Source organism: Lycium barbarum, chromosome 5 (assembly GCF_019175385.1).
Source record: "Lycium barbarum isolate Lr01 chromosome 5, ASM1917538v2, whole genome shotgun sequence".
Taxonomy (NCBI): Eukaryota; Viridiplantae; Streptophyta; class Magnoliopsida; order Solanales; family Solanaceae; genus Lycium; species Lycium barbarum.
Window position 1 is genome coordinate 135965590 of NC_083341.1, and position 142301 is coordinate 136107890.

Sequence of the window (142301 nt, forward strand, 5' to 3'; positions counted from 1 at the left end):
TTTAAATCCCAAATCATCCAAAAAGGCACGATTTGGGGTTTGAAACCATGGTTTCAACTTTTTTAAATATAAAGTTTAACCCATAAGTTTATATTTTGTAAAAAAGACCCAAAAGTTGGTAGATATTTTTAACAATTACTCCCATTAATCATTTACCAATCTCATTAACTTCCACCAACCTTTAATTTATGTGGGAGGATTATATTAAAGAGTAGTTACATTACTATTTATGTTAAATTTTCGTTTTTATTGAACTAAAGTTTGATTAATTGATGTTGTATTTTTTAGAAAGGCCTTCTAGTAGTGTACTAATTTTGTTATGAACTATGACTTGCTCATTTGGTAAGTTTGTATAAGAACTGAGAATGTTTTGATAGTTTTCACAATTTGTGGGGTTTTTATGTCTACAAGAGAAAATACAACTTAAAATATCCAAATTGCATGTCCAAACATTTTCAAACCATGTCCAAACGAGGCCTTGGATTGAAAAGGAGAAAAGTATGATGCTTAGTAAGTTCCATTTTCACATGGAAATTTAGCATGTCTGCTCACATGCTGAGTTGCAACTTTAAGGATAATTTCACTGATGTGATTACCTTTATTGAATTCCCAAAGAACATTTGACAGCAAACTGATACTAGCATATTGAAGTTTAGTGCTCTTGTTTATACTGAATTTGCCACATTATTTTAGTGATGATTTAGTGGTCAGAATCATAGTACTTGAGAGCTTTTTTGTTGCTTGATTAAGGATAAACAGGAAATGATTCTAAATTTAGTGTTATAATTGGATTCAAATAGAAATATGAACTAAATTTAGTGTTATAATTGCATGAAAATAAATAAGCTTTAGAATCTTGTGTGAAGGTCCAATTGCTAAAGTATATTAGATGTATAAGGTATATCACGTGGACTCTTTAAAAATGTCGTCGGGTGTGTATCAATTTCTCCATAGTTATATTCTTGAAGGATCCCATACAGATATGATAGCATTTTTGAAAAAGTCCAGCTACATAAGGTATAAGTACCATTTTTCTTCTTTCCTCTCTTGCTTTTTTTCCTATTTGAGAAATCAAGAACTTGCATTGCTCTGTAGTCAATAATTCTACCGCAAGTGCACCTTGCTATACTTTCTTATAATGCTCTGGTTGGAAAATGATCACTTCAAGTACTTTGTTTTTTCATTCACTTTCATCAAATCACAAGTCCCTTTTTTGTAACTTTTATCATCCTTTTTTCTTGAGGTTGAAACAATCAAATCACTGACGGGGTTTCACACAATTCCTTCTAGTTGACCTTTCATTTCACAACAGTCCTCCTTACCTCTCCCAAAAAATATGGTGTAAAGCGATCACCATCACCTTTAATTAGGAGTCTCAAGTTTTTTCTCTTTGGTGGGCCTAATGATAGGAAGAACCTTTCGGCCGGAAGCACTTTACCCCTTCAGTGACTTACTTGACATGAACTTAGGAGTCTCTAAGTTTTTTCTCTTTGGTGGGCCTAATGATAGGAAGAACCTTTCGGCCGGAAGCACTTTACCCCTTCAGTGACTTACTTGACATGAACTTGAATTAGTCGGACTCAGTGAATTCCGAACACCCCTTCAGTGACTTACTTGACATGAACTTGAATTAGTCGGACTCAGTGAATTCCGAACACCGGATATTAAAAAATTGTAAGGTGGATGAACCCATCTAGAGGATCGGGGTGGCTTTTTTGGTTTATGTGTGTTTTTGGGGGTGGGGGGAGGTTGGTGTACCTATAGGCCATACTCCTTTCTGTATGACAAATAAATACTATGAAATATCTGTTCCCTTTACATGACTAGACAACACAAGGGTCTTTTTCCTTAGCATTTTGAGCTCTCTTTCAGCAAGTCACTTCCTCACAGTTTCTTAAATTTGACCACAGCCTTTGATCTTTCCTAATTATCTTTACGTGACTAAAGAGTTGTCTTCTCAATTACGGATCAACTAGTGAATAAGTAGTACTGTTAACCAAGACTTCTCAATAGAAAAAGAAAAATCTGTATTATTCATCATGAATGGACAGATTTTATGTTGGTTGCCGTCCCTCCTTTATCCGAGCTTGAAACCAGCAAAGTGAGCAAGTCCACGCAAACAAAGTTCTCAATAGAAAAAGAATAAATATCAAAAGCAATTCCCATAAAAAAATTAAACAAGAAATCAAGAAAACAACATAGTTTTTTCTTATAATACACTTAAGAGTAGCCATTTGATATTTCCTTTGTACAATATGTATACTTAGAGCTAAAACTATGAGATCAAGTCATAGTCAGAACTTTTAAAACCTACTATAGGCATTATCAAGAGTGATAAAGAACAAGACCTTCAAATACCATATTATGATTAGCATTACCAACCCCCCCAAACCCACACCCCTTCTGACTTTTGAAAATTGCCCAAGTCTAGCTAGATGTCTACATCTCCTAGCTTTCTGAACTGCCAGAACTCATCCATGTTCCACAATGATCCTTCTTCAGCCATTTCATCATTGAACCAATTAGCTTCTGCCGCCTCACACTTTGAGATTGACATTTCTTGATATGAAAAATCTGGCTGCTGGCCGAAACTTCCCACATGGTAACACTCATCTTGAATTGAATTGTTGAAAAAAGTGACATTTTCTGTCATCACATTCATTGAATCTGATGAATAGATTCTTGAATTGTCTAGTGAACCCCATGTGTTATTATTATCATGGGACTTGTTCTGTTTTGTACAAGGTTCTTGATTGTTGATTAAGGGAGAATGAAGTGGAGGATTCTGTTGTTTCTCAGTTGAGGATGAAGAAGAGGAAGAACATTGCTCCATTTTTTCAAGTAATCTTGGCATCCATAGATTCTTGATTGCTTCAACAAACTTCTTGCTGTTAGAATCAACCTTGAGTTGTCTTGCTTGCTTTTGCACCCTTGTTCTCCAGTAGTTCTTGATTTCATTGTCTGTTCTTCCTGGCAAATGTTGAGCAATCTTTGACCACCTGGATGCAGAGACGTATTCAGTACTTAAACTTGACAGTTAAAGTATTTAAACTTAACAGTTAACGGGTTTAGAGTCTTGAGTTCACTGAAGTAAAAAAGGACAATTTGGTACACCAAGTATTTCACGTTTCATGCAGGTCCAGTGAAGGACCGTACCTTAGAGATATAATGTAGACAGCCTATGCATCAAGGCTGATCGACTCAAGCCCCTAACTTATAGGCTAGGCAGGTTCAAATTCTTGATCTTTTATTTTTTATTATTTTTTTTTGTTGAAAATACGTGTTCAAAATTGATATTTTTACGACTTTCCAATACTCTAGATTCACCCCTAATTAACAATATGACCATTTAACGGCATTTGAAAAATCAAGAATTATGTCCAAGATTGATTTTTTTTTTTTTTTTTTTGTGACAAAAGTTGGATATGTGAATTTACCTGTTTCCCAATTTGGAGTGAAGTTCAAGAATTAAGATTTGTTCTTGTGGGGTGAGGTTTCCACGTTTAATATCTGGTTTTAAGTAATTCAGCCACCTTAGTCTACAACTTTTCCCTGTTCTCTTCAATCCTGCAAAAAAAGTAATAAAAAAAAAGTGAGTTTTTTTTTTTTTTTTTAAATCTCCAATATTAAACTAGAAAATAAATACTCGTAATAAACTAGTCGTATATCTTTCACATCCAGCTATAACAAAAGTGCATTCGTAAAAATATTTCTTTACTTTAGTTCAAGAATTATGTCAATAAAGTGAAGTGTTACCAGCACATTTGGCTAAGGCATTCCAGCGACCTTCACCATGAGTAGAAATATAATGAATAAGCAGAGTATCTTCTTCAAGAGTCCATGGCCCTCTCCTTATCTCAAATTCATCTTCATTTGATGGATTATTATTACTCATTAATATGCCTTTGCTCGTATGCTCAATTTATGGAGAAAATTAAAGGAGCTAGATAGAAGAGAGAGTAGAAAAGATTTTTTTTGCAAGTAAGTTGAAGAATGAAAAAGGAATTAAAGCCAACATAGGCATTTTATAGATGATGACAAAAGGTTTTTGATATACGTGTCCAAAGGAGAAAACATATATGAATATATATGGGGTTCACCCCATTAAAGAAATTGTAAATTTTTTTCCACATGAAAATATAGTACACCTATGAGTCATAAAACTCAAATGGAATTTTTTGTGTTAAGAGTAAGCAGAATAATGATCTTTGTATGAGCATCAAAGTCTGCTCTAAATGCATGTGGATGGACCCCCTTTCTTTCACTTGACAGTGAATGTGGACTATTTAACTTACAGCACTCTTTTGGTCCTCCCCAAAAAAAAAAAAAAAGAATTGCCAAGATATAACTTATTAAGCCTATATTCAGAAATATTTTCTTTGATACCGAGCTAATTCTTAGAATGGAAAAGGGCCAAAATTACCCTTGAACTTTAAAAAATAGTTCATTCATACCCTTCGTTATACTTTAGGGCCAATTATACCCTTATCGTTATACTATGGGGTCAATTATACCCTTATGTCTAACAGCTGCCACGTGGCATCATCCCAGCCCTTCAAAATTATTTTTCCCTCAAATAATTTTTCCCACTAAAATAACCCAACCCGACCCGATTTTTTTTCCAGCCAAACTGATACGGACCCAACCCAATACCCCTTGGTTGGAAAGAAAAAAAAATTCGGGTCGGGTTGGGTTATTTTAGTGGATAAAAAATTATTTGAGGGGAAAATAATTTTGAAGGGCTGGGATGATGCCACGTGGCAGCTGTTAGACATAAGGGTATAATTGACCCCATAGTATAACGGTAAGGGTATAATTGGCCCTAAAGTATAATGAAGGGTATGAATGAACTATTTCCCAAAGTTCAGGGGTAATTTTGGCCCTTTTCCGTTCTTAGAATCAACGATAGCCTTCGAAACTCAAGGGTGATAGATCCACCTAGAGTATTAGTTTTTCGGTATTTTGTGCTTGGCCAGCTGAGTTTTTTTTTTTTTTTTTGGCAAAGATGACCCATGTGGGCTTTAAATCTCTTAGTTGTGATTGGTTCAGGTTTAGTTCGCTTGACGTAGCTCAAACTTCCAGGAATATTTAAACAGTATTTTTTGTCCCATTTTTATATGCACGTATACTTACGAGGCGGATCTTAGATTTTCAGTTTGTGAGTTCTCCCTATCCATCTCAAATCAAAAAAATAAAAAGAGACAAAAAAGGCTTACATGGTGATCATGGAGATTTGAACCCTTGACCAAGAGGAGCAAAGCTTAAAGGATTCCTTCTAAGCTGCTAGACCAGCACACACTTTGTTAATGAATTCTCATGTTGTATTTTTTTTTATATTTGTTGATTTTTTCAATACAAAAATCGGATCCGCACGAATGTATGGGGGTTCCTACAATGAGCTAGATCCGGCCGTGCTTTCCTTTTCAGTTGTCTTAAGAAAGCATCTCTTTATTTTTAGAAATAATTTAATTTTAAAGTTTTCATTTTATTTTTTATGATGTGATTTTAGGATTATCGAAATGTCATGACATATTTAAGATTACAAATTTTAAGAGTTTTCTTTCTCTCTTAACTTCGTGTTCAATCTAAAATCTAAACACCTTGGTATAAACTAAGACGAAGAAATATTATATAAGTACATATGTTATTATATACTTTAGTAAGTTCTATAAGAAGAAAGTGATGGGAGTTTGTTTGGTTGGTTGGGGGTTTTGGTGTCGGGGGCTTGGGTCTATTATATAGTGCTGTAGGTTGTCTCTTCTACTATTGTGTCAAAAGTACATGATGTAGAGATGCTGCATTATAAGATAATAAGCGTCTTGATACAATGTAAAGAAAACCATATTGAATTGAATGGATTAATTTGCATGCAAAGGAAAGCCTTGAGAAAAGGGGGAGTCAAGAAAAGTATGATCTTGAAAATGAACTTTGCTTTTGGCTGCCTCCTTGGAAATTGTTTCCTCTTCTCTTTGCCACTTCATATATTCCCCCTCTTTAATTAATTATGTAAGAAACGTGCTTGACTAAAAAATTATACTCTCTTATACTAAAATATTATTTTATGTCCAAGTAAATTAAACGTGGGATTATGGGGTTTGATCAAAAGGGCGGCAACCATGACTTTCCCAAGAAGACGTATGGGATTTTATTAATTAAAATTACTAGTTTGGTTTGTGTTTCAAGATAGTGATGTTTCCTCAGTGTTCTTCCCCATGCTTCTTCCTTTAAATCTTTTCCAAAACCTAATGTTTATTCTCTAAAGTCAATGTGTCAAATGGCTAACAAATCCAAATAGTTCCCTTTTTTCAAAGGTTTTATAATTCTAAGTGCTTTGTATTAGAATAATGCTTTGTTGGAAGGAATATATAAACATAGATGTCATTATAATAGGTGTTTATCATGGGAATCAAACAAGTGGTATATCCAATTGTGAGACTTGAAGAATTTAGTGGATGATTCGTAAGAAAGTACCAAGAAGCTATTTGAGAGTTCGAAGGTAGGGGCCAGAATAGTGTGTCAAAGTCCTCAAAGTTTTCTCCTTTTTACTTCTAGAAATCCTATTTTAGAGTGTTTAATAAATTGTATCATGTGTATTTCCACACGAATGTGTAGAGATAGTTACTTATCATAGTTATTTTGTATCCCAAGCTTAGTCATTTTCAACTCTAAAATTATCATAGCTGCTTCGCTTGCTTCTTATTATGACAACTAATAAATGTTCATGGTAAAATCAACATAAAGAAAAACAATATATATGGAATGAGAGGCAAAATATACTTTTTTCAAAAGAGAAGAATTTGATATAACACCTTTAAAAACCTATTTAGAATTTTAAATTTACACAAAACTCGATTAAAGAAGCGACGATCACAATTCACAATTATAAAATGCCACAAATTAATATATGACCTTATAAGGAAAGATTTAAATCAAATTGATGCAGGGTATGATAGCTAGGTACTGCTTCTTTATTCTTATAATAAGAGTTTGAAACAAATTCAAAGAAAGATTTTACATTTTCTGAGAAATAAACATTATGAAGTATGTATAAGTATAACCATTGTAAGGTCAGAGAGAACACGAAAACATAACTTAAGAAATAGGTAAAGATCATTTTATTCAATTATATTTGATTTAATGTTAAAGTACCTCATAATCGGATAAATAGACATATTCTCCCACCTTGAATAATTTTCAAAGATGTCAAAAAAATCTCTACAGAGTGTTATTCAGTAAGTGGCAAAAATATACAAGATTAGCTAGCATCCAAATTATAAATAAAGCTCTATAGCTAGCGAAATTCAACACTCAACAGCACAATGAAAGATAAGTTGAAAATGAAAGCTCCTTAGCATTTTGAATTCATATGGAGTATAATGTTACAAGCAAGGGTCGTTATGAAATAGTTGGGATCCATTCACTTTTAACCATATATTTTGTGTTTGAACCGTAGGAATGGAGGACGTTCACTACCAGAAAGTTTCTATTCCCGACGGAACGTTCCCTCAAAATTTGGCTCTTCGTCAGTGGAGAATTTTTGTCGAAAACGTTACTGGCGAGTTAAATTTTAATGGATTTCGTTAAAAATAACAATTTTCTCTTAAAGTATGGTAGGGAGCGATCACATTACACCCCTTAATTAGTTGGCCTATCCGGTGCACATCAAAATTAATCGGGCCAGTGAATTCGTATATACTGAATGCCTAAAAAAGATGCATATATGTTAAATTAAATTAAATAAGAGTCTTAATTCCAAATTCAAGAGTTGTAAACATGTATAATATTACTTTAAGTCCGTTCTACTAGAGATAAGAGAGTCGACAACACCCTAATCCTATTACTCTAAACCTCTATTTTGCCTCCCCAATTTCAAAAGACAAAAGGAAAAAAGAAGTCACTCACCAAAAGACAATGAAAAGAAAAAAAGAAGGATGTGAAGTGGAGGTTAATTAAAGTAGAAAGAATGAGAATCAATTATTGGGAGTGGGAATTGGGAAATAGGGTGTATAGAGAGACTTTATTATTCTTAATAAAAGGGACATAGTTTCCATTTTGAGTAATTGGGTATAGTGGGAAGAAATGGATGCTTTGTTTTTAATCCAACTTTGGGAAATATCTAAAGTTGTGACTATGCATGTGACCCTGGAGAAGGATAAGATTTTGATGAGTAAATTGATTAAATCAAGAATTGGACCAATTTGTTTTGATCCTTGATCATGATAACATATTACTAATTCCCAAATTGATTGATAGATTGATTGATGAGATTGACAATATTGTGGAAATGGACATAAACCAATTCCCCCGCACTACATGTGTTTTCACTTCATGTGAGCTTATGATTAGGGAAGGTGACTAGTATGTCAACCATTATCAACACTAGAGGAAAAAATTACTGCCTTGATCCCAATTTATACGAGAATTGATATATTTGGAGAGTCAAACAATTTTTTCTTTGATTACAATTTTAAACATAGATTTTTTGAATATTTTTATAATAAAATTTACATATTTGAAAACTATATAAAAAGCACTATAAGTCTGCATGGTTAATAATTCATAATATATGAAAAGAGTTGGAGAAAATGATAGTCAAAGAAAGAGCCGTTTGATTCCCCAAATAGGTCAACCCTCATATAAATTGGGACGGAGGGTGTAATTTGTATTGGCTGTCTACCCGGTATCCGCTATCTATTTTGGTCTCGACAAATCCGGATTCACCGCGAAGATTTTCACTTAATTTCGAGAAGTGGGTACCTGAGTTATCCGAATTCCCGCAGGGAAGTTTCACTTTTTGGAGGGTAAAATGCTCCTTATCATTGTGATTCCTCACTGTCATGGCTGTATCAAATTCGAGACATTTGATTAAGGTTGAATTAATACTCTTTTTATTTTTATTTTTAATATGGTGTGTGGTATCCGCATTGGGGCCCAATTAAATTCGAATTTGCATTCAGAAATTCCCAAATTGGGGGTTTGGGGGGGGGGGGGGGTGTGGGGGTAAAGTGATTCGTAGCAAAGACAACTTCATACTCAAGATTCAAATTCGAGACCTCTAGATAAGAATGAATGAAGAATTACCACTCTGTCCCGACCATTATTGGTAGGATGGATGAGTACCTGCCTATCGCAACCTTTTGGTGGTGGAAAACGATAATTCTAATCCATAATGCAAATTGAGTGATGTGCTATGCTATGTCTCTTTGTTCTTTTAAAGTGTTTTAACATCACTTGACTTTATTTAGTTTCCATAGCTCGGGTTATTTCTTTTTATCAGACAAAATAAGAAGATTATGTTAATTTTTATATTTTCCTGGTTTTTAATATGTTGAATGAAGAAAAGAAAAATTGTAAATCAAGCTGGCAACTTTGAGATTATTGGTTGGGAAGCAGTGGCATCTACAAGGTTGGGGAGAATTTCTATTTTGATGATTATAAGAATTTTATATATTGAAAGATAGATTCTATTCATTACCTTTTTAATTTCTTCAGGCACATGATACTTATTGAAAGAGTTGTTGATTCATCATGGCATTACCAATGTGACTGACATGAGCCAAAGCCAAATGTATTCTTTTCTTTTCATTTTTTCTTATAAAAAGAAAAGTAGTTATATAAAGGTTGAAATTTTGTGAAGAATTAATTTTTGAAACTTAGATTTGTTTACCCCGAATTTGGTAAATCAATTGAATTTGTACGCGGGTATAGGATATGTGTTTGAATCTCGATATATTTGATGGATACAAGATTCCTATGGTTAAGATGTGAAGAAAACGATGATGCTTAGAGGACCACTGTGGATTTATACATCTACTAACATATAAGTATTATTTGTTTGAACAAGTAATAGAGATGAACACAATGATTCCGAACCAAAAACTAATATTGAGAGAGAGATTCGTATATATCTTCTAGTACAAAAATGTTGTTGATCCCAGGGAGCCAGCCCTTACAAAGGAGGGGGATGTGCTCTATTTATAGTGTGACCTCCATGGGTCTCATATGATGTGAGCTAATAAAATAATAGCAATAAGGACAACTCTGCACGGATTTGGTGGGATTAGACTGACGGCGCCGTCTGACACACGCATGGTGGGTAGTTGACCAGGACAGGACGTTACTGGCGCTTGACCCGCGTGCAACGTCCACCCGGACCAACGGCTACTCGGACCAACGGCTACTCGGACCAACAGCCACACGGACCAACGGCTACTCGGACCAACGGCACACGGACCAACGGCTACTCGGACCAACAGCCGCGAATGCTCGGGTCACCGGGCTTGGTCGTTCCAATGACGAAGAAGGCAGATCAGTCGGCCCCCTCGCTCCACCGGTTTGCCTCGAATCCGGGTTTTACCGTATATAGATAGCCCCACACTTCCCGGATCTCCGATCTATCGGAGTAACGGGGAGTGGATAACTTCCGAAACCGGTGGCCCTGTCAGCTCGTCGTTACCTTCTTATTTCTTCGTTTTGAATGTTTGCCATTATTTTGGTCATGATCGTTGGTCCGTTTTAGGACAGGTCGACTCATAGTCGTTAATTCACCGTGCCCGTGGGACTTATCCGATGCTTCATAAGTTCAGATGTCTCCGAATTACGATAGGCATTTTCTTCAGGGTCGGTATTTTTTCAACCTTGGCAAAGTTTTTGATGTAGCAATCCCCGTTTTGGGAGAATTTGCCGAGCTTTGGCTTGGGTCATTGTGACCTTGTCGCCTTTGTCGAATTTCGGGCACAATCCTCGATATAGAGTATGTGAGTGGGGCAGTGCCGGAATACGACGGTTACCATCGGGGCGAAGTCCTTTTAACAGAAAGACACCCAAGATTTTGTTATACCAGCCTTTGATGACTTTGTGTTTGCAAAATGTTTGTACATATGAGAATTTTAATTCCTTCTTCCTTGTTGTAGTAAATGAAAAATGGGACACGATTCATTATGATCGTTTGGTCCTTACATCGGAGGCTATGGCCGGTGGCCGGGCCGTAGTTTTGCCGTAGCAAATGTTGAATGGGACACGATTCATTATGATCGTTTGGTCCTTACATCGGAGGCTGTGGCCGGTGGTCGGGCCTTAGTTTTGCCGTAGCAAATGTTGAATGGGACACGATTCATTATGATCGTTTGGTCCTTACATCGGAGGCTGTGGCCGGGCCTTTGTTTTGCCGTAGCAAATGTTGAATGGGACACGATTCATTATGATCGTTTGGTCCGGTCTTGACTTGTTGAGCCCCTCCGTTTTCCACTAACCGGGGTAAACCTCGATGTGGGTATAAGTCCCCTAGTATTTATCCGAGCTGCGAGGTCGGGTGAGTGCTATCAAGCCCCCATTTCGGAGGGTGTGACCTCGAGTTTCCGGGTGCTGGTCCCTTATCTTTGTTGAGTAACACGTTGTACTTGTTGCCTCATTAAAAACCTAGTCGGAAAACCCATTTTGGGACAAAACCGTACTAAGGAAAAGAGTGCAACACGTGTTTTCAGACCTATATTCTAACTTTATCCGGTACTTGACTTCCTGCAAAAAAAGAAAGAGGTCAATAGAAAAACACGAGGAGTCCATACCTTAGTCCGACCTGAAGCTTGGTTTCTCCGGATGAGAATATGGCTGGTACCTCTCCCTCGACGATCTGGCCTCCGGTTCGTAATTCTTCCTTGGTCTCTCCAGACTTTTGTTCATATTTACGGGCCCCGGGGGAAGCTCGAGTTGGTCATCCTCCACCCGAATCTTCGACTCGTACCGGTTATGGACATCTGCCCATGTCACAGCCTCGTATTCCACCAAGCTTTCCTTTAATTTGAACGAAGCCGTCGAGCTCCGAACATTGAGCCCTTTTGTGAAAGCTTGTGCAGCCCATTCCTCCGGAACCGGGGGAAGCTCCATTCGTTCCCTTTGGAACCGACTGACAAATTCACGCAGTAACTCACCGTTTCTTTGGGCAATTCGGAAAATATCCGCCTTCCGAGCCTGCACCTTTTTGGCTCCGACGTGTGCTTTTATGAAGGCATCGGCGAGCGTTTTGAAAGAAGTGATTGAATGCTCGGGCAGATGATCGTACCAAGTCAATGCTCCTTTTGCCAGAGTTTCCCCGAATTTTTTCAGCAACACGGATTCGATTTCATCCTCTTCCATATCATTGCCTTTTATAGCATAGGTGTATGAGGTCACGTGTTCGCAGGGGTCCGTTGTGCCGTCATATTTTTGGATATCCGGCATTTTGAACCTCTTCGGGATCAATTTCGGGGCCGCACTCGGAGGAAAAGGCCTTTGAATGTACCTTTTCGAGTTTGGCCCTTTTAGCAAAGGTGGAGCCCCCGGTATTTGATCCACCCGGGAGTTATACGTCTCGACCCTCTTTTCGGTCGAGTCTACCCGTTTTGCCAAAATTTCGAGCATCTTTAGAACCTCGGTGGAGGAACCGGCTCCGGAACCGTTACTCTCGACCATCCGTGGCTCGTTTCTTCCGATTTCGACGACACCCTTCGTCTTCCCCGGGGTCGCTTCATCTCCTCCATTTTGCAACCGGGCTATTGCGATTCCCTGTTCAGCAATCGCCGCTCTCTGTTCCTGCAACATTTCAAAAATTAAACGCAAGTCAATATTATCATTCGGGGTATCCGGTTCTTTCCAGACTTGTGTCCCGGACAAAGTAATCGAATTGTTAGTATTTAAAGGGTCAGTGGGGTTTGGCAATCCTCGCGGCCCGCTGCCTTCATTTTCAGCCACGATCTCGTTGTTGTTGACGTGACCAGATTTCCCACTGTTAGCCTTTTGGTCCGTTTCTTCCGAGACGGACAGCAGATGTTTCTGATTTTGATGGGTAAGATAGAGATCAAGATCAAAGACCACTATTATCCTAGCCCCACGGTGGGCGCCAAACTGTTTACCCCGAATTTGGTAAATCAATTGAATTTGTACGCGGGTATAGGATATGTGTTTGAATCTCGATATATTTGATGGATACAAGATTCGTATGGTTAAGATGTGAAGAAAACGATGATGCTTAGAGGACCACTGTGGATTTATACATCTACTAACATATAAGTATTATTTGTTTGAACAAGTAATAGAGATGAACACAATGATTCCGGACCAAAATCTAATATTGAGAGAGAGATTCGTATATATCTTCTAGTACAAAAATGTTGTTGATCCCAGGGAGCCAGCCCTTACAAAGGAGGGGGATGTGCTCTATTTATAGTGTGACCTCCATGGGTCTCATATGATGTGAGCTAATAAAATAATAGCAATAAGGACAACTCTGCACGGATTTGGTGGGATTAGACTGACGGCGCCGTCTGACACACGCATGGTGGGTAGTTGACCAGGACAGGACGTTACTGGCGCTTGACCCGCGTGCAACGTCCACCCGGACCAACGGCTACTCGGACCAACGGCACACGGACCAACGGCTACTCGGACCAACAGCCGCGAATGCTCGGGTCACCGGGCTTGGTCGTTCCAATGACGAAGAAGGCAGATCAGTCGGCCCCCTCGCTCCACCGGTTTGCCTCGCATCCGGTTTTTACCGTATACAAGATTATTAATTCAACTAACATGTGACTATTTATTTGTTGCTTAAGCATATTAAACTATAATTTGGATACCTAAAATGTGAACAAGAGAAGTTTATGTATTATTTAGAATCCTAGCAAAGTTTTACGCACATCAAAAAGGCAAAAATACTTAGAACGCATGTGTATATGATCATAGACTTACATTTAAAAATTATAATAGCCAAAAACTTCAGTTGGCCGGGATACAATAACTTTAATTTCTTAGTGTTAGCCTACAATTTTATGTTCAAAATTACCTTTTTTGGTACAATTTCTAGGCGAAATAAATATTTTGTTAATTTCTAACACTTAGATTATTTAGGTCTCCACCTCCCTTCCATTAGAGGCAGATCTAGGATTTAAACTTATGATTTCGAGTTTTAAATTCTATCACAATTTATTTGATTTACAGGGTTAGAAATCAATTATTTAATTTGTATTTTTTTAGTGAATGTTCTTAACATATATTAAAGGTATGAGCCAAAACTACAGTACTCGAATGAACTATATCTTAGTATCTCACCCTCTGCATCTGCCCAGAAGCCAACAATACTAGATTTAGACATCTTCTTGCTCGAAAGTCCTATAATTTTATAGTATATTACCATAGATTAAACGAGAAATTCTCCACCAATATAGACATTAATGTAATGAGTTCATCGAGATGACAGAGAGAATACGAATATCGTTTCAGCAAATTTGCTATGATAATAAGGACCGTTTGGTCATGAGAATCATTCACTTTTTTCGGGAACTTTTTTGTTTTTTTTTATTTAATTTAAAAATTAGCGTTTGGCAATGAAAATTTTAAGTTGTATTTGAAATTTGAAAAACACGTAAAATCCTGTATTCAATTTTTTTTTACTTTCAGTTTTGGACCATTACATTTATTTTTTCTTTTCAAAGTTTGCCCTAAATTTTTTTGTTTTTATAAAAATGATCTCATTTATATCAGCTAGCAAACTGTTGCATGCTCTACTACCATTACCCCATATTCTAAACTTCATTGAAAAATTGAAAAAAAAAAACTTGACATTCTTAGAGAGTTGATCAGTTTGAAAAAAAATAAACATTAGAGTTAATGAATATTATTTTTATATATTACATAAAATAATAAGGGTTAGAGTTAACGAATATGGTTTGGATAGAGGAAGAAAATAATAAGGATGCAAATTGGGAAAAATTAGTCAAGTTGGGAGATTTTGCTAGTTTTTAGAATTTGGGGGGTATAAAGCATATTTCACGTGTTTTAGGAAAAACACATTCAAACAACCAAATATTATTTGCAAAATCTATAACCAAACACAGCTCCATCTTCAACTACAACTTAATTTTTTTTTAAATAAAATAAAAAACATCTGATATCTGTGGCTAAACGCCTACTAAATTATTTCCATTTACAGAATCATACAATATAAGCTTCGTCGAATAAAACAGAATAAAAAAGAAGTGAGTAACATTTGAATATCGTGGATTTTTCCAAATATAGCTCGTCATCACTTGCCTTTTCGGAAAACCTGTACTACCACTCTTAACCATTTTTCTAAAGTCAAATTTTCACCGGCTGTCTATTTTTGTACAACTATATAAAATTTTGTAAGTTATTACAAACGTTAAATGACGATCTAAATTTTTTCCGTTATGTTAAGCAATATAAGCAAGCATTAAATCCGAATTTAACGGCTATATTATTTGCACAACTTTTAAAATAAGAAAACAATTTAAATAGTGACCTAAAAAAGAAAAGGGCAACTTACAAAAACCACTACTTTTAAGAGCTTTTAACAATCCGTACCTACATTTTTATGTATTTACATTTCATAGCTAGTTTAGGGCAATTCGCTGTATTTGAGTGTATTTGAATACACTGTTCAGTTGTACCCAACTTTATTTGATGTTGCATGTATTTGAACGTATTTGAATACATGCAACCTTAATTTCTTTGAAAACATGTGTATTAAAAAATGATTGTAGACCAATGAATTTAAATACACGACGGAGCTGTGTATTCCAGTGCATTTATATATTGATCTATCATTTTGTTTTGACTGTATTTGAATGTGTTCGAGCTTCGATCGACAAGGTCACCACCGGACGTCGCAAGGTTGAACGTATTCGACTGTATTTGAATGTATTTGTGCTGTCGCCGGCTAGTATTTCACTGATATAGAGTGTATTCGGGTGTATTCAAAAATATAAATCGGCTGTATCAAACAATGACAGGGGTAAATTTGTATACAAACAACAAAATTTCAGATACAAAAGTTTCATGTACACTGTATTCGTAAGAAATTGTATATAGATCATTCAAACAACATATAAAGTCAAATACATCTAGTTTTGCCCAAAAATACAATCAACCAAATACATATAGCTTATATTTACACTCCAAAAATGATAATACACTCATATCTTCAAAATATACTATATTTATACTAAAAAATGAAGAATTCGCTATATACACTGTATTTTAGGAGCTCTTAGAGTTATATCAAGCTTGAGATTGTCGGATACACTGCATTTTAGGAGCTATATCAAACATAAGATTAACAGATACACTGTAATTTAGGAGCTATATCAAGCTTGAGATTGTCTCCCCTCGTAAAAAACGAAAACTTAGATCGGTTCGTGCTGCAGCCGCCACCGTTTCAAATATGAAAATGGTTAACTCAAATAGATTTTCAGTTTTTTTCTCACTTCGCATCACCCAATTATCTCAACTAGGGTTGACAACGTTTTCTTTAGCAATATGTGATTCCAAAGCAACAATATAGACTTCAAAAACAATTCCTTACCGATTTCAGATTTTACACTTCGGGTGTGTTTGACATGAACGAAAATTTTGGGAAAATATATATTTCCCTCCATACCAAACACGCCCTTTATGTAACTGCCTCCGTCCAGATTCTGTGACGAGCAGGTGTTACCGAGGGAGAAGAGAGATGGAACGGAGAGAGAGTAAGAGAGAGAGATGAGGGGCAAGAGAGATCTGAGATGTGAGGGAGAAGAAAGATCTGGGAAGTGAGGGAAAATTAATTAAAAAAGGAAGACTATTGAGATACAGGGGTATCTTTTGTTGGGTATAGCACTAGTTATGATGTGTAAATTAGAAAAATACTATAGCTATGAAAAGTAATTCCATAAATACCCCTTAGAGTAAGGGCAATTTGCTGGATTGCCCTTCGCTGGGGGTGGTCTTTAATTTTTACCCCTTAAAATGGTGGTCTTTAAATTTTTCCCTTCAGGCAGAAATTCTGCCCCATAAAGGCAGAATCGACCCAAATTCTACCTTAAGGCAGACTTTGGCAAAATTCTTCCTTGTGATTTTTTTTTACTAAGCTGGGGTTCGAACCCACAACCTCGAGATAAAACTTAAAGACCACCCCAAATGAAGGGCAATCCGCGCAAAAAAAAGATAGTTATACCATGTAACATTTCATTTTTTTTGCGCGGATTGCCCTTCTTTTGGGGTGGTCTTTAAATTTTTCCCCTCATATTTGTGGTCTTTAAATTTTGTCCCTCATATTTGTGGTCTTTAAGTTTTGCCCTTCGCTTGGAAAGGTGGGTGAATACCTGAGGTTCTGGGTTCGAACTCCCGCTCAGGCATAAAATAAAAAAATAATTTCGCAAGGCAGGGCTGGGGGGAGTGTATGCCGTATCCGGCACACACTTCTTAAGGAATAACTAAAGTTATGCCGGTCCCGACATACTCATGTCTTATGGGGCAAACTTTTAGTTATGCCCTATAAGGCAGAACTTTTCATTAAAGCATAGTTTAGTTATGCCTTATGGGCAGACTTTTAGTTAAGGCATAACCAAAAGTATGCGCCATAAGGCAAGAACTTTTCCTTAAGGCATAGATTTTGCCTTATAAGGCAAAATTCCGCCTTATGGGGTATACTTTTAGTTATGTCTTATGGGCACACTTTTAGTTAAGGCATAACTAAAAGTTTACCTTGAAAAGTAAAAAAAAAAATAATAAAAAATATGCCTCAAGGCAAAGTCTGCCGGAGGGGGCATAGCGAAATTCAAACTCTGCCTTGCGAAAGTTTTTAAAATTTTTGACTGAGTGAAGGTTCGAACCCGGAACCCATGAGTGTTAGCCAAAGGGCAAAATTTAAAGGTCACAAATATGAGGGGCAAAATTTAAAGACCACCCCAAAAGAAGGGCAGCCCGTAAAATTTTCAAAATATTTGCGTAAATCAGCCATGCACGTTATGGACTTCAGGAGACTCGACTTGGTATTTTGAGATCTCAAGCCCAATAAGTTGTGGCCCAATATAAGTTTTGAATTCCTCCAACTGCATACTCATGAGTTCATTTTGATTTATTGGGATATTTTGTTATAGAATATTTACATATTATAATTCTGCGAGAATTAGTATAGTCTCATGAGATTTCGACTTGTATACGTTAGCCATTGACTCTGAAACGGTGCGTCACAAGTCTTGGGGATTTCGACTTGAAAGACATGCCTCCATTGTGCTTTTTATTGTTATCCGAGAAGCAATTAGTGGCTGAGACACATGCAATTAAGGAAATTCAATTCGTCGTAAAATTATATTCCGGAAAATTCCCATAACATAAGAGAAATACAAATTCAAATCTTAGGAGTGGCATTTCTGAACTTATAAATTCCCTTGTTAGAATTACGTGAATTCGATAAAGACACTCAATAAAAAGTAGTTTGAATATTGGTAATATCTCCAAGAAATAAAGAGTCTGTAAAGAAGAAAAGGACAAAGAGAAAGAAAGATGAGCTAACTTCCAAAAACTTTTAAAAGAACTTTATGAAGACAAATTCTAATCTAATGAATTTAGTGAGATCGACTGATTGTTCTCTGTTGAACTCTAAGGCCTAAGCCTAGCACTTCTGAACTAATTGTACGTGTCTGTACAAAGAGTTGTTTACCTTCCTAACTTCTTAACCCTGATCCTTATCCTAAATTGGGAAATGATGCATGATTTAATTAAGTTATATGTAACTTACTTGTAAATATACTTTGTTAATATTATTCTTTCAGTACTATAATATTGTAACATATTACTATTATATGATATGTTAATTATCATTTTTATTAGGAATAACTAATGCTTATCATATAGATTCATATGTAATTATCTTATAAATAATCTGATGTTGTGAATAGCTTTTACATGTATGATCATCGTGTAGATGTTAAGCTTATCAAAAGTTCTCTCCATAATTAATGGTATGAGTAAGCTTGTTGAATCTTAGTTTATCTTAAATAAGCACTAATCAAGAAGCTATATATGAATGCAGAAATATAAAACTCTAGAGCTAGCTAGACTACAAAAAAGAGAAAGCCAGTAAAGGTTAATTTCTAGGTAAACTAGAACAAAGAAAAAAAAAGGATATTAAACATAACGTTTGGCATAATGTGCAACAAATCGTTCTTAGCATACTTTTGGTTAGTCAATAAAGATATACATTTTGATAAATAAAGTAGCTAGTGATACTAATTGTAGTAATCTGTCATTGTCATTTTTTTAAAGCAATTAATCTCTTTTGATAGTAATAGATCAATTAATTATGGTATCAATATTCTTTCCCTTTACTCTAGGCTCAGAGAAAATGTATCAATTTCTCTAAATCAACAAGGACAAGACGGAAAATTGAAAAGGAAGCCTTTACCAATTGCGGTATAGTTTTGTTTTTGAAACTTTTAGATTCATAGTAACAATTAGGGGTGTTAAATGTGAGTTGAACTGAATTTGGACGGATGCGGTGAGTTAATAAATGAGCGGGTCACTAATTCGTTCAATGTTACTTGAGCTAGATGAGTTGAGTAAAAATATGGTAAACAATGGGTCATAACCAACCGGCCTAATTCTTACTAAATTTTAACTTACTAATTGTATTTCCTCTTAATTTGTTTAATTACCAAACAATACTGGAGTAATAAATTTTTTTCTTTTTTATGATGGCTATATACGACATATCAAACAAAAAAGTGCAAAAAGTATTTTTTTCAAAGTTTCTTATGATCCAATATATAAGCTATGTACATATTTAACCCAAATCGATCAAATTTTTAGATGGACTGAAGTAGGCGGGGTAAAATGAGATGAATTAATTACTGAGCAGGTTATTAACTCGCTAAACTTGAACGAATTGGGCGGGTCGTGTTTTCATGGGCTAATTTTATCATCCCTAGTAACAATATCGAAACAAATTAATTCAGGAGACAAAAAATGAAAAAACAAAATAGAAGAATAAGTTAAATTCTAAAAATTAACAAGGGACAATTTATTGTAAAATGTGCTGACCTTCTTCTAGGTTTCCGAAAATTCAATATCTCCTCATAGGAAATTCAATTATTTATCAAATATTTAGTTATTAGGCTTTAATTTTTTTTCCGTACATTTTATTTCACTCTAGTATGTGAAAATTGAAGAAAACATAGTAAATTTGTACAGAAAAATCATGGTATAGGGAAGACACAATGATAATAGGTCCCCTGGCCTAAAGATTGCTTCATAAATAATTGAATCTTTTTTCCCAACCTTAGCTTTGGAACTCCAATTCAATATTAGCCCATGGAATGCTTTGTTAGGTTTGAATGTGAAGATTAAAACTTCCATTATTAGAGGAAAAATATGTATATATTCTTATGTTGTATTATGTGATTGCACTCGTAGCTAATTTGTACGTCAAAAAGGAAAAGAGAGAGAGAGAGATTAAAGTCAAATCTCCAAGCAAAATTTTAACATTTCATTTGGTAGACCCTTACTTTGATCCAAACGGAACCATGTTAAGAAAAAGAATAAGAAATTAATTTTCACACGTTGTAATCTCCTAAATTTATACTATTAGTGTAGTTTAACCTATTATATATATATATATATAACATGTCAGTTAATATTTTTATTAAGTTATCAATTAATGTTTATCATAGAAACTTTCCTGTAATTATCTTATAAGTGACTTGATTGTGTTAAAAAAAATTCAACACTATCAATGCGCATACAACTTACAATTCATTTATAATGACATGATTTTCATATGACTGTACATATATCGTTAATGTGAATAAGATTTGCCATATTTCATTGTCCCAAAACTTTAATGGTGCACTGTTTGTGGTCCTAATACCAACAGTATGGTCTATCAATGGTAAAGTCTTGGAGAAAAGATCAAATTGGAAGCTGTTCACTTTAGTGAAGGGCTCTGTCAATTGTGGAAAAATTTTGATTGTTTCCTTCTTAATTCAGTATTGCTAGATTTCATCAATCCCTGGCTTTTCTCCCAAGGATGGAGCTCCATGATTCAAAAGGAGTTCAATCGGATTCTTTCATTCAAAAATTACACTGCACGTTAAATAGGATAATGCACACTAAGGGAGATTTAAAAAAAACACTATTATTTGATGTTTGAAATTTTCTGACCCGACTAATTCACATTCGCCGCTATATATATGTTTCTCATTAATGGAGAATACGTAGATGACACACAGAGAACTTTTTATGACCGCAAAACAACATTTATCATAAAATACAAATAATTAACTTGAAATTCACTTATCAAGGTGAACACTGCTCCTGGTGGAGACATTCGAAGATTCGAACTAGTGATCTTAGCTAGAAAAGCAATGTACTTGACAAGTGAGCTAGCAATTCCCGAAGTATGAGAGCCTGTTTGGATTGGCTTATAAGTTATTTTTAATTTTTTTAAGTGTTTGACCGGCCAACTTAAAATTATTTTGTGTTAAAAATAAATTCAAAAAAATAATTAAGACTGTTTGGCTTAGCTTATTTAAAACATCTTATAAGCTAAAAAAATAAATTGAGCTACGTCAACTTATTTTTTTTTAACTTATAATCTATTTTTTTTTAAGCCCATTTAAACAAGCTCTCAGACGTGAAAATCATCCCAACGGAGTAGGGTCTCATCATATTACTATCCGTCTATCAGTACGAGGTCTGTGTTTGATAAAGATTTATTGTAGTCAAATCGGAATATACACCCTTGTCATTTCCAAGAACTCAATGCCAATTCATTAGATGGCTTTAAAGCAGATCTCAATTTGGACCAAGCTTAATCAAAGGCGTGTGATGGTCCCACTTTCTTGATATATCAAGAACAAGTGGACCCACTAAAAATCATCAATCATTGCCAAGAGTCCAGTTAATGTTCTCTTAAAATTTCCAATCATCAAATAGGCTTAAATTGATTGTTGTGGTTATAAGGGTTCAATATTTGGGATATTTGATTGTTGTGGTTAAAAGGAATAATTTTCAAAGCCAAGAAAAAGAAAGAAGAAGAAATTCATACAATTCAATTTATGTGACATATTTTTTTTTTTAGTCCACTTCAAAAGAGTGACACATTTTTAAATTTAAAAACAATTAACTTTACATTTCCTACTTTACTTCTAACCATTTTTTTTATAACCATAAATGTGTTAATGATAGTATAACAAATTTTCAAAAGCTAGCCTAAAAAGATAAGTTATATGCACTCTAAATGATATAAATAGTTTTTACACAATAAACTCAATTTAACTGGATATAGTAGATTATTACCCATTTTAATTTTCAAGTTGCTGAATTAGACTTGTATAAAGGAATTACGTACCTATTGTCATAGATCAATTTAACTTGATGGTAAAATCTAAAAAATTTCTATGTTCGAATTTATGTGACACTCTCTTTTTTAGTCTGTTCTAAAAGAATATCACCTTTTCACATTTAGAAATGAATGTGACTCTTAATGAAATGATTTGAAGCCGTACAAATATCTAACATTTGTTTTATACCAAAAGTTTTCAACATTCTTTTTCTTTCTTAAACAATGTGTCTAATCGAACAATATTACAGAATTGGGATGGATGAAGTGCTACCGATGGGTAAACTCAAATTAAAACAAAAAGGAAAAAAGCTAGTACTCCTATATAATTTCTCTTATGTTAGGTATTCTTTCTATCATATAAAGACATTGAGAACTTGCCAACTTCATCGCACATGAAACTCAGATATGGAATACCTAAACCAAGAAGTTGAAAGTTTAACCTCAAATGTTCAACTAGGGGATTATTTGGCTTTATCAAATGAGGGCCTTTCTCATGATCATCAAAATCATCTTCAAGATCATCAAAGAATTCATCATGGTCATGATCAAATTCCCATGATCATGGCTTTCCATAATGATATGAATTTGTCAAGCAATATTAGTTCTGATAAGGTTAATGTTTATGACGATCCAGTAGCTGCTCAGTTCTTTACTCTGGGAGGTCCAAATTATGGCATAAATTCAATTCCTGAATCAAATTCCATGGTGAATAATATTTCCACTCCTGCACCCCCGGTGCCAATTGGAACTGACAAGGGCAATGGAAATTATGTACTTTTCTTTTCCCTTGATCATTTTTTTTCTTCTTTGTTTTTTCCTTTAATGAATCATAGCGATAAAGGGCTGAATCTCAGTGGATCGTGCTAGCAGAAATTGTACTTCAAGGAGGCCACAACAACCCTTCTGGCCCAAAAATACTCTTAACATGATGTGATATTGTCCGCTTTGGGCTTAACCCGCACGATTTTCTCCAAAAGGCCTCACATCATTAAGAGTATCCAACACCTTATAAGTAGTTCCTTTTTCTTTTCAGCTACCAATGTGATATACTTTGTTCGCACACCCAATAATCTCCCCCTCGAACTCCCAACAATCTCTCCCTCGAACTAAGTTCCACATGACTCATCACGAGTCAAAGATTCAACGTGTATTTGTGTCACCCACATTGTCGAAGTATTTAGGTCATCGAAGCCCAAAGGCTGTGTATGCGTTTTCAAAGCTATGGGTAAATGTCATAAACCAGCCCATAGACGGGCAAAGGCACTAAGCCGGGCCCCACGCCACACTCTACTATCTTCATACTCGACCCGCCAAGCCATTGGCTCGGATACCAGTTTTTGAGCTAAATGGCCCAAAGATACTCTTGTGATATTGTCCGCTTTGGGCTTAGCCCACACGGTTTTCTCCAAGTAACTCCTTTTTCTTTTTAGCTACCAGTGTAGTACTTTGTTCGCACACCTAACACCATCACGATGACATAGCCAAGAACACGCTCCCTTAGGGGCCAAAGACTCCTACTGCGGGTCGGCAAATGGAAGACGGGCTCATGCGTTGCTTTTAGCCCCAACTCTGACTCAAAGGCAAAGTCATAATCCAACGCAATAACTTCGTGCCATTGGCTTTGCAACCAAGCGAAATGACCAATTGAGCGAATCAATGTTTCTTCTCATACTAGGTGGAAATGCTATCGTGACAATGCTGTTATTAGGGGTAAACTAACATGTATCACGACAGTTTAAACCTAGCTATTCACTTTCTTCTTTATTTCAGTAATCTTTTACAACACCCTAGGCAAATTTCACATCGATAAAACATGCGAGAGAAGGTGGTATATTTAGAAGCAGTTGTCTTAGACCCTAGTAATACGTTTTAAAGCCGAACATGCCTAGATTCAAAGAGGACAATATTACTAGTTTGGTGGGCTAGCTGTTACATATATATATTTTTTTTTTTTTTTTTGTCCTCTGTTCTTTTTCCAAGATTTTGCGTTTGTATGAATTTGATATATGGGATTGGATTCTTGATTGCAGAATTGTGGTGGGAGAAAGAGAAAAAGAAAGGATGATAGAGAGGCTGATAAACCAAGAGAAGTTGTTCACGTTAGAGCAAAGAGAGGTCAAGCTACTGATAGTCATAGTTTGGCTGAAAGGGTAAGTATTTTTTCTTTTCATACTTTTGTTTTGTTAACCATGCAATAATTTGGTTAATATATTTACAATTCTTATAACGAAATCTTAAATAGAAAATAAGATTGCACCATGTTATTAATCTTGTTTTACTTGTAATTTGTGACTAGTTACGAAGAGAGAAAATAAATGAAAAGTTGAGATGCTTACAAGAACTGGTTCCTGGATGCTATAAGGTAACACTATCCACCTTCTGTCCTTTTTTTTTTTCTTTTCTTTTCAAAATCCTTATATTCTTGCAAGAAGAAAAATAATAATAATAGCAATTAGCTATGAAATTCGTCGCTAAGCGACCTCCGTAGCTAACTGAATTTTTTGATAACTCGTCACTAAGTCGTTATTGAATAGGATTAGCCATAAACTTTTATGTTTAGCGATAGAAGTTGTCTATTGCTAATTCCTGTATTTTTTTAAAGTGTTGATCAATGGTATAGTTTATCATATTTTAATTACCTTATAGTTGTTAAGAATAATACAAGTAACGATTGCAGACAATGGGAATGGCAGTGATGTTCGATGTAGTAATCAATTATGTTCGATCATTGCAAAATCAAATTGATGTAAGTCTGGCTCATCAAGTTTTCTTCCTATTAAATGGTGCCAAAATTTCCAAAAAAAAAAAAAAAACAGTTAATAACCCGTTTTCTAAATATATATTAATTTATCTATAATTTGTTGTTTTTTAGTTTCTGTCCACGAAACTTTCAGCAGCAAGTTTGTTTTATGACTTCAACTCATCAGAAATGGAAGCTATGGAGTCCATGCAGGTGCATCTCCTTCTAATTTTTAGAGATAACTCGTCTATTTTTCTTCTATTACTACGTTCGTTTCGGTTTATATGACATACTTTTCTTCTAAAGAAAAAGACATATACTTTTTATATGTAGACACAATTAATTCTACACTTCTCATATTACTATTAATGAGAAATTTTATAACCACATAAATGCAATGTATCATATTTAAAACTAAAGTTTCAAAATTTTTATAGCCACACGAATGCTGTGATCTATGATATGTTTCAGATCATAAATTTTCAAAGCCTTTTTATATTTCTTAAATTCCATGTATATTCAAAGTATATCACATAAACTAAAAAGAGGGGAGTAATATTTCGTGGTTGGAACTCAAACAATTCACCCCTTTTTCGAGAGAACAACTTTTTGAGCGGTACATTTGGCTTAAGAAATAAAGCACAAGTTCATAGATTATATGGAAATTACTTTTCTGTTCTAGTTTATGTGATACTATTTTCTTATTATTAGTCTTTTCCAAAAGGAGTGATGCACTTAAATATTCATAAATAATTAGTTTTACACTTCTTATTTATCCTTGATAAGAAGCTTAATTTTACAGTCCTACAAGTGTTACAACATATTTAAGGTCAGAAGTTTTAAAATTTTAATTTATATAGCCACACAAATGTTATGACATGTTTAAGATCAATAACTTTTGGAAGTTCTTTTTTTTTCCTTTTGATACTCTGTGTCCACGCAAACTTTGTTATATAAATTGGAATGGAGGGAGTATAATTTTTTGAACCTTCAAATTTATGCTACTTTATGTTTTTCTTATATCTTTGACATATTTTCAAGGATTGAATGCCTCCATTGACTAAAGTGGGTTTTGTAGGGAACAAATGTGCATGAAGCACAAGGGATGGGAAAGGTTGCTGGTGAAGGTTATGGAGGATTTCCTCAATTTCAAACGTCTAATTGGCCACTTTGATCGTACTCGTTCATACTTTAAAGCTCCCTAAGAAAATATGTATACTCGTCATCTGAAAAATAAAAATAAAAAAATCCAACAATATCGCAAGTGTACTTTGAACTCCCATATGGTTTAAACCCTTCACCTTCCCATAAAATATACGTTTGTTTGCAGAGGCGGACCCAGGATTTTGAGTTCGGGGGTGCTGGATCCAGGAATTTTGAGTTCGGAGGTGCTCTATTAACTATTTATATCTGTTTCCTTTATATTTTCTATACAGTTATACACTCCGTAACTGAATTTAATGGGTGCCGGAGCACCCAAAAACTCTACATAGGTCCGCCCCTGTTTGTTTGTGTATTTAGTTAATTAAATTTTGTTTTATGAAAACTAAGACAATATTGGTTGCTGATCAATGAAGTAAGTCTAATTTAAAATATGAGCTATGAGCTAGTAAGTCATTCTTTTAACCGCAAACCCCTACATTAATCTGCCACAAATTAATTGAGGCAATGTATATAGTGAGAGAGTTTGCTTCGCCACACTAATATCACTAGACTATAAACCTTTATAGTGGACTAGAAATAGTTCGTTAAGGATGTTACATTCTTTTGAAGGAGATTATAATAACATTTAAATGATTTTCAACTTATATAAACTTTTGGAGACTGGTATTAATTTCCTAACACATTTGATCAAGATAATATACTCTTATGCTTAGCTCATTTTCGGGTTTTCCAAGTTCGGATATCAACTATATAGCTGAGAGATATATATCATAGCTGATCAATTTTTGGTACATAAACATATGAATAATATGTAAATTTCCAAACTTCAAGTTGCAACATTGTGGGCATGTCAAAATTAATAGCTTTTGGACTAGAATGCACATTTTTCAAAATTTAAAGAATTTCTCAAGCAGCATGATAATCAATATAACTATGGTTCATGCATACTAATGTAACATTATATTGTGGATAAGAATCTTTACAAGTAAGTACATGAATATACGTCCAAACACTAATATCTCTCAACAGCTTGACAATGTACGAGACGAGATTCAAAAGACAATCAAAGTGGCAAATCCCTTTCACAAGAACAGTGAGAGTGAACTATGCCAATCCTAATCTATTCTCATTTATATGATATGATAATGATACTCCTCCCGTCTCAAATTATGAATCTCTTTAATTTCGCTTCTCGAAATTAAAACTATGTGAACTTTGACTAACATTTTATAATGCATTTTTTTTTATCATATTAACATGAGAAAATTACAACTTATAGTACTTTACATATAGTTGGTGAATATCGAAATTTTAATTTAAAAAAATTAAGATATTGAGTTAATAGTCTAATTCAATTTATCTTTAAAGACCGGTCAAAGTTACTGTTAAATAGGAAAAAAAAAAACGACACTTATTCTATGAGGAGTACTATATAATATAGGTCCCTCAAATTGGACCTTTAATGTTAGCAAATTAAATCTTTGTGATCCGTTTGTAAGAATTAATGATGGTACATTATCCAAGAAGATTCAATCAATATTCTAAGATTGGTTCAATGAAACAGTGGATGTAGACAACGTAAGTGTCATGATCCTTCCACTAATGCCTAAATAATGTGAAATGATAATAGAAGAACTTTTTATTTCGGTCCGAGGCCCTATCTGTTAATGACTTCTAACATATTTGTACCCTTTTGCCTGTTGGAGTACCTCAAGGGATCGTTTGCTTATCCGTTTCAAAATATTTGTCTTATTTTTTTTTTTTGGATACGTTTTAAAAATTAGTGTCTCATTCTTCTTTTGATAATTCTTTGATTCCAACTTTCACATGACATATTTAAGACCATAAAATTAATAGACATTTAGGTACATTCTATCTTTGGTTTAAGACCACAAAATTTAAAAATCTTCTCTAATATATTAAACTCTGTTCAAAATAAAATCAGATAAACATTTTAAAACAGAGAGTATAAGTTTTGCGATTGTATTTATCCATCGTCCGACAGAAGAAAACTTTCGTATCAATTTTTTTGAAGACTTTTTTCTACTGTATTTGATGGACGAACCGATAGATGAATTTCTTTTTTTTTTTTTTTTTTTTTTAAGAACAAACCATCAACAAAATAACCGACAACACTTTCATTAAATATTTTTTTCCGATTTTTAAAAATAAAAAAATGATTATTATTCTTTTTTAGTTCCCAATGGAATATCTGATAGAAAAATTGAAGTAAGGAATAGAAGCTGCCGGTTCAAAGGATGATAAACTTGAGTTTGCGCTGAATAAGGACATGAGTCGTTGCATGTCGAACACGTGTCCATAGTGATCCCAAAGAACGCTCATCACCAAAATTTTCTTTTTTCTAATATAGGATCGAAATTTATAAAACCAAGGAATGAATTATTAGTAGTGATTAAACACAGTACGTAGCAAAGGAGAGTAGTGATATCAAATCAAAATTTTAATTAAAACATGGAGAAGAAGCATCTTTCTTCCATTGCCAACGATGTCCTTCATACTTGTGCTCTGTTAGTTTGCTCTCTCTTGCATTTTTATTTATTGGTTTTGTATTGCCATCATTTCAAGTTTATGATTTTGAATTTTACATCGAATTTATGTGTTCTGAATTTAGCAAAGAATGTATAGATTGTAGTTACTGGATTTGCAGTTAAATATGTACATACATATTTAATGAATTTTCTTATATGAAATACAAGAATTTAAGCAAAAGTTACTTATGTTTGAAGTTGAAACAAATGAACTCGAATTTTCACATCAAGTAGATCTGCTAATTGGGGAAAAAATAGCGCTAATTCTTTGGAGTTACTAGGATTATTAATAAAAGTACAATATGGATTCGTGATTTCGTACCTAATGGAACGTACCAATTATTCGAATTTCGAGTATTATTGTACCATTCGGTTGCCTTTTGCTTTTGTAAAGTTTTCAACATGCATTACTACTAGACTAATACTGCCTCCGTCTAAAAAAGATTGTCTTAATTTAACTTGACATAAAGTTTAAGAAACAAAGAAAGACTTTTGAAATGTGTGGTCCAAAACGAGCCTTAGATATTTGTATGGTTGTAAAGCATCTCATAAAGTTAAATTATTTTTAAATATAGAAAGGTGCTAATATTTTTGGGACAGGTTTTTAAATATAGAAAAGTACCAATATTTTTGGGACAGACTAAAAAGGAAAGGAAGACAATCTTTTTGGGACCTTTTTGGGACCGAGGGAGTAGCTGTTTGAGAAGTGAAAATGCTTATTTGAGAGAGATGAGGTGTTTGACCAAGTTATTGAAAAAGAATAAGTACACTCGCAGTAGAAGCTGAAAAATTCCCTTTTTTTTTTCTTTTTTCGGGAGTACTTTTAGAACCCTGTCCGAGCATAAGTTACTGCTCTAGTATTTGCAAAAGTTTTTTGATCATATCGAATTATCGATTGCAAAAGTTTTTTTTTATCATATCGATTAGCTAAACATATATTGTTATTTTCCAAAATTACTTTTTGAACAACATTTGACAAAATATACTTTTCAAAATAAGCAGATTTTGGAAGTCTAACCCAATGGGCTATAAATCTGTAACCAGTAAAACAGAGCCAAGATTGAACTCTGGCGCCTCATTATTATGCAACACATATTCTGAATTTGTACATGCAACTGATATTGTATTCTTTTCTCATTGTGGCACATCAGATACTCTCTTTGTCCCATTTTCTGCCTAATAAGGAATGACACATTTTCACTATAGAAATAATTACTTTAGACTTCTCATTTTACGTGATTTTATAGGCAAATTGATGTTTGTGACATATTTTAGACCGGAAGTTCCGAAAGCTTTTTTCCCCTTAAATTTCATGCATCTCGTAAATTTTGACGGAGGTAGTAGTTTAATTAGTTTCTTGATTCCTCTTTTAATTTTGAGTTCTTACACCATACATAAAAAGAATGTGAATGCTTGAGAGTTATTGATAGATATTTCCTCTCAGGAGGTTGAGCACCTCAGTGGATGAACTAGTGCATGAATTTGAGGCTGGATGGGAGCCTAAAATGGAGGGTTATTCAAGGAAGTTAGTGGAGTTTTGCTGCTCAAAGGCTCTCACCGACGTATGCAGTAAATTGGAGGAGACGTTGGTCGATGGTTCCTTTAGCCGGATCACGTTTGATATGATGCTAGCATGGGAAATGCCTAGTTCGGCAGATGAAGAGACACATTCAGTTAATATCCTTGCTTGGCTTTAATTTTGTCCAGTGACTCTGTCTTGACTATAGCTTTGATTTTGTGTATGCTTTCTAGTTCGCTCGCCACCATATGCTTGTACGAATAACTTTGTTGTGTTGTGATATTGAGGTAATGAGTGAAAGGTCATCTCTTTATAATAATCGTATATTTCTTACTTAAGCTTCAAAAACTGGTCACCTCTATACTTGAACATGTTTCGTGCTTAATATACACTAGTTTCATATGGTTACCTGTAAAAGAAAGGTATAAATTGGAGGTCCGGACTGGACGAGTCTGGAGGCAAATATATCTCGGCTCGGTCCTGAGAAAATATGGGTATCATCACTTTAGAATAATTGGACTCTTCCTCATTTTGAGGAAATTAATCAAATTTGTGACCCTTTATCCATGAAGAGGTTTTTACTTCCGGCAATATCTATTTTTCTGCTGAGTGTAAGATAAATACCCTTATGAGCTTATAGTAGATGCTAATACATTTCTTGGTGTATTACAAATCTTAAACCATATTTCTGTTATAATTACTCTTGAACACCGAAATTTTGCTTGTAAATATAGTGGGATAGGACATCGTAATTCTGCTTATGATTCTGTTTCTGAGTAAAGCGAATGAGAAGGATTTAGCTGTTTCCTGTCGATGCTCCAATTATAAGTTTGACATGCTTTCTTTTCCTGATGAAAGGGTGCTTATTGTGGGGAATGTTTCTCCTTCATAATACAGGAATGCATGGCCAAAGAAAAAGAAGAGAGGAAAGCAACTTTTAAAGTGCCTCAAGAACAAGATGACATTTCATTGTTCTACTCAGATGTCATGCCGCTCCTTGTAAGGAATCTGTATCTTAACTTGGAATTGGTTTTTGTCACGTTGTGCTACTCAATAAACATTATGAGTACTGAACAATTGTAGCTTCAAATACTTCCTCTTGTTTGCGATAAGTGATATGTGTTTCTTTTCTGTAACATTAACTTTAGATATTTGTAAGAAATTGCAAATATAATCGGCACCTACACGAAATCTTCAAGTTGTACCTTAGATTCTTATGGTACATTTTCGTCCACTTACTGAGAGTTACTAATTGGACAGGTTGACAACGAACCAAGTGTCCGAGAGGATGCATTCTTGTGGCTGGGGACACTTGTACATTTAGTAGCTGATATTGTAAATGGACGATTTACTTTTGAGACACTGACAGCATCTACAGAAAATCGACTTCATTATCCTGCTTATGTCATGTTCCTGAAAGAGATCGAAAAGTAATTCTCACTTCTTGCTTTTCTTTCTTTGTTGGAATAAACTTTAATATAGTTGTTGAGGTTGAGGCATAGTTGTCGGGGTCCAGGCATAGTTCATTGACTGATTGGGTGATTCTTACTTCTTCGTTGATTAGATGTGTGAAGCATTTGCAAACACAAGCGACCCCAGCAGGCATGGAAATGGCAGATGATGAGTTTATACTACACGTGGAAGGAACTGCAAGCTCGCAGCGAGTAGTACGCCACATTGGAGGCACAAGTTGGCCTGGTATCTCTCGCCTTTTGCTGTGGTTTATGTTGTCATGTGGCACGGGATTATTCTAGGCGCGCTTTAGTGGCTAACAGACTTTTTGTTTCTAGGTAGGCTGACACTAACAAACTATGCACTCTACTTCGAGGCATCTGGAGTTCTATCCTATAAAGAGGCTATTAAGCTCGATCTTTCGAAAGACTGTGAACAGAGTGTCAAGACAGCTGCCACGGGTCCATGGGGTGCTCCTCTGTTTGACAAAGCCATAGTTTATGAATCATCTGAATTGTAAGTACTCTTAATGAATTCTAAATATGATGCACCAGTTATTTAAGTACTCTGGCTTTTCTCAGGGACTAAATTGCCTTTTTGGTTACTAGAGACATGGGAAGCAGGTACTTGTCATCTTAAACACAGAGTTACCCGGTACCTGTCCTGGTTAGGAGGTAGTAGGTTCCTCGTGTGATACAGAATTGAATCAAGAACACGGAATTGAAAACAAACAAGGGAATCAAAGCTAGAATTTTAGACCCAAAATTAGTGTTATTTGGAACAATTAGGATAGAAGCCTAATTACCCTTAACAATATGCTAATCAAGAACCTAATTGTGAAACAAAGGCTCCATATGCTCCTATGTGCGAAATGGCGATCTCAAAATGTATCAATGTGGAATTAGTTGAGGTGTGCGTAAGCTAGACCCCAACATCACCGTTATAAAAATAATTCTCTTCTTTAAAGCTTCCCGAGGTGTGTGTAAGCTAGACCCCAACATCACCGTTATAAAAAAATAATTGTCTTCTTAAAAGCTTCCGGGATCACCAATTTCAGCTAAATTTATTTGAAAAACTTTATAGTGGATTAGGAAGTAGTACATGTCCTGCTTATGTGGCTTTTGAGAACCTTATGTGCAAGATAATGATATAATGACTTGTATTTTCCATTTAGGCAAGAAGGGGTCATTTTTGAATTTCCAGAAATGACGAGCTCAACGAGACGCGACCACTGGCTTGCTCTCGTGAAGGAAATTATGCTACTGCATCGGTTTTTACGGAAGTTCAATGTGGAATCACCATTGGAGTCGTGGGAAATGCACGCGAGAACAATATTGGGGATCATTAGGCTACATGCAGCTAGAGAAATGCTTAGGATATCACCTCCGGTTCCCAAGAATTTCTTAATTTTTGCCTTGCTCGATGAGTTGCCGAAGGGAGATTACGTGCTTAAAGAGCTTGCTGAGAGTTTGAATAAAGTCGACGCTGGACATCCGTGTAGTGCTAGCTCGATCTTGAAGAGCCTGAATGTCTCCCAACTGTTTGTTCCCAGTGTAGAGTTAAAAGATATCAAAAAAGAAATCAATGACAACGTAACTTCGCCAGTACAAGTCGACAATGTTTCATCATTGGAGAGTGCTATTGATCAGTCGAGGGAGGAAGCGAAGGAAATCCAAATGGCTAAAGCTACGGTTGAGGAGGTGAAAGACGAAGGAATCGGCAATAGCGTCCTGGTTCTTATGGTAAGTTGCTACTCTGTTTTGAGGGAAACGCATATCTGCTGTTTCGGAAAATGAATTACAAAATTGAAACAAATGTGGTTTATGAGTAGTATGCATCGCTTAATCTTAATCATAGAGTTCCTAATATGTGTATGTACCTCTACGCTGCATATCCGTTACACTAAAATATGTTTTATTTTTCCCTAGGGTCTGCTTAAACCTCTGAAAAAGTTAGTTCCCCATGTTCAAGAGGCTTTTACATGGGAAAAGCCATTATCCAGTACCATTCTTGTGGTGACGACAATGGTAGTTATTTACAAGTGAGTTTCTTTATTCCTGCTATGTTACTTGCCTATGTTTTTTGATGTTAAATACTTAACTTCAATTGTTTAGTAAGTCTGGAAAGAACTAACGGATTCTTGTGAATGTAGCGAGTGGGTCGGTAAGGCAATAGCGGCTCTTTTATTGGGAATTGTTGGTACAATGATATGGGCTAGACGGAGAAGGATACCGGATAAGGTCCACAGAATAGTCGTCTACAGCGGATCCGATCAGACAACAATGGAAAGCATAGTGTCGGCTCAACAGGGGTTGAGAAGTGTCTATGACTTGATCCAAACGATGAATATAATTATACTAAAGATTTGGTCAGTATTGGTTTCAAAAGCTCCAAAGGTACTACAATATGTTGTTTCTTTGCCCTGTATTATGCTTCAACTCCCTCTGTCCTTTATTAATTTTATTTATAGGTAATTTGAAGCCTATAATGGACATAGCATTGCTTTTACGGGTTCAACCAAACTCAATAGCTTTTATGCGAAGCATAATATATATACGAAAACCACTCAAAATTTCAAGAAATTAAAACTTTTGAACTCCTAATCTCAAAAGTAGAATGAGTTTTAACTACTAATCTCAATTGTGAATGAGTTTAAGCTTCGTATTTATTGCTAAGAGCTTTAAAGGTTGAAAATATCTTTGATTTAAATTCTGAATTCGTCCATGAATTTGCAGCATGCAGATATGGTAATGATAGCTTTGGTCTTTGCGGCGGTGATTTTAGTCGTGGCCCCTTTTAAGTTCATCCTCATGGCATTGGCGTCATATGGATTTGTGGCAGCATCAAAGATAGGGAAAAGCAAGCAAAATGAGAAAGGAAATAGGAGATTGCAAGAGTGGTGGGATTCTATCCCAGTTGTTCCTGTTGATATTGTGGACAAAATTGATCCCGACTCGTAATTTTTAGATGCCACTATGATCTTGGTTGCTACTTTGCTACATTAAGTTGGTCAATTTCAAGAGACAAGTTTGTCTAGGTTCATCTCTGCCCGCGTTTTAATTTATTCGCTAGTGTTCCTTTCTATCTCTTGACAAACTGTGTTCAATGTGTGTCATGGGCTTATGGCAGGGTAAATAAAGATGCTTCACTACTAGAAAGGAATAATTTACCTATTATGTCATATAGGAGTATAGTTAGATGATTGCATGTATACATGTCTAATACTTTCGTCGTTTGTAACACGAGTGTGTATGTATTATTACATAGTTTTTCTGGAATAAGAGTTGGATGAAGTTCATAGATCAACATGATTCAGATATCTTACGCAGAGCTACTTTGCATTTTGAAAACAAGACTATTATTATGTACTTATGGTGAAAATTAAATGAGGATGCTAGAAAAGCTTTTCATTTTACTATAGGTACATTACATCATGTTTTTATTTTCCAATTTATGTCTTGCCATTATCTGTTGACTTTCATGATACTGACCAAGGTCTTAATTCCACCACCAGCAAAAAACACATACACTCACAATTTATGTGGCAACTCTCACAAAATTGTGGCATCTTTCGGTATTCCAGAGTTAAAATGAGTTTTGCTTTGACGGTAATCTTAAACTCCAGTATTCGAGAGTTAAATTGAGTTTTGCTTCGACGGTAATCTTTTCATAATTTTGTTTAAATATTTTGAATTGTTGATAGATTTTTAAATACACATAATTGTGTAAGATTAACTGATCTAATAAATTAATAATATTAGTAACTAGAACTCATTTGACTGGGCACGACATTTAAAAAAGAGTGAATTTTTTTGAAACTTGTGGTCTAAAATAAGTCTTGAATATTTATGTGGCTGTAAATTATTTCATAAAGTGAATTTGTTTTCAAATTGGGAAAAAGGTCATTCATTTTGGCACGGACTAAAAAGAAAATAGGTTCACATAAATTGAAACCGAGGGAGTATAAGTTTCTTATATGATACGAACAACCAGTTCATGTTGAACAGGGGTCGTTTTCATAAAATTTAAAATTATAAGTTCCTTGTATAAAATATACTAGATGAACCATGGAGCACGGGCCCGACATCAGTAGGTCATGATCTTCAAGAATGTTGGTGCAAGATGTAAGAGACCTCAAATTACATATTGCAGAAAAATAATCGTAACCGGAGACGAACATAAATTGCTTTCAGAGTAACTTTTTCATGCGGTCTTCTTTTCCTTGGTCGTATAATGACATTTCAAATGAAGAAGCTGAGTGCATATACATGGGAGAAATCAAAAGCATTTGCTTTACGCATTCTAATTCAACAATACATGTTTGGGTGGCTAATTTTTGCACTTAATTCTCCCAATTAAAGGAACTTGTGGGTATTAAGAATTGCAGGCTGCATTACAGCAAAAGAACTCTTAAGATACCAACCTTTATAAGTCTACCCATAGGACCATTCCCAAGCGGTTCTAAAACATCATATAATATAATAACAGAAATAAGCTACCATCTTCGTTGTAGCCTTGTAGGCATATCCTTCTGTCTTTAATATACCTTTGTTAGAAATCTGTACATAGTAAAGAATGTTAAAAGACATTTCTAAATGGAAAGATGCTACATTAGTCCAAAGTAGGAAAGGGAGGAACAATAGGGGCAAAATTGAATATTAACAGCCATTAAGAGAAGTATAAAATCTAGATAGTTAAGCTGTAGAAAAAGTGTTGCCAAAAAATGAGGTAAATAATTTTGAATATAAAATCTAGCATCTCCTCAAAATTCTTTTTGAAATTTCATCTCATCAAAATTCTAGTAACGACAAAGCATTAAGCAACTCAAATATTTATAGCTCTGAACATCACTAATAATCTGTGTCACATAAATTCCAAAAGATAAAAGCAGGAAATATGCCAATGTGAGTATGTTCAAGAAAGTACATACGGGAAAATGGCTGTTATCAATATAAATTGTGCCGATATAGTGTAGTGCTATTTTGGGTCAGGCGAAAATCAAACCTATTCCTTTATTAATAAGCAACATTTCTATCATGTATTATAAATCAAACACATATAACTCTTTACATAAAATTAATATCAACTTAGTCTACCATATATGCCCAATGATAATGGTCCAACTTCTAATTACGTAATACATGTGAAGCTATGAATAAGAATACAATCATAGTTGATACTCTAGCAAAGTTGAGAGAGGATGAAAAGGGAAATCAGGAAAAGGAAATGTCCATGTAACAGAGATCACTATAAGAGGTCTGGGGAGTGAGAAAAAAAAACCTAAGAATAAGTTGATTTTGCGAAGGAACTTACATAAGCCGCTCCATAGTCCTTACATGTGAATAGCATTCAGTAGTATAATCTGCTTACACAGAGAATACGAAAAGAGAAACTTTCATAGAAAGCCGCTAGTGCATAACTTCCATGAAAAAAAATCTAGTGCATAACTGTTGCACTTAAGTTCTAGATGATGAGAAGGCAGAATAGATGACCTCATTGAACTTCACACAGCTAGCTTCAATTTCTAATCCTTTTATTATACTTAACTCTTAATCAGATTCAGAAAAAATTTCAATACCAAACTATTTAGGTTCAATTGCAATCTAATCCTTTATCCCACTTTTCTTAATCAGTTAAGAATATTTTTCGACAACATAACTCATCAGATCCCAATAAAAAATTGTAGTAATTTCTCCTATGACAATTTTCGGAACTTCTAAACCTGAAAAGATAAGGATGGTAGAGCAATTTGTTGCTCCCAAACGCACACGCAAGTATACGTGATCGTACAAGTAATATAGGATTTAAAGTCCAGATATCGTACCCACAGAGACTTATGATTAACTATTTACTAAATTAAACGATACTAATTATCTAAACAAGAAATAAAATCTAGAGATATAATTATCAACTAACTAAAAATAGAGAAAGCAAATAATAAACTTCAACCAAGAAAGAGCAGATTTTTATGGGATAACAGATAAATTTAGGGCTATGACCACTAACAATCCAGTTGAGTCTTCAAATCGTTCTACGTATGGGTTACTAGTTGACGGGTTAATTATAACTTTATGAGTATCTTCTGAGTTGCTCACAAGCCTGTAGATGCTACTATAACGCCTATATTCTTATGGTCGCCAGAGTTAACAAAAACACATTTACTTCTCCGTATTCAACTAAGATAGGCTAAAGGGTATATTCAACAAGAACGCATTTCTTGTGGTGACGACGATGGTGGTTATTTACAAGTGAGTTTCTTTATTCCTGCTATATTACTTGCCTATGTTTTTTGATGTTAAATACTTGACTGGTGACGACGATGGTGGTTATTTACAAGTGAGTTTCTTTTTTCCTGCTATATTACTTGCCTATGTTTTTTGATGTTAAATACTTGACTGCAATTGTTTAGTAAGTCTGGAAAGAACTAACGGATTCTTGTGAATGTAGCGAGTGGGTGGGTAAGGCAATAGCGGCTCTCTTATTGGGAATTGTTGGTACAATGATATGGGCTAGACGGAGAAGGATACCGGATAAGGTCCGCAGGATAGTCGTCTACACCGGATCCGATCAGACAACAATGGAAAGCATAGTGTCGGCTCAACAGTGGTTGAGAATTGTCTATGACTTGATCCAAACAATGAATATAATTATATTAAAGATTTGGTCTGTATTGGTTTCAAAAGCTCCAAAGGTACTACAATATGTTGTTTCTTTGCCCTGTATTATGCCTCAACTCCCTCTGTCCTTTATTAATTTTATTTATAGGTAATTGAAGCCTGTAATGGACGTAGGATAGCTTTTACGGGTTCAACCAAACTCGATATTTTTTACGCGAAGCATAAAATATATACGAAAACCTATGTTACTCGGACTCTCCTAAAATGTCATCGGGTGCGTGTCGGCTCCTTCAAAAGTAGTGTATTTTTGGAGGATCCGACACGGGTGTGAGTGTGACAATACTTTCGAAGAGTCTGAGTAACTTAGACGAAAACCACTCAAATTTCAAGAAATATTAACTTTCGAACTCCTAATGTCAAGTGTAGAATGAGTTTAAGCTTCGTATTTATTGCTAAGAGCTTTAAAGATTGCAAATATCTTTGATTTAAATTCTGAATTCGTCTATGAATTTGCAGCATGCAGATATGGTAATGATAGCTTTGGTCGTCGCAGCGGTGATTTTAGCGGTGGTCCCTTTTAAGTTCATCCTTATGGCATTGGCGTCATATGGCTTTGTGGCAGCATCAAAGATAGGGGAAAGCAAGCAAAATGAGAAAGGAAATAGGAGATTATAAGAGTGGTGGGATTCTATCCCAGTTGTTCCTGTTGATATTGTGGACAAAATCGATCCCGACTCGTAATTTTTGGATGCCACTCTGATCTTGGTTTGTTACTTTGCTACATTAAGTTGGTCGTTTTCACGAGACAGGTCTGTCTAGGTTCGTCTCTGCCCGCTTTAATTTATTCGCCAGTGTTCCTTTCTATCTCTTGACAAACTGTGTTCAATGTGTGTTATGGGCTTATGGTAGGGTAAATGAAGATGCTTCACCACCAGAAAAGGAATAATTTACCTATTATCACTACAAGACAACATGGAATTAGCTACGACATTTATCGGTAATCTCTAGCTAATCCGTCTCTAAATAGCTCATCGCTAATTAAATTTTCTTATAATTTATCGCTAATCCATAGCTAAATGATATTAGCATGGGATTTTGCTGTTCAGCAACGAAATTTTGTCCGTCGCTAATTCCATATTTTCTTGTAGTGTATGTCATATAGGAGTATAGTTAGATGATTGCATGTATACATGTGTATTACTTTCCTCGTTTGTAACACGAGAGTGTCGGTATTATTACATAGTTTTTCTGGAATAAGAGTTGGATGAAGTTCGTAGATCAACATGATTCAGATATCTTACGCAGGGCTACTTTGCATTTTGAAAACAAGACTAATACTATATACTTATGGTGAAAATTAAATGAGGATGCTAGAAAAGCTTTTCATTTTACTGTAGGTACATTACATCAGGTTTTTCTTTTCCAATTTATGTCTTGCCATTATCTGTTGTCTCTGAAAACTCACCGATCGAGGTCTTAATTCCACCACCAGCAAACACATACTCTCACAATTTATGTGGCAACTCTCACAATTTTTGTGGAATCTTTCAGCTTCTGTATGTGGCATCTTTTGGCATTTTGAGAGTTAAATTGAGTTTTGATTTGACTCGTAATTTTTTTTAAAAATATTTTGAATTTTTAATACAAATTTTTAAATATACATAATTGTGTAAGATTAACTGATCTAATAATCAATAATATTAGTAACTCGTTATTCTTTAATATAATTTTCTCATATGATATTAACAACCCGTTATGTTGAACATGGGTCGTTTTCGTAAAATTTAAAATTATAAGTTCCTTTTATAAAATATAAATTGTTGAGTGAAGTTTAAATTTTAAAGATATTGAAGTTACAAACTTGGAATTTGAAATCCTAAATTTAATAGTCTTTGAGATTTGAAATAATAAAATTTTGAAGTTTAAGTTTTGTTTAAATGTCATAAACAAACATTGATTTCAAATTGAAATTTCAAATGTAATATCTATATTACATAGCCAAACACCTACTAAATACCAGTTTCAATAACAAAGTCCAGTTTTATTTTCGTAGGACCAAAGAAGGGAAAGAAGGATTAAAAGGTTTCCAGGAGAACAGGGTTGGGGCTATCAAATCAAATTATAAGTAGATAAATAGATAGATTAAAATTTGGTTAGAGTTAACTAGGTTGGACTATCAAATCAAATTATAAGAAACCAATAAATAGATTAAAATTTGGTTAGAATTAAGAAGGTTGGGCTATCAAATCAAATTATAAGAAAGATAAATAAATAGATCAAACTTTGGTTAGAATTAAGCAGGTTAGACTGGCATTGTTTAGTCTATCTTGACTGTAACTTTTGTAATTATACACACAAGACATTCCAAAGAAGCTGACAGGGGCGACTTAATACTGTTAGGGGCCTAAAACCAAATTTCAATGAGGGGTCTTCACTTTTTTAATCACAAAAACGAGAATAGAAAAAGGAATTCATAATTATTTTTCATATGAAGTCTAGTTTTTGAGGATCTATGTCAGATATCTCACTTACTTCCTCAAGAACTCCTTTTTGAGATTGTACCAAAGATACAATTCTTCCTTTTTGAGTTTTGAACAACCGGATTCATATTTTCTAGTTGACATATTTTATATTTTAACAAATAGTTAAAGAGACAATATATATTATGTAGTAAAATATCAAAAACAAGCAAGTTTTAGATGAAAAAAACAAAAAATTTGAAATAATAGAACCTGATTTAAGAAGTTGATAACTTCATTTGAGAATACTTATTTGGTGCTTCAATATACCTCTTGCAATATTTGGTGTCCAAGAAAAACAAAAATAAAAAATTCATACAATGTAGCCCTTGTCTTTCATAGCAATATAGTCAAAGACTCTGTTGGAGAAACAAAGAAGAATATAAAAGCATAGAAGTATACTAAAATTTAGAGAAAGGTTAAAAGTAGATTGAGCTAAAAGGTTAAAAGTAAATTGAACATTGTAGATAAACCAATCAGGGGCCTTCTTTTTTGTCAATATACTAAATATAAATAAAGTATTTATATACTATACATTAATATTTATATACTATACATTACTTACTGATTTAGGAGCCATATTTTCTGTAAATTAATTAACTATTTTTTTTTAATGACAAAAAATACTTAAAATACTTTATAATTTTTCAAAAATAATCTATATTGATGAAAAATGGGGCCCAAAAAATGAGGGCCTAAAGCCTGGCCGAAGCTGAGGATAAGCATCAACGTGTCAGCAACAATCTTCTGTAGCAAACGAAATTATTCAGAAAATCATAAAATCTTATAGCCGGCTAAGATGTGAGAGGTTAAAAGTTTTTTTTTTTAAAAAAAGAATATTTATTTTAAAAGGTTAAGATGTTTGTTTAAAGATTTTAGAAAAAAATAAGTAGGTGTTCTTGAGTAGTACCGAAATATTTTTCAGGGCCCGGAGAAATTACTTGATTGTGTATTGAGTATAGGTCCATGTGTTTCTTGTTTCACTAGCTAAGATCAAATTCTTACATGTCTGAATTTATTCCCTTAATTAATTCTGAAATCCCCCCATACAAAGTAAAATGAGAGCTTCCACGCAAAAATGCTAATTATTGTACGAATGATTTTATTCTTCAAAAGCTAAACTAAAAGAGTAATTTTTTGTCCAAACACTTTTATAACTCGACATTATATTATAGCGTACGATGATATGTGACATGCCGTATTCGTCACAGGATTTACTTCACATGCTATTATAGCGTGCGATGATACGATACAAGTCGTACTCGGCACAGGCCATGACATATTATGTTATAGCATACGATGTTACACACAGGCCATACTTGGCACATGCCGTACTCGGCAAACTTGTAGATTGTAGTTTCACATGTTATAAACCCTATGTGGTTCATTTGCTCATTTGTTAGATGTCTCATATGCTCACTTGTTATAAAAGAAATGAAGAAGGAACCTAATGTACGATAATTCAAGTGTAACAAGATATGTGATCCCAAGGGTTATAGTGAACGGCCTAATAAGAATCATATGTAATATTTCCATAAGCCAAGAAAGAGATACTCCAAAGTATTAATCTTATGTGTATGAGTAATTTAATACACCTAATAGCCTTTGTGGCATCAGTCTAGTAGTTATAAGTATTATATACAGCTGATAGCCCAGATAGCATCTGTCTGGCAATTATAAGTATTATTTACAGCTGATAGCTCATGTAGCGTCAGTCTAGCATACACTATATGTACACGAGATCCTGTGGCTAAGCAAATTATTTACTACGTGTCCTATGTGGCTTATTTATTACAGAAGAAGTAAAGACTGATCTAATGTACAGTGCTCCGAGTATAGTATACGATCCCAAATGATACCGCAAACGATCCCAGAACATCGCTATATATAGCGACCCCAAATATTACCAGAAAGACTCAAAAGAATGTTCAGAATAACTTAAGTACAACAAGAGTTGGCATGTGATTCTATAGGTTGTAGCTTTCTCATGTTCTCACTTAATTATGTTTCATTTGCTTTTTATATGAGTTTCGGTATTTGCCTATACTATCCTGTCTGCCTTACATACAAGTACAACTCTTTTTGTACTTACGTTGCATTTGCTGGGGTGCTGTATTCACATTGCAGATTCAGATGTACAGGTTGGTAGACTTCTTCGCTAAGCCCTTGCCTGTATTAAGTTGTTGAGTGGTGAGCTCCATTTCTATCTGGAGCCGAGTCGAGTCTAGTACTTCATGTATAGAGACTATGAGTAGGTTGGGGCCCTATCCCGATAGTATGACAATTGTACAATTCTAGTCATCGTAGAGGCTTCATAGACATGCATTAATTGTCATTAGGGTAAATTTGTATAGCAGTCATATGTTGAGGGCCCACTTATATGTATACATTTGTCAGTGGCATTTGGTCAAGTGTTTATAAGAGTTTGTTGTATCATTAGATCTAGATTCATCAGCACTTCCAAAGCTCGTTCAAAACCGACTCGACTTAGAAAATATTTCACATCGTCAGGGAGAGCTCGCCGACCGCGCTCCAAAGCAAGCTCAGAGTTTGCTGTGGGCTTCCCCGGGCGAGGTCATGTAGAATTTCAGACTTAGCAAAGATTTCACACTTTTCTTCCTTGCTCGCCGAGCGAGCTTGGAGGCATGCAACTTGCTTGCTTTGGACCTTACTCGGCGAGGTTTTTGTGTTCTTCCACCGTTGGTCAATTTTAATCTTTTCTTCTCCAAAACGGTACATTTTCAACGTAAATACCTCACCTATCTGGTCAGGGCCCAATAAACATTCAACCATAACGCACATATTAGTTTTATATCGAATAGGGAATAGATGTTAGATGTATTTAATGCATCTAGCTCTAAAATAAGGTATAAATATAAATAAAACATGGCGGAAAAGCTTATAAATACAGCTAACTTCAATACGAACAACCTCTTCATGTTGAATATGGATTCTTTTCTATAAAATTCAAAATTATAAGTTCTTTTTATAAAATAAAAAACTATTTTTAAAAAATTGAAATTACAAACTTGGAACTGAAATTCTATATTTAGGTAGGATTTGAAATTTAAAATTAAAAATTACAAACTGAAATTGTAGTCTTGTTTTAACGTTATAAACATTGATTTTAAATTAAAATTTCAAATTTAAGCTCTAAATTACATAGCCAAACCCCTACTAAATAATACCGGTTTCAATAACAAAGTTCTGTTTTATTTTCGTAGGACCAAAGAAGGGAAGGAAGGATTAAAAGGTCTCCAGGAGAACAGGATTGGGGCTAATAAATTAAATTATAAGAAGACAAATAAATAGTTTAAAATTTAGTTAGAGTTAAGTAGGTTGAACTACCATTATTTAGTGTATCTTGACTGTAGCTTTTGTATGTATTCATTATACACACAAGACATATACCAAGAACCCGAGGATAGGCATCAACGTGTCAGAAACAATCTTCTGTAGCACACGAAATAACGATAGAAAATCATAGAATCTTATAGCCGGCTAAGATTTGAGAGGTTAAAAATGTTTTTTTTTTAAGTAATAGCGATTTTTCTTTTCTCGGATAAATTATTTGATTGCGTATTGAATATAGGTCCATGTATTTCTTGTTTCACTAGATAAAATTCAAATTGTCACATGTCTAAATTTATTCCCTTAACTGATTCTAAAATCCCTGCATACAAAGTCGAATAAGAGCTTCCACACAAAAAATGCTAATATTGTAGAATAGTTATATTTTCAAAAGCTAAAAATGTAATTTTTCCTTGAAACACTTTTAAAATATGGCATATTATATTATAGCGTACGATTATATGAAGCATGTCCTACTCGGCACAGACCATGCCTGACATACTATATTATAGCATACAATGATACGTCACGGGCTGTAGGCACAGGCCATACTTGACATAGTATGTTATAGCATACGATGTTACGCACATGCCATACTTGACAAACTTGTAGATTGTAATTTCACATGTTAAATGCCTTATGTGGTCCATTTGCTCATTTTTTGCACGAGTCATGTTTCACTTGTTATAAAAGAAATGAAGAAGGAATCTAATGTACAGTGATTCAAGTGTAACAAGTATGTGATTCTGAGTGTTACAGTGAACGATCTTATAATCATGTGTAATATTACCTATAAGCTAATGAAAAAATATTACAAAGTGTTAATCATATGTGTATGAGTAATTTAATACAATTGATAGAATTTAATACAATTGATAGCCTTCGTGGCATCAATCTGGCAGTTATGAGTATTATATACAGCTGATAGCCTAGATATCATCAGTCTGGCAGTTATAAGTATTATTTACAGCTATAGCCCATGTAGAATCAGTCTAAAAGACGCTATATGTGCACGTGATTCTTGTGGCTCCACAAATTATTTGCTATGTGTCCTATGTGGTCAGGGGCGGAGCCAGCCTTCGAGTGGTGGGTTCGGCCGAACCCAGTAGCTTTTGTCCGAATCATATATTTGTATTAAATTTTTTGTCAAATATGTATAAGAACCCAGTAACTTTAAAGAATTAAGACCCCGAACCCACAAGCTTCGAATCCTGGCTCCGCCTCTGTATGTGGTTGATTTGTTCCAGAAAGAAGTAAAGATCGATCTATGTACATTGCTCTGAGTAGAATAACGTATATGATCTCAAATGCTACCGCAAATGATCCCAGAACATTGCCACATATAGCTACCCAAAGATATCACTAGAAAGACTTAAAGGAATGTTTAGAATAACTTAAGTACAATAAGACGTGACGTGTAATTCTATAGGTTGTTTCATACCTTTCTGATTCTCATTTGATTATGTCTCATTTGCTTCTTATATGAGTTTCAGTAATTGCATATATTAATCTATATGTCTTTCATACGAGTACAATTCTTTTTGTACTCACATTCCTTTTGCTTTGGGACACTGTATTCACATTGCAAATTCAGATGAGCAGGTTTGAAGACTTTCTCGATAGGTACATGCGGGTATTCAACTGTTGAGTGGTGAGATCCATTTTTATCTGGAAGAAGTGTTGGATATGAGGGGTAGAACAAGAAGAAGAAAGTTATTTTAATATATGTTTAGACTCTTTAGGCCTATTTCTGACAGTATCTATTTTTTTTTTCCTGCAAATAGTTGGACTAGGAAGCACGAGTCGTGTTAAAAAATTTACAACGAATAATGTTCTTAAGGCTCATCTGAGGTACCTGACTTGTTCTTTATATACTTACAACATTTCTTCATCTAAAGAATTGGCCTTTAACTTATAATCATGTGGTTCCTACTGCCCGCAGATCAAATATAGCATGTCAGACTCATGTGCACATTTCACCTCCGAATAAAATTTGTAAATGATTGCAATAAGAAGGTGATTAACAAATTTCATTGGTGACAGGCAGGCATCACAGAGGTATGAATAAGAGCCAGTTTGGATGGGATTAAAGAAAGCAGCCCAACTTATTTTTTTTCGGCCTATCAGTTGTTTTCAGCTTATAAGCTACTTTAGATAAGCTAAGCCAAACGAGCCCAATTATTTTTTTGAGCTTATTTTAAGCACAAAGTGGCTTTAAGCTGGCTAGCCAAATACTCAAAAAAACTAAAAACAACTTATAAGTTGTTTCAGCAACTCATAAGCCAATCCAAACGGGCTCTAAATCACCTGCTATGCTAAGATTTGGCAATGAAAAGAAATGAAGCACCTGAAATTTCACTACTTGCTAAAATAAGAGCAAAAGTTCTTGACATCTCAACAGGAGATGCTAGATATTCAAAGTGTCAACAACAAATATCAGCACATTTACAAATGTTAATTAAGATTAACGAAGAGACTGGATATGCAATCACATGTAACTCAATATGCATGGAATGTATGTGCAATCACATGTAACTTATATGGAATGTATGTATAGTATCCTCTTATTATTACTGATCACTATTTCCACTATTTCACAAGCTTCGACGTGACGGTCCACGGATAGTAAGATGGAAATGTAGAACTTTCCATCAACTAAAGCTTGTCACAAGGTGCACTTGCACACATTTGAACATATAGTGCTGTGGGGAAAAAAAAGAAGCAAGAATCAGTTAGGTGTTTTGAGTGATATCATACATTTATTGTATGGTAGTTTACAGAAAAAATGTAGATGAGTTAAAACTGAAAAATAAGAGTTATAAGAATTGAGTGCAAAAATAATATAAACTTGCCTTATTATTCCATATAAAACTGATGAACTTGCAATTGGATTTGAAGATGGTCACAATATGACCTTCTTTAATCTATTAAAAGACAACGTTATGATGTGAGCAGGACTGAACAAAGTAGATGTGAAGAGATAATAGAACTAGCATTAAGTGTAGGGACTTAACAAAGTAGATGTGAAGAGACAATAAATATATAGTATTTGTAGATAAAGAGTAAAAAATAGAATAAGCATCCCGACATAAAATCAGTTAATTAAGCGGGAAAGTTTAGTTGAGGCCAAAAACTGCATAAACACTGTCTTAGAAATTATGGTTAGTATTCTGTATTTCTACTTCTAATGCAACCTTCCCCTTAGAAACTATAGGACAAACTCTATATTTAATATCTGCTTTTCTTTTTAATAAGAGGGTTATCTTCCTTCCCCCTTTTTCCTCACATTTTTTACAGTGTAGTTTCCTTAAACAAAACATAAAGCATTTAACTTCGCATAGTAAATTCAAATAAATAAGATGTTAGCCATGTATCTTCAATGCAACTTGTTGGATGACATTGTATAAAATTTGATTTATTTTATATGAAGATGTGAGTAGTTTAATTCAAAATTCTAAAATAAAGACTAGATAGTTTCTCATTCTTTCTTTTTTTTTAAACTTTTCCTTATACAAATTTTAGTACTGTAAGAAAAAATAATATCATAAAGTTCACTGGTAATTAAAAATAATAGGGAATCAAATTTTTGGAGGCTTAAAGTAAAGGCTTCACTAGCCTATCCATTAAAGCACACCTGATTTTTATTAGTTATTTCAATTTTAGTTATGAATGGTCAATCTCATTTTATCAATCTTCAAAATATGCTTCAACGGAGTTTTGTTCTTCACAGATATTCACAAATATGAACTCCTCTTGACGTGTCGAATCCTTTGAGGCGTCACCCACTCGAAATAGGTCTCTTTTGCAACAACCCTAACTTGAACATTCGTCTTTTTCTATCTTTGACGAGCTGTTGCAAAACGATCCAAAATCACGTCAAACTTCAACCAAATTGTTTCAAATTTCAGCTATGAACTCCCCTCGACGTTTCAGTTCTTTTGAGATATCACCCAAAATAAAATTTACTTGCGGCAAATCGAAATTTTGAACTACAACTTCAAAGCTTTGTTAATGATTGCCAATGGCTTTCAACTTCTTCTTCATGCTTCTTTAGGAACCAAAGCTTACATGTTTTTTCAAGTTTAGCTCCCAACGACGTGGATTAAACACATAGAATCTCAAGAAGAATTTTAAAAGAAGAAGAAGCATCATGGCCGATGAGGTTCTTCTTCCGAAATTGCAAGTTCTTTTTTTAATTTATTTAGTGAGTTTTAAGAGCCCCGGAAGTTTTTATCAAAAATCTCCGAGCAAACTTAAATTGGATTTTAGCATTTTCAATAGACAAAAATTTAAAAGAAGTGCAAAATTGTCCTCTTCCAGTATACCGCAGCGTGTTGAAATTTGGAAGAACGAGTGAAGACAAACGCTCAAGTCTTTCTTTATGAGTTAAGGCAAACCGTGAGTCTGGAACCTAAATGACCCAATAAAAACTCAAATAAACTCAAATATCTCAAGAAAAAAACGTTGTTACCAAACACGCAACAAATTTTTGCTTTAAAGGAGTTATAACGGCACGGCTAACTCTTTTAATGCAACAATTTGTTGCGTTACAGGGGTATAATTTTCAAATAGTTGGCCATATTTTCCAACACTTGACCACATTTTCACTCTATTTTCATATTTGGCCAAAGATTAGTCATGTCTAAAGATTCCGAAACGTCAATATTTTATATAAAAATTGATATTTTTTTGTTTGAACAATAATATAGACTCAATATATCAAGGATACATAATAGTTCGGATCGTCGTTTTAGGGATTGTAAAGTGCCCGAAATAAATTTTGTTTGGAAACTTGTTATCATTAGATTTATCTGTTATACTTTTTAGGGTTTGGATTTTAATGTGTTAACTTTTAGTTGTGCGTAAATTTATTTGAAATATGTCGATTTTTTTTGTTATTATTAATTTGGAAGACTTGAGGGATTGTCTACTTGTCTTGACTCATTCTTCCAAATTGGCACACTATACTGGGGAAGGACAAAGGCTATGTTTTTCGTTATCACTTTTCCCTACGTGGCATATGGCAAGGCAACAAGAATTGCTTTAACCACCACGTGGCAAGACAAAACACTATAATTGTTCAAGGGCAATATTGAAACTACAACTATCTTTTTTTCTTCCTATTTTTCTTTTCTCCATATAGATAAGATTGTATATTCAAGAAGGATACATATAGTAGATTTGATCGAATTATCAAAAGAATAGAAACATAAAACAAAATGGAAGAAGGCGGAAGAAGTGTTGGATATGGAAGAAATTTTAATTTGGTATTTCTTCCGCTGTTACCTCATCATACAATTTAATCGTCGTTTGTTTCTTCACATTACAAATACCTTGTTAAAATTTTAACTTGAATATTTCTTCCGCTGTTACCCCGTCATACAATTTGATCTAGCAAAGAAAGAAAAAGACTCCAGGGGTCGTCTCATCAACTATCCAATTTTCAACAAGCTGCGTAATACTGGAAAAAGACAAAGGTTATGTTTTGCATTATCACTCTTCCCTACGTGTCATGTCGCAAGGCAACAAAGACTACTTTAACTACCACTTGGAAGGAGAAGGACAAGACACTTCAATAGTTCAAGTTCAATGAACTAGTATACTTTTTTTTCATCTTTTTTTTTTTTAATCTATTTATAGAGAAGTATTGTATATTCAAGAAGAGAAAATATAGTAGATTTGAGCAATCAGAAGAATAGAAACATAAAAACAAAATGGAAGAAGCTGGAAGAAGTGTTGGAGAAGAGAAGAAGAAGAAAGTGATGGTGGCTATTGATGAAAGTGAATGCAGTTTCTATGCATTAGAATGGGCCCTCGAAAATCTTTACCAATCTTTGTTGAACGCTGAAGTTGTGTTATTCACAGCCCAGCCCATTGCTGATTATGGATATATTTATGCAGAATCTTTTGGTGTTACCTGTAAGTTTAGGTGCCATTTGACCATAAAAATTATTCTTTTTTTTTCGATTTTTTTTTTTTCATTATTTATACTTTTGACCGTTTGGTCATAAATATTTCGGATACAATTTGAAGTTATATTTTAGAATATCAAAAATTTAAAAAGTTTGTTTTTAAAAAAAAATCACTTTTTTTCACTTTTTTACTATTACATTTCACGAAAATTATAATTTCAAAAATTATGGCCAATTCCAACTCCAACTTCAAAAATTCAAAAAAAAGTGAATTTATTTTTTATATCTATGTTCAAACGGCTACTTATTTAATTTTTATTTAATTTCTTCTTTGCTTATATATATATATGATTATATTTTTATTTGGTATGACAAAAGTTATTTTTTGTTATCGATTGTGGGGAACTTGTTGAAATAGGAAAAGTAAGGTAGACCATTTTCAAGTTTAAATTTGTTCTTAGTATTCTTGATTCTTTTTTTAATGTTTGAATCGATATTATAACATTTTCGAATTTGAATTTCAATTTAAGGGTTATGGGTTTTTAATTTATGGGGTAGTATGGGATCTGTAGTCAGAAAGAAAATCACCCGTATGAACACGCTTCCAATCAAATTTTACTAAAATGATTTCCCTCACTTATAACTGGAGTCATATTCCATAAAATTATTTTCACTCTCAACTTTTATGTTACTTCTTCCAACTTCAAAAATTGCACTAAAGCACTCTCTAATAATTCGTTATCTTTGTAATTTGTCGCTCACCATCCAAATATGGACAACATTGTTTTAGGAAAAATCACTTCAATCATACCAAACACTCTTAATTTAATGTTCTTTCTTCTCTTCCTCGTTTGATTTTGATTCTTTTTAAAGAATATTTTTTGCCATCTTTTTAACAAAAAATGTTTTACTTTATGGGTGTGACATATGTGGTATGTTGCAGCTCCAGAACTAATGGCAAGTGTACAAGAAAATCAAAGGAAAGTAGCTAATGCTATCCTCAAGAAAGCTAAGGATCTCTGTACTCAACATGCGGTATATATTCCCAATCAAGTCTTGTAATTTTCACTTGAAATATTTTTCATAGTGCTTTTAAAGTAAAGGATTAATTAACATATGTACATTAACGGCATAAATAGATCATATAAACAGAAACTTTTTAAGTATGGAAAATTGAATTGTGCAGATAGTTGCAGAGACAGCTACACAAGTAGGAGATCCCAAACAAACAATATGTGAAGCAGCTGAGAAGCTTCATCTAAATTTGCTTGTGTTAGGTAGCCATAACAAGGGTGCTCTACAAAGGTTAGTCTTGGTTAATTATTAATTGTAGCATCAGTTTGTTGAGAAATATTATTCCTCCGTCTCCGTCCCAATTTGTTTCACATTTTTTATTTTTCGAGACTAAAATGAATTTGTTCCGATGGCTTTTAAATATTTTTACATTATTAATAATAGTGATTTATATTACTCTTTTTGTAATTTTTAAATATGTAAATTTTATTAATTTTTAAAATAAATTTAACATTCGAAAAGCGAAAAGTCTCATAAATGTTTTAATTTAAATTATTAATAATGATGACTTATATTACTATTTTTGTAATTTGTAAATATATAAATTTTATTTTGAAAATTCTAAAGATATTATGTTCAAACATACCATCAAAATAAGTTTGACTCTCGAAGAGCGAAGAGTGTCAGACAAATTGAGACGAGGGAGTAATAGCCTGTTTGACCAAGCTTCTAAAAACAATTTATTTTAAAAAATATTTTTTTCAAAAGTACTTTTTAAAAAAAGTAGTTTTGGCTAAAAGCAATTTATGTTTGGTCAATTAATTTAAAAAGTATTTTGAACAACAATTAGTATTTGATCAAGCTTTTAAAAAGTACTTCTATGTGTATTTTTCTCAAAAGTATTTTTCAAAAAAATATTTTTAGGCAAAAGCTATTTTTTTTAGTTTCTGAAAAATTATTTCTGCTACTTTCTAAAAGCACTTATTTTTTTTAAAAAATTTGATCAAACACTTCATTTTTTTTTAAATAAGCATTTATTGAAATAAGTACTTTTGGGAAAAAATAAGCTTGGCCAAACAGGCTATAAGTAATTTTAGAATTTGGTTTTTTTTTTTTGTTGTACCCCTCTCCAGGAGCTCCCTCCTTGCTCTCTTCGGATTAAAAGTGGAGGGCGCTTACCATCTGAGCAACCCTCTCTTGTCTTAGAATTTGGTTCTAATGAGCTTTGATGGATTATTTCATTTTTTTTTTTTTTTAAGATGATAATGTCAGTGTTTCTTTTGGATATGGAAACAGGACATTTCTGGGAAGTGTTAGCAACTATTGTGTCCACAATGCCAAGTGTCCGGTTCTTGTCGTGAGGAAAATCCCATGAAGAAAGAGAAGGCGGTTGTACATTTGTTTTCATGTTTATCCTCTTATATAAATAAATAAATAAATATTTATCTTTTGTGGTTTCTATTCTATAATTTGTATTAAATAGCGTGTTTCTGTTATATGCATACTGAACTATTTACGATATTTTTTTTAAAAATGTGAGATTTGAAATTTGAAAATTTCGAAAATATGACCTGTAAAAATGACGTGATACTATAATTTTTTCTCGACGGTGTGCACGTTTAAATTTTTCATAGGAGGCACATGTTTAATTTTAAAATATAGGGTATCTATTCGTAATCGAGTCATAATATAATACAAGGTTGTTTAGTGTAGTTAGATCTTAAATTAAATTTTTTGGTTTGTGTATGTGAATTTTCTTCTCATTTCTTGGATTGTAACCTGTTTTTCTGAAGAACGTTCTGTCTGTAACATATATTTACGTACACAAAATCAAATGTTTCTTATTACACTAAGTCACCGGACTTATCCGGAAATATCGTGCCGCCACAAAGCCATAGCAAGTACAACCTAACCCGCTGTTGCACATCAATTTCTGGGGTCTGATCTGTAATATCATCTAAGCCTCTAATATATTCAATTAATTTATGTACTTCTAACCTACTAACACCATTAAAACAATCCAGACCGGGTGCCCAACCAGTAAGCTCATGGATCAATTGTTGCCACCCACCAATATCGATATATCTAGCATTAAGATTATTCAAGGGATAACCATCAACAACCAAGCCAAACATGACCTCGATATCTTGTAATGTGATGGTCGCCTCACCTGTACGCAGATGAAAGGTGTGCGTCTCAGGACGCCATCTCTCTATAAGTGCAGTGATGACTGTCCAATCATATGATACACATCCTACCTCTATTACTCCCCTAAATCCACACAGGCCAAAGTAGTCAAGGATGCGAGGATGAAAAGGATGACGCCTCACATGCTTCCAAAATTCAGTATCCGCGCGGCGAGGAAACAGGCATCCGGTCGGTCCTCTCAAGGAACCATCCCACACAGCCTCTGATCGATGCTTCTCCTGGAGTGTTAACACATCGTACACTTCTGGCCCCGGATGTACGCATACCCGTGGAAACTCCATACCTTATACAAAAAAAAAAAAATGAAATCCAGATCAAGTTATTTGGAGTAACTCACTATTAAAAAAATATATTGTATAACAATCCATAACAAAATATATTGAAGAAATTACAGGTTCTGCAGTCATAAGTTACTATGGTAATGCATAAATACATCAAACAAAGCAACATTCACAAAAAGAGAGGAAAAAATTCGATTCTTTGACACATTTCACAATTCTTTTTTTCTGTACCGAAAATGTCATCATCGGTCTATTATTGGCAATATCCAGTTCCACAATGTTTCAACTTGTAAAATGTGGATTGATCCACGTTATACACTATATTTTGTATAACGTGGATCAGTCCACGTTTTACAAACATCCACAACACTAACAAAAATAACAGCAACATAACAATTCCTAACAAAATATATTATTTAGTTATTCAGATCTTTTATATATAAGAATCCACAAAAATAACAGTAACATAACAACAAATTTCTTCAAAAGTGCTACTAAACAAATAGGACCTTTTATATAATAATGCTTCCAACAATCATATTTTAAGTTCAAATTAAAATAACACAAAATAACAGAAACGTATTAAATAACACAAATAAAAAATAACAATTAAGATATATAAGACAAACACATCTATATCTATTATAAATATACAATATTATATGAGTTAGAAAAAATACCTCAATTTAAATAGCAATAATAGATAAAGCTGAAGAAGCTACTTCAAAAATTAGATTGTTTTGCAGGGTTTAAAAAAAATAAAGGAGAAGGAAAAGTAGAAGAAGATAGAGCTTCTGTAATTAATGGAGGAGAATGGAAGATTTTAGCAAGACAACGAAGGGAATGAAGAAGACAACGAAGGGAATGAAGAAGCGGCGGAAGATTTTAGGGGGAAGGGAACGAAGGTAAATATTTTAGGGCAAAAGGATCAGTCCAAATATACAATATAACTTGTATAACGTGGACTGATCCACGTTATACAATATAAATTGTATAACGTGGATCAGTCCACGTTATACAAGTTTTAATTGTATAACGTGGACTGATCCACGTTATACAATTTATATTGTATAACGTGGATCAGTCCACATTATACTTGTAATTTTTTTTTTTTCGTTTTCGTTTTCTGATAATTTAAAAAAAAAAAAATTGGGGTATATCGTGGATCAGCCCACGATATACCCGTTTTGGTATAATAAATTTTTAACGTTCCCTTTTGGTAAAAATCGTGTATTTTTATACCTTTTAGGCTCCGGATCCCAATATAATAGGTCATATTTGTAATTCAGCGACATTATAACGGGTTGTAGTTCAACTTATTCAATTTTCTTAAACCATTTCTCGTCACAAGTGTTTGTTTTTATCTTTAAGTGTTGAGCGTTGACAGGTCATTTTGGATCATTTTTGCCATAGAACATTCGAAAACTAAGGCTACAAAGACACTTAAGAAGAAAAAGAATATGATGACGTTAGGGAGGAAATGTATGAAATAGGAGTAGCCTTTTTTCTCTTTCAGTAGTAGAAAATGATATTACAAAAATTTGGTGCTCTCTATGTCTCCGTTTCTTTTTAATTTTTCATCACGTAAAACTAAAGATATTCAATTGAAAAATGCATAAAATTCAAGCATGGATCTTTTTTATATTTTTTAGTTTAATCTTCCGACAATAAGGGAAATTATTAATTAATAAACGTAGTAAAGTTTGCTCCCTAATCAATGATAAGAAAGATATGGCATGACTTGGCTAAAGCAACAATTAACCATAATTTCCATTCAATTATGATATCTTGCCTTGATTGTCATGATATTATTTTTAAAACAATAATCCAAAACCAAATAAAGTATAGAATAGTTTCCTATACTAGTTAAACAATTGCCTTTTCTAGAAACTGTTAGTACTTCTGTTACTAAAATGATTATCATAATTCTATTTCGGAAAGTAACAATAACATTATATTTAGCTGTATTTCAGTTTATCCAGTATCTATTAAAGGTAAAAGAGAATCATCAACCTGTATATCAGAAGCAATGCATACTCTCACACATGTCGTAAAAGGAAGCTGTGATTAAGGAATAAGGAGTTGGACTTGGTCACGTTAAATCCAAATGTCTGAGCAAATCCATACTCACCCACAAGCTTGACATGGGATACCTCAGATATAATAAAAAAAGAATCTATTTAGGGTGCTAGTTTAAAAAGTATCCTTGAGCTAAAAGCATAGCTTCAGTGTACTTTTAGATCAAGAGAACGGAGAGTATGTATAAGTCAATTTTCATACGGTATAGGTATTTCTCATCCTATTCAATTTATTTTTTGGGTTTTAAGTGAGCCTCAAAAGTTTTTAAAAATACCAAGAAGTGTCCAAAGAAAACTTAAACTTGGTTTTAGCATTTCATCAGCCAAAAATTAATAAAGAAGAAAAAGTGTGATCTAGCAAATAAAAGAAAGGAAATTTTAGAGCAACAGTAAAATTGCATTATGTTAGAATGGACGGCTTATATCACACTCCTTGAATTAAATCTTTCCTTGAAATTAAATCCTTCCTCAAATACCCTGTTAACACGACATACTTTAACACCGAACTAGCTATTTTGATCTAGCAAAGAAACAAAAAGACTCGAGGGGTCGTCTCATCAACTATCCAATTTTCAACAAGCTGCGTAATACTGGAAAAAGACAAAGGCTATGTTTTGCACTATCACTTCCCTACGTGGCATGTAGCAAGGCAACAAAGACTACTTTAACTACCACTTGGAAGGACAAGACACTTCAATAGTTCAAGTTCAATGAACTAGTATACTTCTTTTTTCTTCTTCTTTTTTTTTTTTTTTAAATCTATATTATAGAGAAGTATTGTATATTCAAGAAGAGAAAATATTGTAGATTTGAGCAATCAGAAGAATAGAAACATAAAAACAAAATGGAAGAGGGTGGAAGAAGTGTTGGAGAAGAGAAGAAGAAAAAAGTGATGGTGGCTATTGATGAAAGTGAATGCAGTTTCTATGCATTAGAATGGGCCCTCGAAAATCTCTACCAATCTTTGTTGAATGCTAAAGTTGTGTTATTCACGGCCCAGCCCATTGCTGATTATGGCTATATGAATATCTATGCAGAATCTTTTGCTATTGCCTGTAAGTTCATTTTAGTGATGGCTTCTTTGCTTATGATTTATCAACATATCATTATTTTTTGCTCGAACGTGTTTGGTACGATGTAAGCTATTGGTTTTTTTAGTTATGAAGCCATTATATGGTGTATACCAGTGTTTTCAGAGGCGTTTTCCTGGCGAACTAGTGTCTCGGGACGGTTGCCCATGTCTTTTTACTTTTCTTCTCAAAAATGTTTTTTTTTATGTGTGTGGCATATGTGGTTTATTTTGCAGCTCCGCCAGAACTAAGGGCAAGTCTAGAAGAAAATCAAAGGAAAGTAGCCAATGCTCTCCTCCAGAAAGCTAAGGATCTCTGCGCTCAACATACGGTATTTAATCTACCCTTGTAGTCAAAATTAACTTGCATCATTCAGACTTCAGACAAAATAAAGTTTACTTACTCTAACGTTTTTTTAGTCCCACTTGTCGTTCGATATTCGTTTTGGTTCTCGGCAGAACCAAAATTTTCATTAGGAGAAGCAGTAAGTGTTGAGAATTTATACACAGGGTGATTTTTTGATGAAAGGGATTTGAACGAACGCGCCGCTCCGTTTGGTTTTGGTGTCCCAAGCAGGTTAGCTCCTTTTGGGACGAAGCCAGTAAGGGGCAGATGAAAAATTATCCTATCTATACAAAGTTAAATTATCTATTTATGTATGCATATATATATATATATATATATATATATATAGTAGATATTGAATCCTTATTTACTTTTTTTTTTATATACATTTTTGAACCCCTAACCCCCGTTTGGAGGGTGGTTTCCCGCCGTTCATTAATGTATGATTTTCTATGAAACTATGTTTGTTTTCATTATTTTTAAAATTATGTGGTATGATGTTGTAAATTTGTGGTTCATTTCAAGATTATATAATCATGAAAAGTCCCAATTTTTATAACTACGAATTTGATGATTTTTTCGTGATTACGTATTTCATTTTTTCATTATGCCCCACCCTCCAACATTCATCCCACCCCACCCTTGCCCCACCCTCCAACATTCATCCCACCCCACCCTTGCCCCACCCTACCACTCACCCTAACCCCACCCCCGCGCTACCACCCACCTTCACCCCCAACTACCCCACTCCTTTGCCACTCACCCCTACCACCACCACCCACTACCCCTCAATATCGCCCAAACCCCACCCCACAACAACTCACCCCCACCCTCATCCCACAACCACCAACCTCACACCACCCACCCCTCCACCACCCCCACACATTACCCCTCATCACCACCCAACCCCACCCCTACAACCATTTGCCCCCACCCCCATCCCAAAACCACACACCCCTCCACCACTCTCACTCACTATCTACTTATTTTTTAAAGTTTTTATTTTATTCTTTACCTAGGTTTTATTAATATATAAAAATTAATTTCTAATTAAGAGTTAAAAGTTATTTTAGTAAACTTATAAGTTATTATACAATACCATATAATCAAACCAAATAATACAAATGTTATTAAACCACAACAAACCATACAGTCTATCCAAACATTGTGTTCATTAATACAGTACAATACAATACAACATCATACTGTACATTAATAAATTACGGGAAACAACCATCCAAACAGAGGGTAAGTAAAAAGACTAAAAATTCTAGCTCCACTACTATTTCTGCTTCTGCGTTTTGGGGTTCCCGACTAATTCAAATTTACCACCTAAGTTTCAATTATAGGGGAGGAGAAACGCTCCCTATTAAAATTTTGGGACTCGAATCTGAATCCTCCTAGAATCCCTCACATCACAATCTTTGACGGTGCTATGTTTGATTCCGTGAAGTGGTGCATGCTACATAAGCTTAAGATGCAAAGGGTTATTTGTGCAGATAGTTGCTGAAACAGCGACACAAGTAGGAGATCCAAAGGGATCAATTTGTGAAGTAGCTGAGAAGCTCCATATCAATTTGCTTGTGTTAGGTAGCCATAACAAGGGTGCCATACAAAGGTCAGTCTTGGGAATATCACGAATCTCTTTTTAAGAATGTTTAAAATTAGGTTTTACTAAGATTATTATAAATATTATGTAGCTTTTTGAAAAAATATTATTGGTTCCATTCGGATTTTGATAGTCCAACAACTTTTAAATTTGTAGCGTTGGCATAAAAAAATTTCGAAATAAAATTTACATATTTAAAAATAACATTAAAAGTACTATAAGTTACAGTAACTACGGACTCTTGAGCTCAAAAGTGTCAGCAACGGAAATAAGTGACATTAGAATTAGGCTTTACTGAGCTTAGATGAATTGTTTTTATTTTTTATTTTTGGATAAAAATGTTGGTTTTTCTTTTGTATGTGGAAACAGGGCATTTCTTGGAAGTGTTAGCAACTATTGTGTTCACAATGCCAAGTGTCCCGTTCTTGTTGTGAGGAAAATGCCATGAAGAAAGAGAAGTCGGTTGTACATTTGTTTTCATGTTTATCCTCTCTTATGTAAATATAATATTTATCTTTTGCGGTTGTATTGTATGATTTGTATTAAACAACGTGTTTAAGTTATATGCATACTGAGTTATTTATGATACCTTTCTTAAAAATGTGAGATTTGAATTTTGAAATATCACAAGTAAAAACGACATGATATTATAAATGTTTTTTCATGATGTGCACGTTAAAATTTGTCATAGGAGATAAAAAATTGTTTGATGATGTGCACGCTAAAAACTTTTCGTAGGAGATGTAAGTGAAGGACTTTCATAGTACATCGTATAACAATTTGGTTTTAAAATATAGGAGGTTTATTTATAACCGAGTCATAATACAAGGGTGTTTAGTGTAGTTAAATTTTATTTATGATTTGTGTATGCGAATTTTCTTCTCATTTTTAGGATTGCACCCTGTTTTTCAGATGAACATTCTGTTTGGGACATATATACACTTATACACACGTAATCAAATGTGTCTGATTACCCTGAGTGCCTCTTTTCCAAATTTTAACTTGTGTAAACTATATAATATATCATGTATAGTCAAATCTCTCAATAGTGGCAGTGTTTGTCTGAAAATTTTATAACTGCTATAGTTAGGTGTCATTACGTATTTATACTGATATTTAATGTTTGACTCTTTATTTAGTTGTTATAAATAAAAGTACGCATAAATTTATTTTTCTATACTTTTTTTATATATGTTATAACCGAAAACAAAATATTTGTTAATTTTAGACTATCGATTGGTTTTTCTGTTTTAATAATAAAAACTAAAGTGACTAATAAATTCATAACTAGTTATACCGTATTTAAGGAGCATATGTATTTTAAATTAATTAAAAATTTAACGTAAGAATTTTATAATTATAGGTTGTTTCATAAATTTTAATCTCTTAGTAAATGGGAACAGGACATTTCTGGGAAGTGTTAGCAACTATTGTGTTCACAATGTCAAGTGTCCCGTTCTTGTTGTGAGGAAAATGCCATGAAGAAACAGAAGTCGGTTGTACATTTGTTTTCATGTTTATCCTCTTATGTAAATATTTATCTTTTGTGGTTGCATTTTATGATTTTTATTAAAAAAAAGAGTTTATGTTATAGAATGTTAGTGTAAAATCACCTTATTAATATTAGGTTCTGGGTGAAGAAAAAAAAAATTCATGTATCACTAGAAAGAGTTTTTCTTTTTTTTGCCGGAAAGAAATGTGATTATGAAAGAGGATCAAGAGCAACAAAATTAATATAGTGGTTGAGACGTTTGTTGTCCTCCATTTTTTCAGGAAGAAAGAACACAATAATATACTACTGCTAAAATACGGAAGTATCAAAACTTTAGATCAAAATACCATATTTGAAGATATGAATTGCCGACATAATGTTTATACGGCAAACAATAACTTACATACAAAATTTTAGATAAAAATATCATATTTGAAGGTATGAATTGCCTACACAATGTTTAAACAGCAAACAATTAGTTACATGCAGGTAAGTCTTTTCTCTTTTTAAAATGTGAAATTTTAATTTTATTACATGTTTTGTAACACACAAGATTGCACTAATTGCCTCTTTTCCAAATTTAAACTTGAGCATACTATATAATTTATTAAAGAGTGTTGAAAACATCAATGAATACCCCTAAAATATAAAATATTTGCCATCTATGCCCCTTCCCAAGTATTTTCGTTGTTACCCCCACCGGCTGAAAATATTTACCCGATATACCTCTCGGTCAAACCCCTTCCTCCATGATACCATCGCAGTATATTTATATATCATGATGGTATCATGGAGGACTAAAGGAAAGACCGAAACAATCCTCCATGATACCATCTCAATATAGTTATATACCATGATAGTACCATGGTCTTGAAGAGTGCCTCATTGAAGGACTAAAGTCCTTCATGATGCCATCACAGTATATGTATATAAGAAATCATAGAGGTTTTTTTTGGAGAAAAGTGTGTCACTTTTAATAGATAATGAACATGATCATTCCTAATACCGTCTCGATATATTTATATACCATGATGGTATCATGGAGGACTAAGAGAAGGACTAAAGCATCTTTCATGATACTATCTCAGTATATTTATATACCATGATGGTATCATGGAAGACTAAGAGAAGGACTGAAGCATCTTTCATGATATCATCTCAGTATATATGTGTACCATGTCAATATCAAAACTAGGGGGAATCTCGGGTAAATATTTTTAATTTTTTCTGGGCGTACGAAAATAATAGGGATATGTGCGGGTAATTATTGTGATGTGAGGGGGCATGCGTGATTTTTCCCCATTTTTAATTTTAACCATAATTCGCATTTCAATGCAGTTGTGGAGCCACTGTAACTTATGTATTAGGTGTCCAATTGACGGGATGGATCGAATTTTCAAACTTTTCATAGTTTGATTTAACTATACTCGAGGTGAGTCAAATATTGAACTTTTCTGTTAGACCCTGTACTTTTATACATTAAGTATCTTCATGAGTTGGTTGTTATAGATTTGGAGAGCAGAATTATCATCAAGGTTTTAGAAGAATAGACATGTTCATCTTAAGTATATAAGGGTTTAAGTTCATGTTTACTATGTGTTGGGAGAATTAGAGGTTAAACGAATCGACAAGAATGTATTTTGGAAAAGTCGGGTTTTACGATCAGAAATATAGATGTATAAATAATACGGACCGTATATTTGGTTGACCCCCACCATATTTTGATAATGGTGGGGATGAGTCATTTTTGGCTTTTACGGTCCAATTATACGGACCGTATAATTTTTACGGTCTGTAAATTTAAGTCGGTGCCAACTTTCTTTTTTATATATTTCGTACCCCCTCATTTTATCTCAATTTTTTCTTCATTCCCCAGGCCTTTAACACTTCTAGAAACCCTCTCCAGCATATGTGATCAACCCCCAAGTGAATTTAAGGAATTAAACTGAGAATCAAGTGTCAAAGGTTTCGAAGGTGTTGTTAAAACTTGTTTCTCCTCCTTATAGTAGCTTTGGAGGATACTTCAAGGTGAAATAATATTGGAGTTGTTGTGTTCTTGAGTCCTTGAGACAAGAATTCATCTTATTTCCATGTGTTATGAGTTTATGTGATGGTTATACTAGGTTTGGAAGGGAAGAAGTTGGAGGGAAGGTTCAAATATGAACTTGAGTTTATTTTGAGTTGTAATCTATTTTGAGCCATGATTGTTAATGTATTTTTGAGCTAAAATCTTGTTGTATGGATAGTAGTTGATGTTGAGATTGTGTTGGGTTGTTATACTTGGTGTATTTGGAAGAAGGAGGTGTATATGTGTCGTATGCGAAACCTATATCGGATTGTTTTATTGTACATCTCTAAATGTTGATGATATGAGTTTAAAGAGGATCATATGAGGTTTTTGCGTTGATTGTTGGCTATCGGATGTGTTGTGATGATTAAGAAATAGGAGAAACGTTGTCCGTTTCATTTTAGAATCGATTATCATTTGATATACGTGATATACTACCATTTAAGCTTGTGAATGCCTTCCTTTGTTATAGGACTAGAGTACTAGTTCGATAGATTCATTGTGGGATTGTGTTGACGACTTTAGGTATGTTAAGGCTAACTTTACTTCTTTTGGCATGATCCATATGAACGTAACGTTACTCCATAATTATTCTATTCTAAGCAACTAGGGACGTTCTATGTTGATTCATGTCCTAGTAATGTTGTTCTTAGCGAGATCCTCTCCAGATTTAGTGTGCTTCATAGAGTCACTGGTTGATGAAAATGCTATCTCATAACGAGGTTCGGAGGTCTAACGACCTCACGTCACTCCGACAGATTCAGGATGTACTGTTATCATATTAGTATACACGTATATAACGCCTGTGGGGTCATAGTATGTATGTGTGTGTGTGTGTGTACACACGCACACACACATACATATTATGACCCCACAGGCGTTATATACGCGTATACTTATATTATATCTATATGGGTTATGGGGAAAGTTACGGTGTTATATATGCACTACCACCTAATTAGCTAATCATATGATGATAATTATGCCCACATAGGCCTATATGATAAGATGGGATGTCAACAGAGGCTTGACAGGCGTTATATAATATATGTATATATGTATATACATATATGCACATATACATACATACATATATATATATATACGTAACCTTCCCCATCTTACATATATGTATACAGTACTTCTGCATGTCATATATGTATACAATACTTCTGCATGTCATTGTCCCTCAGAGGCAGTTCAAATATACAGGTTGCACTCCTTTTATCCTATGCACTTTTATGTCTCCTTTATGCTACTTTCATGCCTTACATAGTTAGTACTTTGTCCATACTGACGCCCCTTTCGCCTGGGGACGCTGTGTTTCATACCCGCAAGTTTAAGTAGACAGGGTGACGATCTGCCTTCGTATATTGACGTTCAGCTGATAGTGGAGCACTCCACTTGTTCGGAGTTGTTGTCGTCTCTTGGTACATATATTTTTGTTGTACACATGGGTGTGGGGGACACTACCCCGACCTTATTATGTCATGTGCTCTAGTAGAGGCTTGTAGACAGTTGTGGAATAGTTAGACGTTGTATGGCCCCCTTGGCCTATTTTGTTGTATAGTTGTCTACGATGGCCTTGTCGGCTCGTACAATTTTGTCCAACATGGTTATATACATATGTTCTTTCGGGCTCGTCCCCTTTTCAGTATAGATCTCTTATGATCTAGCAGGTTGTCACCTGATGACCCACGCGGTCCACCCTTGCGTACGATTACGATAAGAAAGCATGTTTAGCGGTGCTCGGCATGTAGGGTCCGGGTGCCCGTCATGGCCCTCCAGTTTGGATCGTGACATTTTCATAGTGAGATTTGACTAAAATATTATCATAAAGCACAATATAACGGTTCATAACTTAATTTGTTTAATTTTACTAAACTATTTCTAGTTTTATCTTTCAGTCGTAGCATAAAGTTATTCAATTTATGCGATACTTTTCGCTCTGAGATTCAAACAACACGAAGTATGACAACATTTTAATATGTATTTTTTCACTAAACTTTGTATGAGAAAAGTTGGAACTTATAATATTTTTCATGTAGTTTTCAAATATATAAATTTTAATCTTAAATTATTGAGTTAATCTAATTCAATTTAGCTTCAAAAGCTAATCAAATCAACTCTCGGAAAGCAAAAAATCTCGCATGAGGTGGGAGGGAGTACTTGGTAACTGGTCTAGTACATGACATGTCACCGTGGGTCATCTTTTGGCTTAGAACGCAAGGATATTTTTTTTTAAAATATGTTCGATTTTAGGGGTTCTTTTGTCTTCGTTTTCTTCTCAAACAAAAGACTAAAGATGTCCAGTAAGCATAGGCATAAAATTCGTTTTTTTTCAATTCTCTTTCACAAGTAGGAATAATAATGTGACGTTTGTCTCTACTTAATGATAAGAAAGCTAGCACATGACTTGGCTAAAGCAACATTTAACCACAGAGTTTCCATTCAAATATTATTTCTTGCTTTGATTGTCATTATATTATTTCTTAAAACAATATTCCAAAACTAAATAAAGTATATAATAATCTCTTATACTCATTTAACAATTTCCTTTTCTAGAAAACTGTTAATACTTCTGTTACTCGAATGATTAATTGGTAATCATAATTCTATTTCGGAAAGTACCAAGAGCATTATATTTAGTTCTATTTCAGTTCAATCCGTGATTTAATAAAAAGAAATAGAAATCATCAGTGTCTATATCGAAGCAACAAATTTTTTATTTGGCTTGTACATTATAAACTTTCTATAAAGAGGTGAATTTACAGGTATAAATAAACGAACTTACATGCATAGGACCTAATTTTATTTTATTTTTTTGTTCATGCAAATAGAAAGAAAATGAGAAAGGTACTTCCACTGAAGTTTTAATATAATTTTCTTTGCCGTTTTAGAGAAATATAATTTTTTTGTGAATCTAATAAGCAATTTCTTTTTGCAGCAAATGAATCAACAAGGAAAAAACAAAGAATACAACAATGGCAATAACACGACGGAGAAGGAGAGCAAAACTGAAGAAAATAAGAACACTAATCCAAAAGGAGTTACTATAATATTGGGTGTTTATATTCATTGTCAAGGGTGTAAAGAACAAGTACTTAAATCCCTTCGAGGTTTTGATGGTATTATATAATATTTCCATCCTTATTTCTTAGCTTTTCTTTTAGTCTTTCGATATATGTTAGAATTTTTAACTTTAGCAACTTGCTCAATTGGCATTTGGCAACATTATTTTGGTATCTTTCCAACAAGAGTGCTCCTCGTTACCTCACACCAGTATATATAGAGATAGATCCAGAGTTAAAGTTTATGAGTTCTGAAATTTAGTATATGTATATATTAAGTAGATCTTTGAATAAGTATACATGATTTAGTATAAATTAGTTATTGGATTTTGCTGAACCCGCACTTTCTATGCTAGCTCCGGCCTGTGTATAAATATTAAGTAACTCCATCCGTCCAAATTTAGACTAAAAGGTTAATTAGGCAGATTGTGAGAAATCCCCTGGCATTGTTTCCTGTCTCCGCTAGAAGTTAAACTTTGATTTTTTACATGTTCATGCATTTTATTGACCGGTAGATCACTACCTTAAACGGATTATATTGATGTACTCTTAATTTAAATTTAGGTGTGGAGGAGATTGAGATTGATGAGAAAAATCACAAAGTAGTGGTGAAAGGGGAGAAAGCAGATCCTCTAAAGGTGGCAGAGAGACTGAGGAAGAAAAGTGGTAAACATGTGGAGTTAATTTCTCCAATTCCACCTAAAAAGAAAGAAGAGGAGAAGAAGGAGAAAAAACAAGAGGTGTAACTAAACTCCCTAAAGTTCTTACTAAACATCTATTTATCATTTTTTTCAAGACTAAGATTTTTTTTATTTTTCTTTCATTCACTAAATTTTGTTTTTTGGGGGGATGCAGCCTAAGGTGATTGAAGTAATTCTTAAACTATACTTGCACTGTGAAGGATGTGCCAAAGATGTCAAGCAGTGTATTCACAAAATGCCAGGTATGTATATATTATTCTCTCATAATTAGATGCTCTATCATATAGCCAATCATGGCTTATTCGGAATTGTATAATTGTTAGAGTAGGAAAGATAATTGTTTTAAATTAATCCTCCTTTTTGTGGTTTATTATTTAACTGAATTAGCATTTTCCCAATTTTTAAAGTGAAAATTGACCAAAAACACTCCACTTGGCCAAGATTTTTTTTTTCATCATAGTAGTAGTTTATTAAAATGCCCTTGAAATTGTCTTACTTGATATATGAATCCTGAAAAGAAAAGATAAGGCAACATGGGAAGAGAAACTCCCACTCTTAATTTTAAAACAAACCAATTGATCATTGGATTTAAGTATACACTTACAATGTAAAGATTTTTCTACAGCAATGAATGTAATTTAACCTATTATAGTAGGTAGATTACCTGGTAAAGTTGCTGTTATGTAACCAGGAGGTCAATGATTCGAGCGGTGGAAACAACCTCTTGAAGAAATGCAGTCTAAGACTGCGTATAGACACTTGTGGTCCAGCCTTTCCCTAAATCCCGCACATAGTGGGAGCTTAGTGCACCGGGCTGCCCCTTCTTTTTTATTTTTTATAGTAGGTAGATTACCATTTTTTAAACCTCAGTTAATTCTCTTCTTGAATTTACCAGTTAATCCTCTTATTGAAACATTGGACTTAAACTCTGATTATTTTCTGTGAATAATACATTAGGTGTTCAAACAGTGGATCCAGAAATGAAGAACAACATTGTGAAAGTGAAAGGATCAATGGATCCTCAAAAACTAGTAGAATTCATCAGCAAAAAAGCAGGGAGGCATGCTGAGATTGTCAAGTCCATCAACAAAATTGACAAAGAGAAAGATGAAAAGCCAGCAACTGATAATAAAAATGCATCAGATAATAAAAAGGGTTGCACTTGCCAGCATGACTATCTTCAACTTGTTTATGCCCCTCAGTTTTTTAGTGATGAGAATCCTAATTCTTGTTCCATCACGTGAGATAGTGAAGTTTGATTTTAAGATTATACAAATTTTGTCATGTACTCTGAGATATCAACCCTTGTATCTGCACAAATGCACATGCTGAGTTTTGATTTTAATGGAATTCCTTATATTGCTATGACTAATTTTTTTTTTATTTAACCAATCGATATCGGAAGCCCCATTATTTCAACTAACATATTCGAATTAAGGCGGATGTAATTAAGTATTTACAAGTCGTTCGAACTCTATAGCTTCAGTTCGAACTTTGTATATATGTTAAAAAATTCCATGGAATTAGGTACAAGAAGAAGAATATGAACCTATTAAACAAATGAGTTGTGGTAGAATTTCGAACTCTTAACACATAATGTTCAAGTCGTGAATCTGCATCTGTACTCACAAATCGAAGAGAACTTGGAATTGTCTTAGTTGCTAGTGACTTTTTGTCTCTCTTTCTACTGAATTTTTTGTTTAACTATGACTATTAAGTGATTCTTTGTTACAGTAGAGCAACAATTATAGGGTTTCTAATTAGAACAAAGGATACTTACAACAACAACTACCATGCCTTAATTGCAAGGAAGTTGGGATCGTTTAGATGGATCTTCACAATCTATATCGCTCTACTTAAAACTCAATTCAATATTGCAAGTTAAAATTAGACTTCTCTATATTTTTTAGTGGCATATTATAAGTCTTTCTGACAAGTCTAATAGACTCTTAGCCATCATTGAATCTAAAGTAAACGTAATAACATGACTAAATTTATAACAGATCAGGTTAGCGGACTGTTCAAGTTCTACAACAATTTTTGCACCAAAATGAGTTTCTTAATTTCTCTTAATGCTTGTGAATTCCTTTAAGAAAGTGAAAATGCCATGTTTATCATTTAGAACCTCACTGCCACTAACATTATGTCACATTTTACCACTTTCTTTGAAATGATATGTTTCAGAATTCAGAGTTAGATTGATCTTTGTGAATAATCCATCTTGTTTTAACATAGGACAAGATTATTGACTTGAACCAAGTTAACTAACTTACGTTTTTGGTGTTTTACATCCTTTGTTGGTAAAATTGGAACATTGCACACTATGTTCATTATTTAAACTCAAATCTCTAAGTTGAGCAATGTCTTGTTCTCTCTTCAGTATTTAACTTAATTGATACAACATAAGATTTTCGCATATAAAACCAGAGTCTAATAAGGCCTCTAGAAGCGATTTTGTGTTCGGTTTTCCTATTTTTCCCTCTTCTACAGTTGAATTGTAATGTCACAATAGTGATCAAAATATCGCTAAAGGATCAGATGTCTGCGTAAATATATATATGTAAAAGATGGTCCGTAAACTAGCTGCTGTTAGCTTAATCAGGAAAAAAATAATACAAGGGCGAAGACTATGTCACAAGTGCTACGTTGCTGTCAAAACTGAGAACAGGATTCGGACCATGCCACTTGAGGGGCACGACGTAGGTGTGCTAATAAAAATAATTGTGTAACTTACTTATATGGTCGATAAAATAAGTCAATGTTAGTGAACAAGATAAGAAACAGGGGAAATGTTTAGGTTATATGAATTTTCAAAGTTAACAATAGCTATTGACATAGCACAAAAAAGATACGATGAAGATTACTAAAATACAGTGATGTATTAATTCAGGTGACAATGTAGTAGATTACTTCTGACATTAAAACAAGGAATGCATTTCTAGTTTGAGAGGAATATAGTCCTTGTTTGCTGCAATCACAGAAAATCATCAAGTGGTTTGTAATATGTTGTCATTTGAAAATGCGGTTAAGTGTAGCAGCCAAACGGACTCCACCTTGAGCCAGGCGCCATTGAACTATCGGGTAACGCGTGAGGAAATAGTCATCTGTTCTCCACAAATACGTGTTTCAACAGTTAAAAGTTGCTAGATTGATGAAAATTATGTGCAAAAATAATCAGACAATTTTGCAGAAATTTCGTAATTTACCTTCTAATGTTGAGCCTGCAGTGACTCCTTTGTATGCCCAGGCACAAGCAGCTTTTATACCTTCAGTTGCATATCTGCAGAAAGCAACAAATTTCTTTATTACCACTTTATGATCAGTAACTTTAGTCTAAGCTTCGTGTTTTTGTTGAAAAATCTACTGAATATGTACGTATAATAAACTTCAGAACCCATAAACTTTAAATCTTGGATTCGCTTCTGTTTATGATAAGCGTATTGAGAAAATATTGCTTCTCTGTCTTTCTAAGAATAAACAAACATACATATCAGGGCAGGCTGTGTTGTTGCCACTGCAGCTCTCCCATGTACTTACTTGATCTGCCCATCCTGTCTGTTCAAGACAAAATTCGAACGAATAGCGAACACTGATAAAAGTCTATTTCCTATAAGTTAGGTGTTATGTTGCTCGGGTCCTCCAAAAATTGTCACTGCACCAGAGTCAGATCCTGGCAAAGTTCCTAACATTTTTTGGAGGATCTGATACACATATGATGGCATTTATGGAGGATAGAAGCAACATAGTATAGGACTTGAGAGTAATTGTTTGTACCGAGATGTTCTTCTGAACACCTGATGGCATTTATGGAGGATACGAGCAACATAGTATAGGACTTAAGAGTAATTGTTTGTACCGAGATGTTCTTCTGAAGTGCATCGACGAGTTCATCTACATTAGAATCATCGTATCGTTCCTCTGTTGTTTCAATTATGTTGGAATCCCATACCTGTTATGAGGCATTAGTTTGAGGAAAACATTATGTGAATTTGGAAAATTTAGCAAGACAAGAAAAGGCTTACATGATGGAGAACTGCTTTTCTAGTGTACCAATGAACATCAATTGTATTGCCTCCTCTATCTGATGTAAATCCCACATGCAGTGGCTGCATATATGAACAAAAAAACCTATGCCTCAAACTGCAAAATATATTATCATATATTGAAAATTCAACACTTTACCTGATGAATGTCTCCAAAAAAGTGAGAAAGGAAGAGAAGTGCTTCTGTCAAATTATCTGATAATTACACAAAATACATAGTCAAAATGCAATTAATATATAGTATATATCAATCTGATTGATATAGAAGAATGAAACATCAAAGATTTAACATAAACATTACATGTTGAACCATCATTGCCTTTGCTATAAGTGAGGAGCTGGTCAGTGTAATTGTTGATTGCTCCAGCTACACATCTATCTGCAACTCCATTTTCATCTTTACAGTCCCCTGTATACAACAACGACAATTACGCCTTAGTGCCGAACATCTGGGCTGTGTGAATTCCCACTCATCATGTTTCTCCATTTAAACTTATCTAGGGCAAATATTATACAATAAAAAGGCAGTTTGGTGCACTAAACCCCCGCTAAGGTGATGTCCGGATTTCTGCAAGTGGTTTTTCCCAAGACTCAAACCCGTGACCTCCTGGTCAAACAGCGGCAACTTTTACCTTGCGCTAAGGCTCCCATTGACCAATATTGTACAACATGGAAATAAAATAAAAAGTACCAGAAGCTCTCTATTATTTCTACTGACATATACAAGTTACAAAATAATTAGCCCATCAAAACTTGCTATTAATATTAGAAAAGGAAGAGGGATTATGTCAATGGGATCCGATAGTTCATATATAGCCAAAAAAAAATTAACCGTGGAATTTTCCGGCAAAGGGGATTCAATTGAACCCACTTGCCTCCTTTTAGCTCTGCTCATGCTCAATTTCGAACAAGTTTGGATCGACTATATGAATCCTCACTGACCATGTTTCTCCAATTAAATTCATCTCGAATAAACATTATAAACATAAAATCAAAAACAATAAGTACGAGAAGTTCGTTATGTTTCGTACGGACATATACAAGTTACTAGCAGTCCATCATACATTCTATTATTAGTACTAGAAAGGGAAAAGGCATAAGTATCAAATACTTACTGTTATACTGGTAATTGCAAAGATTATCTGGGGTATCAATGTAATGAAGGGCTGATGACCAATGATAATGGAATTTGACATGGTCTGCCCATATACACACACTTGCCAAATCACCATTTGCAGATGTTGGCAACAACTTCTCAACTGCATCTGCAGCAGCTTGACTCAATCTTGACTATCACAAATAAAATAAAAAATAAAACAAATTAAGAGCCCATTTGGATTGGCCTATAAGTTGCCTATAAGTTGTTTTCAGCTTTTTTGAGTGTTTGGCTGGCCAGCTTAAAGTCATTTTCTGTTTAAAATAAGCTCAAAAATATAATTGGGTCTATTTGACTTAGCTTATCTAAAGCAGCTTATAAGCTGAAAACAGCTTATAAGCTGCTTAAAATATGCCCATCCAAATAGGCTCTAAGTCACAAATGCTATGTACCTTAACCCCATTTCAAGAAATACAATGAAAAAAATCAAGACATAAAATTTAAAAAGGCCTTTTTTAACCTATGTTTCTAGGACTCTTCAAAAATGCCGATGGATGTGTGTTGGATCCTCCAAAACTTGTGCATTTTTGGAGGATTCGACATGAGTACGACAACATTTTACTGGAGCTAGAGCAACATAGCCTTTAACTCAGTTGTAGAGTAACACGCGGTGTGTAGAAAATCATAACATGAGTAATTTAACAGTAAAATATAAGACTATATTAGAACACTAGGAATATTTTATTCTAAATTAAAGCATAAGAAACTTTAGAGTTGTAGAATCAATCAATGGAAAAACTAGTTAAGATGATATTATCAATACTGACTTATCTCAAATTAGATGGTCTAGATTAATACCACAAAAATGGTGAGTGTTAGTCAAAGTTGTAACACATATAAGATCAGCATAATCTATAACAGAGGCGTAAGTCATTGGTTCAAATCTGATAAAAGGGGATTTGGTAAAAAAAAAAATTAGAACCTGTGCAATCTTGCAAACAGTGTAATGGCCATCAAGTCCCCATCCATGAACTACTGGAAAAAGAAACAAGACAGCTACCATTGCCAAGAATACATGAAAACTGTATAACCCCATTTTCTCTACTCTCAAACTCAAAATTACCAAATTCAGAAGCTGCTTTTTAGTCCTATAAAAACTACTACTACTTAGAAAAGAACCAAAAGGGGCTGGTGTGAACTGTATGAATGCATGAAAAGATATCAAGAAAATATTTATGAGGCAACCAAGTTAGATAAGGACAAGCTTGATTTATGGAATGACAATAAAGGGTACTGATTTGATGAATCTTGGTTCAGATTTTGCTAATATCATTAATGATCGAGAAATCTGTCTGAAGCTGACCCTTTGGGCTAACCCACTTTCGAAACTCGGGTTTAATGGATTCGCCCCTCTACGTTTTTCTATAGTATCAAAGTTAGTTTGCTTGACGTAGGTTCAAACGTGTGACATAAGACACAAGTCCCTCAACTTCTTGTTTTGTCAACTTTTAGTCGTAAGTAGTATCATTATCTGTATGGAATCTCTTTTATAGTTTTAAACTTTTAAAGATGTTTTTCTTTTTAACTCTTAAAAGAAAGAAAAGAATGAAAAAGTTGCAAGATTTGGTAATCGTGATTGTAAAGGAAAGCAACTTAATGAGAGATGGCGTAGCGGCTCAAATGGTGATTCTAATACTTTTTTTCTGATTCTGTTGATTTAATCGATTTTATTTTCATAAAGGAAAAACAACAGTATTTATAAGAGGGATAATGGTGACATACTCTATCTCGGAATTAATAACGCATGGTCATAAAGTTGTTACGGGCAGGTAGAATTTTCTTAAGGGATTCAATATGTATATAAAGAAATAAATACACAAAGAAATCAAGGAAAGTCTATTATATGCATACTAATTAATTTTGATCTTATATAACCATGTAATTTTCAACTAATTAAAGAGGTTTGGATGAACCCCTTGCGCCCTCTAGCTTCGCCCTTGGTTACATGGATTATTCTGGATATTCACTGTATTTGAGTCCTCCATTCCTCCATTTATACTCAAAAAATCAGCAAACTCCAACCACTTTCATCAAACGAGTATAGTGCACCACTGGCGATGCCATAGTTTCCATTAATTAAGTAAATTCAAAATATTAAAAGGTAAATATTAAGAGATCTAACAGCTAAATGTGATCATTTATTTTGGTGTTGTTTGTTTCACTAAAAAAACACAAGTAACGCCAAATCTCAGTTTAGCTTATTTGTTGGCCTTTTTGCTACCAAGGTTGTTTACTTTTGCACCTGAATTTTCGAACTACAGGTTTCACAAGAACATCTATATATAATATAAATAAAGCTAGTATATACAAGATGATGTGACATCTCTCTATGACCTTCATTTCTATTTATTTTTTCTCCTTTTTCTGGCATTTTTCACCATTTTTTTATTTTTTTTGGTTAATTTATTCTACTAACTAATGGAATAATAAAAGCCTCATAAAGCTCAATTAAATGTAGCAATAAGTCTCCATCATTAATACTCTGAATAATGCCACCTTAAATGGTTATTATAACAGATTTGACATTTACTTTACGCTCAGAATATGAAGCAAAAGAAGAAGCATTTGTTGCCTAATCAAAAAGCCCAAAAGTCTCATCATGTATCTTGCCTTATACAGTTATACTATAAATTAAAGCGCTAAAGTCTATAACCAAAAAAAAAAAAAACAACGGGAGTTGAAAGCTAATGAAAGATCTGTACATGTCAGTCTTCTTTGATCCGTGTAATTCTGTCACGACCCAAATTAGAGGGGCCATAACGGGCACCCGGGCCCTACCTGCCGAGCACCACTAAACATGCTTTTACTACTATGACCATAAACAAGATGAAAATCTGCTGAATCATATGAGAGATATGCTAAAAAGGAATTAGCCAAGGAGATATACTACACAACCATGTTGGACAAAAATATTCAAGCCAACTAGGCTGTCATGAAAAACTATACATCAAAATATAGACCGAAGGGGATATGCCAAGCCTAACCAAAACCATGACTGTCTACAAACCTCTACTGGAATATCTAACATAAAGAGATCGGGACAGGGCCCCGACATACCCGTATGTGCATAAAAGAATAACATACCAAAAGTACAACGACTTCGGAACAAGAGGAGTTCAGCTAAATGGCAACCTATGGGGGCGGATCACCAAGCTGTCTATGTGCACCTACGGGCATGAAGCGCAGTACCCCCCCAGAAAGGGATGTCAGTACGGACAAAGTACTGAGTATGTAAGGCATGAAAGTAACATGAAAGAGACATGAGAAAACATAGGATGAAATAAATGCAGCTTGCATGTCTGAACTGCCTCTTTGGCCTAATGATGTACATAAACACTGTGCATGAATGCATGAGGTCATACATATATACATATGTGTGTGTGTGTGTGTGTGTGTATATGTCACCTTTCCCATACCCCATACATATACATAATACATAATATACACATATATAACGCCTGAGGGGTCACAGGTCTGTACATGCATATTTATAAATGAAATGTAATGCATAAACATGATAAGAGTACATTCTGAATCTGCCAGAGTGACGTAAGGTCGGTATACCTCCGAACATCATTATGGGATAGCATTTCCATCAACGAATAACTCTAGAGACCATACTGAATCTAAAGAAAGACTTTCTGAAGAAAACATTCTAGAACATGAATCAAAACGAATTATCCCTAGCTTCTAAAAATAGAATCATTATGGATTAACGTTACGTGTACGTCTTGTTCGTAAGAATCATGCCAAAAAGAAGGAAAGCTAACCTAAACATACCTCAAATCTTCCAAGTAGTCCAACAACAAATTTATCACCTCTAGAGCGCCAATCCTATAGAAAAGGAATACATATACATCTTAGATGGTGCTAGATGGCCTTAGTATATCACGTATATCAATAATAACTCGATTCAAAAGTGAAACGGGCAACATTTCCCTTATTCCTTAATCATTCCCACAGAGTCCACAACCCACAATTAACACAACAACCTCATATGATCTTCTTTAAACTCATGTCCACACCATTTAAAATATACAATTGAGAAGACCCATATACAATTGTATACGATACATTCCTTCTTCCAAATACACCAAGTATAACAACCCCAACACATTCTCAACATTAACTATTATCTTCCATAACAAGATTTCACTCAAAATACACTAACAATCATAGCTCATGTTAGATTACAATTCAAAATAATATCAAATTCATGTTTGAACCTTTCCTCCAACTTATCATGGAAATAAGATGAAATATTACCTCAAAAACTCAAGAACACTTCAATTCCAAGACCACTTCATTTTAAGATATCCTCCAAAGCTTCTACAAGAAGAAGAGACAAGTTTCAGCAATACTTTGAAAACCCTAGGCTTTCAATTCTCACTTTGATCTTTGATTTTCACTTGGAAGAGTGATTGAATATATCACCAACCCACTCGGGTTATGTTAAAATGACTTAAAAATGAAGTGGGGTCGTGATATATAAAATCAGAAAAATCTCACAGCCTCAGAAAATACAGTCCTACGGACCGTATAATTGGTCCGTATTTTACCACCAAAAAATCTATCTTCTTTGTAAAATTTTCAAATCCTTAAATACGGTCCATATCATAAAATACGAATCATATCTTATAAATACGATCCATATTTCACATTTCCAAAACCAACTTGTATCGAAACGTATTCTCTTCGATTCACTTATTCTCTAATCCTTCCATAACTTACCAAACATGAGCTTAAACTCTTATAAACATAAAATAGGCATGTCCAACCCCATATTAACCCAGAAGACAATCCTGGTGTCCAAGACTAAGGCAACTAACATACAACGAATCTAAATGTATAAAACTACGAGGTGTAACAAATTCGAGTTTTCGGCAGCTTTGTATACAATTACATACCTACTTCTTAGATGGTTAGATTTTTTGGTAGGTCCATTATACGCTGTTACTTTTTTAAATAAAGCTGAGACCATGGTATAATGGAGTAAATTGCTTTAATTTATGAATCCAAAAAATCTTGTATATGTTGAATGATTTTCCACCGTTGACTTGATTATCAACTAAATATTGGATAACGTAAAAGAAAATCTTCCCTGGCATAAAATTACAAATTTTACATCTTTCATGTAAGAGTTATGTGCAATTTGCATAAATTTTATCATATCCAAATGGTAAAATCGACTTAGGATACTTGTTTGGTTTTTAACACTCAATTTCTTCCCAATCTCAAAACCCACCAAAGTGTTCTTCAAAGCTTAAATTCAACAATGGTAGATCCTTCAATAGTGACTCAAATGACATGAAACTTAGGAACTAGACTCTACTAACACTAAGGAACAAGATTCTGCTATCAAATCAACAAAACAAACACAAATTTTTCGGGGGTTTTGTTGGAAAATTTCCAATTTTTTTTTTTTTTTAGTTACAAAACCCAAGACTAGATTTTATAGGACAAACCTAAACTAAGCTCTGATACCAATTGATATAATAATCAAAACAAAAATACAAGAAAATGACAAGAAATTAAAGGATAACTAGATTGACACAACTAAAGACCCAATTTGGCAACCAAAGTTGTATAGATAACTAAGACCTCCAAATTAAGTACAAAAGACGCACCAAAATCTTAAGTTGACCTAATCTTATCGATAAACTTTCTTTTTTTAGCCCGTCCCAAAACATTTTTTTATTTGGAAAAAATTCAACTTTAAATTTTACATTTTACGCTTAACGATATAATCTATAACCACACAAATATCTTTGGCTTGTTTTAAACCACAAGATTCAAAAGTCTTTATTTTTTCTTAAATTTCATTCCAATCAAACTATTATGCCCTTTGGTACTGATATTCATAGGATACTTTTAAAAGCTACTACTATACTAAGAGTTCTAATTTTATAATTTTGTGTTCCTCAAAGTGCTTCAGCTTTTTTCTGTAAAAGCTTGCGGCCTGCACACGTAGATCTAGTAGTAGCTAAGCCTTAGAGCTCGAAATCCTAGAGTAGCAAAAATATTTATAAATTAAATTTATATTGGAGGGAGTAAGTATAGGATTTCTACAATATAATAAATCTAAATTAACAATATCAGTGCTAAAACTTTTTATAAAGGTATATTTTAAAATCCTAGCCAGGGTATAGTGTAATACAAATCGGATTAGGGAAAGTACTTTTTACTAAACAAAACTTGGGTCATACCTCCAACTTTCAAGTGAGAATTTATTTATAGTTTGGTAAAACTATACTTTGGGCACCAGGAATGTCTGAATTAATTATTTATTATTAATATTTTTTCTTTTGCATGTAGCTAGGAAGATTTTTTTGATAGATTTTGGTGGTGTCCAATTGTCCATTCTTCTCATTTCTCAAAAACGCTTAATGCACAATAATGAATCATTGAACTTGGTTGCTGCTATTAATTTTATTACAATTACTTTAACTACGCTATCAATCCTATTACATTACTCATTAACCCTGCTAACTCTAATTGATAGTGAGATGATATGTCTCTATAATAAAGTTTGGATACCTAACAAATGCGAGATTCAACTCTTAAGTCTTGCCAATGCTTCGAGCTAACTTACTTTTCTCGTTGTTGACACCCAATTTTGTCCCTCCTTTATTTAATTTATTTACTCGGGCTTCTAATTTACTGACGAGCTAAATACTTTATTTTCACTACTATTATTGACGCTACTTTTATTTTCAACATTACGAGCATTACTTTATCACAAATTTTAAATGTTCGTCATCGTTTCATTTTCGGGTTTGGAATCGTTAAATTAATTACAAGACAACATTTTGCAAAATCTTTATTCTTCTACATATTAATTATTAATTACATAGTATATGTTGTACTAGTTATCAAATTAGAAACTCAAAAAATAATTAAATAGAGGAGGAAGAATCAACAATTTCAGTCCAAATTAATGACCCAAAATACAAATACAATATTATTTCCCTACCCAAATTTTCAACCCACATTTTCAGCCCAATTTATAGCCCACAACGTCCAGCCCATACCCATTACCCGACCCGACCCGGTCTAATCTTTACCCCTAAAAAAACAAAACCCTATCTCTCTCATTTCTCTTTTCGCCGCAGCCCTCCCTCTCTCTCTTCTCTTTCTCCTTCTCCCCCTTTCTTCTCCGCCTCCACTCCTGCTCCTCCTCACCCCGCTCCACTTTCAGCCGCAACTCACTCCTCTCTATCCTACTTCTCTCTCTCTTTCCCCTTTTTATCATCATCGCCGCTACCCCACTCTCCTTCACGCTCCCTCTCTGTCCCTCACCATACCTCTGTCCCTCACCATACCTCTGTCCCCACGTTCTCTGCCATCTCCACTTTCCCTTGCCCCCCACGCTCTGTCCCCCACTCCCTCTCTCATACGCTCCTCTCTCTCTCTTTTCTTAAAATCGAATCGAAACCCTATAAATGGGACTGTCTTGAGACGTATAAAGGGGGAAGTTTCCCATCCTCTAGGGGGAAGCTTCGTTTCTACTCGAATCTTGATTTTCTTTAAAATCGAAAAAGCCTCTCTGTTGAAACATAGGACTTGGGACTGAAACCCTCATCGAAAAGATAGCTTTGTTCTGAAAAATAGCCATATATTACTCTATTTCACTTTCCAATCTAAAGCTTTAGTTACTTTAATCGATTTCGAGCTCGTCGTGTTCGAGTAGATTCGACGACGTCGGCGCCCACTTCACTGTACCACAAAAAGGTAATATCGTCTGCTGTTTAGTTTCTTTAGTTGATAATGCTGGTCTGAAATCATGTTCGGACCTGAAACTGTGTATATTCTGTTGCTGTTCAGATTTATTGTCTTATTAAAATTTCTGTTAACATAGAGAAATCATGTTTAGTGCCTTGTTATGACCAGTCGTGATTCAAAAAGCATGTTTGCATTTCTTATTTCGTGTAGCTGTTGGATGATTTAATTTAATCTGGGAGTCTGATTTATGTGTAAGGGTTAAAGGCGATACGAATAGATTTCATGAATTCGCGTATGTAGCATTGTCCCTCTTTTGCTCTATTTGTTCGAGATAATGTATACTGTTATGAATGTAATTTACCTGGGTTTAGGTGTGCCGAAATGATTATATGACATATCGACATTGGTTGTTGATTTTATTTGGTCTGCAAGATCATGGCTGTTTGTTTAAACTGATAAGATTAATGTTGAATGATGAGTTTGAGACTTAGGCCAGTTTACCTTGTCATCGCTGTGTGGTTTAAGTCAAATTCGATTAATGCTAGATGATAATAGCTCGTCTAGTCTCTTGTAGTCTCTGTTACCTTCTGTTGATTAACGTATTAGTATAATGATATTTGGTTTAGCATTAGATCCCAAGTGTGATTAAGTCATTATCCCGTCATGGTCTTTGTCATGATTAACTGATTAGTATGTCTTTAATCCAGCTTAATTATTGCCTAGCCTAACCATGATCATATGATGTTGTTTGGTTCTGGTTTAACCCATAATAGAAACTGTCTAGCTATGGTGATTCTAGCATATTTAGAATTGTTTCATTTCTGTTTTGACCATAGCTTAATAATGTAGTCTTAAGTCATTAAGGGTTGTAGGTATCCTCTCTAGGCTTCAACTTGGACTCAGTCATTATTAAGGCATCAGTGATTTTTTCACGTGTGTAAGTTAACTGTAGTTAGGTTTGTGTATGTTGCTTTGGTTGTACTTGTTCAAGGGCTATCAAAGCTATATAAATTGTTCGTCTTGGTCTGGTTTGACCTGATGTAGCTTGATTAATGTATGGGTAGTTGTGAACTTGTTCATCTTGATCTTTTAACTTGAACCAGACCTGAGCCTAATGTCTCAATACCATTTTTATGATGTGTGCTAGCATGATAACAGCCTTAAGTTTTGTCTTAATATGAGGTTTAAGTTAAACCCCCTTCTCCCTAACTTGGGTGACTAAACACTTTTTTTTCCCTTGTTATTGTGAGTGTGAGTTAAATCTTGAATATGTTGTATGCCATGTCTCCCATAATGAAACTATCAAAGGTTCTCGGTCATGGAATGTGTTTGTTTCCATTTAAGTTTAATAGATTGAGAAGATAATGGTTAGTTGTATGCATTGTGATCCTTTTATTTCATGCCCACTCTGAATAGAATGGGATATGCTCAAGTGTTTATCTTTGATTGATTCAAAACCGTATCAGCCTATGTATTACCAATATGTGTTATCCCCCTTTGGATATTGTTTGAGGTTCAAAGGGAAGTACTTGGTTGGACTTGTAAGATTCAGTGAGGTTTAAGTTGATAAATTGAAGGATTCATATTGATATATCCCACGTATTGTTTAAAGTATGACCTACTTGTCTGTCCATCTGAGTGTGTTAAAGCTTATGAGTTGAACTTAGACAAAACTGTGCATGCATAGATATTCTAGTATACTGATTAGTATTTAGCATGAGTATGAGTTGGTGTCCAATATATCCGACATATGCCTAACTTGCACTGCTACAAAGCCGCCTATCATCCTTAGCCTTGCCTTATGTGGATACTCACGTATATACGGGAAATATACAAGATATACGCAATCTACCAATCTGTTTCGCGTTTATGTTTTACGTGTTTAATCTCATCCATTGATTATATACTAATCCTTGTCTTTTATTTTATGCATGAACATCGCATACGAGTCCGCGGGGACTCGTCACCTCCCATTCGGCGTTGGGCTAAAGCCCAACAAAATCTTCTCCCTTTGTTCCAGTCTCTCTGTCCGCAGCAAGGAAATAAAATTTGGGCCAAAGCCCAATCAATGTGAACAGCAACAGTAGCCGGGTCACAACAATCCAGAAATGGGCTGAGCCCATTTGAACCATTTTACTCTTCTATTTTATTCTATTTTTGTGCATTCAATTGTATTACATGACTAACACTTTCCTTGTTTATTTGCTTAGATTAAGTAAACCTTAGCGAATTAGTTGGGTTTGGTTTTAGTCATGAGTAGTTAATTTGAGGAAAATCAACTATTAAATCCGTAAGTTTAACCACTTATAATATCTATACTGTCATTTTCTATTATTAGGATAATGTATTTCAGATAACATGACTACATATTTGAGTTAAAAGATTCAAGATTCGTTCTTATTATCTTAAGAAATTTAAAACATTACACATCTGATACTAATGCTAACTCATTTGAGAAATAAAAAGGCAAACTAATTTAATGGATAACTCTTTCACTTTAACTCTTTTTCAACGCTTCAAATGCGTATTTGTTAAAACAATCTATTGGAAATCTTACTTTTAAATAGCACTTAAAATCTTGTTTTATACAAATAATTTATTTTTCTACAAGTTTTATTTTAAAATGGCACTCTTACATGTCTATCCATAACTTTAGTCATACTTACAAAACTACTTTTTTGTTTTTTATAATAACATATTTATACTTAGCCTAATTAAATTTTTTAGTCCGGTCGGTTAACCATTGTTAATGGGTCTTAAAGGGTTCCTAATACCTTCCCTTTAGACTAATTGAACCCTTACCTAGAATCTTAAGTTTCGCAGACCTTAAACAGAGTTGATTTTAAAATAACTTTAATAAACTTTAGGTGTCCTAATTCACCATAAATAATTAGGTGGCGACTCCTAAAACAAATAAACAAAAAAACAGGAATCTCCAATATGTCGTACTTCTAATTTAACCCGTTTAAAATGGGGTGTGACAGCTTGGCGACTCCACTGGGGATCACTTAGGTTCTAACCATAACGGACTTAGTTTAAACAGGCTTTGTGTGCTTATTTGAAATCACTTTATTTACTTGTTAGCTATTTTTTACATGCTATTAACTGTTTGTTTGATATAAACTGTTTGTTTTGATATAAACTGTTTATGTGTTACTGCTTTGATAAATTGTCATTCCGTTCATATTTCTTCCACTTCTGGAAACTCACACTATCACACGTACACGCGAGGTGTGTTTTGCGCACCCGCAAATTTGTTTCATAGTATCCAAATTTTAGGAGAGTTGGCGTATGCGCGGGGTGCCCGAGTAACGGGGACCGCGTAGCCTTCTCACTCGAGTTGTCCGCTCGGGAACCTTGCGTCTAGTAAACCCACTCCTAGTCAACCTAGGATAGAGCTAAACCAACACCTTTTATTAAGAGCATACATTTCATATCCTAGGAGGTTTAATACCCGTGGTGTATTAAGCCCATTAGATGACTTTATCCAAACGTCCAAGCGGGTTCACGACCCCGAGTGACACCAATCATACTCTATGTGCATGTTTGAAGGATAACCGTGCCTAAATATTGACTATTTGCTCTAATTAATTAAACTTTAGGAAGGAGAGAATGACTAACGTTTCTATGACAGGTATGCATTTGCATCGAAGTACAACAAATGACGAAGATCAAGGGCATCACAAATGGAGCTAGAAGTTAGACATACAAATTTTATTAGGAAACACTTATGTGGTATCCATTTGACATGTAATAAATATTACACAACTCTTGTACTTTTTTTGGGGGGAAATAGAATCTGTTTAATTAATCAAAGCAACGGGATGACATATTATGGCACACTTTATCCTTCAAACAACGTTAGGCCCACCTCTGGCACAAAGAGGTCAAATGCATGTTAGGACGCGTTATTATTTTTTGATATAATCATTTACATCTGTTTGACAACTTGTTTGACTCTACTTGATAAATTATTTGCTACATGCCTTACTCGACTTTACGTGACCATGACTTTACCTAGATATGTTCATGAGATTAACATCGTTTATACTGTATGTCTATTTTATCTTATTCCCGAACAGAGAGTTGATTCGTGTTGACACTCGATGGCCGACCATCCTTACATCACGAGGTCAAAGACGTCATCGTTACCTGAACGTAGTTGGGTTGTCCAAGGAAATGAAATTACTATGTCTGATCCGGCCGCATCTGTTCCAACTGGTGTAGAAAACATCGTGATCGCTAGCGATCCGCCCGAGACTTCCGAACACGGAACTGCTATTCAACGGGATGAACATATCGCCCGCCTGACTCAAGAAATCGAGAATCTACGTGGAGAACTAAATCGGGTTAGGGACTTGACAAATTTATCCATCACACTCCAAAGTCCACCCTCTGAACCTACAAATACTGCACCAGAACCACCTCGTTTCCCATCACTCGAATCCCCAGTTCCTGAGCATTTCCCTCCCCAAAACAATACACCTACCAACAACAACTTACCTCCGATCACCCCCGCAAATCCACCAAATCTATCATCCACCTATACTCCCCCACAAAGTCAACCACCCACTTACACTAGCTATACTCCTCCACAAAATCAACCACCCACTTACACTACCTATGCTACTCATAATCCACCACCAAGTCAATCGCTAGTGCACACTCCCTATGTTCCTTTGCCCACCAACACTAATCCCCCACTTAAAACCACTCTTCTAAACCCACTAGATCAACCACCTATAAACACCACTTATAACACGCCACCTCCAGTCCAAAACACCCCCACCGTCCAAACTTATCCAACCCATCATATACACGGGGCACACTTTGTCACCCCAAATGCACAATGTGTTCCTCCGGTATATGCCACAGAAACGCAAGCCTTTACCAACCCAGTAACGATCAGGCTCCAACCCGAGGTGGATCAATACGAAGAAATGGAAAAAGATGCAAAGGCAGGGGCAGATAACATATTGCTAAAAGAGATCCACAGTCTCAAAGAAGCAATGAGAAACCTCCAAGTTGCTAGAGGAACTAAGAGTGTAGAATATGAGGATTTCTGTGTTCAACCTGACGTCGATTTACCCGTAGGCTACAAACCGCCAAAATTTGATACGTTCAATGGAACAGGCGACCCTCATACACACTTAAGGGCTTATTGTGACAAACTGGTTGGAGTGGGCAGAAACCAGAACATAAGGATGAAGCTCTTCATAAGAAGCTTATCTGGCGAAGCGCTTACTTGGTATACACAGCAAGACGTCCGTAAATGGCGTGGTTGGAGTGACATGGCGCAAGACTTTATGGACAGATTCAGTTTTAACACCGATATCACGCCAGATAGAGTCTACATGACTAAGTTAACCAAGAAATCAGCTGAAACATTCCGCGAGTATGCATTACGTTGGAGGTAAGAAGCGGCCAGGGTTCAACCTCCGATGAATGATAGGGAAATGACTACTACCTTCATTGAATGCCAGGCTGGCATATTTTATGAGAAAATGATAGGTATGATGGGACAAAAATTCACAGAAGTTGTCCGAATGGGAGAAGCCTTAGAAGAAGGAATCAAATCGGGGACAATTCAGGATCTTATTTCTTTACAAGCAATAAACAAAGCTATTCAATCTGGTTCTATCAACGGGGTTAAAAGGAATAAGGAAGATGTCGCTGCAATCATGAACGTCCAAGGGCATAAGCCGAGCCAAGCCATTCCATACTTTAACCACCCACAACAACCTTTCTACCCTTACCACTACCCTGAACCCTACCAAGCTCCACTATCTCCTTACCCTGTCTACAACGCCCAAGCTAACTACTACCAACCCCGAGCACCTCCACATCAAAACCCACGTCCGTATCAACCCACCCAAGCTCCAACTTACCAAAATCGACCACATGCTGCACCTAGAGCTCGTCCAAACCTTGACACCAAAAACACTCGTAATTACACTCGACTCGCTGAACCATTGGCTCAGTTGTTTGAAAGAATGAAAGCAGCAGACATAATACAACCGATTGAAGGAAGAATTCCCGATCCTATCCCAAAATGGTTTGATGGTTCCAAACGCTGTGCATACCACTCTGGAGTTGTTGGGCACGCCACTGAAGATTGCTATGGACTTAAAAACAAAATCGAAGACCTGATTAAGGAAGGAGTAATCCAGCTCGCTGAAGCTAAGCCCAATGTGGTCAACAATCCTTTGCCTGCTCACGGAGGTGGCAAGATTTGAAGGAGTCCAGTGCGGAAAGGGACATGTCATCAACTTTTGTCGTTCCCGTGAACAATCCAAAGACAAACACGCATGAAGATTACTGCTACAACCACTCACAACATCGAGACACCTATCACACGAAGTGCCGAACCAAGAGAGACTCTGAAGAATTGGACTTGTACTCCGTCTCTGATTTGCCGGTAGTCTTGGTAGTTTGAACATGTAGTGAACTTGTTTTTTTTTTAAATTGAGGCTTGAACCATGCCTAAAACTTTTGTTCGCTTTGCTTCATGTTTTGGAAGCTTAATTGCAAAACTATGAATGCATTTCTGATTTCCTTAATCATCCATTATTGTTATTTTCTACTATAATTATCAAATCTGTCAACTCTACGATTGTGACCTGAAATAAACGAACAAACAAACATACATCCCGAGAGAGTAACAAAGAAACTAGGGGACAAGACAAGATTCCACTCGAATGAAATTGAAATAGCCGATAGGTGATGACATAAGCCTGAAAGCTAGCAATCCAAGAAGAAATCAAAAGACGACATTAGGTAAGACAACCTAGTTTGCAACCTTTCCTTTAACAACCGATACGAACTACGTTCTGACCTGATTCTCATTGTGAGATACGTAGGCAGCTCACATAGGGTTCGGTTGCTTTACAACAAAAAATCCAAAAAATATCTTATGCGTACGAACTACGCTGACCTGATTCCCATGGAGGGATACGTAGGCAGCCCACATAGGGTTCGGTTGCATTATAACAGAAAATCCAAAAAATCCTTATATAAGGAGGACTATGCTCAGCCTGATTCCCTAGACGGGATTCGTAGACTATCGACATACAGGTCAATCATATTTAGATAGAAATCCTACAAACCTTTAGCCAGTTACATAACAGAAGTTTCTGACCTGATTCCTTTGGAGGGATACGTAGGCAACCTATACAAGTTTCGGTCACACCGCAACATAAATTTAGCATACTCTTCTGAACCCAAAACTGGGGCATATTTTGAAAAGATATAGACAAAAGAACAGTTGTGCATCGACAAGATTAAGGCTACCAGACAGGAAGTATTATAAACCAATTACTTTAGTAGTGTCACAATCCGAAGTTGGCAGAATATTTTTTACAACTTACATATATATCTCTCCTTACATACATACATATTTCACAACTTATATACATATAGTTACATTTCCTTATACAAATACTTACATACCTACCTTTCAAATGAAATACTTTCTTTCAATCATTTTTTTCACTACTGGTCATCTACCGAGGCTTGAACGGAGATCACAAGAGTCAAACAAATAAGACGAATGGAGCAGCAATAACGTCAAGCTTCGAGTCAACGCGAATCAACTTCCCCCTCCCAAACTAAGAATTTTTCTTTGAGTGCATGAATTAAAAGACCGCGAGATCAACAGTCAAGTCACGACCTAAAAGCATCGCCTGGCCATTGTGGCCTCGCCTCAAAAGCCATACGGCTTTACTTCCAACCTTATCTTTTAATTTATTTTTATCACAATAATTTTATGACTTTATACACCTGTTTTTTGTAGGCTGACGAGATTGAAGGTGAATTAAATCAGGATTACGTGTCCTGAATTTGGCCTGTCACGATACCATCAACATCATGAGCCAAACGGCTATTCCACCACTTTACTCCATACTTATCAATTATTTTATCATATACTTTATCAGCTTTAACCATTTTACTTTAAACTTTGCAGGAATAATTGTTAAGTTTCCAAAAACAGCTGGAGGCATCTCCGAAGACAGTTGGAGGCATCAATATCACACTCCAAGGATAACTACACAATTTAGGCTCGTCCGCCTTTAATAGGACATCATTTCTTCAAAGGCACCGCACTGCATATGCACTACTGCTTTCAAATGCCCGCACTGCAAAGGCACCGCATCACATTGCATTATTATTTTCAAATGCCCTGCAAAGGGACAATATCATTATTCACAAACTAACAGCATTTAGGATCGTCCGCCTTTAATAGGACAACTTTAGGATCGTCCGCCTTTAATGGGATACTTTAGGCTCGTCCGCCTTTAATAGGACACTTTAGGATCGTCCGCCTTTAATAGGACACTTTAGGCTCGTCCGCCTTTAATAGGACACTTTAGGATCGTCCGCCTTTAATAGGACAACTTTAGGCTCGTCCGCCTTTAATAGGATACTTTAGGATCGTCCGCCTTTAATAGGACAACTTTAGGCTCGTCCGCCTTTAATAGGACACTTTAGGATCGTCCGCCTTTAATAGGATAACTTTAGGCTCGTCCGCCTTTAATAGGACACTTTAGGATTGTCCGCCTTTAATAGGACACTTTAGGCTCGTCCGCCTTTAATAGGATATCATTTCTTTAAATGCCTCACACGGCATATACATCAAGTCCCCGAAGACAACCGGAGACACAGCATCAAGTCCCCGAAGACAACCGGAGACACAGCATCAAGTCCCCGAAGACAACCGGAGACAGATCATCAAGTCCCCGAAGACAACCGGAGACACAACATCAAGTCCCCGAAGACAACCGGAGACAGATCATCAAGTCCCCGAAGACAACCGGAGACACAGCATCAAGTCCCCGAAGACAACCGGAGACACAGCATCAAGTCCCCGAAGACAACCGGAGACACAGCATCAAGTCCCCGAAGACAACCGGAGACACAGCATCAAGTCCCCGAAGACAACCGGAGACACAGCATCAAGTCCCCAAAGACAACCGGAGACACAGCATCAAGTCCCCGAAGACAACCGGAGACACAACATCAAGTCCCCGAAGACAACCGGAGACACGGCATCAAGTCCCCGAAAACAACCGGAGACGCATCATCAAGTCCCCGAAGACAACCGGAGACATATCATCAAGTCCCCGAAGACAACCGGAGATATCTCATGGCTACACGGCCTCACCTGCATAAGCCAAACGGCTATACACTTACTTTACTCCTTACTTCATTTCTTTATTTCATCATCTACTTTACCTACTTTAACGAATTTACCTTAAATTTTGCAGATATCATTTATCATCGAGTCCCGGAAGATAGTCGGGGGCCCTATCACTATCATCTTCAACTGCAACTAGAGACCTTATCACATCCTCGGCATACGCATCACACATTCATTCAAGTCCCTGAAGACAACCAGAGACAACATTGGCCGCACGGCTTCATCTTCATTCCCACACTCACATTTACCATCATTCTTACACTCTTTATAATTTTACACTTTCAGCTTTGTTACTAATTTTGACATGAATTTCAGTTTTGGCAGAAAATACAACCTGCAGGGACGCAACACAACGTGGAACTTTATCTTACGCAGTGAACTGGGGGCAAATTTGCTGAAGAGGAATACCAAACTCACAAGCAAAGGTCACGAATCTACTCTCGAACTCAATTCCGCCTATGTCCACAAACACGTGATACGTAGGTTAAATTCTCTTTCACATCCTCCGCTAAAACTCTACTAAATCTACTCTTTTCACAATTTCATATTCCTTTCTACACCCCTAGTGTCTTCATAACTCAACACTGGGCATCTTTGAAAAATTTACATCGTGCCTAATAGAGTCCTACTTAAAGGTGCGTTGCGCGCCACATTCATAATCAGGAGGCTATAAGCATATGTTCCATTCTTGAACATTCGCGTCACCTGTCTTTAACCCCCGCAAGATTGTGAATCCACAAAAACTTTCGAACTACACATGGCCTGATTCTCGTGCAGCCCGAGATATGTAGGAAACTCGAAACTGAGATTCGGCCATAATTTTCCATAATTCCTTCCATACAATAATATTTTTTACCAACTCTCTAAAACTGTATTTCCTTACAAATTCGTAGTTTGTCGGTCAGAACAAAATTAGCTACTACGTCAACTTCTTCGCCCGAAGATTCTTACATCATCTTCGGTCGAAGAGGGGCATCTGTTGACACCCAATTTTGTCCCTCCTTTATTTAATTTATTTACTCGGGCTTCTAATTTACTGACGAGCTAAATACTTTATTTTCACTACTATTATTGACGCTACTTTTATTTTCAACATTACGAGCATTACTTTATCACAAATTTTAAATGTTCGTCATCGTTTCATTTTCGGGTTTGGAATCGTTAAATTAATTACAAGACAACATTTTGCAAAATCTTTATTCTTCTACATATTAATTATTAATTACATAGTATATGTTGTACTAGTTATCAAATTAGAAACTCAAAAAATAATTAAATAGAGGAGGAAGAATCAACAATTTCAGTCCAAATTAATGACCCAAAATACAAATACAATATTATTTCCCTACCCAAATTTTCAACCCACATTTTCAGCCCAATTTATAGCCCACAACGTCCAGCCCATACCCATTACCCGACCCGACCCGGTCTAATCTTTACCCCTAAAAAAACAAAACCCTATCTCTCTCATTTCTCTTTTCGCCGCAGCCCTCCCTCTCTCTCTTCTCTTTCTCCTTCTCCCCCTTTCTTCTCCGCCTCCACTCCTGCTCCTCCTCACCCCGCTCCACTTTCAGCCGCAACTCACTCCTCTCTATCCTACTTCTCTCTCTTTCCCCTTTTTATCATCATCGCCGCTACCCCACTCTCCTTCACGCTCCCTCTCTGTCCCTCACCATACCTCTGTCCCTCACCATACCTCTGTCCCCACGTTCTCTGCCATCTCCACTTTCCCTTGCCCCCCACGCTCTGTCCCCCACTCCCTCTCTCATACGCTCCTCTCTCTCTCTTTTCTTAAAATCGAATCGAAACCCTATAAATGGGACTGTCTTGAGACGTATAAAGGGGGAAGTTTCCCATCCTCAAGGGGGAAGCTTCGTTTCTACTCGAATCTTGATTTTCTTTAAAATCGAAAAAGCCTCTCTGTTGAAACATAGGACTTGGGACTGAAACCCTCATCGAAAAGATAGCTTCGTTCTGAAAAATAGCCATATATTACTCTATTTCACTTTCCAATCTAAAGCTTTAGTTACTTTAATCGATTTCGAGCTCGTCGTGTTCGAGTAGATTCGACGACGTCGGCGCCCACTTCACTGTACCACAAAAAGGTAATATCGTCTGCTGTTTAGTTTCTTTAGTTGATAATGCTGGTCTGAAATCATGTTCGGACCTGAAACTGTGTATATTCTGTTGCTGTTCAGATTTATTGTCTTATTAAAATTTCTGTTAACATAGAGAAATCATGTTTAGTGCCTTGTTATGACCAGTCGTGATTCAAAAAGCATGTTTGCATTTCTTATTTCGTGTAGCTGTTGGATGATTTAATTTAATCTGGGAGTGTGATTTATGTGTAAGGGTTAAAGGCGATACGAATAGATTTCATGAATTCGCGTATGTAGCATTGTCCCTCTTTTGCTCTATTTGTTCGAGATAATGTATACTGTTATGAATGTAATTTACCTGGGTTTAGGTGTGCCGAAATGATTATATGACATATCGACATTGGTTGTTGATTTTATTTGGTCTGCAAGATCATGGCTGTTTGTTTAAACTGATAAGATTAATGTTGAATGATGAGTTTGAGACTTAGGCCAGTTTACCTTGTCATCGCTGTGTGGTTTAAGTCAAATTCGATTAATGCTAGATGATAATAGCTCGTCTAGTCTCTTGTAGTCTCTGTTACCTTCTGTTGATTAACGTATTAGTATAATGATATTTGGTTTAGCATTAGATCCCAAATGTGATTAAGTCATTATCCCGTCATGGTCTTTGTCATGATTAACTGATTAGTATGTCTTTAATCCAGCTTAATTATTGCCTAGCCTAACCATGATCATATGATGTTGTTTGGTTCTGGTTTAACCCATAATAGAAACTGTCTGGCTATGGTGATTCTAGCATATTTAGAATTGTTTCATTTCTGTTTTGACCATAGCTTAATAATGTAGTCTTAAGTCATTAAGGGTTGTAGGTATCCTCTCTAGGCTTCAACTTGGACTCAGTCATTATTAAGGCATCAGTGATTTTTTCACGTGTGTAAGTTAACTGTAGTTAGGTTTGTGTATGTTGCTTTGGTTGTACTTGTTCAAGGGCTGTCAAAGCTATATAAATTGTTCGTCTTGGTCTGGTTTGACCTGATGTAGCTTGATTAATGTATGGGTAGTTGTGAACTTGTTCATCTTGATCTTTTAACTTGAACCAGACCTGAGCCTAATGTCTCAATACCATTTTTATGATGTGTGCTAGCATGATAACAGCCTTAAGTTTTGTCTTAATATGAGGTTTAAGTTAAACCCCCTTCTCCCTAACTTGGGTGACTAAACACTTTTTGTTTCCCTTGTTATTGTGAGTGTGAGTTAAATCTTGAATATGTTGTATGCCATGTCTCCCATAATGAAACTATCAAAGGTTCTCGGTCATGGAATGTGTTTGTTTCCATTTAAGTTTAATAGATTGAGAAGATAATGGTTAGTTGTATGCATTGTGATCCTTTTATTTCATGCCCACTCTGAATAGAATGGGATATGCTCAAGTGTTTATCTTTGATTGATTCAAAACCGTATCAGCCTATGTATTACCAATATGTGTTATCCCCCTTTGGATATTGTTTGAGGTTCAAAGGGAAGTACTTGGTTGGACTTGTAAGATTCAGTGAGGTTTAAGTTGATAAGTTGAAGGATTCATATTGATATATCCCACGTATTGTTTAAAGTATGACCTACTTGTCTGTCCATCTGAGTGTGTTAAAGCTTATGAGTTGAACTTAGACAAAACTGTGCATGCATAGATATTCTAGTATACTGATTAGTATTTAGCATGAGTATGAGTTGGTGTCCAATATATCCGACATATGCCTAACTTGCACTGCTACAAAGCCGCCTATCATCCTTAGCCTTGCCTTATGTGGATACTCACGTATATACGGGAAATATACAAGATATACGCAATCTACCAATCTGTTTCGCGTTTATGTTTTACGTGTTTAATCTCATCCATTGATTATATACTAATCCTTGTCTTTTATTTTATGCATGAACATCGCATACGAGTCCGCGGGGACTCGTCACCTCCCATTCGGCGTTGGGCTAAAGCCCAACAAAGTCTTTTCCCTTTGTTCCAGTCTCTCTGTCCGCAGCAAGGAAATAAAATTTGGCCCAAAACCCAATCAATGTGAACAGCAACAGTAGCCGGGTCACAACAATCCAGAAATGGGCTGAGCCCATTTGAACCATTTTACTCTTCTATTTTATTCTATTTTTGTGCATTCAATTGTATTACATGACTAACACTTTCCTTGTTTATTTGCTTAGATTAAGTAAACCTTAGCGAATTAGTTGGGTTTGGTTTTAGTCATGAGTAGTTAATTTGAGGAAAATCAACTATTAAATCCGTAAGTTTAACCACTTATAATATCTATACTGTCGTTTTCTATTATTAGGATAATGTATTTCAGATAACATGACTACATATTTGAGTTAAAAGATTCAAGATTCGTTCTTATTATCTTAAGAAATTTAAAACATTACACATCTGATACTAATGCTAACTCATTTGAGAAATAAAAAGGCAAACTAATTTAATGGATAACTCTTTCACTTTAACTCTTTTTCAACGCTTCAAATGCGTATTTGTTAAAACAATCTATTGGAAATCTTACTTTTAAATAGCACTTAAAATCTTGTTTTATACAAATAATTTATTTTTCTACAAGTTTTATTTTAAAATGGCACTCTTACATGTCTATCCATAACTTTAGTCATACTTACAAAACTACTTTTTTGTTTTTTATAATAACATATTTATACTTAGCCTAATTAAATTTTTTAGTCCGGTCGGTTAACCATTGTTAATGGGTCTTAAAGGGTGTCTAATACCTTCTCTTTAGACTAATTGAACCCTTACCTAGAATCTTAAGTTTCGCAGACCTTAAACAGAGTTGATTTTAAAATAACTTTAATAAACTTTAGGTGTCCTAATTCACCATAAATAATTAGGTGGCGACTCCTTAAAACAAATAAACAAAAAAACAGGAATCTCCAATATGTCATACTTCTAATTTAACCCGTTTAAAATGGGGTGTGACACTCGTCCCCATCACATAGTGAATTTTCATAATCTTTTTCTCAACGGAATCACACTTATAATTACCAATTCTAATATAATTACTCAAACTCTTTTTCATTTTCAAGAAATTAAAAGGCTAATTGAGTAGGATATACATATCAACTTTCCATATGTCACCACACAAAAAACTCTTCTTTATAGCAGTTTGTTCCTTCATTTCACGGTGATTTAAATTGCTGCAGAATAAATATAACGGCGGTTTTGAACTGTCACCTGATAAGCTATCGTAAAACTATTTCCCAGCAGTTTAGACAAACCATTGGAATAACCGCTGAAAATTAATATACATCGGCAATTTAGCTTTGTTTAGTAGCGGTTTGCAACCTACGTAAAACTTCCTGAATCCTTGACCGAGAATCCTCTTTATCGGCGGTTTTATTTCTTTTACCTGCAGTTTTACCCCATCTAACAACACTTGTTTTGTGGCGGTTTAGGTTCATTTTAAGATGGTTTCACCCGTAAAATTAAAATGCAATAGTGGCGGTTTGTCTTTCATTTTGCGGCGGTTTCACCCAATTTTTTTTTAAAAAAAACATTCCTACTTTTTTTTTTTTTACATATTCCAACCTTTAGCAACATAGCAATTAAGTAACAAAAAAACTTTTCAAAGTATTCAACCAACTCACACATTCAGATAAAATATAACATTCAAACTACTTTAACTACATTTTGCATCATACAACGGGCTATTTTGCAAACAATAGCACATTTCAATTATAACAGTTTCTGGTCATACAACAAAGTTAGCTGAGCTAAATAGTACATCCACCAACCAGTATATCAAAGAAAACCTCAAATAACTAGAATAACAGATTCAAAGACAAAGCAACAAAGCTCCAATTTGGTGAATTCTTTACAGAACAATTTCTTTTTGTCCATTATAAGACCTAAAATCTGATAAATTGGTGCAAAATTCATGGTTCTAGAAAAACAAAGTTCACTGCTAACTAAATAGAATTGAAATCCATCACAAGCAAAATCCACGTTGAACAACATGATTAGCATCGAGTTCGGTTTCAACATTTGGATGAGGAAGATGGTCTGAACCTTGGTGAAACTGGCCTGTTTGAAGCCTAAAAACATAAAAATAAAAAACAAATAAGAACAATAAACGAGTTCGGAACCAAAATGACCCAATAAAAAAAGACTTGAACCAAAATACCCAAAAAAAAAAGTGGCACAGAAGTACCTTTAACGCAGTATTTGACTGCGCTAAAGGATATTGCCTTTGCCCTTTAGCGTCGTAAAATACTGCGCTATAGAAGCCCCATATAAACCATCGGGTTCCACCACCACTGGTCCCCCACTTCCATTAAAAAAATCCCAATCAGCCAGTGAAGGTCCAAATCATAGCAGGCCCATCTCAAAAGACGTCATTGTCTATTTAAATTTTGTTTTGAAAGTTTATATTCTCGGTATATTCAAGTCCAGGAGTAAGATTCTGAGGTCGAGTTTTGGAAAAAAGCAGCGTACAACTCGATTAAAACAACCCTACAACAAGTTTCGATCAAGATATTTTACTATGAACTTTTTTATTATTTTGTTAAATACATTATATCTTAAGCATGTTTAACGTTTAATAGTCGTGAATTTAAAAAAAAAAATCCTTTTTTTCTTTTTTGCAGTTGATCGTTGCCAGTAGCTTTTTGCTACTGTTTTTTTTTTTTTTTGGTTAATTTATTATTTGTTAATTGTTTATGAATTGCTAATTTGTTAATTTTTTATGAATTGTTTAATATAGTAATCTACTATTATTTGTAAATATTTCATTATTAATTTATTAGTTTTTAATTGTTGATTATGAATTGATATTTTGTTAATTGATTATGAATTATTAATTTGTTAATTCTTTATTAATTGTTAAATTAGAGAAAAAAACATCATCAATCCTAATATTTTTAATTATGGCATTGTTAATTTATTTATTTGTGAAATTGTTCATCCTATGTTAATTATTTGTTTATCCCATGTTAATCGTTAAATAAATTAGTTCGTTATTTCTTTAATTGTAGTTAGAGAACAATTGTAATTAGATATGATTATTCACAAAATATAATACAACATAATTCACATATTCTCTATAAATGATTAATTAGTTAATATAATTTCACTGTAATTTCAAGAATAATGAATAATTTAGTTTCTACAGACACGACTATTTCATGGATCCGAATGTTCACCCGGGGCCCGATGATAGATCAGTACTTTCTTTGCAAGACAATCATAAGTCCGAGTTATTATGGTCTGGTGCTATAGGGATAGCGACTAGGCTCCGTCCCCGTAGGATGCAGAGAGCGTGTGCTCTTTTATGCGAGCGCCCCTCACACCCCCGCATCTTAGAGATATTGTTTCAAGGATGTATCTATAGTTGTGTGTCCGTTGGTTGGGTACAGCATGATTGTGCGCTCATTACGGCCATGGTTGAGCGGTGGAGGCCGGAGACACATACCTTCCATCTACACACTAGTGAGGCCACAATTACACTTCAGGAAGTGGAGGTATTATTTGGATTGTGGGTAGATGGAGAGCCATTATACAATCAGTACGAGCCTCCTCCTGGTAGGACATGGGTGTTGGAGTTGACTAGGCTCACCCACTTCTTGCCTCGTGCCGCGGCCCAAGTCTCGAGATCAAGTCGGGTGTGGATTAGTGCACTCTACACTTATTTGCTCGCAAAGCCTCCTATTGAGGATGGCACTCCTCAGGACATTGTCGTCATGCTCATTTGTATCTGCTTTTTATATTCGGGGGCATCTTGTTCCCTAACACATCGGGTGCCTATGTCAGCTTATGATATTTTATCTTCTTGGAGCATTTAGACCGCTTGGAAGACTACAGCTGGGGCGGTGTTGTTTTGGCGTACCTCTACCGATGCCTATGTCGAGCATCTATTGGCCATATTAGCGATGCGTGTGGATTTTATGCTGTTCTCCAGGAAATATTTTAAGTGTCGTTCCTTTAATGTAAACAAACCTCTTGAAACGACGACTAAAAAATTGTATTTTCTAATATCGCTTTCAGTTATGGGCGTGGGAGAGGATGCTGCCTTTTCAGCCCGTACTTAGGCATCATCTTGGCATTGACATGCCTTATGCAAGGAAGTGGACGGCAGGTTTTGATTGGGATGTGGATATGCACCACAGTATTCTTCCATTCCGGGACCAGCTTGATTCAATGACGGACGATGCGGTAAAACTATTTAACTTTACGTTATTAATTTAATTAAACGTCTTTTCTACTTGGTGATCACTAATTTGTATTTATATTTTATGCAGTTATTTATATGGACGTCGTATGCTGCTATTTTGGATGGGTTGTCGGCCTTTTGCAAGGCTAGTCAGGCCATGTGGAGGTCGCGGTGTCCATTGACACACCTAGACAACCTTAAGGATCACATGCCCGAGCGCGTCTTACAACAGTTTGGGCATATTCAAAATATACCCCCCCGACGTTCGTCATGAGCTCCAACACTACCAGCGGAACGATCGAGCGATTATCGATGATGCATTTCTGGCTTTCATGGGTGCCCAACTCCAACGTTGGCAGGACAGGTTGGGGACTTTGGCGCGGTGGTCGGTCATACAACTCCCATCATGGATTATATGCACTGGTATCATGGGATCACAAGCCGATTGATTAGGTGCATGGATGATCCTGTTCCAGAGGGTGAGTATCAGGCGACACGTGGAGGAGGACGTGGTGTTGCTAGAGGACCTGGTGGTGGAGGACACCTTCTGGCAGATGAGGCAGATGAGGTTGCTTCCATTCCCGAGGTCATTCCCATTCTAGTCCATTCGCAGCCTTTCCATGCCAGTGGCAGCTCAGCTGGACAGTCACATACGTTTACGCCGCGGCGCCTACTTGCGGAAATACCTGGGTCTTCATCTCAGCCGAACTAGAATGCGTACATGGAGGAATCTGATGACATTGATTGGGCAGCGTTTCGAGCATCACTAGATGATGAGTGGCCAGTGAGAAATTTAGACGGTCCCAGGATTTTTGACTTCGATGATTTTTTAATCCCGATTAGTATTTAAAATGCTTATTTGATTATTTAAAGTACTTATTTTAAATATATATGTTACTTATTATTTCGTAATTTTTTATATTTTAGGATTCAGCGCCAGTGGGTCCACCAGTGCGACCCACTCAGGCGTTTTCTCATGGGCCTGCCGAGCCAGAAGTGTCTTCTCATGAGACTGTCGAGCCACAGGTAAGATTTATATTAAAAATTAATTTTATTCAATATAAGGTGAATATTTAAAATACTTATTTGATTATTTGAAGTACTTATTTTAAATATATATGTTACTTATTATTTCATAATTATTTATATTTTAGGATACGACGCCGTGAGTCTACCAAAGCGACCACTCGGGCATTTTCTCACGGGTCTACCATGCAAGAGGTGTCTTCTCATGAGACTGTCGAGCCACAGGTAAGATTTTTAGTAAAAATTAATCTTATTCAATATAAGGTGAATACTTATTTAATTTGTTTAACCTTTATTTGGACCTCAAACAGCATCTCGTCCATGAGACTACTTCATATTCTGCACAAAACCCATCTCAGGAGTCTACTCAGGAACTCATTGATACACAGGTTTTATTATTCAACAAACGTTAATGTATTCAATATAAATAAGAAATTGTACTAATTTTTATATATTTTTCAGGTTCATCCTTCGGTGCCTGCAGTGGCATCTCCTAACGAGGATAAGGTCTCGTTTCCGGACCCAGATCAGCCTGAGATTCCGAGCATGCCAGCGAGATTAGATCGCAAGAAAAAGCACGTTATGCAGAAGGGCGCAAGGGTGAGGGATGATCATGGCTTATAGTGCCCTTTTATTAATAGAAAAAAGGGGGATGGAGACCATGGCGACGGCGGTGGGGATAGTATGAGTCTTAGGCCTAAGGAAAGTCTCAGGCATAACACATGTGGGACCCATTCACGATAATGTATATACAATTAAGTTGTACAGTTTAAGTAAACATTATATATTTTTTGCGTATCTATTTACATTTCTAAATATTATCTTAGTCTTTATTATCATTTATAGTGTCACCTCCTAAATTGATAATAAAAAAAATCGTGACATATTCGAAATAAAGTTACGCATTAATTTAAAAATAACACGAAACCCTAAAACATAAATAACATAAAGCTAATGACAACAGGTCTTAAAAACAAATAGACTTCGAGCACTTTTCAACCACTAAAACGACAATCCGAAATTTTGTGTATCCTTGATGTATTGAGCCTACCTTATTAATCGCACAAAAATAAGTAGGGTTCTATATAAAATATTGAAGTTCCGGAGTCTCGAAGCATGATTAATCTATGGCTAAAGTACGTAAAAAAGTGTGAAAATGTAAAAGAAAGAGAGTTTAACCAAAATAAATAGGTCTTATAACGCAGTATTTTACTGCGCTAAAGGGCAAAGGCAAAGTCCTTTAGCGTAGTAAAATGTTGAATTAAAGGTACTTTTGTGCCACTTTTTTTTTTGGGTATTTTGGTTCTAGTCTATTTTTATTGAGTCATTTTGATTCCGGACTCGCAATAAACTGGCAACCTGTTTATGCACATACTTGGAGCATGGAACTTGAATTGCCGCCTTTCATTGCATATAGTATAGATGATATTCTCGAGATCGCAAAATAGATCAGTAACAGGATTTAGAGGTGGTCGATATCATCCGAGCCAGAAATTCAGACTTGACTATTCATGTTAATGTAATAGTTGAATAACAATTTTGATAAAGCCCCCCTCAAATTTAGGGCCTGTTTGGAAAGCCACCTAGGTAATTGGAATTGGGTGTAATTACACAGTTTGGCCTGTTTGTTTGACCAGGTAATTACACAGTTAGGTGGGAATTGGATGTAATTGAGAGTGTGTAATTACACTCTCCAATTCTCAAGGGGGGGCTGAGAATTGGATGTAATTACACCCTGTAATTACAGGGTTACCTTTTAATTTATTTCTTTTTAATTTCTTTTCTTTTTTAATTTATATTTTATTTGATTTTAATTTCTTCTCTTTTCTGATTTATTTTTTATTTCTATTATTTAATTTATTTTTTATTTTTACTTTTTAATATTAAATGTATTTTTATTTTTATAGTATTTATATTTCATTTCCTTTCTTCTCATTCCCAACTTTTACTTCTTGTGGTTCCATATAATTTCTCATATTTTTTTTAGTTTTTTATTTTATTCATTTAGCATAACCGTGTTAATATTCTAATTTTTGAAACTACATCTCTTAATATTAGAAAGAATGAGTCATTAACAAACTTGACATGTAATAAGTGACGTTATAAAAATAGAATTTCGTTGTGAATGAGGTTATAGACTTATATTTTCCCTTTCTTTTGAATTATAGGAGTATTTACTTATGTCACGTTGAAACTTACTTATGTAACGTTGGAATTTGACATAAGAGTATTATGTTAAATTTTTTTCTTTTGGATTTTGAATTTGGGTTATATTTTCGATTTTAAAAATATTTGCTTTAGTACTATTGACTTGTTATTTTACATTGCATGTTGTTTATTTTTCACTTACAGTTGATAGAATTTTGTCAAACATTTGAATAATGTTATGGCATTATGTTTATAAATATTCTTTTTTTTTTGTCAAACATCCAATCCCATGATGTTCTCATAAAAAAGGTATGCTTTTAAGTTTTATAATCAATTAAAATAAAAATATTATTAATTTGAAATTATATATCAATTATTTTTTACAATATTAGTTACAAATATATGATTATTAATTGACATATTTTCAAGAAACAATGTATTATTAAATAACTAATTTAATATCATGTATAAAGGCATATATTTTTTAAATATTAATTTTAAATTTTTTATAATCAAATGTTATTTTTAAATTAAACTAACTGTGTAATTACACTTGTGCAACCAAACAGAACATTTGTAATTACACTGTAATTACATTTTGACAAACAAACAGGTCATTGTAATTGCAATACTGTGTAATTACAAGGCTGTGTAATTACTAGGGTAGTAATTACACACCAATTCCAATTACCAGGTGGCTTTCCAAACAGGCTCTTACTGAATTGTTTCAGTGTCAATGTATTGTTTCCAACAGTCATTTCGCAGGAAATTTAATTGATAGAAATTATCGTCAAACCAACTATGATGTCTTTCGCCACAACCCCAGAACTAAATAATTTAGCTCCACATAGACATGCAAGAAAAATAACAAATTATCTTAATAAAAACGTAAATATAAATATTACAGAGAACAGAAAATAAAACTCTGTAATTACGGCCTCCACGGCAATTTCACGCTCTCTCTAGGTCAAAAATTCTATAAAAATCATGTATAATATATATTTATAAAGTACCAAAAATTCTAAATTTTTAAAAATCAATTCCAATTCAGATCGAGAAAAAATGCACGAAACTTGGCCTAGTGCGATGCCCTGGGCGTCCCCCCAGGCGGCGCTTACAGCCACAATTCCAGTGAGTAATATTTTCGTCACTTATTTCCACGAATGCCATGCTTCCAGGTAATTCCTCTTTCTTTCATCTGTTTTTTCTCTTTTAATTTTTGTCTTCAACCTAGGGGACACAAAAGTTATTGCGTTCGCTTAATTGTCTCCCATCTTTATTCCTTTACTTTTCATCCGTTTTTTATTCTATTTTGCTCCAAATATCTTTTTCATCGCACCGATTTATTTCTACCTAATATAAACACAAATCAATATAATAATATTCTAAAGATAATTAACAGTACTAAAATGTAAGATAATAATGGTTAAATATATGCATTATTAGGCCGAACATCATTCTGACAAAATGTACCTGAGTTACCCCTTATCAAAACAGGCAAAAGAACAGATAAAGAAATGGGAGACAAAATGTACCTGAGTTACCCCTTATCAAAACAGGCAAAAGAACGGATAAAGAAATGGGAAGAGGAAAAAAAAAATTAATCCACGTCACAAGTTTGGTTTTACCAATATCCTACTCTTGGAAACCAGTCAGGCAAAAAAATTACGAGTCAACATGATAGTTTTTCTTCTCAAAAAACATCTAAACTAAAAGATTGACCAGTACATTAATCAAATACCATGTCAGAAATTAATTTCTTCTTGTGGAATTATATTGGGTATGGAATTACACTGAGTATGTTATTGTTTTTGTCAAAAACCAAGTTCATGTATAACCTTATTTCTTCCTATTGTGCTGTTTTAAGCAAATAGAACCAAGTACTTTCATCACAATGTAATCACCAAAATGGAGATTCAACTAACCTTTTGAGTCAAATAGATTTTAAAAGAAAAATTACATCTACATTCATTTCTTTTATAAAGAAAAATAAATCTCTACTCATCAAACAAATCATAGCTTAACAAACCATACATAAGTAATTTCAACTTCAAAAAGCACCAAAACAGATAATTAGACTACCCTTTATGTCAAATAGCTTAATACTACTAGATGTTTATCGTAATGTAGATTACCGATTAAGCCGATAAATTAGACCCTAACCCAGTCAGCTCCAATAAAACTTTGTTACTCGAAACAAATGCCTGCAGAAGTGCAAAAAAAAACAAAGATTTGTGAGAAAATAAATTAATGAGAATTTAGATAAACCAGCAACCATATATTGCATAGATAAATTAATTAAAAACTTTAAAAAATCTGAGTATTTAAACAAGTGTTAAATCAAATAAACCAGCAACCATAAGATATCTTAAGTAGCATAAATCAGAACCTCAAAACAAAGCCATCAAACACTGACATTTCAATTGAGAACTCAAATAACATTTCAACTTGTGTTTTCCTTTTCGAGTGTTCAAGTAAGAACTCAAATAACACTTACATTTCCTATTTTGAATTTTCCACTTATCAGCAGCAAAACCAACGAAAAAGTAACACATACATTTCAAACTAGCTTCAGCTATAAGAAAAAAACTTACTATTAATTAAAATCAAATGTTCAAAATTATGTAATTTACTGCTCTTATTGAACCGCTACGCCAACCGCTGGGAGATCAATATCTAGCGGTAGTTTGGTGAGACTGCCTCAAATAAACCGCAGCTAAGAGCCTAAGCCCCCTTTTATTTGTAGTGTGTTAATTGGCTCATTTATAGAAATTGGGACATTATATCTTGTGACGTGTACCCTGCTTAAAGTATGAAAATTGCATCCATGGCAATTGGAAATCATTTAAAATACTCATAAAATTATGTAATTTACTGCTCTTATTGAACCGCTACGCCAACCGCTGGGAGATCAATATCTAGCGGTAGTTTGGTGAAACTGCCTCAAATAAACCGTAGCTAAGAGCCTAAGCCCCCTTTTATTTGTAGTGTGTTAATTGGCTCATTTATAGAAATTGGGACATTATATCTTGTGACGTGTACCCTGCTTAAAGTATGAAAATTGCATCCATGGCAATTGGAAGTCATTTAAAATACTCATATTAGTGAGTTGACTTACTTGTAGAATTAGTTAGGTAAGTAAATGTATCAATTCTTTTTAATCTCAGCTAAACATGTAAAGGTATCATTTCTTAAATTTATTAATGTTAACAAAGACCGCGCGAAGCGCGGACAATTTTACTAGTTAAGGTAATATGTTAAATCATATAAAGCCCTTTGTAAGGATTCCAATCTTCTTAATGAGACACAGCACAAACATCATTATAAATAGTCTAATTTGTCAAGAAATAGTTCCTTAGCACAAGAGACCGCAATTTATTTATAGGAATCGCCCTCGTTCCGTGCAAGCGTTCTTAAAAGTTTCCAGTGGCATTTTCGTGGATTAACATCTCAAGGTCTTTTGATTGACATGACAAATCGCCTTGTTTGCAACTATTAAACCAATAAAATAAGGGTTAACTCAGCAGCAGGTCTACAAATAAGACAAGTAGGTCTATTATTAGTTAGCTTCGAAACAAACTAATCCTTGATTTAGGATTGTAGATACTATAACAGCGCTATTGCACTGACCATATAATAGAATACAACAATACATATTAGTCCAATGTCATTATGATTATCTTGATCATGTATTTATTATGATTAAAAAATCACAATAGAAGACGAAAATTCTTTGTATGCACCATTAAGAGCTAGAATAGCAAGAGACAATCAAAATAATCAGTACTTCATGATCTAAGAAGGTTTTAGATAATTGTAGGTTGGTGGATATCTAAGGGAACTCCGATTTGATCCACCTCTGATTGGGAGGCATCTACCTCATCCCGGTGATAAGGAGAGGTTCATCTATCAACATTTAAGAAAAGCTTTAACACATGGATAATATGAAAATTCATTTTAGAATTACAGTAACTTATAATGTCTATTCTTTTAAAAAAAAAAATAATAAGATCAACTACATAAATAACTACCTTTTAATGCTTGCTTTCAATCCGTAGCTATCTTTTTGCTATTTACAATTCGTAGCTACATTTAGCCATTTTCGTTGTATTTGACTGTATTCCAATGCATTTGAATACATTGTTCAGTTGTATCCAGCCTTATCTGATGTTACATGTATTTGGATACATGCAACCTTAATTTCTCTAAATATATGTGTACTCAAAATGATGTGTTTAAGTGCATTTAAATACACAATGGGGGCTGTGTATTTTAGAGAGTTTATATATTGATGTATCCTTTTTTTTTGGTGTAGTTCAATGTATTCGACTGTATTTGATTGTATTTCAATAAAATTTTAGATGCAAAATTTCAAATACATTGTATTTACTCCAAAAATTGTATACAAAGTTACAAACATATATTTAGGTCATTCAAACAGCACATACAGTCAAATACATCTAGTTTCGCCCAAAATACAATCAGCCAACGACCGTATTTGAATGTATTTCGACAAAATTTCAAATGCAAATTTCAAATACACTGTAGTTACTCGAAAAATTGTATACAAACATATGTACATAGATCATTCAACCAACACATACAGTCAAATACATCTAGTGTGCTCCCCAAAATACAATCAGCCAATGACTGTATTTCAATAAAATTTTAGATGGAAAATTTCAAATACACTCAGATCTAAGATACAATAAGGAAAAGAAGCCATGTGAGATGTGGCCACCATTAAAGCAACATACGTGAGAAAGCTAACTTGGCCGGAAATCTGGTATTTGGCCGCAGAGACGGAGGAGACGGCGGCAGCCGAGGGAGAAAAGAAAGGGAAAAAGGAGAGAGGTAAAGGTATTTGGCCGGAGAGGGAGAGAGAGAGGGGGGGTGGGGGAGAGAGAGAGAGAGGTGAGGGAGAAAAGAGGAATGAGGGAGAAATACAAGACATAAACCTAATGTATTTTGATATAACTATGAATGGTAATTTATAAAATCACTGTAGCTACTAAATATAAATAAATTAAAAGAGCCGAGGGTCTTTCGGAAACAGCCGTCCTACCCTGGTAGGAGGAAGGTCTGCGTACACTTTACCCTCCCTAGACCCCACGTTGTGGGATTTCACTGGGTTGTTGTTGTTGTTGTTGTAAAAGATAATTGTTATCAATAATTACTTCTTAGAGATAACTATACCAAGTAATTAATAATTATTGAAAAACAACAAAGATATTCCTTTTTCAAGTTCAACCTATATTACAGTAATGGGCTTCATTGATTCCGGGGCTGGCCCTTCATTACTATCCCAACGAAGCTTCTCGAAAATTGAAAGTTTTGGGCTGTCAATCATAGCCCGCTGGGTGTGGTAAAAATTGTATGAACTAACCACCTTTTGAAAAATAGCCGATGTTTGTAAAATTTGCCGCAAACTAGTCATTTTTATGCGAAAATGTCAATACAGTGTTATGGATTTCGAACTTAAACAAATGAAAATTTGAAAATATTTTCATAGTTTTCCATTAGCCAATGAAAGAAGTAGCATAGAATTACCTTCCTTCTTACTAACAATCAAACAAAATGTATATAATTAAGTTTTTTTTTCCCCACAACCTGTAACCTAATTGAACTCCTTAGAGATTGCTTAGCTTAAATCAGCCATTCCTCAATCAAATAACGCTTTGCATCTTGTGCTTTAAGATCACTGTAGAAAGAAAAAAAAATCTTTTTTTTTTTTTTTTTGTGTGTGTGTGGGGAAAACCAAAAATTATTGCGTAGTTCGAGTGATCTTTGATTACTACAAGACAAAGATAGTGGATTTCTTCTTTTTCGTATAAAATGCTATACCGAAAGAAACTAAATATTAAAAAAAAAAAAATTATACTAGATTTCCCACTGTTCTCATAGATACGCAATTGTGACCCAAATTAAGCCCCTGCAGTACCAAATCCACTAATCCCAATGAATTGAATTCTTGGTTGTTGCATTGTCCCGTTAGAGTGGACGGCAAAAGGAAAAACAAAGAATAGAACATTCTGATTTGATTAACTAACTAATTATATTATCTTCAAATATTGATTCTAAATACGAATAAAACATCTCAATCTGATAAATTAGTAAGTTGCAAATTAAGGTCCAATGATTGAGAAGTTGACAGGTACAGCTAACACAATAATAGCTAAGAAGCAATTATTTTGACTCTAAAGAGCCTTCTCCAAGTTCTAAAGTCGTAACAATGTCAAAAAGGTCATACAATCTTAATCACAAGCAACTGCATGAAAGATGCAACCACCGCCGCAAATGAGGAAGCTTGTGGGAACTAAGGATATATTTGATTTGTTTTTTATTTGGTGTTCGATATTTCATATCTTGACTCCCGATTAATTTGGGTTTGTATTAATCTACTTTGCACCTAGATTAGCTGATTAATATTTGATATGCATCAACGACTGAGAAACACTTTTAGGTAAGGAAATTAATTTCTATAAATAAATATTTATGTGTTTGGACAAAAGTATTTAAATTGATACAAGTGTTTGTAAATAGGTGTTAATAAGCACCTTTTTTTGTTAAATTGATAGGAATGACCTTAAAGCTACTTACCAAAAATATAAATCTAAAAATACTTTTACATTAACAAAAAAAAAAAAAAAAAAAGATATGACTGAGATAGAATAGAAAATTAATAAAAACTTTATGTTCCAGAAAGAGTATTAGGGAGCCTATTAAAGATATTGGGAATAAATGATAAAACGCGTGGTCAAATCAATTGAATTTAAAAATCATAAGTTATGAACAACTCACATATGATTTTTGATTAATTTTGTCTTATAAGCAATTTTTGTATTTACAAACACATTAACAAGTCAAAAAGTGTTTATAAATTAATTTGACTAGCGTATAAACTTAATTAAACAAACAATCTTTAAGTTGTTCATGTTTGGAAAAAAAAGTGTTGAAATCAAAAATATATAAAAGTATTTTCTATCAAACACGATATTTTGTTCTCAAAATTCAAATCATAATATTTAATTAAGAATGAAAAGATACTTTCTGCTTGATGGTAGTAACTGCTGATGAAATTGCACATATATACATTACTACATTAGAATATGTCTCCTTTCTTCATAGAGGCTATTAATATCATGGCTCAAAATCAGCCGGAACAATCCAACACTTTGGTGACAATTGTACTACATAGACCCGACCATTTAATTTCTTTGTAGGCTAGAAAACTTCTAAAAAATTGTTTTCAAAACATTAAATAAATTGTTTCAGAATTTATCACCCCTCATAATACATGATCTCTTTTGAATTCTTCCACCCTTTGGTAATATTTTAATAAGTATATTATATTACATTAAACCTGACATTTCTTAATTAGGCTGCTTAGACGACTTTTCATTTTAATTACAAGGCATTAATTGCTTTTATTCTACTCTATCCTAAAGAAGCACCAAGAAAATTCCCAGTACCAATTTTGGATTTTCAATCTAGGCCACTGCAACAGGATTGGAATACACCAAAAAGAATTGGTATTAATTCTCTAGTTGCGTGAATACTGGCATAACTTTGAATATAGATACTCGTTACATCTGATTGGAACTTAATAACAATTTTTTTTTCCCCTCAGAGTTAAAAGGAGGAGATAATATCTCATATATTCACTCAATTATGACTAGTTCACTCAAAAAGTCACTCAACTTTGTAATCTAACCAGAATGTCACTCAACTATGACTAGTTCACTCAGAAAGTCACTCAATTTTATTTTGTAGCCCGAAAGTCACTTAAATATTGGTGTTTCCCCTACAAAGTCACCCAACCTATTTAAGTAATTTTTTAATTAAATTTTATTGATATAAAAATTTTATTTTAAAGCAAAAATATAATTGTAAAAAATAAAATAAAAATACTCATTTTAATCATTTAATTGACACGCCCCACTTGACCCTACCCACTAAAAATATATTGACCAAGACCTTTTATTTATACTGGTAGCAAAACTAAATTATGTCAACATAAAGATGTTTTCAAATAAAAAATCGAAATTAAGAATAAGGGCGCGAATCAACGGACAAAAAGCATTCAATACGAAGAGCGATACTTATTAATCTTGTCCCTGTTCGTCTATATCAAATACTACAATCCTAATAGGAAACAAATCTTTGTTAATCGAATTTCAATTTTAAATTCGACTTTGTGCGTAAAATAAAAGGTCTTCGTCAATATATTTTTAATGGGTCGGGTCAAGTGGGGCGGATCAATAAAATGATTAAAATAGGTTCTTTCATATTTCTTACAATTTTGGTTTTAAATAAAAATTTCATGTTAATAAAATTTGATTAAAAAATCACTTAAATATGTTGGGTGTTTGTAGGTGAAACATCAATAGTTGAGTGACTTTCTGGTTAGAAAATAAAGTTAAGTGACTTTCTGAGTGAACTAGTCATAGTTGAATAACATTCTGGTTAGAAAATAAAGTTGACTGACTTGCTGAGTAAATTAGTCATAGTTGAGTGACCATCTAAGATATTATCTCTTAAAAGGAGGGAGAGACTCAATAAAAATCAACTTTTGGTAACCAATTTTTCCGAATCAAATATTTTCGCGCACCTCAATTAATTTTAGGGAGGTAGCTGCTATCTTCCACCAAAAGGTATCGGATAACTCAGCCAATCAAGATCTGGATAGATGGAAGGAAATCACCTAGAGTTTTTGCTTCTGTCGGGAATTAAACCTCGACTAGTTTCACCGGGCATCTGTTGTTAGATAATTTGTAGGGAAAAGGGTCAAATATACTCTACTTTGGGGAAAAGGCTAAAAATATCCTCCATTACAAAATTGGGTCAAATATACCCCTGTCTTAACGGAAATCCCCAACATAATCCGATTTCATTTTTAAACCCGCTCCATTTAAACCCGACACAACTAAATAAAAAACCCATATGGGTTACCCGCTCCTGTGCCTAGTGGTCCAGATGTGGTACTCGGGAACAAGTTGGTCGCATATGAATTTTTTATGTAGTTGGGTCGGGTTTAAAAATGAAATCCGGTTATGTTGGGATTTTCATTAGGATAGGGTATATTTGAAAACTATAATGACGAGAGCAGTATTTTTGACCCAATTTATAATGGAGGATATTTTTAGCCTTTTTTTCCAAAGTAAAGGGGCATTTTTTACCCTTTTTCCTAATTTCCAATACAGGAGGTCTTAAATTGAACAAACACATCTATTCGTGAAAGAGCATGACTATTGATGAAAAATCATCTCTTAAGTTCTATAAATATAAGAACACTCTTGAAGTATTAGCATAAAAAAAATCTGCAGGTATAAACATGAGCTTTGTTGTATCCTGAAGGGACTTGCTTGTATTTTCCCAATTTGTATGCGGGCAATATATCTCGTTAAAGAAAGTCGATTTATTCACGCCTAGAAGTTATTTCTTGTTCGATTATGTTTACCTATTTTACTAACATCTGCTACCTCCCACTAGCAGGTACCGAATAACTAAGTCCACCTAGATGTGAAATATGAAGAAATCACCTAGCACTTTTACTTTTGTCGGTTTGAACCTCGAATAATTTCACGGGGCATCTGCTATCTCCCACCAGTAAGTACCGAGTAATTCAATCCACCAAGGTTTAGACAACTAGAACGAAATCAACTAGCGTATTTGCTTCTGCTAGGAATTGAACTAGAGACCTCATACTTTTCAACCAACTTTATAGATCACTTGGTCACACTCTTGGGTGCTCAATTGTGTATATTAACTTAAGGTCACATAATAACCCATAAACTTTAAATACTGAATTGTTTCGAGTGCGAATTACAATCAAATCCTCTGATTCTACCAACCAAAGAATTGTAAATCTTTATGTGCAAGCACCGTCTCTTTCATATGGACGGCAACAAAAATAAATAAAACAAAACTATTTTTATTAACTAATCAATTATCTTTAAACAATATTGCCAAGCAAATACGTAACCTTATCTATATCTGATAAATTATTAGTAAATTAATAGAAATCTAAGTGACCGTCAATTTTATAGGCACTGCAAGCACATATACCGGAAAACATTTACTTTTCATTGACTCTTTTTCCACACAACAAATATTTATATTAACTTGCTTTCTAAATTATGTTGGTTTCATGATCATGGTGGACCACTCACCGTCCTTCACTTCATCTTTAGTTGGACGGAGATTTCTTTTTCTAGCGAGCTCTTTTTAAAAAATGTTGCTACCAAGTATATCATCTCACAAGTTGTTTATCATTTGTCATTTATCAAAATTTGTATGATATAATTTTTCAATATTCATACTAACCCAATGTTACACGACACATCTCTTAGTATATCATCTCACAAGTTGTTTATCATTTGTTATATCTTTATATACATTTTGCGGAAAAGGGCCAAAATTACTCCTGAACTTTGAAAAATAGTTCATTCATACCCTTCGTTATACTTTAGGGCCAATTATACCCTTACAGTTATACTATGGGGTCAATTATACCCTTATGGCTAACTGCTGCCACGTGGCATCATCCCAGCCCTTCAAAATTATTTTTTACCCACTAAAATAACTCAACCCGACCCGAATTTTTTTTCCAGCAAAAATAATACGATTTTTTTTTTTTTGCTGGAAAAAGTATCCGTATTATTTTTGCTGGAAAAAAAATCGGGTCGGGTTGAGTTATTTTAGTGGGTAAAAAATTATTTGAGGGTAAAATAATTTTGAAGGGCTGGGATGATGCCACGTGGCAGCAGTTAGCCATAAGGGTATAATTGACCCCATAGTATAACTGTAAGGGTATAATTGGCTCTAAAGTATAACGAAGGGTATGAATGAACTATTTATCAAAGTTCAGGGGTAATTTTGGCCCTTTTCCGTACATTTTGTTATCACTAATCACAATTAATTAATATATAATTTTATTTTATTTTATAATTTAACTATGATAAAATTAGTTGGTTTGATATAATAGCCTGTTTGGCCAAGCTTAATTTTCCCCCAAAAATACTTATTTTTTCAATAAATGCTTGTTTAAAAAAAAAAGTGAGGTGTTTGGTCAAACTTTTTGGAGAAAATAAGTGCTTTTGGGGAGTAGCAGAAGCTAAAAAAATATTTTTTGTCCAAAAACACTTTTTTGAAAAGTACTTTTGAGAAAAATACACTTAGAATCACTTTTTAAAAACTTGATCAAACACTAATTGCTGCTCAAAAATATTTTTTAAATTAATTGGCGAAATACAAACTGCTTTTAGCCAAAAAATATTTTTTTGCAAAATACTTTTGAAAAAAAAAACACTTTTTAAAATAAGTTAGAAATTTGGCCAAATCAGGTGGAAGAGAGGAGCTTTATATTATATTAATAAATAGAGAAATCCAATTTTCGCGTTGAAATAGAATTTTAAATTAAGAATTCTAATCCTTCTTTCTCGATAAAAGTTGAAATAGACTATTTAATAAGTAATTAAATCAATCATTGAGGTTAAAAAAAAAAATCCACGGTTTAATAATAATTTTCACGTGCTGTCATACTCATTGAAGTCCACTTAATTTACTACTTTTTAATTTTCACATGTTACACGTTTAGTTACTTTACGCACTTCACTGTTTTACTCCTTCTCCTTCCTAACTTCTTTTCACACTAGGCAAAGGGAGTGTTTTCTGTTTTCCATTTTACCAAATTATTGTGTAATTATCGTGTAAATAATTTGAAATAAAAACATCAAAATTGAAAATTTAAATATTCTAAAATACAAGGTAAAAACCATGTTGTTGACTTTTAATAAGTGAAAAGCACCAAATAAAATGAGACGACGAAAGTATATTTCATATAAATGATGTCCACCCAATCGGTCGGAATTCAATTAAATCCTCTTCGTCGAATAAGTTATACACGACATTCAGATAAATGATTTTTTTATGCATGTATAAGTTGTTGATTCTCTTTAATAATTACTTGAAATAACATATAGGTTCGAAGTACTTTTTAGTCAAACGCAAGTCCATACCACGTTTTGTCCGCTTTGGTCCAATTCATAGATTTGTCTCTTGAACTATATTATTATCAAGCTCGAAAGCTCACGTTACCATGTGAACTTGACTCATGCCTTAATACGCTCTTCATTTTCTAATCCCACTTTAATGTGAGATTCGCTTGAAATGTCATGTGCACTTCATCTTAAAAAATTTGTCAACCTAGAAGTTTGTTCTAGTCCTGCCATGTCACATTTCAATTCCCTCATTAGAATTTTATTGATACTCTTTGGAATGAGTCAAAATACAAAGAGATTAGAATGATGATTCATGGAGATGTGGCACTTACAAGAAAGTACTGTCTCAATGGATCAGAACACAATAAATAATAATGTTACTCTCTACATATAACATAACCAAAATCTTATGGCGCGTCTACGAAATTGCTTTGCAAGTTGACTAGTTGCTGATATAACGCTTCTTGTTCGCTGTCATGTATGTACCTTTAAAACATAAAATAAAAATTTTATGCAAAACAAACTTCATCACGTAGCTCGAGTTTTTAATTATAGAAATTGTGTTTGAAGAAGAAAAGTACACGTGAATTACCTATCTTTATTAATAATTGAACTCAAGTTTGATTGCTATTATTTCTTTTCTTTTTATTCAGCATTTTGAGAAATGCTTTGCCTCAAAAATGGGATAGGGTGGAGTCTGGACATGGGTGGAACTAAAAATCAAGACTCTGAAGTGCGATATTCACCACTCTCGACTTAGATCATATATATGCATGAAATAATTTTAAAAATTATACATATATTAAATTGTACTCCTTTTTTTTTTTTTTTTAACTGAAGTGGACTCACTCTTTTGTAACAGATAGATGATGAATCCGACGTTATGAAAGATAGGCAAATCCCCAACAACTATCCCAATATGAAGGGCGAAACGAGGAGAGAGTCCAACAATCATACCATGACAACTAAAAAAGCATGTTCCCTTTAGATAAGACACACTCTAGGCCATCATTGGCCTTCTTCGTTTCATGAAAAAACAAATCTCAATCTCCGAAATCATCTAATTCGGATTCGCGCTGAACAGGCTTATTAAGGCGGAATAAATGCTTCCAAAACCTTTAGCTAAGGGTGGAGGAATTATAACCTACCACCACATTTAGAGGCGAATCCAAGATTTAAACTTTATGGGTTCAACCTTTTATGATTCTTAGTTGAATCCATTGTATTTTAAAAGTTAGGTGTTCATGTCTACTACTTATTACAATTTTAATAAATTTTTACACATAAATTTATGCTTCCCGACGAAAATTAGGGGTTCAATTGAACCCCCACCTTTAAGGCTACATATGCCCCTGACCACATCCTTTGACAGAAAAACTGTACCCCCATGTCAATTAGTGACCCGTAGATTTTCGACCTACTATCTTTACACTTCATCCGTTTCAATTTATGTGTCTTACCTTCCCTTTTAATTTATCTAAAGGTCATTTTCTAAATATAGTAACTTTTTAAATCCAATATCATACTGACATATTTAAGATCACAAGATTCAAATGATATTTTAGTACAATACACATATACTTAGCTTAAGACAGTAAGATTTTCTTACTTTCTGTGTTAAGTCAAACCAAGATATGTATAATATTGAAACGGAAAGGATACTAATGTCTATATTCATCTCTTCTTTTTTTGGGTTAATGTTTATATTCATCTCAAGAGTAGGGAATAAAAATAAATGGCCGTGAGTTTTTCCCTGTTGTCACGATAATGGTTCAAGTTCCCCTACAAAATTTGGAAATAAATTGCAACCACAAACAACATATGAAGAAACAGTCATTGATGAAGCGGATACAGATCAGTTTATTCCCTTAATTCTTCTCTCTTAGATTTTCTTCGTAATTCGAGGGTCGTTAGTAGTGTATTTCTCGAACATAAGATTACCTCCTTGTGATGTATTTGATCTCCAAGAATGTCGGGCATGCAACATTTCAGTATTTGGATTTGAAAGACAACATTTGATGTCATGGTCTCTTTGTGAATGCCCATGAGTTTACGGGATATTCGAGATGCATTTCTTAGGGAATATGTGTCCCTTTATATAGGCTTAAGCTAGGGTGTAGGGTAGAGTAACCTCCAAGAAATCCTAACAGATATTAGGCTCAACTATTAGAGTCCTACAAAATTTCGATGTCTACAAATGCCCCATACTTCAAGGTTTGTCGGAGTGTAGACTTGCCGAAACTCAAAGACGAGACTTGAATTATCCATAAAAATGGAGTTTCCATCTTTGGGGTTTTGTGGCTCCATATTTTGCCGATCTGATATGCGAGAGAAGAGATGAAGGGCAGATTTGGTCCCACTGGCGTGCCAATTTGTTTGCAACAAATTTCGATATGCGGAAAATAAATTGCAACCACAAACAAAATATGAAGAAACATCTATTTTATTGATGAAGCGGGTACAAATCTGTTTATTATCTTGATTCTTCTCTCTTAGATTTTCTCCGTAATTCGAGGCCGTTAGTAGCGTATTTCTCGAACGTAGGATGACCTCCTTTATGTATTTGATCTCCAAGAACGTCGAACAACATTTCAATATTTGGATTTGACAGACAATATTTGGTGTCTTGATCTCTTTGTGAATACCCATAAGTTTATAGGATATTCAAGATCTCTTTCTTAGGGAATATGTATCACTTTATATAAACATGAGTCAAGATTTAGGATAGAGTAGTTTTCAAGAAACCCTAACAGATATTTGGCTTAACTTATTATTGAGTCCTACAAATTTTGATGTCTACAATGGTCAATAGAATATTGCAAGGTCCTAATATAATTGTAACCAAATCCACATATTCTACCAACGAAAACATTAAATTGAAGCCGTTTTGGGCAAGCACCGTGTCCTTCATGTGGACGGCAACGAAGAGTATTACGTAAAACAAAAACCATTCTTATTGAGTAATTAATTAATTAATCAACTTTAAGCATTGTCCAGAAAATACGAAAATGATCTCCGTCTAATAAACTAAATCATTCGCAAATTAAGATCCAAATGATTATCAATCAGACAGATACTGCAACCCCATATAAAAGCAAGAACAACTAAGCAACCACTGTTTGAACACTAGAGAGCCCTACTCCAATTTTATTAGTAACAAACAATCCATTCTAGAAAATAACACGTCTTTCGTTGACTTTTTTTTTTCTTTTTTTCTCAAGGAAATGTTTTGGCTAATTCTAATAGTTGTTTTATGACCATACTGATTAATACATAATGATTCATATATAACCAACTTTAACTAATTTGGGAATACGAGCTATGTAGCCTGTTTAGTCAAAGTTTCAAAGAAGCCAACAATGCTTATATTTTTTCAAACAATATAATATTATTTTAGAGAGTTGCAGTGTTAGATCAAATTTGTTGAAAAGAAATACCGGAGGGAGTATTTGTTTTGGATTGATTGATATGATCGTGCTGAACCACTTACCGGGTATATATTAGTACTTCTATTGAAGTTTTAAAAGTTTCATAATTAAAGCTCTTTCCCAAAAGTTAGTAACTAAGAATATATATAATTTATGTGACATTTTTCGCTTTTTGAAATTCAAACTATATGAATTTTGAACAAAATTTTAAGATGTATTTTTTCATCAAATTGATATGGGAAAAGTTGCAACTTATAGTACTTTTAATGTAGTTTTCAAATATATTTTAATCTTAAAATATTGAGTTAATCTAATCCAATTTACTTCGTTTCAAATTGACTATCGAAAAACGAAAAGTGTTACATAAATTGAGACGGAGAGAGTATTTGATAATTACTCTGTTAAGATATTTGCTCTTTTTCGCTTTACTAGATTGAAGCGAAGTAAATTGGACTAGTATTTTAAGTAATATTCTTATGTCATTTTGATATGAGCAGAGAGTACCGTATAAAAACTTTTTGAGTGATTTTGAATGTGTAAATTTTAATTTAAAATGTTAATTGATCTTCTAAAACTGGTCAAAATTGACTCGACACGTAACGAGTGCATGTGAACTGGACCAAGGAATTCTAGAATTGTGAACAAAAAGACCAGTCAACTTCAAATTGGTTGGAATTTATATTCGAAGCATCCGGGAATTAGGGACGGTAATTTCCAAAAGATGTAGGTATTTGACTGCTAAATTAACTAATGGGATAATTAACATATATAAACATCATTTTCACGTGTTCTCGTATATTCATTGAAGTCTCATCTATGCATTACTACTACTACTATTTCACACGATACAATTTTGTTGCTTTGCATACTTTCAAGTGCTAATTAAATTGATGGGTTAACATAAACAAATTCTTTTTGTTTGGAACAAGATAGAAAACAAGCGTAAATCAAAAGCAACAACCTGAATAATGTAAATTGTTGCTCTAATTAAGGACGCTACGATTTAAAATTTGAACGATGTAAGTTAAGAATTTAAGAGAGTGTTTCTCGTATATATTTTGACCGAAATACTAAATTTCTCTCATAAAAAATAAATAAATCATAATATGACATTGATTAAGAACGAGAGTTAAATGAGTTGTAAAGATAAGTTGTACTGGGAATTATTCCAACTTTTAATGAGTGTTACACGAACCAACCATTTCTTAAGCAGACTAATCAACTTTTCAAAGTTTGATTCTAAGACACTAATATGCTTTTTTTAGCCACTATTTAGAATCAACAAGAAAACTCTCGTACCTTGCTTTCATTTTCTATATCTTGGTCACAAGATTGAGATACATCACAAAAGTGCATTATATATGTTCGCTGCAAGGGATAAGTACTAAAAAAGCAATATTAATCCAGAAAGAACGTCAGCTTGTGTAAAGCTTAAGTTGCCTTTTTAGAAAAAGCACCTAATGTCAAATCATTTCTAACTATGTATTGACTATCGAAAAAGTGTCGTGCCCTACAAAAATATTTTATTATCACAATCAGTTTTCAGAATATTTCGGCAAATGAAAAATAAAATAAAATAAAATAAAATAATATTGGGACTTATGTCTATCTTTCAAAAATGAATTCTTGACAATATTTAGCTCTTGAAATAATAGAACATGGATGTGATTGTTGCTAATTTTTTTTTATTCTTTTCATTTGAACACAACCATAAATCGGAAAGTTGATGGTAAGGATGTAAAACAGCACATCTTCCTGCTCGTGTCCGATTCTGTATGCTCGATTCTATAATCAATTTCAGATCCATTTATTTGAGAAAAGTTCAATTTCATGTTCTTCTAATTGCTTAGAAGGATTTAAGAACCGTCGAAACGAACTACAAGTTAATTCATGTATTTTGAGTTTTGAAAAGTCTTGAGTTAACCATATAAATGAAATAGGGATTGAAATAGTAACTATTTGAAATTTGAACATGTGATACGATTAGAGGGAAAATTATCATTATTTAAGAAGAGTCAATTGATGCTTTTTCTTCGGAAGATTATACTGTGTAGATAGATTAATTTATATATAAGTATATTATATATCTAATTTCATGGATTATGCTTCACGTGTATACTTTTTTCTTTTTTAAAATTAGTTTAATGAAAATTCTTGCTTCACCGATGAACATGACAATTAAAAAAATGTAGCTTAATATCTTAGCCTGTCACAAATATGATACAGCTAGCATCTTTGTATTCCGCAATTAAAAGAATGACTATAGTCTATTAGGCTATCTAACAAAAACATAACTTTCAAGATACTCATTATTTCTTCTCTAATGATCTTCCCCTTTTTTTGGGTTTTCCTTTTTCTTTTCTTCTGTTTAATTCTTGTCCTTTAAATACTCATCTTTATCCAAACCCAGAAGCTAAGAAAACTTACTTATCTTGTTCGAGTTTTTTCTTGCACTTAGAGCCTGTTTGGATGGGCTTATGCCTATAAGCTGTTTGCAGCTTATAAGCTAAAAAAAAATAAGTTGGGTAGTCTAACTTATTTTTTTTGGCTTATAAGCTGTTTTCAGCTTATAAGCTGCTTTAGATAAGTTTAGTCAAATGGACCCAATTATTTTTTGAGCTTATTTTAAGCACAAAATGACTTTAAGCTGGCCAACCAAACACTCAAAAAAACTAAAAACAGCTTATAAGCAATTTATAAGTCAATCCAAACGGGCTCTTATTGCTAACAACAATATTGCAGTCACCCTGCACCACCAAAATCATTTGGCGCAAGTGTGACCACAAAATGCCGTGAGACTAGAAGAACTCTATAGAATAATTTTAAATGTGTCCCACAAGCAATAAACTGTAGCCAAGTGCTGACATTCCTATGGTTATAGTTGTCAATGGACCCACTCTGCACCATAAAATTTAACCTTGTTTTTATTTTTGCTGACTCATTAATGACCAAACTCTATGATTTCTCATTATTTCGTGGAATCTCCTGACAATGCACGCACCCCCTTGTCCCATCTAATCCCTTTTTTTAATCCTTCACTATTCGAAATTCATTGAATGATTAATTAAGATTCGCGCAGAGTAAATTTACTATTAAAAATCATTTGGTTTATCATTTGGGATTAGAATTTAGGTAAAATGGGAAATTATGTTATTATGCATTTGATTGAATGTTAATTATATGATTAATAATTCTGATATTAGCATTGTGATACTAATTTTATACCACCGTCTATGCGGGATTATATTTCAAGATTAGATTAAATTAAATACACATTTCTACTATATTAGAAGCACCGGTTGGTGCTCCTTTCGTCGTCCGTTGTGGACCCCCACCCCCTTTCCCCCAGTAAAAAATTAAAAAAAAAAAATTTGGCCCCATATTAAACAGGACCTAAAAAAAAATGTGTGCCCCATATTAAACAACATCCAGTATTAAAAAAAAAAAAAAAGTGGAACCCCCCACATCCAAACTCACGGGAAAAAAAAAAGTGGATCCCATATTAACAAAATCAAGCAATATTGAAAAAAAAAGTGAATCACATATTTAAAAAACAAACAATGTTTAAAAAAAAAATATGGGCCCCATATTAAACACGATGCGTATTCGTAGCAAACACTAATATAATAAAATTTTAAATACAGAGCATAAATTACAATGTTATATTAATCGTGTTTTGAACATAGTATCCCATATTGACAAAATCAAGCAATATATATATATAAAAAAAAAAACGAATCCCATATTAAAAAAATAAACAATGTAAAAAAAAAAGTGCAGACTTTGTATTCTTAGCAAACACTAATATAATAAAATTTTAGATACGGAGCACAAACTACAATGTTATATTAATCGTGTTTTGAACATATTATCCCATATTGACAAAATCAAGCAATATATATATATATAAAAAAAAAAGTGAATCCCACATTAAAAAAATAAACAATGTGAAAACAAAAAAAAATGCAGACTTTGTATTCTTAACAAACACTAATATAATAAAGTTTTAGATACGGAGCACAAATTACAATGTTATATCAATCGTGTTTTGAACATAGTGTATATATATATATATAATTATGTACATAAAAAAATGCAAACTAATAATGTCCAAAAGAAGAAACTATATAAAGCATGGGTTTAGACCCATGCTTCATCGTCCGTTGTCCCTTTAAAAAAAAAGGAATAAAAAAAAGTGGAACTGACCACATCCAAACTCACGGGAAAAAAAAAAGTGGACCCCATATTAACAGAATCAAGCAATATTAAAAAAAAATGTGAATCTCATATTAATAAAACAAACAATGTTAAAAAACAAATGTTTAGAAAATCAGACAATTAAATCAATAATAATGGACTCTTTAGAATAAGGAAAAAAATTAATTTCTACTTTGTTTCGTTTTAAACATGTAAAATTAATTTAATAATTTGAATTAGAATTATCTAAATCAAAATTTGATAAAAAATAATAAGTATTTTACACCGTTAAATTAATCGAATTAAAATTGAAAGTATCAACTGAGGCTTATTTCAAAGAGAGGAAAATAGTTTATTTTTAAACAAGTCTTCTCTTTTAAAAAGTATTAATAAATTTCCGTAGCAAAACACGAATAAAATAAAATTCTAGATACGGAGCACAAACTACAATGTCATATTAATCGTATTTTGAACATAGTATATATATATATATATATATATATATACACTATAATCCGAAGTGTTGGACCCGTGCCGCAAGCCATCTAGTAATATGAGAAAGATGCCCTTCTCTCAGGCCCGTCTACCAAAGTACTTTAAAAAGTTCAAGATTAAAATTGAAAATAAAAATTTATTTCAACTTTTTTAATGTAAAGCTAAACACATTTATATTAAACCAAGTATATTTCATTTATCGAACGAACCAATCATGTACTAGAAAGAATATATATATATACTAAGAGCTCGTTTGGCTTAGCTGATTTAAAGTAGCCGATACGCATTAAGTGTTGATAAGTATTTTTAAGTGTTTGGCAAAAATAGTGCTGATAAGCATTTTTTCTGTTACAATGACTTAAATACCCTTAAAATTGTTTACACTTATAAGAACGTTACGGTTATAAGTTTTTAAATACCAAATTATTTAAAATACGAAATAATTTATGCCTCATTTTATTTTTAATACAAAATTAATTAGATAAAATTATTTCTTAAGAATATAAATTATTTTATGATAAGCTAAATTACAATCATAAGCTATAAAAAAATAGTTAATAATTATAATAAAGTTTGTTAGTATAACATACTCAAATAGTACACAATACGTGAATAGAAGAAACACATATGCAATTAATGAAATTCTGTTTGTTACTACTTGAATCAAACCATTCAACTATTAGAATTATCTTGAGCAATCAAATCACGAGCAGCCATCCAAGGGTATTATCTCATTGATTTTCTGAATTTTCGATGTTTGCATTTCTGAAATTCCTGTGTGTTTTTAATGTTGGTAGAGGAGAGCTGTTGGGTTTTAAAGACGTGGGGTGAGGAAGTGACATGATGGAGAGGGTTAAACTTTTTATTAGAGTAAAGGTATTTTAGGGATTACAAAATAATATTAGGAATATAATAGTAAAAATTTTGATCAAACTAAAATTGCTTATAAGCTCAAAAATAATAAGTTGCGAGAGATCAACTTATGCTTATAGCCTATAATCACTTTTAATTTTACCAAACGTGAAGATAAGCTGAAAAGTGTTTATAAACTGATTTGACCAGCTTATAAGTTTAGTCAAACACCCTCTAAGTAATCTCATCATCATTACTAATCTTGTTTTATAATCCTGTTATTATCGTTGTGGTATAACTTGTTCATCAACCGTACAATCTCTAACATTTCTTTTATAATCGTAATGTCCGAACTAACTTACACACCTTAAAATTTTAGGCTAAATTATAAACCCGTCTTAGCATAAAGCTTTTCATTTAGTAATGCTCAAACTCGAGACATTGGCGAAGAGATCTCAACCATCCGCCTCATCAGTCTAATCCCTAACCTATTTTTGGTCTTTCTAAAGTCTATGCACTTTCTGACGTGTCACACCATTTTTCTATTCCTTATCAAATAACCTTCTACCACGTCATTTTCAACAACCAGAAAAATATTATTTTATTATTCCCAAACCTCTATTCTCCACTATTATATAATACCCCCTTCTCCTTCCCGATTCTAAACCTCTCAATTCCTTCTTTCCTTCCCAAAAAAAAAAAAAAAAAATTCTAACCAAACATTTCAAATTTCATATCTTTCTTCATGGATTTTCCAGAAATCAATATGATCAGCAATTTTGAAGCAGGTGTGAAATGTCTACAAAACCCTTCTCTTTTTTCAAGATTCTTTTCATTTTCTCCTATAGAAAAAGTACCTCAATTTCACATTTTTTGGAAATGGGGTGCTTTAATTCTAGCAATTTTAGCTACTTTTAGCAGTTTAGTACGAAAACTCAAAGTTTTATTCATTTTAATTCGTAAGATTAAACCTTCTACTGAACCCCTTTTACAATACCTCGGTGAAGACTTCGATATTTCCGATGATGACGTGGACGACAACAACAACGATGATGATGATAAATGTTCATCATCTGAAGAATCCGATGATGACGATTTATTATTAGATGAAGGGCAAAATCGTAATTTTACAGTTGCAGGTTCGAGTTTTTATTTTAAGGAAAAAGGGCAGAATCGTAATTTGAGGCTATTTTCTGCTGGGAAAAATGTTGTGAAGTTATGGGATAGTTTAGGTTTAGGATTAGATTATGAATATGAAGATTTAAGTAAAAGTGTAGTTTCATTATGGGATTTAAATCAAGAAGTAAAAATAGAAAATTTATTTTTTTCATCAAAAAATGATGAAAACGGTGTCGTTTTGGCTGGTTATGATAAGAGAATGAAAAATGAGTCACCTGTTATATGTGCTGATTGGGCCGGGTCGGGTAAATTGATCGGAGTTAATTCTAACGGTGACGGTAAAGTTTATGTTAGAAATGAAGGAATGTTAACGGTTGGTGATATGAGGAACGTGAAAACGCCGTTAGAGAAATTAACGGAGATTGATGATGACACGTGGTGGGATGCAGATGCCGTTATTGTCGAGGAGAAGTTTAGTTTTGACGATTGAAAACTGAACGAGTCGTATTGACTCAGTGAGTTGTGATAACGCGGTGGTAATGACTGCGTTTGAATGATCTAGAAAGTGTAAAATCGTCAATATAGTGAGTTTATCTCTGTATATATTAGTTATTTTCAATAATTATTGGAAATGATAAATTAATGTTTGGTCTAGATTAGTTTTTTCTTCTTCTTCTACATTTTATTTATTGTCCCCATATAAATATTTTAATACTATGGTTTTCTTCATTAGTAGATGTTGTGATTTAATTGTGCGTATTTGTTTGAATGATCTTGAAAGGGTTGACAAGAGGTGTTGTTCAAATAGCAGCATCCTTCACCTTCAATTCAAGTTTGTAGGTTTGAGTCATCAAAGAGCGAAAAAAAAAAAAAAAAACTTAGAAAGGGTAAAATCGTCAATGAAGAATATTGTGCATAATGTGAAGGAACACTCGTCCGTTGATTATTATTTTTAATAATTATTGAAAATGATAAATTAATGTTTGGTCGAGCTTTACTTTTCTTCTTCTACATTTAGAGCCTGTTTGGATGGGCAGCCTCGCTATCTTTTTTCGAGAACCGCCTAAAGTTCCAACTAAAAAGAACTAAAAAGGTGAAATAATTTTTCATTATCTCAGTTGAAGTACTCGGGAGGCTCAGTACTTCAACTAGTCTCCATTTTTTAAGCTTCTTATTACCTGCAGGAGTCCCACTGCCATTAGCACCTTTTTTAGTACTCCTTGAGCTAATCCCTTATTGTTTTCGAGCATTAAGCTGTTTGCAGCTTATAAGCTAAAAAACATAAGTTGGGGTAGTCTAACTTATTTTTTTTGGCTTATAAGCTGTTTTCAGCTTATAAGCTGCTTTAGATAAGCTAAGTCAAATGGGCCCAATTATTTTTTTGAACTTATTTTAAGCACAAAATGACTTTAAGCTGACTAGCCAAACACTCAAAAAAACTGAAAACAGCTTATAAGTAACTTATAAGTCAATCCAAACGGGCTCTTAATTAGTTTGTCGTCTCTATATGAATATTTTAATCTGATTTTCTTCATAAATTATTGTGATTTAATTGTTGCTTTTTTTGTATGCTTAGCTGGTGACTCTTCCAGAATCCTTTTGTTTAATTAAATAAGAGGTCCTTTTGTCATTATTAAATATTTATAGACAGCTCAGCTAGTTTAAATAGTCATGTTAATCGCAATTTTATGACACGGGTTTGACAATTCACATGGTTACTGAGAAGTGTTAAGAGAAAATTATGTTGGTTCTGACTTCTAAGCATCTCAAGTTTAGAAGCAAAACTCAAACATGTCTAATTATTTCCCTCTAAAATCATATAAAACCTAGTGGAAATATGCAAAGAGCAAGCGAGACCATGTCCTTTATTCTGCCAAAAAGAAATAAAAGTTCTTTTTTAATAATCATTCGATATTCAGAATTTATTGGTTCGATTAATCTACTGGCTCATTAAAGAGGATAGAATATTTTGTTGGTTGTCCTTTTTGAGACGGCTATGTAGTAGATAATCCTAGTTAAAAATTTGTTTTGCAACTTGTGGACCTTTTAGATATCCTTTTTAAGCAAACTAAAAAACGTTATGAAAAAATATTAGATCACAGTCTAAATTTTATAAATTGTGTCATCTAATATTTTGTCTGTAAAGTTAAATAGTAGATTTGAGTCTAACATTGTCCGGAAGGTAATATTTTAAAAGTTATATCTGCACAATATTTAAAAATATAAACTCAACCTAAATGGTAAACTAGAAAAAGGAATATTTGTTTGAATTAATATAAAGGTGAAGCACTTCCTATCAAATTTTCAAATTTTATTTTTTTATTCTCTAGTTCAAACATTCGATTAAGGTCAAAAATTTTGATTTAACAGATATCAAATTCCGAATTCGCCTCTAAGGAGGGTTGATATTAGTAAATGGCAATCGAATAGACATCAATCTTTTTCAGCATGGCTTGTACAAACTAAAATGTGTGATAACAACAATTCCAAGTAATAACAATAACAAAAATCATATGTGGGTGCATGCTTTTCGTACATGAATTTAGCTGTCATCCATAATATTCATCAACATCAACGAGACAATCCATTTGTCTCAACTCACAATAAATACATAGGATGGCAAACAATAGCGAAAAATGAGGCATTAAGTGGAGCATTTCATCAGTGGGCCTTATTTTGGTTGATGTAGGAAAAGTACAGTTTTGTTAGTAATTCCCACGTTGGATTATTGTTTGATTGTTGGTCCTTTTCTTACTCAAGATATAAATATAGTAATATTTTATTTTAAAAATATAATCTATTACTTATTTTCTTACCGCATAATTTACAATTCAACGGCATATTAAATATGTATTGTTGATAAATTTTCATTATTATAATGTTCTTTAGTTAACTTATTAGATCATTTTAAAACAAAAATTATTTATAAGAAAGGGAGGTTGGCAGAAAAATTATCAAATACAAAAGGACACAAGCGACTCGACATTCTGTAAAGTAACATATTTTAATTATGTAAAATAACTATAACTTGGTGAAAATCATAAATTGAAAAATATTGACATTTTTATGGATCCGTGAGCATATAATTTTGTATTTATAGATAGAAGTAGATTTTTTTGGTATTTATAATTTTTAAGTTTACTCATAATATTTCATATAGCAGTAGTTTATGCTAGCTAAATGTTGTGATTTAATCTTAGTTTTAGACGAAATTAAAAAAAGAATTAGTTTCATTAAATGAACGCCACGTTCTTCATATATAGTTTATGCTTAATCTAAATTTTAATTTTAAAATATTAAGTTGATCTAATTCAATTTAGCTTTATAATTTAGTCAAATTAATTCCGGGAAGATGAAAAATGTCACATAGATTAATACGGGGGCAAGAGTAATTAGTAAGATCTTGTAAATCTCCAGTTCAAAACGATAATGTGGCTCTGTAATTTTAATAGCTAAATTTTAATTTTGAGATATTAAGTTGATTTAATTCAATTTAGCTTTATAATTTAGTCAAATTAATTCCGGGAAGATGAAAAATGTCACATAAATTAATACGGGGGCAAGAAAAAATAGTAAGATCTAGTAAATCTCCAGTTCAAAACGATAATGCGCCTCCATAATTGCCTATATTTTGCAAATATGTATAACAACAAACAATGTAAAAGATAATTTAATAATCCTTTCAGTTCATATTATATGGTGTTTTTAAATTGGGCTAGAAAGTAAGAATCATTTAAATAATATACCTTAATTAAATAGTTCCTACTCAATATGATCTTTTGGTCATGTAAAAATTAACTTATCTAAATAATGGAAAATTTGGTATAAAGAAAAACTATTAATAAAGAAAAAAGAAAAGATTCACAAAAATTACTGCACTACAATTCAATATACACCAATTACATAGGACTACATAAAAATTGATTTAAGATAAAGAATGAGTCAAAAAAAAAAAATGAGGATAAGCTAGGAAAAGAAGAAACAAAGGCACGTCTAGCAACACTCTAGGGTTAAAATTCTTCTGAGAACTACAGATTGCATCCTCCCTAATACATAGTTATACTTTTTTGGTTATGTAAAAATTCACTTATCTAAATAATGAAAATTGCGGTATAAAAAATTATTAATACCTTCTCAATTATATAAAAAAAAATCGAATTAAATATAAAAGCTAAGAATACCATATAATATGAACCGAAGGAAGTAAAGAGCAGGAAAAGATTCACAAAAAGTTATTACAATTCAATATATACCAATTACATATGCCTACATAAAAATTTACTTAAAATAAAGAATGAGTCCAAAAAATTGATAATAGGCAAGGAAAAGACAAAACAAAGTCATGTGTAGTAACACCATTGGATTAAAATTCTTGAGGACTATAAAAAATTGGGCTCCTCCCTTATATATAGTAGTAAAATATACACCAATTACATATGCCCACATAAAAATTGATTTAAGATAAAGAATGAATTCAAAAAATGCTAATAGGCAAGGAAAAGACAAAACAAAGCCATGTGTAGCAACACCATAGGATTAAAATTCTTGTGAGGACTACAAATATTTGGGATTCTCTCTTATATATAGTAGTAATATATAAACATGACTTCTATTTTACTTAATATGAGTACATAATTTAACAACTTTATATTATTAGTGTATAAAACTTTAACTCGAACAAAATACTACTACTCCGTTGAGCACCGAGAATGTTAAGAATTCCATGTCGATGAGTAAAGGGTACATCGCCTTCTTATATGAACTTGACAATCCTCTCCTCATAAGCTAGCTTTTACGATTGAGTTAGGTTTAAGATTCATTTTTTTACATGATATCAGATTTAGGCCCGCCCAATTCATTATTTCTGTTGTTGGACCCCTAAATTAAAATTATCCACACACCAGATGTCCAGTTCTGGGAGTGAGGTGGGGTTTTAAGATAGGTTAAAAGGTGCAGGGTCTCTTTATATGTACTTGGACAATTCTCCTCTAATATGTAAAGGGTACATCGCCTTCTTATATGAACTTGACAATCCTCTCCTCATAAGCTAGTTTTTACGGTTGAGTTAGGTTTAAAATTCATTTTTTTACATGATATCAGATTTAGGCCCGCCCAATTCATTATTTCTGTTGTTGGACCCCTAAATTAAAATTATCCACACACCAGATGTCCAGTTCTAGGAGTGAGGTGGGGTTTTAAGATAAGTTAAAAGGTGCAGGGTCTCTTTATATGTACTTGAATAATTCTCCCCTAATGATCTAGGTTTTAGGGTTGAATTAGGCCTAATCATTTCTTTAGAGAGGCAAACTTAAGTTGAACACATTTAATTGCGTGGAAGTTTTAGAAAAAAAAGTAATCAGAAATAACTGCTTGTACGTAAGGGACAATAGATTTCAAAGCTTTTTCTCATTATTGATGATTATAGCTTTTTCCCAACTAAAACTTTAGCTTTTCCTGTCAAATTCCCGCCCCTCTTTTTTGTCATTGAATCAATAATGAGATATTGAAGTTTGACGAATTTCTTCAACTAAAACTTTAGCTTTCCGAGTCAAATTGCCGCCCCTCTTTTTTTCTCGTTCAATTAAACTGGGTCCTTGGGTTCAGGGGTAAGGTGAAGTTAGGATTAAGTTTGAAATTAATTTTGTATTTTATTTGATTGAAGGTAAAAATTTATATCTTCAATCAAACTTCTCAAATTTAATCATGAATTAGTTCAAAAGTTATAATCTCACAACTATAATCCCGAAATAACTTAATCGGCTAACCAAACAACCTTAATCCTTTTGCCTATTTATCATTTCGTCACGTGCACTAACAGAGTCATCCTTGTCAATACCTCTTTGGTAAAGAAGATTACACAACATAAATTAATAAGTTTTTATATATCAGTATATTTATATGTAAATTTGTTTCATCTTTTCCTGCGTTTATTTCTTTACATTTTCATCCCTTTTAAAATGAAAAATTCTGACTCTCTAATTGATAACATGCTGCTTAGAAGTTGATCTACAGTCACATTACCAAATGCATGAATTTTCGAGATTCATTTTACACGTGAAAGACTACCTTGATATAGGAGTTAAAACTACGAACGAATGTGACAGAATAATTGAGATTTTTCTACCTTAAATTAGAAGTTTTAAGTTTAAGCATTTAGAATGAATACTTTTTGGTGGTAGGGTACTTTATCTACTTAATGTCCTATCTATATATGAATCCGAACTAGTAGGATAAATGAGTTTCAAATATCTAACACCTAAAAAAACAAGAAAGAAATAGAAAAAGTTGGAGGAATTGATAAGGACCAGAATATACTTCTCCAAAGCATATGATTAGAATTCTACCAGTAAATTTCAGCTTAATCCTTTCGAAGTTAGGTTTAAATAAATTTATTCAGGAAATTCTATTTTGACCAAAAAGAAAGAAAAAAAAAATCGAAAGATAAAAGGGATATTTGCACTATATGGCCTTTTCGTAAGTCTAGTCTATAAATTCTGTTTCCACTATGTAATGGCCTGTATTTTTGCTTTAGTTGGATGAACAATTTGCACGATTGACCTTATTTGGGGGTGATTTTTAATTTTTGTCTCTCAAATAGTTGGTCTTTAAATTTTATACTTCGCTTAAAATACCCTGAGGTTTTGTGTTCGAACTTCAGCTTAGTCAAAAAAATAAAATCCGCAAGGTAGAATTTCATAGCAAAATTAGGCCTATTCGGGAAAAAGTTAAGCCTAATTCCAGTAGAGTAAAAAAAAAAAAAAAAAACTACCTTGCAAAATTTCGCAAGGCAAACTTTTGCCTTAAGGCATAATTTTTGCGAAGCCTTGCCATGTGATTTTTTTTTTAATTGAACGGGGGTGCGAACCCAGAATCTCGAGATATTTTCAGCCACTTTTTTAAGCGAAAGGTACAAATTAATGACAAACAATCTGATGGACAAAAATTAAAGACCAGCGCCTTTGAAGGGTAATTCATGCAAAAAAATGTTTTATTTTTTACAGAAAATTAACCCATTGAACTAACGATGGATTTACAAGAAGGGTCTTAAAGGTGGGTGGTCTTAAACTTTTTATCTCACTTGTCAAAACTTCAAATTTAACAAGTTCTAACTTTAGTTCTAACTTTTGAACTTTAAAGTTTTTCCATAGTTGGTAAAATCAGTCCATAAAATCATGATCCGCCCAACCATTTAGGATTGAGAAGGTACTCAGCCCATTTTAATCCTCTTAAGTCAGTCCATCTAAGAAACAGGATGATATACAACATAGATTGCCCCATGAGAAACTGTTTAAATATATTTAAAAAGACATTTGTTTATTCGATACTCAAACAAATCATCAAACAAAGAATAAAAACTTAGTAAGAATTGGGCAGCTTGGGTTATGACTCGATTTTTAGTCCATTTCAGTTCAAGTAACTTTTGGACGAGTCAATGACCAACTTATTTAAATTTAGCTCATTTTGACATACCCAATTTCTACCCAACCCTCCCATTTGACACCCCTACCCATGACAAGCGGAGGTCAAAAAGCTATTGGGTTGTGCTAAAAAAAAGGCTATTTGTGCAAATATCCCACTTACAAGAATTAAGAATGTCTATGCCTGAACTGCAAATTCCCCAAGTAGAGGAATATTGGGCTAGGCCCATTATCAGTCCATTTACTTTGAGCCCGTTTAAATGAGCTTATGACTTATTTTTATTGTTTTGGCTTAAAAATAAAGTTTTAAAACACTTTTTTATTTTATCCAAACACTCTAAAACTACTTAAAAATTATTTTAGCTTAAAAACACCTAAAATAAGCCAATCCAAACAGGCTTTGTGAAGAAAAGTAAATTTTACAGCTCGTCACTGTTTAAGAGTTATAAACATAATTAGTACAACTCTTAAAGTGGAACAAAATTAGCAACTTTTATTATTTTTGGATATACTTACTTACGGTCATTTACCCCACTAAATTAGGGAGAATAACGAAATTTATTTCATCAAGAATCCACAATTATTCTCTTGATATTTTATCTTAATTCTATTTTTCAATTCATTCTCTCTTTCTTTTTGAGTCGAGACACCCCATTATCTCAATTTTCTATTTTTTTTGTTGTTGTTCGACTCTATGCTACTACTAAGTCATTAGGTTATGGTTGAAAGGATAGCTACCATTAATGATTGTAGGTTTCAGATTGGTTATATACATTATACCATGTATATGTTTATTATATCTTATACATATATGGTGTAAGTATATTTTTGTGAAAATACCATGTATATTTATGGTATAAGTATATTTTTGTGAAAATACCATGCAAATTTATGAGATAAATATGTTACATGAAAAATATATTTGTTTCTTTTTTGTGAAAATACCATGTATATTCATGGTATAAATATTTTTTTTTGTGAAATACCATGTATATTTATGGTATAAATATTTTTTTAGCGAAAATACCAAATATATTTCTATAGTATATGTTACATATGAAATATATGTTTATGTGTACAATTATCTATATACACAAATGTTGGACAATTTTTTTTTTCTGCAAAATAAACCTTAGAAAAGGAAAGGATGAAAAAATTGAATGCTAGTTTCATTTACGGAAGATAACTATGCTGTCCAAAAAAATAGGAAGAGTTTCTTTTGGGATTGATTCTCGTGCAGCTTAATTCTAGGATTTTTTTTTTGGAAGTTCTTGTATTTACTTGCTATGATATGAAAACTAACTAGTGCTGCTACTATTATGGAATTATTTTGGCCAAAGTCATAGATGGACTCCTGAACTTGTCCTGATTTTCCATTTAGACCCCCCAACTGAAACGTTGACCATCTGAACCCCCGAACATAAGATAAACTGTGCCATTTGAACACCTCGTGCCAGCTGAGCACACGCGCGAAGCTCACTTGCTGTGACATGGAAAAATAGACCAATAAAAATAAGCCATGTCATGTTGCCTGTTTCAAAAAAAAAAAAAGCCATGTCAACAAAAAAAATTAATTTTAAGAAAAATTAATTTTAAAATCTATTTAAATAATTTTAAAAAAAAAAACTGAAAAACCCACCATCGCCGCCGTCGCCGCAGCTTCAAAATCTATTTAAATAATTAAAAAAATGGTGCCGTTTTTCGTCGGAGATTTGTTTAAATAGATTTTGAAGTGGAGCAGTGGTGGCGGCGGAGGCGGGCGCAGGAGGCAGTGGCGGCGATGAAGTGGGCTATCAGAGAGGATGAGTTGGGTTTTTCATTTTTTTAAAATTATTTAAATAGATTTTAAAATAGAGTTTTTGTTAAAATTAATTTTTAATGATTAAAATTTTTCAAAAAGCAAGCGGCGGCGGCAGTACCGGCGGAGGCAGCAGCGACGGCGAAGTGGGCTATCGGAGAGGATGGGTTGGGTTTTTTAATTTTTTCTAATTATTTAAATAGATTTTAAAATAGAGTTTTTGTTAAAATTATTTTTTAATGATTAAAAATTTTAAAAAAGAAAAAATTTGGTCTCTCACGCTCTGTTTAAAGCAGTGAGATTCACGCGTGTGCCCAGCTAGCATGAGTTGTTCAAATGACACAGTTTATCTTATGTTCGGGGGTTCAGATGGTCAACGTTTCAGTTGGGGGGTCTAAATGAAAAATCAGGACAAGTTCATGGGTCCATCTATGACTTTGGCCAATTATTTTTTAACTTTTGCCTAATTATGTTTTTTTCCCATTATAGATAGCCCTGATTCCTTAAGCCCTCTCAGACTTAGCCCAAGAGTGACTGTTAACTAGCCCAAAACATAAGCCCGTGAACAAAAATTAGACTTTAAAATTGACCAAATGGCCAGTTGTGTTGGCTAAAGGGTCATTTGCACGATTAAACTTCAAAGGCACTGGTCTTTATTTTTGGCCCTCAAATTGGTGGTCTTTAATTTTTGTCCTTGCCTAATACCATGAGGTTTGGGGTTCGAACCCTGGCTCAGTAAAAAAAAAAAAAAAAAAACGCAAGGCTGAGTTTCTTAACAAAGTTAGGCCTATTCGAGTCAAAGTTCGGCCTTAGGCCTACCTTTGCAAAACTCTGTCTTGCGAATCCAAACCTCTGCTTTGCGAATCCAAGCCTCTGCCTTGCGAAATTACTTTTTTTTTTAGTGAGCTGGGGTTCGAACCCAGAACCTCAGGGTATTAGGCGAAGGATAAAAATTAAAGACCAGTGCCTTTGAAGGACAATCCGCACAAAAAAATGTCCGCTAAATCATGGAAAGTAAACTAATCTTATAGCAACTGAAATTATCTCCTCATTGGATAGTTTTACAGTTTACAACTTTCAATAAGTTAATTTTCTGTGAAGCGTTCTACTTTATTGATTGAATCTTTTTGTACTCAGAAAAAAAGGTTCGTTTTTTCTCCGCATAATTGTTTTATTTATTCACGAGCGATAAGCTACAAAATGCATAACAAGTCCACAAAAAAGTTCAAGTGGAGGTTGGGAGTGGATAAATGCCTAATACATGATAGCTAGGCTTCAATTCTATGGGGTACAACTATTTGGGACAATAGTATATATTGGAAGCTAGTTCCAGTGAACTAGTTTTGGAGGAAGGGAGGCTGATGAAGGCGGGTCAAAAGAAGTGCTAACAGACTTCTAGATTGGTGAGTTTCTGAGCAAGAGTGATGCACATGACACTTTAGATAAATTTTATATTGAAAATAGAGTTTTTGCAGTGTTAGACAAGACATAGTGTAAATTCACATGGTATATGTACGAATGTTTTGGACTTGATGATATAGTTTAAGGATAAATTCAAAAGATTTGTTAGTCTAAAGGCGACAATATGCATCATAAGATTGGGACTATGACAAGAGGTTGCTGGCAACTCAGTATTGTTATCTAGAGAAGAACAATCGATAGCGTAAACAATGATAAATCAACAGTTGCTTAAAAAAAAATTAAAAAAAATTGCATGATTAAAGGTTGCCTAGTTTACGGTCAGATGAATGAATCATCTGAAGATTGTTGGAGAGTTGTTTTGACTACGCCAAACTAAAAACAAAAAAAGAAAGAAAGTATGAATTATAGCAATATTAAAATGATCATGCTTTCTGAACATGATCATCATTATTGGTTTCAAATGGAGTGTATTGACAGTTTCCATAGCTAAATTCTTGCGCCAGTAGTAATGTCGTCTTGAGACATACACCACACAGGCCAGTGTGTGCTGGTCATGTACTAAATTATTTAATTTCTCTAGTGTAATTACGTCAGTTATAAGGTAGAAGGACTATAATCTATGTATCTTGGTTAATTAATTTTGCCAGCTCATGCTATCTAGCTAGCTAGTCAAAATGAGTCACCGAATAGGGACAAGGTTGATATTTTTTAATTTAATCATTTATCTGGGAAAGGAACAAATATTAAAATGCTGGGCATGCATAGAACCCAACAAACATATCTTTGTGCTTATAACCACAGTCATGACAGTCAAAAGATCAGCATTTTAATTTGTTATGGGACAAAACACTTGATCAGTCATCTGCAGAACAGTTAAGAGTTTAATTTCTATCGGTTGACGGTGTATAAAATATCTATACCATTGATGACAGAGTTAGAATTTTCATAAAAGGATCAAAATATAAAAAATAAAACATATGAAAAAGTCAAAGAGATTCAACATATACTAAAAAAACAAGAATTAGCGATGGACAACTTCTGTTAATTAAACAGTAAAAATTCATCGCTAATCCTATTTAACAACGGACTAATGATGAATTATAAAAACTTATGTTAGCTATGAGTTATTCAACGACATTTTAACAACTAATTTCGTAGTTAACTCCTTTTTTCTAGCATACGTAGAATATAAACATTAGGTAACTATATGGTAATATAGTTGTAATTTTGCGGCGAAGCTAAGGAGGATCATCAATCTTACACTTGCTCCTTATAAGCTCCGCTCCATACACAATTAGGTAATTTATGAGGTAATTAAGTAAATTTCTATAATGACCATCAGTTTGTACTTTATAAATTTTGAAAAGTACAAACCTGCTATATTACAAATTAAATTATGCTGATAGTGTCTTTGTTAGTAAATATATTAAGTTTAAATTGGAATAGGAAATAGAAGTACATGCGTTGAGGCTGGCATGGGTTCTATAGGATCAGGCGCAAAATAAACCGCACGCGAACTGACTCAAAACACAGGCACTGCATATTCTAATCTTGGCTTTGGCAATTTTTATTTAATATTTTTTTGGCAATTTTTATTTAATTCTTTTTGGCAATTATATTTATATGGAGAGAGGCTTTCAAGGCACTCATTTGACTCCCTATTCGATATTTTTGTCTTTCACTCTTTTTATTCTTCTTGGATCTCCCATTCTTGCTTCCATCATCATCCCCTTATGTTTCTTTACGATTGAACTTGTAAGCTCACATCTTATGTAAATATTTAAACAAGTATTTAGGTTTATGTATTGATCGTATATATATATATTTGTTACACCATTGGAAGAAATTAATGTACATCATTAGGTAACTTGTATGTATCAAGTACAATGATATATGTTAATCTGATAAGTAACTCAATAACATGTTATAATATCCAGTTTGAAAAAAACGCATTTCATCACTCATAGAAAGTAAGGAAGACACATGCATTTTGTGGTCCACTAAATCTTGTAGATTCAAAATGTCTAAATTTAATTTAAAAAAAATTAAGTTAAGCTATAATGTACTTGACTTTGAACATACCGGACAATTTTTTATTTTATTTTTATGAACGGAAAGTGAAAAACAAATTGGATAAATGACGTAAAGTTTTTTTTTTTTTTTTTTTTTTTTTTTTTTTGTATATTGTCTTGGTTTAAATTAAACCAGCATGTCCAAGTTCAACCACTGACCATCATGTGATGGTGGGCATGCGCTGCTATTTTAGTCCAAATTATATGTAATTCGTAGTTGGTTTATTTTTTTACTACTAGCATGTAATTAGGGGCTGAATATTATGATGCCCTTATAGGGGTTGCATGCATACCACTATTTTTTGCCTAGGCATGTTTGATGATCCCAAACTATTTAATTAACACTAGCTTGCTCCACTAATTCTGCATTGTGATTATCATGATCTGAAGCATATTATATATTTTTTTTTTAACTTGGTTCTAAATTTTTCCAAATTGAAGAAAATCATTTTCCAAGAGTGACAAGTTCGAGACTAGCGAACAAGTCCGCCAATTGAGGTCGAAGAAAAAACTTCTCATTTGAAATTTTATTCAAAACAATCTTATGAAAGCCAAATCGTTATTCTTTAAATCTAAAGTACAACAGAATTATAAACGCAATGAGGACATCACTCAACTATATTCAAAAGAACACAACGATACCATTCGGCTCAATTTTATAATTTAATATGCTGACAAAGTCAAAGACAACTTATAATACATGTGGCAACAACTAGCTAATGGGGTGGGTTGAAAACAATCTATGAATTGTAACTAATAATTAACGCTAGATAGCTTCATTAATTCATTGTGTAATTCTTAACCCGAAGTATTTATTTTCTTCAACTTGCTTCTTGAATGAATTATTTTATGTATTTGATGTACTTGACTATCAGCTTGGCAATAGATTAACATGTTCGACTGCCAATGATCAGAGCAATCTAAAGTTATCACAATTAGTTTTGTCTCTTCTCATATAAAATCAACATTTAGAATTCTAAAAATACATGGTCGGATCAAATCAAATCAAATATTGAAATGAGATTGGATTTAAGAAATCTAAGTAGTAAGATATATGGTTATAACACTTGTAATCGATCTCCAAATGCATTGATATATATTTATATTGACATTTTAAAGATTTAGGGAATCAAATCACATTCGGTGAATGATTATTGGTTTCTCCTTGTTAAAATCGTGACAGGGAGGAGAATTTAGAGAGAGAAAAAATAATGGGAGAATTCTTTCTACTTTATATTCATCATAATGACCTCCTTATATACAAGGTATTCCTTACCCTAGTCTAATAAGATAACCCTATTCTAATAGGACTACAAATCCTATATTTTCATAATTACAAATTCACCATAAATAGACCAAACTTATTAAAATTAAACTAGAATAGGGTTCCCACCGACCTAAGGATTCACTGACTGACCGACGTGACCGGACAAACTGGTCCGGTCACACCTAGTCTCAATACCCCCCTCAAGTTGGAGCATAAGGGTGCCGAATGCCCAACCTGCCAAGAAAATATTGATGCTGCGATTTGCCCAAAACTTTTGTAAACATATCAGCCAATTGCTCACTAGTTGACACAAGACTGGGAAATATTATACCGTATTGGAGTGCGTACCGAATTTAGTGATTGTCGACATCAATGTGTTTAGTATGTTCATGAAACACCGGATTCGTGCAATATATAACTCCACTTTACTATACAGTACATTTTAACCGGAAATTTATGTTCAACGCCCAAACTATGCCAAATTTCCTTTAACCATTTCAATTCAAAGACTGTCATTACCACTGACCAATATTCCGTCTTTGTTGACGAGTGAGAGACAATGTGCTGCTTCTTGTTTTCCATGATATGGTGAATTTCTGAAGGAGATAAATCAACTGGTAAGGGATTTCCAAGTCAACGGACATCCAGCCCAGTTCAAGTCACACCATCCGTACAATTGGAGATCACAATCTGTTCTCATCCTAATGCCTTGTCCTGGGGTTTTCTTCAAGTAGCTCACCACATGGAGAGCCGCGTTCCAATGTGCTTCCTTCAGTTGCTGTATGAATTGAGACAGAACATACATGCAATACGACAACTCAGGTCGCGTAAAACTAAGGTATATCAATGTACCGACCATACATCGGTATATATGGTTCCAGATCTCTGAAAGTGGCTCTTTTGGCCAATGCCAAACCGTGATTCTGTTCCATATGACTATTGATTGGTTTAGCTCACAGTAAACCAGACTCAGAAATTATATCCAAGGCATATTTTTGTTGACAGAGAAATAACCCAGTTGGTCCACGTGCAGAAATTATATCCAAGGCATATTTTTGTTGACAGAGAAATAACCCAGTTGGTCCACGTGCAACTTCAACTCCTATAAAATACTTCAGAGGGCCCAAATCCTTCATGTGAAAACATGCACATATTTGATATTTAAATCATTCAATGGAATTCTGGTCGTTTCCGTAGATAATCAAGCCATCCACATAAACTAAGACGCTAAGTTGCGTACCTCCTTGGTGCATCATGAAGAGAAAATAATATGAGTACGACTGTTTGAACTCATATTTCATCAAAACAGTTGACAATTGTGCAAACCAGCACTGTGGGGCTTGTTTTAAACCATACAAAGATTTTCGGAGTCGACATACTTGGCCCGGACCAGGAACACGGAATCTCGATGGCAATTTCATATAAACTTTCTTCTTAAGGTCTCCATACAAGAAGGCATTATGAACATCCATCTGATGCAACTCCCAATTTCGCACAGCCGCAACTGCGAGAAATGTCTGAACGATTACTACCTTAGCAACCAGAGCAAAAGTTTCATTGTATTCAATTCATTCCTCCTATTTATTTTCGAAAATGACCAATCGATCTTTATATCGCTCGATTGTGCCTTCAGAGTTGTACTTGATCTTATACACCCATCGACATCCGAGCGTCTTCTTATCCGGTGGTAATGTTTCTAATGTCCACGTTCTATTATCCTCCAATGCTTATATCTCTTATTGCATGGCTTTTCTTTAATATTCCTTTTTCATTGCCTCTGAGAAGGTTTTTGGATCGGTTTATGTGGTGATTGCATCAAGGAAGCTTTGGTGTTGTGAGGAAAAATTATCACAAGATATATAGTGAGCTAACGGATAAGGCTCACCCGAGGGTTTCTGTGGGTCAGGCAGACGCGTTGATAGACTTTCTTTCCTGAATGTTTCAGTGACATAGTCGTACAACTAAATTGATTCATGCTTTTGACATTTACCCCAACCCAATTGTTCATTTGGTGGCATTTTGTCGGCTCGGATACCTTCCGTCTGTACTTTTTTTTTCGTTTTCTCTATTTGGACTGGCGTTTGTCCAATCAAATTCTAGCTGATCCGTAGGTTCGATATCCGATGTCTGTACTTTTACCATTCGAGTTTCGTTTGTACCTACATTATCAGTATGGTCTTATTCAAAGTTGTGGTGGTTCCTTTCTTTCTCCGTTTCGTCCGGAATCGCTTCTATGTTGTTGACTAAGTTACCTAATCCTATGGCAAAGGGGAACTTAGTCTCGTAAAAGTTCACATCTCTTGAGACTAAATATTCATCATTCTCTAAGTCATACAATCTCTAATCCTTTTGTCCGTAGGGGTATCCCAAGAAGACACATTTATCACTCCGACTCTCAAACTTGTCCCTCGTTCTTTCCTTTGTGTGTGTATAGCATAGTAATCCTAGCACCGTTAACTGATCATAACGGGGCGCCTCCCCATATAAAATTTCATGGGGGGTTTTCCTATTCAAAATCAAAGATGGTATTCTATTAATCAAGTACCCCGCAGTCAAAACACATTCTCCCCAGAATTTGATCGAAAGATGACCTTGAAATCTTAATGCTTGTGCCACATTAAGTATGTGACATTGTTTTCTTTCAACTCTTTCATTTTGTTGTGGTGTCCCTGTACAGGATGTTTGAAAAAGAATTCAATGTTCAAAGAAATAAGTCTTCATACATGTGAACTCAGTTCCGTTATAACTTCTGACAATCTTCACCCTCTTACCAAACTGCATATCCACCAAAGCGAAGAAATTTTTCAAGCTATGGGACCCTTCTTTCTTATTGACTAAAAGAAAAATCCGCAAGGCTTGCAAACGATCATCCACAACGGTAAAAAAAATACGAAGCACCACAAGAAGAAGGGGTTCTATATGATTCCCATAAATCACAAATCAGAAGCTATATTATCACTTAAAGAAAAAATACTGATCGTTTGCTTTGAGCTTTGGCATACATTACATTCTTTATCTAATCTAACACTAGTCTCTTCTATGCCTAATGCCGTAATGGACTTCGTTACTTGTGCTGAAGGATGTCCTAACCGTTTGTACCAAAGACCGAACCAATCGACTGCCTCCGCCTTCATAGCTCGTATCCGCGACACATTCCGAAAATAGTAAAGTCCACCTCGATGCTCACCCATTCCAAGAAACTTTCTCGTGGTGGGATCTCGTATAGCACACATAATTTTGTTAAATTTTACATCACAACCTAAATGAACAAAAAGTTGTGACACAAAATTAAATCGCATGTTAAATCTAGAACGTAAAGGATATCCTTCAACCAAATCCTATTATTTAGGATGGTTGTGCCTTCTCTTGTGGCCACGGAGCTACTTCCATCTGGAAGCCTAACCAGACACTCAGGAATATCCCGTTGATTGCTCAGTTCCTCCGAATTACCTGTCATATGGTGGTAGATTTGGAGTCAATAATCCGAGATGAGTTTTCGGTCTTACCATCCATCTTGCTATTCAGGTTTATTCCTTATGAATTCAACATGTGAATCACAGTCTTTTGCATCTCTTTGCTCAAATTGTGAGGTCCTGTCCCGCCTGAGTTCACCGGTCATATCTCTGTCCGAGTTCCTTCTTTTGCAACCACGATGTTATCTCGGTAGTTGCCTCTTCCACGACCAGATCCCGATCCATCCCTCTGTTATTGTTGCTGTCGACGTCCTTTTCTACCTATTTTTTCGTCTTCTTTTTTATTTGCTGGCCACCAATCCGGATAGGCAATAAGTTGAAAACATCCGTCCACAACATGTCGGGATCTCTTGTAATGTGTGCAGAATGCACCATTGTTCTTCCCTTCACCTTGGTCACGCTGAGGGTTTCTCCCTTGTACAGCAAAATCCATGGTTTCACTCCAGCCCTTCGTTTTTCTTGTGATTCCTCTCACACGCTCTTCTTGCACCAACTTCGAATAGACCTTGTTTAATGATGAAAACGGTTCGTGAGCCAGTATATTCGGCCTTACCGTTCCATACATTGCTTTATCCAATACTATGAGGAAAAGATGCACTTCTTTTTTTTTTTGGTTTCTAGGGTCGTCCCTAGATTGCACGTGCACTTTCCGCACTTGCAAGTTTGAATCTGTTCGTAATTTGCCAATTTCTCCCACAGCTTAGTGAGTTTTCCATAGTAATCCACTATGGTCCTTCCTTTCTGCTTGCACTCAACGAGTTCTGCCTTAAGTTTTGCATCTGAGGGCCGTTGATAACGGCGAACCTCTCTCGGATGCTAGTCCATTATTCTTCTGCTTCCTTTTTATGTGAAATCGTCGAGCGAAGCGTTGGTTTTATGATGTTTCAAATCCACGACACCAATAGTGAGTTTATCGTCCACGAATCTTCCAAGACTGGCGAAACTTCATCCGGCCTCTTGATCATACCGTCGACGAAGCCGAATTTATTCCTTGCTCTGAGGGTTGTCCTCATGGATCTAGCCCATTCTTCATAATTTTCACCCTTCAATTGGACTTGTACCACCACAATTCCTGGATTATCATTAGACGTTATGTCATAAGGAGAGATTATTTTTCTTTGGGTTTTGTTTTCTTCACCGGCGATTCCGGCGATTCCTTTGCTTTTATCGCTGGTTTCTCCGTCATGCCATTGTTTTAAGGTTTTTGTGTTCTTTCTAATGTGACTTTGATGTTGTGTTAAAATCGTGACAGGGAAGAGCATTTAGAGAGACACGAATAATGGGAGAATTCTTTCTACTTTGTATTCATTATAATGACCTCCTTATATACAAGTAAGGTCCTTCTTACCCTAGTCTAATAAGGTAATCCTATTCTAATAGGACTACAAATCCTATATTTTCATAATTACAAATTCACTATAGATAGATCAAACTTATTACAATTAAACTAGAATAGGATTCCCACCGACCTAGGAATTCACTGACTGACCGACGTGACTGGACAAACTGGTCCGGTCACACTGGTCTCAATACTCCTCCGAGTAATTGACCATCCTCCCATGCAACTTGTCCACGATGAGTCAAATACAGCAGCTGACATTCTAGCCAGTTATAGGAATATCTGTTCCATACAGGAAATGATATATATATATATATACACACACACACACACTAGATGGTGTATGTCCGTGCTGCGCACGGGCCCAACATTTTAGATTATAATGTATTTATGTGTGTAGTTGTTTTTTTTTATATTGCTTGATTTTTTAATATGGGGTCTATTTTTTTTTTTGTTGCTTTTTTTTAATATGAGGTCAACTTTTTTTTTTTTAACATGAGTTGGAGGTGGACGACGATACCACCTCCAATGCCCGTGCTGGGCACGGGCCCAACACTTTGGATTATAGTGTATCTATGTGTATGTAGTTTTGTTTGGGTAGTGATAATATATATATTTTATATTGGTAATAAACACACACACACACGCACGCACACACACACACACACACACATATATATACTATGATCAAAACACGATTAATATAACATTGTAGGTTGTGCTCCGTATCCAAAACCATATTATACTAGTGTTTGCTACGAATACAAAGTTTGCAAAAATTTATTAATACTTTTTAAAAGAGAAGACTTATTTAAAACGAAACTATTTTCCTCTCTTTGAGACAAAATAATAGCAATATTGAAGCATCATTTGATACTTAAAAATTTTAATTCGGTTAATTTAAAGGTGTAAAATATTCTATTGTTAATGTATGTAGATTGGACCTAAACAATACTTATTATTTTTATCAAATTTTGATTTGGATAATTCTAATTCAAATTATTAAATTAATTTTACATGTTTAAAACGAAAAAAAGTAGAAATTTGATTTTCTATTTAACAAAGAACTACTATTTTTTATTTTTGGTGAATATTCTTGGTTTAGCTCATTTTACTTGTCATGTTATCTTTTGCACTTTTTTTTTTTAAGGAAACGTCAATTAGAATTAGAATTTGACTAATTTACCTTATTTATTATTTGATCTCCATTTAATATTATTTTTTCTTTTACGACATTAATCTCTTTTCACATTTATTAGAGTAAGAATAAAAATTAAATAAAAATATTCTAAGTATATTTATTTTAGTAAACATAACAAATAAATGACATGACGAAATAGCAAATACAACAGTTAAATATCTAGATTAGATCTTAGGCTAATATAAGAAAAGAAAGGAAATTGTATGGTTTGACCACTTAATCTTTTGAAAAAAGCAATAATACGGGGTCCATGTTTTTTGTTGTACAATAATTTCATTTGCTTCCGCTAATGGGTTGATACGCATGTGGCAATGAATCCACCATTATTGACTTAATGGGAATATTTTGAGAATTACATGAATATTGTTTGATTTTTTAATATGGGGTGCACGTTTTTTTTTATATTGCTTTTTTTTAATATGGGGTCCGCTTTTTTTTTTATATTGATTAATTTTTTAATATGAGATCCACCTTTTTTTTTACATGAGTTTGGAGGATTTTTTTAATATATTTTTAAATTTTTTTAACATGAGATCCATTTTTTTTTTTTTTTAAACATGAGTTGGGGACGGACGACGATCCATCCCCCAACCCATGCTTATATATAGTATAAACATGAGTTGGGGACGGATGACCATCCATCCCCGACCCATGCTTATATATAGTATATATATATATATATACTTTTTTTTTTTTTGGGAACCCATCC

General features: G+C 34.0%; 8 protein-coding genes across 9 annotated transcripts; 6 read left to right on the forward strand and 2 right to left on the reverse strand.

Annotated features, from left to right (window-relative positions):
- Nucleotides 1–2185: 2185 nt before the first annotated feature.
- Nucleotides 2186–4164, reverse strand: LOC132641754 (MYB-like transcription factor EOBI). Its single transcript, XM_060358840.1, has 3 exons — nucleotides 3757–4164; nucleotides 3438–3567; nucleotides 2186–2999 (listed from the first exon to the last, which is right to left on the reverse strand). The coding sequence occupies exons 1-3, from the start codon at nucleotides 3893–3895 to the stop codon at nucleotides 2432–2434; spliced, it is 837 nt and encodes a 278-aa protein (XP_060214823.1). The 5' UTR covers nucleotides 3896–4164; the 3' UTR covers nucleotides 2186–2431.
- Nucleotides 4165–22445: 18281 nt separating this feature from the next.
- Nucleotides 22446–26465, forward strand: LOC132642781 (transcription factor bHLH75-like). Its single transcript, XM_060359824.1, has 6 exons — nucleotides 22446–22921; nucleotides 24181–24300; nucleotides 24447–24512; nucleotides 24828–24896; nucleotides 25023–25103; nucleotides 25969–26465. Exons 1-6 carry the CDS (start codon nucleotides 22556–22558, stop codon nucleotides 26062–26064), a joined length of 798 nt encoding a protein of 265 aa, XP_060215807.1. The 5' UTR covers nucleotides 22446–22555; the 3' UTR covers nucleotides 26065–26465.
- Nucleotides 26466–28398: 1933 nt separating this feature from the next.
- Nucleotides 28399–34989, forward strand: LOC132641755 (uncharacterized). 2 transcript variants are annotated; one of them, XR_009582961.1, is made up of 11 exons: nucleotides 28399–28582; nucleotides 30048–30276; nucleotides 31020–31121; nucleotides 31383–31552; nucleotides 31687–31820; nucleotides 31913–32090; nucleotides 32749–33316; nucleotides 33503–33615; nucleotides 33727–33970; nucleotides 34310–34611; nucleotides 34704–34989. XR_009582961.1 is itself a non-coding variant. In XM_060358841.1 (10 exons), the coding sequence occupies exons 1-10, from the start codon at nucleotides 28527–28529 to the stop codon at nucleotides 34532–34534; spliced, it is 2019 nt and encodes a 672-aa protein (XP_060214824.1). In that variant the 5' UTR covers nucleotides 28400–28526; the 3' UTR covers nucleotides 34535–34989. The 2 variants fall into 2 exon arrangements, 1 of the variants encoding a protein (XP_060214824.1); XM_060358841.1 differs by having other exon boundaries at nucleotides 28400–28582; nucleotides 34310–34989.
- A 14673-nt stretch (nucleotides 34990–49662) lies between these two features.
- On the forward strand, nucleotides 49663–52437 carry LOC132641757 (universal stress protein A-like protein). Its single transcript, XM_060358843.1, has 4 exons — nucleotides 49663–49980; nucleotides 50917–51008; nucleotides 51160–51278; nucleotides 52284–52437. The coding sequence occupies exons 1-4, from the start codon at nucleotides 49776–49778 to the stop codon at nucleotides 52360–52362; spliced, it is 495 nt and encodes a 164-aa protein (XP_060214826.1). The 5' UTR covers nucleotides 49663–49775; the 3' UTR covers nucleotides 52363–52437.
- A 3816-nt stretch (nucleotides 52438–56253) lies between these two features.
- LOC132641759 (universal stress protein A-like protein) lies at nucleotides 56254–59164 on the forward strand. The gene is made up of 4 exons (XM_060358845.1): nucleotides 56254–56609; nucleotides 56861–56955; nucleotides 58469–58587; nucleotides 58948–59164. Exons 1-4 carry the CDS (start codon nucleotides 56399–56401, stop codon nucleotides 59024–59026), a joined length of 504 nt encoding a protein of 167 aa, XP_060214828.1. The 5' UTR covers nucleotides 56254–56398; the 3' UTR covers nucleotides 59027–59164.
- Nucleotides 59165–64951: 5787 nt separating this feature from the next.
- On the forward strand, nucleotides 64952–67273 carry LOC132641758 (heavy metal-associated isoprenylated plant protein 8-like). The gene is made up of 5 exons (XM_060358844.1): nucleotides 64952–64994; nucleotides 65086–65266; nucleotides 65774–65949; nucleotides 66065–66152; nucleotides 66868–67273. The coding sequence occupies exons 1-5, from the start codon at nucleotides 64986–64988 to the stop codon at nucleotides 67152–67154; spliced, it is 741 nt and encodes a 246-aa protein (XP_060214827.1). The 5' UTR covers nucleotides 64952–64985; the 3' UTR covers nucleotides 67155–67273.
- A 1411-nt stretch (nucleotides 67274–68684) lies between these two features.
- Nucleotides 68685–72547, reverse strand: LOC132641760 (endonuclease 2). The gene is made up of 9 exons (XM_060358846.1): nucleotides 72032–72547; nucleotides 71069–71243; nucleotides 70255–70362; nucleotides 70093–70148; nucleotides 69933–70016; nucleotides 69767–69859; nucleotides 69398–69465; nucleotides 69117–69190; nucleotides 68685–69014 (listed from the first exon to the last, which is right to left on the reverse strand). Exons 1-9 carry the CDS (start codon nucleotides 72143–72145, stop codon nucleotides 68920–68922), a joined length of 867 nt encoding a protein of 288 aa, XP_060214829.1. The 5' UTR covers nucleotides 72146–72547; the 3' UTR covers nucleotides 68685–68919.
- Nucleotides 72548–121140: 48593 nt separating this feature from the next.
- Nucleotides 121141–122256, forward strand: LOC132641761 (uncharacterized). The gene has a single exon (XM_060358847.1). It carries the CDS (start codon nucleotides 121229–121231, stop codon nucleotides 122090–122092), a length of 864 nt encoding a protein of 287 aa, XP_060214830.1. The 5' UTR covers nucleotides 121141–121228; the 3' UTR covers nucleotides 122093–122256.
- The last annotated feature ends 20045 nt before the right edge of the window (nucleotides 122257–142301 follow it).

What these genes read in the sequence shown, in the direction of transcription:
- LOC132641754 (XM_060358840.1), bottom strand. Translation starts at nt 3,895, where the DNA reads ATGAGTAATAATAATCCATCAAATGAAGATGAATTTGAGATAAGGAGA. An exon ending in TGCCTTAGCCAAATGTGCTG is followed by an intron (nt 3,568 to 3,756) that starts GTAACACTTCAC and finishes CTTTTTTTGCAG; the next exon opens with GATTGAAGAGAACAGGGAAA. An exon ending in CACTCCAAATTGGGAAACAG is followed by an intron (nt 3,000 to 3,437) that starts GTAAATTCACAT and finishes CTCTGCATCCAG; the next exon opens with GTGGTCAAAGATTGCTCAAC.
- LOC132642781 (XM_060359824.1), top strand. Translation starts at nt 22,556, where the DNA reads ATGGAATACCTAAACCAAGAAGTTGAAAGTTTAACCTCAAATGTTCAA. An exon ending in ACAAGGGCAATGGAAATTAT is followed by an intron (nt 22,922 to 24,180) that starts GTACTTTTCTTT and finishes TCTTGATTGCAG; the next exon opens with AATTGTGGTGGGAGAAAGAG. An exon ending in AAGCTATGGAGTCCATGCAG is followed by an intron (nt 25,104 to 25,968) that starts GTGCATCTCCTT and finishes TGGGTTTTGTAG; the next exon opens with GGAACAAATGTGCATGAAGC.
- LOC132641755 (XM_060358841.1), top strand. Translation starts at nt 28,527, where the DNA reads ATGGAGAAGAAGCATCTTTCTTCCATTGCCAACGATGTCCTTCATACT. An exon ending in CAGATGAAGAGACACATTCA is followed by an intron (nt 30,277 to 31,019) that starts GTTAATATCCTT and finishes TTCATAATACAG; the next exon opens with GAATGCATGGCCAAAGAAAA. An exon ending in TTCCTGAAAGAGATCGAAAA is followed by an intron (nt 31,553 to 31,686) that starts GTAATTCTCACT and finishes TTCGTTGATTAG; the next exon opens with ATGTGTGAAGCATTTGCAAA.
- LOC132641757 (XM_060358843.1), top strand. Translation starts at nt 49,776, where the DNA reads ATGGAAGAAGCTGGAAGAAGTGTTGGAGAAGAGAAGAAGAAGAAAGTG. An exon ending in ATCTCTGTACTCAACATGCG is followed by an intron (nt 51,009 to 51,159) that starts GTATATATTCCC and finishes TGAATTGTGCAG; the next exon opens with ATAGTTGCAGAGACAGCTAC. An exon ending in AACAAGGGTGCTCTACAAAG is followed by an intron (nt 51,279 to 52,283) that starts GTTAGTCTTGGT and finishes ATATGGAAACAG; the next exon opens with GACATTTCTGGGAAGTGTTA.
- LOC132641759 (XM_060358845.1), top strand. Translation starts at nt 56,399, where the DNA reads ATGGAAGAGGGTGGAAGAAGTGTTGGAGAAGAGAAGAAGAAAAAAGTG. An exon ending in AGAATCTTTTGCTATTGCCT is followed by an intron (nt 56,610 to 56,860) that starts GTAAGTTCATTT and finishes TTTATTTTGCAG; the next exon opens with CTCCGCCAGAACTAAGGGCA. An exon ending in ATCTCTGCGCTCAACATACG is followed by an intron (nt 56,956 to 58,468) that starts GTATTTAATCTA and finishes TTATTTGTGCAG; the next exon opens with ATAGTTGCTGAAACAGCGAC.
- LOC132641758 (XM_060358844.1), top strand. An exon ending in AGAAGGAGAAAAAACAAGAG is followed by an intron (nt 65,950 to 66,064) that starts GTGTAACTAAAC and finishes GGGGGGATGCAG; the next exon opens with CCTAAGGTGATTGAAGTAAT. An exon ending in GTGTATTCACAAAATGCCAG is followed by an intron (nt 66,153 to 66,867) that starts GTATGTATATAT and finishes ATAATACATTAG; the next exon opens with GTGTTCAAACAGTGGATCCA.
- LOC132641760 (XM_060358846.1), bottom strand. Translation starts at nt 72,145, where the DNA reads ATGGGGTTATACAGTTTTCATGTATTCTTGGCAATGGTAGCTGTCTTG. An exon ending in TTTTTGGAGACATTCATCAG is followed by an intron (nt 70,017 to 70,092) that starts GTAAAGTGTTGA and finishes TCATATATGCAG; the next exon opens with CCACTGCATGTGGGATTTAC. An exon ending in TGCAGGCTCAACATTAGAAG is followed by an intron (nt 69,015 to 69,116) that starts GTAAATTACGAA and finishes TGTGGAGAACAG; the next exon opens with ATGACTATTTCCTCACGCGT.
- LOC132641761 (XM_060358847.1), top strand. Translation starts at nt 121,229, where the DNA reads ATGGATTTTCCAGAAATCAATATGATCAGCAATTTTGAAGCAGGTGTG.